Source organism: Triturus cristatus, chromosome 11 (assembly GCF_964204655.1).
Source record: "Triturus cristatus chromosome 11, aTriCri1.1, whole genome shotgun sequence".
Taxonomy (NCBI): domain Eukaryota; kingdom Metazoa; phylum Chordata; class Amphibia; order Caudata; family Salamandridae; genus Triturus; species Triturus cristatus.
The window spans coordinates 301,316,426-301,460,604 of record NC_140594.1 but is presented as its reverse complement, the minus strand read 5'-3'; the positions used below and the strand labels follow the sequence as shown (position 1 = coordinate 301,460,604).

Genomic DNA, 144,179 nt, shown 5'->3' with positions numbered 1-144,179 from the left:
AATCACTATATGTCTCGCCAATGTCTCGCTCTGCAGGAACCAGTGAATGGCGAGCAGCGGGTGACTGGCCTATGGAGCAGAGTGTGGTAACTTTATTTTAAAATGGTGGAGACCGTAGCTGCTTCCGCCTTCCCACACTAATACAGCGTTTCCCTTAAACTGAAGCCACGCCCATTGCTGCTTCTGCTCACCCTTCAACACAAACACAGGAACCGAAAACATCAAGGTACGCCTGGATTTAACAGAGGCATACTGCCATTCCTTTTATCTTTTTCCTTATTTTCACTCTCCGTTCTATTTTTGAAAATTATTTTAAATTACATTTGCATACATGTGTGGCCGCGGTACTTCAATGTTATTAGAGGTACACATGTCGCGAACGCGCAATGTTAAAAGGCGCTATAATGACCGTTTCAATGTTGGCTTTTAATTACTACTGTGCCAGGGACCTGGTCGACTTAAGGCCTTGATTACACGCATCGTACATCCAGGATTGTTGACCGGCTTTTATCACAGAAATGCATGTTGCCCTTGAACACTGCATTGCACTCAGGTTTTTATATAATGTTATATGATATCCCATGCCCACAATCGTTAGGGGTATATAAACATAGGCACCGTACCAACCTGGGACTTTTAAGTGAATGTGTAAAAGGTTAAGAATGCTAGCTCTCGCAGTCTCTGTCCACCGTGTTTCAAGAGATTTGCAGTGAGTGTCCTGCTCGCTAATGCCCATCTTGACCTGATGCTGCAGTCCCAATTTTAATGCCACTTCTCCAAGCAAGTTCAAGGAATGTGTCCCCTAGCTTCGTCAGGGGTATTGAAGTGTGTCCTTTAATTGTAGTTTGAGATTTTACACTGTCAATCTATTAAGCACTCCATGTGAATGTCAAGGTATACTTTGAACTCTCTGGTTCCTCTTATAGTGTCAGTGCTTTTGTATTTTTATTGGCATTGTAGAAGAATTAAATTCACCAATTGCTTTCCGTTTGTATGAGCCCTTCGCATGTTGTATCCTAAGTGGTGACAAGACGCATTATCAAAACTTTGAAATTGTAACACATTATTACTTACACCAATTTATGTTAATCAGTCCCACGGCAGATTTCATTTTTGTAATTCATACAAAAATGTGGCGCTGCGGACAGGGCAACTGACTACGGAATCTGGGGTTCACGGTTCGATCCCCAGTGCCGGAGGCAGATTAGCCCAGCACCATGTGACTCTGGGCAATAGCTTGCTTAATCTTCCTGACGGAACACAGTGCCTAGAGACCCTTATGGGTGATTGTTAATCTAGGACATGAAACTTCAACCTCGTTTTTGCTCAAATAGTTTTTCCTGACATAAGGCTGATAGAAAACCAAAATGTCTTCGTATTGCGTAGCATATTTTGTTTTATATGGTCCCAAGGAGTTAGCACACTTTGCAATTGAAATAACTTCATACGCACACAATAAGGCAGCAGTAAGTCTATATGTAAGATCAATTGCAGATACAGATACATTTATAAAAGACAGCACGGTGATCAGCAGAAGGGAAAGGTACAAGAGCAACAGAAAGCCTGCACATAAAATCAAGGCAGTCCTTTAATTGTGCCTTACATTAGTGGTGATGACGTAAACTAGTTTAGTCTGTGAGCAGTATTTTCTTTAATGTGTTTCTCCTACTGCAGGCACAAAATGCTTTCCTGCAACATTCAGCGCGCCACGTGCGCTTTCCTTTTCTAAGCAGCCTGCTACAATGGCAGCTGCTTCTTTGAATAGGTCTGACATGTACAAGAGTTTGAACTATTAACATTGTACATGATGATACCTTTTATTTATGTGTTAATTATCAAAACGTATAAGTAAAAGGCATTGTCATCTACAATGCCAATAGCTTAAACTCTTGTAAATGCGAGACCTATTGCATTGCAAATTCTTGTTTCCTTTCTTTGCACCCCCTTCCATCCTCCCCCCTCCTGCATTGTTGCTTGTCCCACCGACTGACCCTCCTCCTGTTTTTTTGCTTGTTCGGTCCATCTCGCCCATTCCCCTGATTGTTGCATGCCCTGTCCTCCCACACCTCTTCCTCCCTCCCCGTCGTTTGGAACGTAATAGCCTACAATAGGGGCAGTGCCTGCTCAGGCACCGCCATAGGATTACGATGTCCCTTTCAGACAGCCTTTCAATGGCGGTCCGACCCCCATTGAAAGGCTGTCAGAAAAGGACTTTGGGGCCCCTGGCAGGGCCCCGTCCCCCTGTGGCATCCGCTATGGGTCCTGGGGGACACCTGTGCTGCCCCCATAAACATCCCTGCATCATGTGGCAGGCATCACATGGTGCCTGCCTCATGGTACAGGGATGTTTAAAAAGTGTATTTTTTCTATTGCGGCTTGTGCTGCAGCCTGCAGCATAAGCCACAATAGGAGGCATACCCTTTCCTGCCACAGTGAAGGCAGTCGCATCGTAATTTTGGAAGCGGGACCACCGACTCCTTGCCGGGCTGTCCCGTTTCTGGCTGTCACGATGCTGGTTGGATGCTCATCCAACAAGAATTATAATGGTGCCCATAGTTGTTACAAATATAGGGGCTCATTACCATGGCTGTCAGATTGCAACCAAAAGGCCGCCTGTTGCAGTCTGACAGACATCTGGTAACGCGGTCCGACCTCCATATTATGATGCGGGTGGTCGGAGACAGGGGGCTGAGTGACCGACTAACGCTTTTCCGACAGGCTCAAGGAGCCGTCCAGCCGTCGCTCGGTACGTATTACCCTACAATAGGGCCGGTGTCTGCTTAGGCACTGCTGTCGGGATTGCGATGTCCCTTTCAGACAGCCTTTTAACGGCGGTCCAACCGCCAATGAAAGGCTGGCCTGCCATATGCTGCAGGGAAGTTTAAAAAGTTTAGTTTTCCTATTGTGACTTGTGCTGTTGCCCGCAGCACAAGCCACAATAGGAGACATACACTTTCTGAACCACCTTGAAGGTGGTTGCATCATAATTTGGGAAGCAGGACCGCTGACTCCTTGTCAGGTGGTCCCGTTTTTGTCACAATGCCAGTCAGACGCACCGACATTGTAATGGGGCCCATAGTTTGTACTTTTAAGTGATTTAGAGTATTTAATGTAATTGTTAATAGTGATTTATAGTTTAGTAGTGGGTTGTTGGGTTAATAGGGGATAGGGTGAGAAGTTAATTAACTAATAATAATTAATTAATACATTAATAGTTTCAAATTAAGTATGTGATTAACATGAATTTTCTACATTATGTCATATTGATTTATTTTAGTTTTATTTTAGGTGCAGATTGCTAGGTTTGTAGCGGTATAGGGTGGGAATTTGATTAAGAATTAACTATAATTAGTTCATAATTGGTTTAAATATTTTAACTGATTAAGAAGTATGTACATTGTGTAATAATTGTATATTTTAGTTATATTTTAGTTGTGGGCTGCTGGGTTTGTAAGGGTATAGGGTGGGAAGTTAATTAAGTAATAATTCATTATTAATGTATTATTTTATTGATTATTAATTATTTAAATTGTGTTCAACATTTTAGTTATTGTTATACTTTAGGACTGGGCTACTAGGTTTGTAAGGGTATAGGGTGTAAAGTCAATTAAGTAATAATTACTTATTATTTTTCAAGTGATAATTGTTACATTATTTATTAATTATGTAAATTGTATAATTGTTTTTTATACTTTATATATGCATATATATATATTTATGTTAATATTTATGACAACCAGGTCTGGAGATGAGTCTCCTATCCGGGGGCAGAGTGTGGTGGCTTTACCTTTCCTCGCATGGGGTCATGACCATATTAGAGTCTCACCCTATAATAGCGTGTCCGTATGGGAGCCTCACCAGAAGGATCCGGAGGTTCTCAACAGTCCCCCCTCATAGTGTTGTTGGAATATATACACCTACTAAACTGTAAACTCTGCCAGCGAACATCCTTTCCACTATGACATACCTGCCACCAGGATCTGAATTGATGCAGAACACTGCCAGGGGAACCTTCTATTTAATGGGATAGCCACCTCCCTAGAACCTGAACAAGCATCGTGTGAAACACCCTGCCATACCCATATCTGGCCAAGAGGGGGCCATTCTTATCCAGGAGGTGGGTCTCCTGCAGCATAAGAACATCTGGCTCCTGTCTCCTAGTGAATTGGAGTATGGCTTCCCATTTGATGTGATGTAGTAGCCAATTCACATTCCACCTCATAACATTTAACCTCTGCATTGGGCTGACAGTGTCTTTTTGCTCGCTGGCTGTGAATCCACCCCACCCTCGCTAACTGCTTGGGGGCATACAAACTGCACTGTGTCACCTGCATGCATGGAGTACTAAACTAAGGCCAACAGGTTGTTCAATAGCCCACTCCCATGCCACTTCCGGTGTGTCAAATAGGTAGTATTTGGCATTGTGGATAATTCTGAGCCCAGCCACAAATAGCAGCATATATGTAAAGTTTAGGGACCTCAATTTTTGTTTGCCCGCATCAAAAGTTATCGCCTGCTGCTGGACTCGACGGGTGCAATCCGGAAATATTAAAATTTAGGATGACTGGTAGTGCACATCCGTACATTCTCTGGCCACCTTAAGGATAGTGTCTCTTTCCCAGTAATCTAACACCTTCCCTATCATGGGACACAGAGATTCACCCAGCGGAAACAGTTTAGGGGAGGCTCCCTCCACGCCCTCCGAGAACCCCACACATCTGACGCTATTCCTGCAGGTGTGATTTTTGGCATCTTTGGCGCGGTCCTCCAGTATGAGCATAGCCGAGGTCAGTCGCCACACCTCAGCCTTCAAAGTTGTCACAATGTTCTCTAGATTAGAAATACGCCACTCTGCGCCCGTTACTCTGGCAACAGTTTCACACATGTATTGTTGCAGGTGTGCCACACAGCCGAGCCCCGCACAGGGAACAGCGGTACGGCGGTGGAGCTAAGTGGGGGGGATTTTGACAGACGAAGACAATGGAAAATTAATTATTTATTTAATTTTCCCTCATTGTTGTCTGTCAAAATCCCCCGCCATCCGGCCCCACTGCTCTTACCTGCAGGGGCCGCGGCTGGTCCCCACTTCATCTATGTTTGCCTACAACGCCAAGCATGATTCCTGTATGGTCTGTAGTATATCTGCTGTTCCTGGGGCTCCAAGACGTCGAGGGGGCCCTTTCTCTCCCCCTCCCGACTTGCCTGGCACCGGCGGAGGGGTAGCTTGAAGTAACGTTTTTACACTCTGATTAGAGGTTTCTCTCCTGTTGACCATAAAGAGAGAAAAAAGATAATTCGCTTTATTTTCAACTTTCAGTTTTCACGCTTATGTTTGCATTAGTGATCAGTACAAAGCCTTTATGAGAGTATTTTAATACACTGTTCTTTTCCATGTGGTATCATTTCCATAATCAATCTATATTGTATAGTAATGCAATCGTAAAACATCACACAATTAACGAACATAATACATCAAACTTCATACAATGAAATGCAATAAAAAGGCTACTTTTTTGTTAATAGACATATATTTTTCTGTGACAGTGTTTTTGAGGCTATTGAGAGAACTTTTCTGAAGATAGTTTTGAACATAATAGAAGCCCACAGATTTTCATTTGTGTAGCGAGGGTCAGTAGACAATATTCAGCTGCAGTAATATGATTTCCCAGCTACTATTGTTAAGGATCCCTTCTCAACTGCACGCTAATTGCCTGTTAAACATTTAACAATCATTTTGAAAATGTTAGTGTCTTTCACTTGTGTTAATACTTTTAATATAAAAAAATAACCTGTTCTTCACAGAAAAATATCACATCATTATCTGTCAGAAGAATACAGATCGTAAAAAACCAAGATTTGAACACCCTTAATTATTCATAAAATGGCAAAAATAATTTTCGACTGGAAAGCGAAAGAGCATCTCTTGCCTGCATCCTGCTCAGCCAATTGCTCTTACGCTATCCTCTCCCAGGAACAAATGGTCAATATGAAAATGAGACTTATCTTAATTTGAATGGGTGACCAAGAATCTTTGTACCAGCTCGAAATCAGGGATGAGTAATGTCTCTGCGAGCTGACTTGGTAAATGCACTAAAGTAGGGGGGGATTCTGACTGGTTCCAGTCAGAGGTAGGAAATATCTCAACTGTGGTCCAAGGACCACCGTAGGACACAGGCGGTTCACATGCGGAAGAAAATCATGGTTCAAATCAAAATGGTAGATGGGTGGAACCTCTTAAGTCACAGTGCGTCAATGATGCACATAGGGGACATCTAGATATTCAGGGATGGCCCCAGCTGTATGTAGGACCACATAATTTAGGTATCAGAAATGTCATCACATGGACAAAATCCACTTGGCCGGGCTTCTGAAGACTCAAGAAAGGGGTACCAGTTCACAGATGCATAGTTCACACAGGGCTAGGAATTGGAAATCTTGCTGTTTTAAGGGCCTCCCAGAAGACTCCACTACAATGGTCTCAAGAGATGATGCTGCTTCTCCAGCAAATGCGCAAAGATGCCCCAGGAGTGCATAACTCTCAAAAGTAAGGCAGGATTCCTTAGGCGATCCTCGATGGGTCCTGCTTGCCCATTGGGGCCTGCCCCGAAACAACGGGTAGAGGAGACAAGCTGAATCAATGAAATATCTATGCTAGCTTGGTGAGTAAATCCATTCTAAAAAAGAGGACGTTACTATGAAAATGTTACAACATTCAGGTAAATTCCGTGGCTCAATTTACTGCTTTATATGATGTTAAGAAGATATTAGAATATATGTGTACTCAGAACACTTTTTTGTCTCCTCTCTTTTTAAACCCTGTCTTTAGTACGATCTTAAAAATGTTTTCATTTGTCACAATACATTTTATGTGATGAATCAGTCACTAGCTCTTGCCAGTGCGATCACTTCTATGTATGCTGCTTTGAAGAATGACAGTAAAAATGTTTTTAGAAAAAAAATCATTCGGAGAATACTTCGGCACTTCCTAGGATGTTGCCGGTGCCACTACCGTCAAAGCTACAGACATCATTTCCCCTGATAAAAGGCAGCTTCTGGAACTCTGGGGTTCTGTGCACATGCTAGTCCACTACATGCTGCATGATATGTCTACTCTATTCACAAACTATGCTTCTAAAGATCCTACCGCTCAAAATGATACAAAACAGTAATTAATGTCCTCCAGCCCAGCCTTGGAGTCAGTCAAGCACCACACATGGTCACTCACAGATACTGCATCTCACACCCATAGAAAACAATGAAGGATGGGCTTAATATAACACCTGAGTAAGAATTTGGAATATTGTTTGGGGTAGGTGACTAGCCACTTAAGGAACTATTACAACCCTTGTCAGGGTGAACCCTTAAAGTCACAAATTGACCTGAGCTCAACCCACTGGTAGCTATGGCACAGAGCAGACAGGCTTAATTTAAGGCAACGTGTAAAGTATTTATGCAGGACAAAACAGAAATAACATAGAAAGGCAAAACAATAAAAACATCGGATTGAATTAGAAAATATAATAAAGTTTAATAAACAAAATGACAAAAATCTAATAATGGAAATTGAAGATATGTTTTTTTAAAGCTTGAAGTAGGAATAGTGCCAAGAAGAACATAGTGCTAATGATAGTTAATGGTCGCGGTAGACAGGGACCTAGGTGCAATTTAACGATGACCATGATGGAGCGCAGGTCGAATACACCAACCATTTCATTATGGTCATAGCTTTTACCTTCTGACATTTAAGTACCAATCGACCACAGGAGTACACATCTAAAGCCCCCCAGGACCTCAGTGGAGGCACTTAGAGACTTACATGGTGTCTGACAGAGCCCACTTGCTCAGGTCAGCTACACAGTTGCAGCAAAGGCCTCTTGTAGCTTGTTGTATCCCTGTAGCTTGAACATACAGTCAGCCTTATGGCCTTTGAAGTCCACTTCATAGTCCTGCGTCCAAGAGATTGCTGGCCCAGACATTCACAAATCCTCTCAGGTCACAGACAGCACGTCCAGTCCTCAATGGTTCTTCCTCAGGTGCAGAAGCATTCTGAAGCTGGTGTCTGGAGATAGAACATTTATGCGTGGCACTTACTAGTGGGTGGGAATTATTCATGGGCACTCCCTAAGCTATGAGATAAAAGTTACTGGGGCCAACCCTATCCACTTTGGACATTTTCAAGATGGCGAAAGTCTTCTCCCTCACTCAGATAGAGCTCGGAGAGCTGGGGTGTGTGGGGAGTGTGCAGTGGTAATCCTGGTGTCCTCCCACATATAACTCTAAAATCCTGTTTGAAGCAGTCACTGCTCCGGCAGGTAATCCTGTTTTCTTCCTTTCAAGTGCACCCAAAGTGTTATATGCAAACCCCAGCAGACATGCCCGTTTGCGAGAGGGGATACGGGCTTGTACACCGGACTACCCGCGTGAGCCGCCGATGCTCCCTCAGCTCCATGCCCTACTAGGAGCGAAAACTGCTTCCCACTTGGTGTCCACTTTATACCGGTCTATATATGTCGAACTTGGCACTTCGCAAAGCCCTGCTCGGGCTAAATGGGCTGGCGAACTTGGACGGGACATCACGGACCGGGAATGGCACTACTGCTGTACACAAACGGAGAGGGTTTCGGCTAGTGGCAGGCTGCGCATCACACATTTCAAATTCCTGCAAAGATACTATTATACCCCTGCTAGACTGCACAGGTATGGGCTCCGGGAGGATGCTCGCTGTGACAGATGCCGCACAGACTGTGCCGATATGCTGCACTTGGCCTGGGGCTGCCCGGCCTTTCAGTTATACTGGGAACAGGTCTTTGAGGCAGTGGGGAAAAAGCTAGGCACCGTGCTCCCACCTGCTCCGTTGATGGGCATTTTGGGGTATACAGCAAGCCTCCCAGTCTCGCATAGGAAATTTGCTTTGCTGTGCTTTCTCCTTGCCAAATGGAGGATAGCCTGCAGATGGGGCAGGGGGAGGGCACCTAAATTCAAAGATTGGCTGGAGACAATGATCCTTTGGCAAGACCAACTCACTCTTTACTCTGACCTCCTCCCGACTGGTTCCCGCCCCCGGGACATATGGGAACCCTTGAAGGCGTACTTGCTACGGAGTCCGCTGCTGCCTGATGAGGAGACCCCTCCCCCCCAGACTGGACTGGCGACTGCATAGTGTGCAGAGGGTGTATGAACGGGCTTGATGGCCCTTGGGAGGTTGCTGTGGCCTCCCGGTGTCGGGTTCCCTGCAACGGCTGCATGGGTGCTGGGGCAATAGGGGCGCTTGCGCGACCGGCTGCGATCTTCTGGTGCGGCACTAAGGCTGCCTAAGGGATGGATAATGTTGCTGTTTCAGATATGCACGACAGTGATTCCGACCTCACGATTGAGGTCTATTGACCCAGATGCTTCCTGACTTGTTCCGAGTCTTCCTGGTTGGACTATTACTGTTCTCACCGTGAAGCTGGTTCTGAATGGGGTATTTAGTTGGTATTTATTTGATTTTTTTTGGTTATTGGGGGATAATCTCTTTGTTCTATTAAAATGCAAAACTCATCTATACTGTAGCGCGGCCTGCCCTTTCGGGTTGTTGGCATTTCGCTGTGTACAACTTTATTCCTCTGCTCATTATGGTACGCTGCCGGCCCGAGGTGGTTGTAGGCGAAACGCTGTGTGCTGACTTTATTTGCTGAATAAAGGTTTTGTTAAACGTTAAAAAAAAAAAAAGGAAAAAAAAAAAAAACCCCAGCAGACATGTCAATTAGAATTTGACACTCCTGCAGGATTTGATGCTGGAATGTCAAAAAAGGATGCCCACAACCCCCACACCACATATTGTGCGAGATGGAGAGGATTCATCTCTGCCCATTCAGCTTGACCTATCAATCACAGTGACCTAGTGTGTCTTTGCCCTTGTTTTTAAGTTCAGAACTACTTCCTCTCCCTTGTGTAATGTGTTAATTTGTACAGTGAAGGACAACAATAGTCAAGCACCTTCAGCATAGGTGCATTGCACAGTGGTTCCGTTAGGTACTCAAAGCCATCTGATATTCCAAAGTCCAAATAAAAACAAGAATTCTAATACCCATCAGCTCAAACAGAACACCTACTACAGGCCGAGTTGACAACTGTGTCATGATGTTACCTCCTATCGTACCACTGATTTGGCAAGTGGTACATGTCCTGCATGAGGTCTCTAGGTCCAAGTGCATCCCAGGCCAGTATAACAAATAATCCAACCTGTCCTGGGTCTCTTGAATTCCTAAGTGTCCTGTTGAAAGGAACCACATGAGCCTTTGATTACAGGAAATAGCTGTGTACTAGAGGGACCAATAAGAACCACTAGCCTCTTGGTAGTTTCTAGCTCAAAATTCACAGGATCACTGTAGAGCAGTCCATCCTCTCCACCAACAGGATGTGATGTTTTCCAGCAACTGCCTTACTCATCTGTTCCTGAGCTTCCTTCCAAAGGCTCACAAGTGTAGGACACTCAATTTATGCCTGGCAGAACTATTCTCTCATTAACTTTCCAGCAGCTAACAAACCTTTACACAAATGGGTCTACAGACATCGCCCTCTCTTTGTACAGGTAAAAAGACCTGTCCAACACTATGAATTGAAAAATGGTATGCTGCCACTACCGCTCAAATTTCATGTCCCAAAAGGGCTTAGATGGCAGTCTTGTGTCCACTAGTGAGTATGCTTTTGGCACCCCTCCTGATCTCAGAGACATTCCCTGGGCCTTGTAGTCAGGTTCAGGCCTCCACCTCACTGCGCAAAGAACCACGATTCCATGTGTGGTGTGGTCAAAAGCAAGCAGGATACCAGTTTCTCAAGTAGTTGGGTTACCTATAGGTCAGAGCAAAATTTAATTTAAGCTGGCACAATGCCAAAGAATTTTCAGCATTTCACTTTGCAATTGTTCCATGTAATGCCTGTGGGTACACAATTACACCACGTCTTGTAATTAAGACTTGGTTTGGGTAAAAATTAAATGATAGGAGCATGGGAAGAATGTGAATGAACTGAACATGATTGGCAGTTGTTTGTGATACATGAGGTTTTGCACTATTTTTAACACAAAATGCGTCCTCATACCAAAAAACTATCACAAAATGTATTTTGTGCTAACAAATAGAGCAGAATTTTGAAGCTGTCAATTTGGGTAATACTGCATGCTAGACCTGGCATCCTTGGCATGGTTTCCCCTAACGTTTTGCCTTCAGACCTCCTGTTTTCGCTGACCTTGTTTTTGCTGGCCTTAGAATTCTGTCAACTTAGCCACTGCTAATCAGTGCTAAAGTCCATGTGTTCTCTCCCTAAAACATGGTAACATTGACTTATCTACAATTGTCATATTTAAATTACTTATAAGTCCCTCGTAAAGGCACTACATGTACACAGAACCTGTAAATAAATGCTACCAGTGAGCCTTCAACACTGATTGTACCATCCACTTAAGTAGCCCTTGCAACATGTCTCAGGTAGGCCTGGGCAGTGAACTCTGCTCCGTTCGCGGAGTTCGCGGAGTTTTTTACACTATGAGCTCCTGCGTAGTGCAGCAGAATTTGTTCCCCGCTCGTGCTCACCAACGGTAAGTTAGTGAGTGCAAGCTGCTACCCGAATGGCAGGGAGATCAGTGTGAACTGCAGTTCGCGCTGCACTACGCTTAGTTTTTTTGTCACTTCACGGAGGTCTGCATAGCAGAACTCTGCAAACTCTGCCCAGCCTTGGTCTCAGGCCTGCCATTGCAGAGCCTGTGTGTGCTGTTTAAACTACCATGTCGACCTGACAAGTTAAACCTTGTGCCAGGCCCAAACCTTCTTTTCTAAGACATATGTCACCCCTAGGGTAGACCCTGGACAGCACCGAGAGCAGGGTGCAATGTATTTATAATGTTAGACATGTACTTTTAAGTTTTACATGTCCTGGTAGGAAAAAACTCTTCATTTCGTTTTTCACTACTGCAAGGTTTCTTGCCAACTGCTCTCAGCTGGTTCCCAACTTGGGGGCATATTATCAAGAAATGGTGTTAAAAATATCGTCGCTTTAGCGGCAGAAAACTGCGGCTAAAGCAGCGATAATGGGCTTGATAATATGCCCTTGAGAATTCCCATGTTCTGGTGTCAACATGGGCTTCTATGGGAATTCTCTGCGGCATATTATCAAGCCCATTATCGCCGCTTTAGCGGCAGTTTTCTGCTGTTAAAGAAGCGATAATTTTAACGCAGTGCTTGATAATATGCCCCAAAGTTCTCCTATTTTCAGTATTTATGCTAAACTTCACACAACTTCTCAGTTATTTCAACCATTCTTTCATGCCTTGGGTGGATGATACTTAGATTATCATTAGGCTTCATGTCAACCCTGGAAAAGACCAGTTCGGTTTTCACTCCTGACTTAAGAAGTTGCCACCTAGAAGAGAAAGAACTCTCAACTCACCTCAGACAAGAATGTGGCATTAGGGTAGATGGTTCCCCCACCATGTTGTCATTGTTCCTTCAGGAGGGTTTTCTGTCCGACATCACCCACATTCTTTCCAGCTCTACAAAACTTGGTCTTCTGTTCAATCATGATCTTTTACGCTGCAAGTCAATTGATGTTCCGCTACCATGCTCCTTCCATATTAGGATTCTGCACAAAGTGATCCCTTACTTTCATCTTATCTACTGCTAAACAACTGTCCATTCAATCATGCGCTCTCGCCTGACTGCAGTAACTCTTTACCTTGGTGTTAGGCTCTGCATGATCTTAAGACTGCCGATCATCCGGAACAATATACCTTCATACCTCCATCTTGGCATACCTGGAAAATCTCCTTAAGTTACCAATTGCAAGATGTTCAATTTTTTAATGATTGCACCTCTTCCACTGAGCATTGAGCATCAAAGAAAAAAAAACACTTTATCTCTTACATTCCATTGGTCTAAGGTCATCATCTACCTGTTTTGGCAAATCAGGCTATGCCGGCAGCTCTTCTTTCTGACCTTTAGCCAAGTAGTGGAACTTGCACCTCTGACTTTTTATCTTCTGCCTAGTCATCTCACCATTTATATGCAGCTGAAATCTCCTCTCTTTTCAGCATCTAAGGGTGAACTCCAGATTAGATTTTTCCGGTTATCCTCAGTGCAATGGCAGTCTTTCTGCATATTTGCACTCACTACGAAACATTAGGGGCATATTTATCATCAAGTCACGCAGCAAGCCACCTTGCGTGACAGGGAAAGGGCAGGAATGCGCAATATTTAACATAATACGGCACACTCCTTTCTTTTCGCAGCACTGACGGACAATGTGCTGCCTAGCGCTAACGCAGTCACCCTTGCACCATGGTGCAAGGGTGCCTGCTTTGTAGGCATGATTGTTTAGGTGCAGGAAGGGACACCTTTCCGCACAAAAACAATCCAGACAGGCATTTTCCTCTTTCTTTGTGTGCTGCAGAATGCATGTCTGAAGTGAGTCTGAAGTGAATGTGTGTCTATTATGAGTGTTTATTCTTGCAGTTGCCAGGGGATGTTTGAGCACAAAAGCATTTCCCCTGCCTTTGGAACTGCCCCTTATAGCAGGTGGTCCTTGTCTTTACAGTTACAACTTTTGCGACTGCCATTGAATCAATTCACAGTGCCTGGATAAAGTTTGTCTCTTGGAATATGCCTTTACTTCTAGCATTGACATAAATCCAATTTCGTAGTAATAGGGTGAGGGTGAGAACTGACCACAAGTTTATATCTAAAATGCCTTCAGATTTCCATTTAATATGCCAGTTATACAAATTACATTATTTCCACGTCCAAGGACAATACCAGAGAGAGCCTTACACGATCTGAACGTTAAAAAAGTGTCTGACATTCTGCTTGGACAAGACCAAAACTTTTAGAAAGTCAGATCAACTCGTAATTGTCTTGAGGAAACCACACTAAGGAAATGCCTCTTGTAACAGGACATAGGGTTTCATCTGCTGTTTATTTTGCCATACAAAATCAAGATCACTGCACAGCAACAAAACAGCCCATTCTACCAGGAGTGCTGCAGCATGTACTGCTCTGTTCGCTGTTGTTTTATTAACTGACATATGCAGAGCAGCAACATGGCAGAATGCACATACTTTCATGCAACATTACTGTCTGGAACAGGCACTACAGAAGGATGAGGAAGCAGTAGGCCAAGCAGTGACCCATCCTTTCATTTCCCTCCATCCATTGTATTAATTTATTCTGAATACTGTATGGTACTTGTTAATCTGATTCAAGAATGAGAATCAAGGAAACCTACAATACTCCAGAAGAAAAAGTTACTTACTTGTAATGGTAGTTCTTCTTTATTGATATATTTCATAGATTCACATGGGACTCACTCTCCTGCCCACAAGAGGCTAACCTAACATTACATGTCCTTCACACAAGTGCTTTGAAATCTGAAAGATGGTGGCCTCTGAGGGTGTGGTCTTCAGTCCGATTGTCTCTGATTGGCAGAAGTTTGGTTCTGTTAGAGTGATGTGACGGGGCAATTTGGGGGCCATGGTCGCGACCTCTGGGCTGTCTTTGGCATGGGACTGCTATTCTGGTGTTGCTGTGGGACTCCCGTCTCGACGACTGGGATTATTCAAGCATGTGAATCAATACTGGGGAACTACAATTACAGGTAAGTAACTATTTTCTATTTTCTTCTCAGGTAACGCAAGAAGGCTGGAGCTCCATCCCATGTGCCTGATCAAGTTCTGAAAATCGTCTTATTGCCTTGGCTGAACTGAATGGCCCAGCTGGATTTGACATATTGACTCACTCTGTTTTTTTGTTGCTTTATAGTCCTTTTATTATATTTATTTGATAAAATACTTATTTTCTAGTACTGTGCATATACAGATATGAGATGCCTATTCCTGTTGTTTTTTCAGTTGCTAATTGTTATTTTTAATGATTTTTGTTATCCAGCATGTATCTTGCTATTGTGAATATGCCCATGTGCCAAGTCTGCGCTATAGTTATTAAAAAAATACATAAATAATGTACCACAAATATCTGGGGAAAATCGCAAAAAAGGATCCACCCTCATTCTGAGCACTGTTCAAAATTACCATCAGAGAGAAAATCCTCAACTTCTCAGGAATCTAAGAAAAATTCATAAAAAATCCACCAGAGATACTGATTTGACCTCTGAGATAGTTGTGCTGAATGAAAAAATCAACCAGAGGTGGGTCACAAGCCATCCTCAGAGACAGCCTCTCCTCAAAAGAAGGTGTAAGAAAATGCAAGGGATACCTGATATACCAAGCATAAACTAGGGGTAAAATGTTGTAGCACAATCAGGTGTTCAGTGTGGACTTACTTTGATAATTAATACTGAATTAATGAATGTGTAAATCAGCCATACTTGGACTGAAGCCAATATATAAGTGCAGCCTAGCCAACAAGTTCTATATTAAATACAGAATGTTAGGCTGCAGTTTGGGCATTGTGTTCTCTGACTGTTGGGCAAAGATTGATACTGCTCATGGCGTAGGAAAGAACAGGGATCTAGTATTGCTTAAGAAGTAACAAACACCCTAGAACACTTTTGTTGGTATACCTCCCTTCCCAACCTGCCCACTAGATGGCTATTGTCCTATTCTCGCCATCTACTAGTCCGGCTGGTGCTACTAGCATTTGTGGAAGTCATGACCATCTACGGCTTCTTTCCTCTATCTAGCCACTTTTTTTCTTCTGTTCTTGTCCCGACTTTATATTTCTCATGCACCGTGTTAGAAGATCACTGAGTAGCCGAAAGCCTTAAAACAAGCTGCATTTCCTATTATTGTTGACTACCCCTTCCCTCCCAAGAAGAGGTTTGCAGAAGAGGCTGCGATCAAGACATGGCATTAATAGTTTCTATTTTTTAGGACCAGACACCTGCTACCTGTTTACCCTTTGGATTTCATGATGCAGGATGCCGCGAGGTGCTAGTTTATTCATTTGCCTCAAAACAATTTTAGGAGATCTTTAGATTCTTCTGGAATACGGTTTAAGGATATTGTCTATTTAGATTTATTGCCAAAATCTCCCGTTTTAAAGGGACAAAATACCCAATTCAGCTTATTTTTTTTCCAATTGGCTTATTGACCTGCTAGGATATCTACCTTGTTAGGAAAATAGATGGCCTATTATTATGTAGTGCACTATTGTTTTCTTTGGTATAGCACTTGTTACTACCAGTTGAGCATTTTGGTGAACTTTCTGGAGTGGTGTCGGAGTAGATAACAGAATACCGTGCAGCGAGAGCCATCAGCTGCAAACAGCTATCTATTGTGCGAAATGGACGGAAGCCGCATTAGAGTAGATGAGCAGTGGTGCAAACCATGGACCATTGAAACACGTGTCTCCTTTAGAACCCTGTAGAATTTTCTGAATTGTTTTCATGACTAAAGAGGACAATATAGGAGTTCCATAGAGAGACGCATTGCACACGAGTTTTGTAGATTTTGAGTTATGCCTAGTGAATGTAGTAATATTTTTGGTAGCCAGTCTTGGGCATGTGGTCTACTGATGAGACTTGGGCAGTTTAAGGTAGCTGAGTTGCCGTGCCTTTAGGGCTGTGTGCACTGAATTTAATCATGGGCCCTGGAATTATGCAGCAATAGAGGATAAAATTATGCATTGAATGCAGCATAAACCTACCCTCAAAACAGAACAAATGTTATCCATTCTCCACCTTTCTCATCCAAACCGTACTTCACAAAAGCAGGGGTCACTCAAGGCTCTATCATCTCACCCATGCTTTTCAACATCTACATGAAGTCATTACCGGCAATGATCAATGAATTTCAGCCCACATGCTTTATCTATGCAGAAGACACACAAATACTCCTTAAACTGGAAAGCCCCAAAGACATTGGAAACACACAAATGTTCAGTTGCCTCAGAGCCGTTGATCAGTTGATGACATGGAGCCATCTCAAATTGAATGCTTCCAAAACAGAAATGGCGATTGGAAAAAATTATGGCCCACTGTCTGTTCAGCCTGACGATATGGGACCACCTCCTAAAGTATCTAAGGACGTAAGAAACCTTGGAATTACAATGGACTCCAAGCTATCAATGAATGCCCACGTGGACAAATGGCAGGATCAAGCTTAATTACTATGAAAACTCTGCAACTCATCTTCCTCCACCTAGAATTTCCAATCAAGGTCCAGGCTACTATCTTTCTCGTACTGTCTAAACCTGATTACGCCAAGGACCTCTACCACGGATCATCTTTTTCAGCTATAAAAATACCACTGCAGGTTCAGAACTCTGCTTTCAGACTGCTCTTACATGTCAAGGCACAAACCCATATCCCCCCTGCCTTGAGGGCCCTATATTGGTTACCGGTTGCAAGACGAGCCACATTCAAGCTGCTGTGTATCACCCACAAAGCAATACATGGAACAGGACCGCTTTTTTATCAGGAATAAAATCACCAAATATATTTAACAAAGGAACTTCTGCTCCATATTGGCACCTCACCTCAAAATCCTACCACACAAGAAAAAAACATATGTGGCACATCCTTCGCTGTTGAAGCAGCCAAACTATTGAACTCACTACCCCCAACCATAAGATCAACGGATAACTATCTTATCTTCAGAAGAATACTCAAGAGTTTGCTCTTCCCTCCATAACAACCATACTCAAACACAAATGTACAGAATATCCCTGTGTATGAAAGCATTTAATTTGATTGTATGTTTGTATCTAGATATGTGTATTTCTTTGTATAAATATGAATAATAATTATGTTCATAAATATATAGATATTCTTTAGGTCTGCTTAACAAATGTACATATTACTTATGGTTATATTATTCTATGCTTAACATGTATTTAGATCACAGCATAGTTTTCATATAAGTTGTTTGATTAGATGCTAAGGGTTCTACGTTTATTTATCTATCACAATATGTACATTTTATCATAACTATTTATCTACAATTGCTTCACCAATGAATTATTGAAAAGGAAAAAAAAACACACAAATAAATTATCTTATAATTACAGCAACACTTGAGAGTCTGAATAATTAAATAGAACTTAAATAATAATATGTTACTTTTCTTATTCATGTATAGTTTCCATGTACTTATATATCTATATATTTCTTACTTTGCTCCTACTGTAAAAAAAACCTCATTTGAGTCTCTCCTATGCACTACCCTATGTTTCGCCGTATACCTCTCTCAATAGATCCTCTACCTCCACTCTGTGACTCATCCGAAACCTCATTCTACTACTGTGATCTCCAAAATAACCCTTTCTAGACTCTTCCCTCTTCTATCCCTTCTTGCGCATCACCCCAAACTAGGGGTAGGTGGAGCTCGAGTGATCGAAAAACTCAGTTGAATTTCACAGTTCCGCAGGCGAGCAGATTTTCCTTTTCCCTACAATAAACAACATGTAGGACCATCCATGTCATTTTGTGAATGAGGGGAACATTCAGGCCTCTTTCTAAACACTAACAGTGCCGCCTGTGACTGTACTGCAAACACAGCGCATTCTTCCAGGAGAGGGCTGGCGTCTGAAAGGAGAGCAAGATTCAGCCCATTACTGCCCCTTTGGAAACTATAAAGCACAGGACTCCGGAGTTGGGAATCCGGTCCTGTCCTGGTCAGGTCAGGTGACTCAGGTCACTTACCCCATGACTGCCTTCATATGCAGGGGCACACACTGTCTGATCTGCAGCTTTACCACAGGTATACCTTGTGCTCTGGATTATTGTTTCACTCTAGCCTGCATTCAACAACAGGCCATTGGGGTTCACGAGAGAGGACCTTCTCCCAGCCCAGGAGTTTCAGTTTACCTGCAGTCTCCAGCGGGGGGACCCGGCGCCTGGTCCAGGAGCTGAGCTGAGCTGCCTTCACCGGTGACTGGGGACTGGGGAGTCGTGGGTATGGACTGCCTTGATTCCGGTGAAACTAGACAGTTCAGGGTAGTTGTGCCGATTACGACAGTGATAGGATTCTCTGCTAAGTTACAGTTTGATTCACGGGTTGAAATAAACTCTAGTGTGCACTTTGGCTCATAAAGTGGGACTATGGCGGTGAGATGAGCTGTAGTGTATGTTGCTGTGCAAATAAAAAGAGATATGAGATTTTCAAACATTTTTACCTTTACCAACTCCTCATGTCTTGGCCAGCTTATTTGTTTTGAGGCATGGATATATATGTCTATGTTCTGTGTTCATGGGTGTTTGCATCTAAGTGGGGTAGTGGGCATTGGTTTTACTATGTTTGTTACCTATTTGTTTAAGAGCATTTGTTTTTGATGCTCTGTTAATTTTCCCCATATGTCGGTTTATCCATGTGAATAGGTGCTCAAAGGAATTTTCATGCCTTATATATGGCTTAGAAGGTGGGCTTCCCCAGCTACAACCAATCCACCTACCAATTTTCACTGATATCGCCGGAGCAGCTTTGCCCAAAAGGAACAATGCCTGCCAACAATGCGGCCCCCAGGGGAAGTAGGGTCGGCAGACCAGTCTTCCCCTGGGGTGTTCGCGCGATAAGAGGACAGGGGATTAGAGGTGGGATAAGGGGTGGGGCTAGGTTAGGGATAAAAGGGGCTGGGGGAGGAAGTTCTTCCTCTTCCTGTCCTCAGTGCCCCAGGGTGGATTAGGTGTTTTTTGTTTGGACCAGAGATTAGTGGCGGCCCAGTCTGTCGGCTGGAGCAGCCTTAGCGGGACGATCGTGTGGCGCGCGTTGTGTGGCAATGGAGGTAGGAGGCGGGGCGAGGCCCGATGCGGCGGCGGTGCGCGCCGCGCTTCAGCTACTAGGCCGGGCAGGGAGATCTGATCTCCTCCGGCCAGGCGTGCTAGATCAGGCGTGGGTCGGTATGACCCGAACGCCGAGATCCGCGTCCACGGGGGTGGCAGTTGCGGTGGCGGCTTGCCAGGAGGAGCTGCCACCAGCGAAAGTTACGTCCATGGCGCGGGGGAGGGGGCGGAAACAGAGTGAGTGAGAGACCTGGTGGTGCTGGGGCCTCCTCGGGCTGTGCCGGTCCGGGGGGGGAGTTCAAGCCAGTGGTGGATGCTGGTAGAGGCCAGGGTGGGCCGGCGGGGAGCAAGACGGCCTCTAAACGCCAGGGCGAAGCAGCAGGGGGGTCCGCTGCGGCCTGCCCTCCGTCGCGGGAGCAGGCATCGTCGGCGCCGGAGTGTGAATTTGCGCCGGGTATGAAAGGAAAAGGTGCGAAGAGAGTGGTGAGTGAGGTGCAGAAGGTGTAGTTTGAGGGTGAGTTTGCGGAGGAGCTGGACTATGAGTCTGAAAGTGAGGAATTGGAAGAAGGTGAGGTGCGTGAGGTGCACAAAGGGACGGGGAAGACAGCAACCAGAAGGATTGGTGTTTTACAGGTGCCGCTGGCCAGCAGCAGTGGGACCCAGACGGAGAGGAAGAAAGCCCAAGTGTTCGGTGGACGGGAGCGGGAGGTGCCAGTGACTCTTGCAGGTGAGGGTGCTTGGTGGGAAGCATGGGATGATGGGGGCAAGGGAGGCCGGAAGAAGGCTTGTAGGTCGGTAGGTGTCGGCGAGGGGTCGGTGCGGGAGGGTGGGCGCCAATAAAGGGAGCGGAGTTGGCGGGGGAGGGGAACGGTTCGTGGGGGCCGGCGTGCAGACGGACAAGCCGGCGGAGCCAGATGGGAAGGAGGAGGCAGGGGATAAGCATAAGAAAAAGCTGCCGTACATGGGACTAGCTATACCCTTAGGGTTACATTTGTCAGAGAAGACGAGGGCAAGGATTTGGAAACACGAATATGTAGATGTGTTCAAGTTGTTGCATAGGGAGATACAGGCCAAGGAGGGTTTGAAGGAGGAGGAGAGGGAATTGACGAGGAGGCCTCGGGTGCCGGTGAACATGGAGAACTGGACGTCGGCCTTTCTGATTTACGCGAGCATATATTGTGAAAAGCACCAAGATAGGGCCATCGCGTTATTGAAGTATATGGATATCATCCGCAAAGCGCAGATGCACTTTGGAGGGTTCGCTTGGCTCAGCTACGACAAGGAGTTTAGGGCCAGAATCAGTGTTAACCCTGATAAACCATGGGGTGATGTGGACCAGGAGCTGTGGGTGCAGTGGATGTCTTCCACGCAGTCGTCTGCCTCTACGCACACGGTGAGTGGGCTTCCGGTGACGTATCGGTCCTTTCAGTCTCGTCCCGCCCAAGCCGGGGTGGGGGGACAGGGTAGTGTTGGGGGTGCGGGAGGACAGGGCTCCACTTCTGCGGCCGCAGGACAGTCAAGTAAGAGTGGGGGAGCTACCACAGGGGCATGTTGGTACTTTAACAAGGGATTCTGCACCCGCCATCCGTGTAAATTCAAACACGAGTGTTCTAAGTGCGGGGGCGACACCCGGTCACACAATGTTTCACACTGGCCCCTCCCTCTAAGCAGTGACAGATTACCACAGGAAGGGGGCAGGCTGGGCCAAAGGGCTCCTACGCCGGTTAGGGTGGAGGCCATGGGTCCATGGCTCTCCAGGTACCCCGATAGAGAGGCTGCGCTAAAAATTTACTGGGGGTTTGCGGAAGGTTTTCGAGTGGGGTACCAAGGTCCTCGGGAGCGGAGATGGGCAGAGAATTTGCGGTCGGCGAAAGAATTACCAGGGGTGGTGGAGGCTAAGCTGTGGAAGGAAGTGTTGGAGGGTAGAATTGCGGGCCCGTTTGACACGTGGCCGATGCCCGAACTCATCGTCTCTCCACTGGAGGTTGTACCTAAGAAGGAGCTGGGGGAGTTTTGTCTGATTCATCACCTGTCGTGTCCGGAAGGGTCGTCGGTGAACGATTTCATTGCGGTGGAGGATTCAAGGGTACTGTATGCGTCTGTGGATGATGCGATCGGTTTGGTGCGGGCTTGTGGCCGGGGTGCAGAATTGGCAAAGTGTGACATTAAATCTGCGTTTCGCCTCCTTCCCATTCATCCTGCGGATTTCGCATTGCTAGGTATGCAGTTTGGGGGGGCGATTTTTGTGGATAAGGTTTTGTATGTATGTATGTATGTATGTATGGCGTATTTGTATAGCGCGTACTGTCACCCGAAGGGTATCCTGGCGCTTTAGACAATTATACCAACACCACACAGAGCAGTCAGGTGAAATTAAACAAACCTAGGAAAGAGAAACGTTTTTAGTTCCTTCCTAAAAGAGGGAAACTCCCCAGAACTTCTCAACAGCAAAGGGAGAGAGTTCCAATGTTTAGCCGCCACAAAACCAAAAGCTCGGCCGCCCATCCGAGCCCTCAATACCTTTGGAACTACCACAAGATGTGCTGACAGTGACCTAAGGGGGCGAGTGGGCACATACCACTGGAACAATTCCTGCAACGGAGCAGGTCCTTGCCCATGAAGTCCTTTAAACACCAAACAAAGTGCTTTAAAGATAACTCGCTGTGCGACCGGCAGCCAGTGAAGATCAGCTAGCGCCGTAGATGAGGAATCGGAACGGCGACGGGACAGGGCTAGCTTGGCTGCCATATTCTGCAAGCGTTGTAGCTTGGCCAACAATTTATTTGGAGCTCCCAGGAGTAGTGCGTTGCCTACTCAAAATAGTACCGCGAACCACTTCTGGACGAGCATGGGCCGGCAGCAGCGGAAGTATCTTCCACAGCATGCGAAGCAACATCATGGAGGTGGTCACAGTTTTATTTACGAAAAGATCCAGTTGGAGATTAGGCCCAAACACAACGCCCAGGTTCCTGGCAGATGCTGCTGCCAACGTTTTGCCAATGGGCTGTGCCGTATCCTGTGCGTTGTTCAAAACCTTCAGTTCCTTCTTGCAGTGGGCTTTCACAGACAGGTCGGGACACCGGCTGGTGTCCCACTATTTGGATGATTTTTTGTTTGTGGGGGCATGGCCAGTCGGGGGAGTGTGGGGAGGCTCTACGGCAGTTTCAGCGACTGGCCTGTGACTTTGGGGTTCCATTGGCACCGGAAAAGACAGCTGGGCCTAGCTGTCGTTTGTCCTTTCTGGGTATCGAATTGGACTCCGTGGCGTGGGAAGCGAGGTTGCCCCAGCAGAAAGCAGGGGAGATGCAGGAATTTCTGTTGCACGTGGTGGAGCAGCGGAGGATTGACTTGAGATTGGTACAACGGCTGTTGGGTTTGTTGAACTTCGCATGTCGATTGGTGCGGGCTGGCAGGACTTTTTGCAGGCATTTGGGCATGGCCATGTCCGGGGCGGTGCTCCCTCATCACAGAGTGCGGATATCCATGGGCGTGCGAGCGGATTGGCGGATCTGGCACGTTTTTCGGAGTGAATTCCACGGGGTGTCTTTGGATTTTGTGGATGACAAAATAGTGTGGCAAGTGCAGATCTTTTCAGACGCGGCTGGCGCAAAAGGTTTCGCCATTTTCTGGGACGGGAGGTGGTGTGCAGAACAGTGGCCGGAGCATTGGTTGATGCAGGGCAGGAGCATCGCATTCTTGGAGTTCTTTCCGTTGGTGGTCACACTTCACGTGTGGGGTTTGGAGTTTCAGAACAGGTCGGTTTTGTTCCATGTGGACAACAGAACGGTGGTGGACTTGGTGAACAATCAGAGGGCAAGGGATCTGCGGGTGCTGCGCTTACTGCGAAGTTTTATGCTGCTGTGTCTGCGTTTCAATGTGCTTTTTCGCGCGCAACATGTGCCGGGCGCCAGAAATTACATTGCGGATGCATTGTCTCGTTCGCAGTGGCAGCGCTTCAGGAAGCTGGAGCCGGGAGCAGAGGCTTGCAAGACCAAGGTGCCGGAGGGTATCTGGAGCTGGGGGGAGTGAGAGTAGTGGATCTGGTTGAGAAATCTATTGCGGACTCCACAAGGCGCGCATATCGGCTGGCATGGGTTGAGTTTGGAACATTTTTGGGGTGGACAAGTGTGAACTGACGGATGTCACGCAGCAGCTGTGAGGAGGGGGTGATGAAGTTTGTGTTGGATTGTATGGAGAGAGGTCTGTCGCAAGGGACGATTGCGGGGAAGTTAGCGGGCATTTCCTTCTACGGCATGGTGTATTTGGGTTTTGATCCAGCGAGGAGTGAATTATTGAGTAGGATGTTAAAGGGCTGGGGAAGGGTGAGGGAGGGATTTGGGGGGGGACGCTGCGGGAGGCAATAACGTTTGATCTGTTACTTGAGATGTTGGCAGAATTGCGGAATTGTTGTTATGATGTTGCCGAGTTGGTTTTGCTTCGTTTGTGCATGATATGTATGTTTTTTGGGGCATTCAGGGTGTCTGAGTTGTTGGGGTCAAGAGGTGTGCCTTGCAGGCGTTTTGAGGATGTGCGAGTTGACGGGGCACGTTTAGGTATCTGGTTGGGGCAGTCCAAAACCGATCAGGCGGAGAGGGGCAAGTGGGTGTGGTTGTGTGCGTCGGGTAAGGCAGGGGCTTGTCCGGTGCAGGAGTGGAGTGCGTTCCGCAGGCAGGCGGGGAGGATGGAAGGAGAGATATTTTGTCATGCTTCTGCTAAGAGGGTCACGGCGTTCCATTTACTGGCAGTGTTACGAATGACAGTGAAGCGCCTGGGCAAGGACCCTGCTTTGTATGGGACGCACTCATTTTGGATCGGCGTGGCAACGGCGGCGGCTAGGCTGGGGGGGTCCTGGGAGAGGATCAGGCGAATTGGTAGGTGGCGGTCGCGTTGTTGCGAGCGGTATGTGCGAAAGTAGGGCTGACAAGCGCGAAGGTGCGCGAAGGCTGCTGGAGCGGTAGGGGTCTGTTTCTTTGTTTCTAATTTCTTTTTTCTTCGTAGGTTGCGTGGGGGGTCCGGGAGCCAAGACGGTTACCTGGATCGTTGGACATTCCTTTGTGCATTGGGTTTCCAAATATGCTGACAGGCAGGTGTACGGTCGTAGCCTTGGCCTACGGAGCAGTCATCATGAGGTACATTTGTGGGGCAAGAGTGGGATGTGCTGGGAGCACTGCTGCCCTGGCTGACAAAGAAAGTATTGCAAAGAGGATGCCCGGACATGCTCGTTATCCATTTGGGGGAAAATGATCTGGTGAAACAATCCGGGGTGTCGTTGCTTCATTTGATGCAAAGGGACTTGGAGGCTATGAGACGCAATCTGGCTGGCGCCTGCATTGTGTGGACTGAATTCATCCCACGCCGGATTTGGAAAGGGGCATTGAAGCCCGCAGCGGTGGAACAAGCGAGGAGGAAATTGAATAGGGCAATGTGTGTCTTTTGTGGGAACATTGGAGTTAAAATGATTACGCACACTGGTCTGCGGCTCGAAGAGCCCTTCTTTTCAGGGACGACGGGGTGCACCTTTCGTACATGGGCAATGCGTACTATATGATGGAGTTTAGGGATGTCATCAGTGCATTATGGAACGAGTCCATTTGGGGCCGGAGGGAGTGAGGACGAAAGGTGCACTTGAGTGGGGTGGGACAGGTAACCGCCCTCCGGGGGTTCCCTGGTTGGCGTACTTGGGAGGGGGGGGGGAGTCCATGACGGGCATACTCACCCTTCCGGGGAGGGGGATACTGGTGCAAGGTGGGGGTGCGTCATACAGGAGTGCGATGGATGGAGACGATGGAGGAGGTTGGAAGAGAAGTGATGAAGCGAATGGGATAAGTGAAGAGGTTGCTGTGTGATGCGGGAGTGAGTATTTGGAGTATGGGAGAGAATGGAAGGATGAGAGATATGTCGTTGGGGATTGTTGGGGGGTTTGATTGATGTTTTTGTGTACGGTTGTTCAACCCTGTCCTAATAAATGGCCTTTTACGCTAACTAATTGCGTGGAGTGGTTATTGCGCGATGCTTGCCAAGGCATGTCGACCAGCCGGTCAGCATTTTTTTTATTTTTAAAACAGGGGTTTGTTTCTGACCTCCAAATGCAATACCCGTGAGTAACCGAAAGTTGTTATGCTGGAGAGAGATTTCCTGATGGTGTAGCCAGATATGTCACCACCTTAGAAATACAGGACTTTTCCTGCGTTTAAATGAGGGTGACCAACAAAGACGCTTACAGATGGGGGCATCTGCTAGCACTGATTGTCTCACCACCACTGCTCCTGTAAGGGAAGAGGAGTTGGCCTAATGGCTAGGGCACTCGACTTCGGACCTGGGGAACTGGGCTCGAGTCTCGGTAATGACGCTAAACATCCTGTGATTCTGGGCAAATCACTTAATATCCCCGTGCCTAACAAAGAATGAATGTGTGTCCTAATGTAACATAACTGGTGCTATGTGAAGCGCTCTGATACCTGATTGGATTCGGGTCAAGTTTGTGCTATATAAAACTCTGCAAAAAAAACCCTATTTTTCAACATTTGAAGAAGCGTCTCTTGAGCTTATCCCGACAGATCTATTGGTATGGTCCCTTGTTCTAAACCCAACCCCAAACCCTGCCCCACACTCACTCGCCTATCTTATTCACACCCCTAAATATAAATACATCAGATTTTAAGAAAACAAATTATAGGGTGCTTTATTAAACAAAGGTGGTGAAACGTCCAGTAATGTAGTATCAGACGTTATTCTACATTGAGCAGAAAGCTTAATCTCGAGGAAACACTAAGCACTATCATTACCTCTCCAGGACATCGCCACCACATTTTGCAATAACTGTGAGTACCTATGAGGTGTAAAAACTGTGAATTATTTTTTCCAATAGTATTACAGCATGTACATACCGTGCAGCTGAACGATACAAAAATAAAGCATAGACCAGCCTTTGCTGTTGTCAGTAGTAACAAGTCCTTTAGGGCAAGATGGTGAGGCACTGTTACCTTGAGCATTATAGGCTTAGGCAAGCGTGCGCAGCAGATGCAACAGGTGTATGAGCTGGGGTGAGCACGGGCCATCGGTAAACTCCGCTCAGCCAGTGATTGACAGAGTTTTTTTAAAAACTTTTCACAGTAAGCGGGGCACGGAGTGCCAACGGTGGAGCGGAATTAACCGCCCACCCCTACCCCAAACTTCGTTTTAACACTAAGATCTTCCAAACAACCTTTTCTAAATTCTTCCGAGATGTATCCCTCCTTAGACTCATCTGACACCTCATTTTCCTACACCTCATCTCTCCTTTACTCATCCCAATCCTCCTCCTACTACTACGATCTCCTAATAAACACTTTCTAGACTCTTCACTCTTCTATCCATCTATTCTCCTTTTCAATCCAACTAACAAACTCACATGTCCATCGCTCACATTAATTCATATATCCCTATACTAGTTCACCACCAATCCTTTTTGAGTTCTGGAATAGTGTGCTACTAGCCGAAAAGAGCTTTGACGCCTTATCAGGGGTAGTAAGTTCTATATGAATACAATTAAAATTACAAGAAACAATAAAGATATTCTCCTAGTTGCACCTCCCCTGGGGATGCATAGCAGTTTTGATGTATTTCCAGATCTACCACTTATGGTAAATCTGGGAATGTGCCAAAATCCATGGGTAGTATGTGGGAACACCACACAACACCCATGGAATGCGTCCGTGGGGCAGAGTAACGTAATGCAGGATTTGTGCTGCGTTGCATTACTTCTGATTTATCAAGCCACTAAGGGCCACGCAAGGTGGCCTTGCATGGCTTGATAAATTGCACTTAAGGGAGATGTCATCTGTGATGTCACTGACCATGTCATGAGTGATGTAATATGTGAGCTCATAAGCAGTGCATTGTGGGGTGTAAGTTATAGGTAGCTCAGGTAACTATAACTGCTGAATTTCTATGGCTTTGTGTGTATGAAATCTGAGCCTAACTATTATGTCCCTTTAACCTTTGTTTTTTTCAGTGAATTTCTGAGTTTTTAAAAATTCTGTATCCTAACTATAACGTACCTGTAACCTTTGCTTTTTTCAGTGAATTTGTACCTGCTTTTGACTTTTTAATCTTAACTGTAACCTGTAAACTTTGAGAGTGAGTGTGTGAGTGGCTTGTGGGTCTGTGAGTGGGTGTATGAGTGCCTATGTGAGTGGGTGTTTGACTGTTTGTATGGGTATGTGAGTGGGTGTGTGAGTACCTGTGTGTGTCCGTGAGTGCCTGTGTGGGTCTGTGAGTGCCTGTGTGGGTCTGTGAGTGGGTTTGTGAGTGCCTTTGTATGTCTGTGACTGGGTGTGTGAGTGGTGCATTTGCACACTAAGGGTATTTAAAAGGAAGAACCATGGACTCTGCTCTCACCAGGAGACGACAAGAAAGAAACCACTCATCACAGTCACTACACATTGTGCTCCAATAGACCAATGATAAATTCACCGCCATTTGGGATTTCACCTTGGTTTTCACTGTGGAATACGAGAGGAAACACTCTTGCTTTGCCTTCTCCAAGTACAAGAAGATAGGATCATTTGTGCTTTATTGAAGTGGAATTTCAACTGGGACACCGGCTATGTTAATATTTGTAAGTGCTTCCCATTGAGGTTTAATTTCTGTGAAATCAGCATCAAGGCCAGAATCGAACCCCATTTTTTCCAAGAAGAGTCCCCAGTTTTGCCAAAAATGTCTACCCAACTGGAAAACTTTCATTTGGTTAATTAGTAAGTGCTACATCGTTGGGTGAATGTCTTGTGTATATTCTACACTACATCAGCGTAAATGACCATGAGCTGTGCATGTAATTTTGGCAATGTGATTGTTCCTCTAGCACCTTCATCCACAAATCTGAGAAAATGTGAATCCTCATCAAGAGAAGACAATGAGAATACAAAGACGGGATTCTCCACTGAACAGGGGAACTTCCCGAAAACTAAGTGAAGTACGTGCGTCTTTGTTTGGTGGAGATGTCCTTGAATTCCTCTGTATAAGTAATGTGCCACCAAAATTGGTGGGAAACGTGCTTGAGGATCTTTTGGCAAGCTGTCCATCCACTTGGAAAAAGTCAGGAAGACCTCTACATACTACCAAAGAAAACTGACCGTGGCCAAACGGGCAGAGCTTGTAGATGATTTGGGGCATTTGCATTCTCAGGGTAATTAGAATGGAGCATTATGGACTCTGCTCTCAACAGGAGACAACGAAAAATAAATCACTCGTCACAATCTCCACAGATTAGATTCCACTCCAATAGGTCAACGATGGAGTCACCTCCATTAAGGATTTCAGATTGTTTTTCAACATGCAATATGAGAGGAAATACACTTGCATTGCCTAACACCAATGCCCAAGAAGTTGGGATCTTTTGTGCCTTACTGACGCAGAGCTTCAACTGGGGCTCCTGCTATGCTTATATTTGTAAATGCTTCCAAAGATGTATTTTCTGACAAATGAGCATCCCCGGGGCCCGGTCAAATTTTAATCGGGTGTAGGGAGTCACGCAGCCCCCCTCCCTGGGCTGATTTTGGCCCCTGGGAAGCCATCCCCAGGGCCTGACCACATCTACCTGGGTGCCCTGGCCCCACCCAGGGCACCCAGTCTGTATCATTGAGGAACACAGGGGGAGTCTCAAGTCATCTGCGATCCCTGCTGGCCTCTCACCTCCTGCTGGAACTGGCATTGCTCCCAAACGCAGGGAGCGGCTAAAAATTCAGCTCCCTGTATGCGGGAGCAATTGTTTCTTCTGTTTCCATGCCTGGATGACAGCGGCCAGTGAAACAGATGAAACTCAGCCCGCAGCAGACTGGAACAATTTGACAGCTCCAGCTTTCTGGGAGCAGAATTAGTGTTTGTTCTCGCTTAGCAGGAGCTGTCACAGCTTCTGCCAAGCAAAAGCAAACAGCTATCTCACGAGGGTAGGCACCTGGGGAGATAGCAGGAACCGGCCTTAGGGAACTTCCAGGGCCATTAATGATTCCAGAAGAGGGGCAGCATAGCTCCCTTTCTTTAGTAGGCACAGGCCAGGTGAGGGGAAGTGATGGTCCCTGGAGCATATGTAAGACTCAGGAGGAGGATTCCGTGCGGCCCCCTCCTTTCTTTTAAATGAAGCCCTGGGGAGATTGCGTTCCCCAGGGCTCTTAGATCCCATGGCCCCCTTCCTTCATTTCAGTAAAGCACCAGGGAGGTGGTGGTCCCTGGGGCTCAATTGAGCCCCTGAAGGGGAGCCCTGTGCACCTCTTACTGAGTTTTTCTAATATAAGTGCATGCCCCCGGGACATGGCCCATCCTGGGGCTTTTTTTAAAACAAGTGTGGGAGCCCATGCTTGTTTTAAAAAACAAAATTGTGCAACAAAATTCGTCATGATTTCGTGGCACAAATATTTTAAAAAATGCTTTTTTTACACTGTTGGGGTTCCTGAAGGACCACAGCACCAGAGATAGAGGTCAGGGTAATCCTACCCTGACCCTTTTTCTATACTTTTTCGGGACTCGGCTGAAGCAGAGTCTCCAAATACCTGCCAACACTTCCAAGGTTTTTTTTTTTTATTATAACAATTTTCATTAAGTGAAATAAGCGCCATCAATACAATATCACAGTGACATTCAAGGATCACATAATATAAACAAGTGTTGCTAGTATGTAATCGGCGTTAACCAGTCAAGGGGTCAGCGAGCCGGGTTCTTCCCATTGCCATATCTTCTGTCGGAGAACTACAAATTTCGCCTCTAAAGGCGTTCCACCCTCCCCACTTTTTGTCCCATTTATTGGGGCAGCCTCTTTGTTTATAGACCTCTTTCCTTGCGATCTTGCATCTGTCCATTTCTGCCACCCACCCAATTGTCAATGGCCTCGTGCTGGATCCCCAATGCATCGCAATAGCCCGTTTCACTAGCAAATATCCCAGTGCTACCCATTGCTACTCTATGTCTGTCAAATCTGTGGCCTCCCATATGTTCAGGAGCCCTAACCGCGACGATAATGAAATATGTTTGCCTAGTGTGTCTGTCAATTTTTTGGTTACCCTATCCCACAAGGGCCATATATATGGACAGTCCCATAAGATGTGATAAAAGGAACCAGTAAGGCCGCATCCCCTCAGGCACAATACATCAGGACTTCTACCAATTCTACCCAGGAGCACTCCGGACATATAGGATCTAGGAAGTATTTTTAATTGTATCAGGCAGAAGCGATGGTTTATCGCTGTCTCTTTGTGGGACATCAGTGCGGTCTGCCAATCTTCATCATCCAACAGTCCTACGTTGGATTGCCAATGTTGTCGCAGAGTCTGAAAGGAGTCAGGCAAATTATTGCATTTTTTACGATATGTGCAGGAGATGGCTTTCGTCAGGAGTGGCTCAGAAAGCAATCAGTCCTCTAGGGGGCAGGAGTCTGGCAGGGTAGGAAGGTCCAGATCTTGTGTAAGAATACCGTGCCGGATCTGTAAATAGCGGAAGACCTCACCCTGTGCAAGAGCATATTTCTGTTGTAGGTCCCAAAAGGTGAGAAGTTTCCCCTTGCTGACCAAATCTCCCAGAGTAGTGATGCCAATAATGTCCCAACTGTCGAACCCCGCGTGGAAGCAAAGTGAGCCCAACCTCTGAGAGGACCACAATGATGCGGCTTTCGTGAATTTGTCCACCCACCCCAAACGTTTGTTGGCTCTGTGCCATATGGCTACTGTTTGTGCCATCCGTCCTAGGTAACGGTTCTTTCGGGCTTTGCTGTAAAGCGCGCCCAAATATCCCTCCCGACCCATCTGGTAATGTTCTAGGTGGAAGGCCGGGTTTGTAGGGGATCTGTAAAGCCATTGGTTGATGGCTACCAACTGTGAGGCCCAGTAGTAGAGACGTAAATCTGGAAGAGCAATTCCCCCGTCATACCACCCCTTTGTGAGCTTTTGGAGAGCGATGCGGGCGCCCTTCCATCCCAGAGCAAGAGACGGAGATCCCCTTCTAGGGTGTTAAAATAGGATTCCGCAATAGGGAAGGGGCAATTTTGAAGCACATATAAAAATCTAGGGAGCGCTAGCATTTTAAATAAGGCCGCTCTGCCCAAGAGGGATAGGGGCAGCGACCTCCAGTGTGTAACATCTTCTTGTAGTCGTTTAAGAGGGCCCAGAAGATTGTGTTCGTAGAACTATTTAGGATCAGGTGTGATAAAAATGCCCAAGTATTTAAAGCCCTCCGAGGCCAGTTTTATGGTGTAACCACGAGGCAGGCGGGTTGTGGGGCCATGTAATACATATAATACAGATTTTGTCCAGTTAATTGAGTATCCGGCATATTTACCGAAGTTGGTAATGACGTTAAGCAAGCTGTTAATGGAGGCTCGAGGGGATGCTAAATAAATAAGGATGTCATCCACATATAGCGAGATTTTGTCCTCTCTATCTTCGCTCCACTGTAGTCCTCGTATAGAGGCATCTCGCCGTATCCAGTGGGCCAACGGTTCGAGGGTCTGCGCAAACAGTAGTGGGGACAGGGGACAGCCTTGCCTGGTCCCTCTTTGTAGTGTGAACGAGCGTGATGTGCGATTGTTCATTCTGACCTGTCCCAGCAAATCCGTGTATAGCAGTGTTACCCATTGTCGGAATCTCAGGCCAAATCCAAAACTCGCCAACACTTCGAAAAGATAGGGCCACTCTATTGAGTCAAACGCCATGGTAGCGTCAAAAGACAACAGATATGGCTGTCGCCCCAAAACATTGTGGACACGACGAATATTCAGGCAGGTGTTTCAGCCCGGTATAAAGCCCGATTAGTCTTCATGGACCAAGAAGGGGATGACTGTGAGTAACCGGGTCACGAGAAGTTCAGCCAGGACCTTGGCCTCAGCACTGATCAGCAAGATAGGTCAATAGGAGCCACACTCGGCTGCTGGTTTACCCGGTTTGCGGAAGTCCACTATTGCGGCCAGTCTTTGATCCAAGGGCAGATGACCACTTTCTCAACTCTCATCGAACATATTTTTTAGGTGGGGAGCTATTTTAAGGGCCATCCCCTTAAGGAATTTAATGGGGATTCCATTGGGTCCCATGGCCTTCCCAGAGTTAATAGCAAATATAGCTTTGCAGATTTCTTCTGCCATGATATCGGCATCTAGGGCCGCTATGTCGTCTTCGGAGAGCGTGGGTAGAGTCATCTCCTCTAGGAGCTGACAAGAGTCCTCTGAGGTGTATTTAGTTCTAGATGTATACACCGCCTCTTGGTGATCTGTGAATGTTTCCGCTATTTCCTGGGGGTCCGTTATTTGCGTAACATCCGCCTCTGAGAGTATCGGGACCCATCTAGCCTCCTGATCTCGCCGTTCCAGCCATGCCAGCATTTTGCCGACTCTTTCACCAAGCTCGTAGACCCTGTGACGGGTCTGAAGCAGTTTCGCTTGGGCCTTTCCCGTGCCAGGGCTCTGTATTCTAATTGTTTAATCCTGAGTCTGTGGACTGTGTCGTCGGTGGGAGAGGTGTTGTGTTCAGATTCAATAAGAAGCAGGTCACTCTCCATCTGAGCCAACTGCTCATTATGATTGCGGAGGTATCCGACCTTTAAGGCCAGGGCCCTCCCCATGATTACTGCCTTATACGCCTCCCATATCGCGTTAGCCAAGTCCACCGATCGCACATTTTCAGTGAAATAGTAGTCTGTGTGCTCAGCCAGGTCTTCTTTGATGTCTGGAATTTTGAGAGGCCAAGGGCTGAAGACTATGGGGCCTCGGGTGATTTGTCTTTGGAAGGTGAGCTCAAGACTGAGCGGGAAGTGATCAGAGATACCCCGTGGGAGTCCTTTAAGAAGTTGAAAGTGACCTACATTTGCAAGAGAAGTGAGGAAATAGTCAATGCGGGACATACTGTTCTGGGCATTGGAGTAGTGTGTAAAATGGGGTATGCCTGGGTTTAATAGTCTCCATATCTCAACAAGTCCCATTGCGTGGGCGAAGTCAGCCAATCCCATCTTATGACGGGGGACGGTCGCTGAGGGTGTCTGTCCAGCATATCGTTCATGGTCATATTGAAGTCACCCCCCAGTATGAAAGTGCCCTGGGGGAGATCAATCAGCACCTTACCCATATCCTGTAAGGCCACTTTTCCCAGCGCTGGTGGGAGATAAGCCGAAATTATATTGAATGGTTTACCTTCCCAGATGGCCTCTAAAACTGCGAATCTCCCCTGGGGGTCGGCCCAAGTATTAGTGGGTGTAAGGGCCAAGCTTTTCCGAAGAAGAAACTGGACGCAGAAGTGAACCCAGCATGAACCATGAGTTTATAACCCCAGCGATGAAGAGCTTTACAGCTATTCCCCACCAGGTGGGTTTCCTGTAATAAGACCAAGTCCGGTGAGTGTTGTTTAAGATATTGCAGGACCACCCCTCTCTTTATTTTACTTCCTAAACCATTCCCATTCCACGTCATGATAGACAGTGTTCTTTCAAAAGATTCCGCCATATGTGGTATTTAGGAGAAGCTAAAATGGACATTTGTGACGGCATTATCTATACAGACCTGGGGGCCCCTCGGGGGAGAGTGGAATGCATATACATCGTTAGTGGAGTTTACCTCGGACTCATCTCCTCTAGTAGGCAACAAACACCATATTAGGACCCTTGTGGCCAGCTAAACCATACTTTGTGGAATATTTTGCGCATAAAAGACTCTAACTGTCGAAACCCCAACTACCCTCCCTTCCCCCCACGAAACCCCCCTCCCTCCCCCCCTGCCAGTGGAATCTGAACTATCCACTCCCCAACAAGGCAGTGTGCCTGTCGCCCACCCATCCATATGTGGGGTGCCTGGCTAACCACCTCTGTCCCTCGCCTTACCAATGTAGTATTTTCATAATACGGTTAAACTTTTGCTTATTGTAGTCCAGTCTTCCTGCATGTTGCAGGGTAGATCTCCCACCTCGGTGTGTGTGCACGATCTGTCCGGTGCGCTGCAGATAGGCAAACAGGAAAGTTTAATCCACCTATCGGAAGACATGCAGGATAAATCCCTCGGGCTCCCCCGGCAGAAGTCAATGCGCTCCGTCTGAGTCACCTTCGGGACGTTGTTCCTTTGTTGCCGGAACGGCCCGCTGGTTGTTGTTGGGGCCGCCGTTCTTCCGGCCATCCGACTGCCTCCCCACTCGGCGCCATCCTTCCATCCAGTCCCAGGCTTCTTCTGGGGACAGGAAAAACCACACCTTACCATCTGATTCCATGCGTAGTTTAGCCGGGAACAGCATGGAGTATTTTATGTTTTTGTTCCTTTTTGACCTCAGTAAAACTACGCCGTTGTGCCGGAACCTTGACGATGAAGTCTGGGAAAAAAGTGATGTGTGCGTCCTCAATTTTCATCGGGGGTCCAGCCCGTGCAGTTTGTAAGATCACGTCTCTGTCCCGACAATTAAAGACCCTAGCAATTATGGGCCTTGGAGGAGCCCCAGGTTTGGGACAACCCCCGGGGACTCTATGGGCCCGTTCGATTGAAAAGTAGCTGGAAAGATGCTTTGGCTAGAGTTTATTGAGCACCAAGTCCAACTCCATTTAGAAAAAAAAAGAAAGGCCAGGCCCCGGTGGATGGGGGTTGAAATCAGCCCGGGGGGCCATGTGGCCCTCTCCCCATTCTAAAAATGCATGGTCCAGGGGGATGGGGTACCCAGGCCGAAATTCCCTAAAAATAGAAAACATTTTTTTTTAAAAGCCTGGCAACTCACCAGAGGCCCACCACTCTGCAAACACATCTCCTGGCACACTACTGGTCGGGAACTGAATTTTACTTTACTCCTGAGAGCCTCAGGACTACAGTGGACTTTTTCCACCAACCAGTAGTGTGCCAGGAGGTGCCTTTGCAGAATGGTGGGCTTGGACTCCAACAACCTCTTAGCAATCCAGCTGTGTGGTACTTGAGGTAACAGGAGGGGTAGTTGACTCCAAAGGACCCTTAAAGGGTAACGGGAGGGGGAGTTGGCCCCTAAGGACCCTCAAGAGCCAAGGGGACTTCATCCCCCAACAAGTAGCGCATGAGGAGGCACATTTTCAGAATGGTGGAGAGAGGGGGTGTGGCCACTGAAAACCTCTCATCAATCCCGCTCTGTGGGACATCTTGGAGGTAATAGGAGGGGTAGTTGGCCCCCAAAGACATCTTTGGGTGCCAACTACCCCTCCTGTTGCCTCCAGTAAGTCCCACACAGCTAGAACTTTAATGTGGGTTCTGCCTGCTACCCATCTCTACCATCATGTGCCAAGAATTATTCAAAAGAAAGCATAAGCCTTTGGTGTTATAAAGGATTAAAAGCGGGAGCCATCTAGCGAGTGAGTTGCATAATGTGAAACCAGAAAACCTGGGACCAATCCTGACTTCCAAGCTTGACCAAATTGTGTGATCCTCTGCAAATATTTTATTTATCAGGCTTCTTTTCATTCATTGTCGCATACGAGAGCAGTTACCAACGCGTGATTCCAGCTGTTGAAACGCTTCTGCGTGTTAAAGAAATACTTTTTTTTATTTTTAACGAGACTGTCATATTATACATGATGTTTATTGCATGATTTAGAAGTCAACTATATTAAGGGCTCGGCTCGTGAATAAACCCAGCCAGACCTTTGGCTCGGTCCTGGCTCGGATCTCTCTGTTAATTTGTTGGCTCTCCCACTTCTATAGATTTCTAGCAGAAAGTGCAATAGAGAGTGTTTAAACCTACTGCTTCGGCTTTTGTCTTTATGCTGGGGTGAAATAGGGGCTGTGTGCTTTGCAAATGATGAGGAAGAATGAGATTTGTGTACTGGTGTGGAAAGATAATGCGTATAAAAGGAGAAAAAAGAGAAGAAGACGAGAAGAAAGAGAGAAAAGGATAGCAGGTGACTCCAATCTCACAAGGAAATGGGACAGAAAAAGATGGTCTGGCGAGAGCGCCTCTGATGTGCGGGCCACGTCTGAGGTTCAGATAAGAGGCAGGTTGTGTTATCGCCAGAGCTGCAGGAAACCTCTTGCGAGGAGAGGTGAGCACCCCCAGCAGTGTGAGCGAGGGAGAGTATGGCAAGCTAGCATTCAACAGAACGGGAGAGGGAAAACGAGAAAGGGAGGGGAGAGAAACAAGCTAGAGACGCAGAGAGGGGGAGCATGAGTAAGACTGGAGAGAGTGAGTATGAGAAACAGGCACACGTGAGAGGTAAAGAAACGGCGGGAGGGGGGTAGCGGGGGGGGGGGGTGTGAATAGGACCGCGAGAGAGACCGTTTTCCAAGAAAGGGAGAGGTAGATAGAAAGAGTAACAAGCATTTGAAAGCAAGAGGAAAGTAATGGCGACAGGACCGGTGAATGAGAAAGGGGTAAAAAACAGAGAAAGGGAAGAAGTGAGAGGGGGAGTAGAGATGGAGAGAGGTAGAGAGAGAAAAGAAAGGTAGAGAGAGATAAAGATAAATAGCAAGACTGAATGAAAAATATCCATGAGATAGAGAGGCAGAAAAAAGAATGGATGAAAAAAGTCCGTAATAAAGAAAGGGAAAAGCGGGGGAGATGAAGAGTTGGGGACAAACTAAAGGAATCAGAGGAAGAAGGAGGAAAAGGAGAGAAAGATAAAGACCAGGGGCGGCTCCTCCGCTATGGCGGAGGAGCGTCGCCTCACAGCTTTCAAGCAGTGCACAAGAAAAAACATAAAATAATAACTTTCAGTTATTATCATTCAATGTTTGGCTGCTTTGTGGGCGGGCGGGCAGGTGGGGCTGCTCTGCGAGCAGGGCAGGGGAGGAGTATTTTGCCCACTCCTAAAGGTGCGCAGACTGTTTGGTCGGCCTCTCGGGCCGCCCAAACCAGTCATGCACACTTTCCCACTTCTCCATGCAGGCTGCATTACAGTCTGCATGGAGAACAGGGCCACCCCTACAGCCCCTGGCTTTGCGCCCTGTTACGGTGCTCAGACCAATTACAGCGCTGCAATTGCAACGTTATGATTGGCTTAGGGGAGGGAGCCTGGCTGCCTACTTCCTCTTCCTGAAATTGGAAGCAGGAGAGCAGGAGAGCAGGAGCAGCGACGTGGGATCGGGCGGGCGGCGACAAGGTAAGTGATTTTCAAAAGAAATCCCTCCCTCCAGCAATCACAACCCCCATGTGACCCCCCTGTGACCCTCCCCAACCCCCTACCTGTGGGTCATGACGGCCGCTGCTGATAAAGGCGTATGGAGTGACTGAGAGAGAGAGAAGTTGACATTGATATAGAGAAACAGACAGCGAAAGAGGCATAGAGAGAGTGACAATGAGAGCGAGAGAGAAAGAAAAAGTGAGAGAGAATGAGTCAGAGAGAGAAAGAAAGATGAGAATTAGAGTAGGAAAGCAAGCACATGAAATATTGATTTCAAGTATGTGGCACATGTATGAGGCAGAGAGGCTGGTGTTTGGAGACAGTAACATGGTAAATGTAAGAGACCATGTGTGTGTGTTAAACGAGTGTGGGAAACCAGGGCTATTCAAAAGCAAGAAGAAACAAAGATTGGCAAATCCAGTAGGTCTGGTATTGGTTGCTGACCTTTTGGCTTTGAAAATCCTTACCTCTCTAGCACGGAAGGAGGCTAACTATTGTGCGGATGTGCACGTTGTGAAGAGCAGAATGCGATCACTGTCAGTCAGATAAGGCAATGCCTGATGTGGACTGGCCCTGTGCTCCATACTGCATGTCGGGTCTGGTGGCTCAGTGGACTAATGCATCCACTGTAGGGGCCTGTGTTCAACCTCATGGTCACAGGTTCAAATCCTGGAGGTTCTACTCAGCCTTTCATCCTTCTGAGGTGGACAAAATGTGCACTATTGGGTAACAATACCCTTGGGTGAACGTGTGCTTTACAAATACACATGTTATGTATGCTATGGGGGGAAGCTATGTTAATGCCACTACAATAGACCAATGTATGAAAAGGCTTGACTTAAAGCTCCTTTATGGGTATAGTACGTATATGCATTAAAAAACAAAAGGTATTGGCTAATGCCAGACCTAGAAAAGAAGACATAAAAGTTGACCAATCTGGCGAAGAGAAGCATGATAACAAGATAGGGAAAGTCAGAAATGGGTGACAAACAGGGAAGGATAAAGAACATGTGATGAGTCTATGTGCATGTCAGCGAGACAGAGACCGGCAGCATCGGTTTGAAGTATTTTCCTTACTTTTTCCTCAAATTTGTTGCTGGTGTTGGTTAAACATCTGGATCCTTCAGATGTGATAGTCATTTTAGTAGACCATGAGTGTCGACCAACAGCTACTCTTCCTATCAGAGAAGCGCCTTTGTGTGAGTCTCTGGGATGTTCTACACAGCTAATCCTCATCTTGCACTTTGAGATCAGTCCTGACTGCCAACTCCTGCTTGGAACTTCCCTCTTGGGTGAGATACCACATCCACCCACTTGAACTCTAAGTATACTCTTCTAATCTTTTCCAGGGAGGGCCCTGTTTCATGGAACCCATATACTCACATTTACCAGGCACCCTCAAACTCACATCTTCCGGGAACCCACATACTCACATTTACCAGGAACCCGCACACTCACATCTACCAGACACCCACACGCTCACCCCTACCAGGAACCCGCACACTCACATCTACCGGTAACCGGCATACTCACATCTACCAGGAACCCACATATTCACATCTACCAGGAACCTGTACACTCACATGTACCAGACACCCACACGCTCACCCCTACCAGGAACCCGCACACTCACATCTACCGGGAACCGGCATACTCACATCTACCAGGAATCCGCACACTCACATCTACCAGAAACCTGCACACTCACATCTACCAGGAACCCGCATACTCATATCTACCAGGAACCCGCACACTCACATCTACCGGGAACCCGCATACTCACATCTACCAAGAACCCACATATTCACATCTACCAGGAACTGGCACACTCACATCTACCAGACACCCACACGCTCACCCCTACCAGGAACCCGCACACTCACATCTACCGGTAACCGGCATACTCACATCTACCAGGAACCCACATATTCACATCTACCAGGAACCTGTACACTCACATGTACCAGACACCCACACGCTCACCCCTACCAGGAACCCGCACACTCACATCTACCGGGAACCGGCATACTCACATCTACCAGGAACCCACATATTCACATCTACCAGGAACCCGCATACTCACATCTACCAAGAACCCACATATTCACATCTACCAGGAACTGGCACACTCACATCTACCAGACACCCACACGCTCACCCCTACCAGGAACCCGCACACTCACATCTACCGGTAACCGGCATACTCACATCTACCAGGAACCCACATATTCACATCTACCAGGAACCTGTACACTCACATGTACCAGACACCCACACGCTCACCCCGACCAGGAACCCGCACATTCACATCTACCGGGAACCGGCATACTCACATCTACCAGGAATCCGCACACTCACATCTACCAGAAACCTGCACACACATATCAACCAGGAACCCGCATACTCATATCTACCAGGAACCCGCACACTCACATCTACCAGAAACCTGCACACACATATCAACCAGGAACCCACACACTCACATCTACCGGGAACCCGCATACTCACATCTACCAAGAACTCACATATTCACATCTACCAGGAACTGGCACACTCACATCTACCAGACACCCACACGCTCACTCCTACCAGGAACCCGCATACTCACATCTACCAGGATTCCGCACACTCACATCTACCAGAAACCTGCACACTCACATCTACCAGGAACCCGCACACTCATATCTACCAGGAAACCGCACACTCACATCTACCAGCAACCCGCATAATTACATCTACCAGGGACCCGCATACACACATCTACCAGGAACCCGCACACTCACATATACCAGGAACCTGCAGACTCACATCCACCAGGAACCTGCCTACTCACATCTACCAGGCACATTCTCAATGAGACAAGGCTTCGAAGGGCATAAACATGTACTCTGTAAGTTTTACTACTGGCACAGGTAATTTATTGTACAGGTTGTTTAAAACATATATGAAACATTAATCGCAAAAGAAATGTGCAACTGTATGCCCATTCAAAAAAAGTTAAACACAAAAATGAATGCTGCCCTCAAAAAAGTGCAAAATAAAAGAAAATGTGGCACGGGTAAGCTGTAAAACCCTGTACATCTAACCAAGATGGTTTTTTGATACATTTAAGCATACATAAAGCAAGTACCAGGTAATAATAAAACGAGTTCTTTGTCCTCAAAACAAGGACTTCCTAACCTCAAAACAGAACCTCAGTACAGATATTGAGTGTGAAGTGTGTATACTTTGAGGCTCTACAGTAATGGACAAATCCCTTGAATCAATTCATTAGATTTCCAAAATCCAGTACTGAGTGATGCTAAATGATGTTAACTTAATAATAGCAGTATTCCTCTTATCCTCTAAGACCTGACTGTCTTCCAAAGCCTATTAAGCCATACTTTAATATTTTATAGCCAGACTGCAAACCTTTTCCCTCCTCCGTAATGTGGTTTCTATTCCGTATGATAGGAGCACATGTCCAAGTTATTATCAAACAATGGCGAGTAGCTGCAGACACATATATACAATCAGAGCTCTGTTTTTCAAAATTAAACCACACACTTTACAATTATAATTGCAATTGCATTTATATAGCGCTTGCTACCCCAGACAAGGCGATGGCGAGTAGCTGCAGACACATATATACAATCAGAGGTCTGTTTTCCAAAATTAAACCACACACTTTACAATTATAATTGTAATTGCATTTATATAGCGCTTGCTACCCCAGACAAGGCGGAGAAGTGCTTTGCTGCGAGCAGCACCAGACTCCAGAACACAAGATTAGAGGTTAGTAGATTAGTACATTAATTTTCATTTTTTTTTGTACTAGTTGTTTTAGGTTTGTGCTCTTTATTTGTGGGTTTAGTAGAGTGAAGAGTAGGGATAGAATGAAGTGAATGGATTTGAAAGGCGAAGTGGTACGTTATTTTTGTAAGTAGTGGCCATGTGTGCCTGTTAGTTGGGTGCCATGACTAAAAAAGGAGAGGAAGGCTTGAGAAGGATGTTTGGGGTTTCATAGTAGTAAGAATGGGTTGGGATGAGCCAGAGAGAGGAGGGGTGGCACAAAAGTATAGCAAATATTTTTAACAACTGATATTAACCTATACATACACATATGGTTTCTTTTAGGGCCAACAGATTAACTTGTAAGTAACTGACCTTCTTAATCCCACTCGCAGCCTCCTCTCTTCTCTTCCTCAGATAGAACTAGACCTAGTTGCCTAGGTTCATCTTCCAACGAGCCACCAGTTGGTAAGGGTTCAAGACCTGTACTTCAAAAAAGTTTCCTCCATTTTCTTTTATTTTACAGAGGTTTATATAGCACGAACTTGACCCGAATCGGGTATCAGAGCACTTTACATAGCACCAGTTGCATTACATGAGGTCACATTCATGTTTTTTTTTCTTAGGCACGGGGGATTACGTGATTTACCCAGAAACACAGGATGTTCAGCATCATTGCCGAGACTCTAACCCAGTTCCCCAGATTCAAGATTGACCACCCTAGCCTTTAGGCCAACTCCTCTCCCCATCCATTATGGTTGCCTGACTTCTTTCAAGATACAAGGAACTCGAAGATAGGATTATCCATAAGAAAAGTGCAAAAAATCACACTCATGACAATATTGAAAAGTGCATTCGGATATCACAAATCCTTAGCTAGGATAGATACACTTGAGAATTCACCATCTAAATTTTCCTTGATAATAAAACAACAGACATGGTTCTCTCCCTATCACACACGTATGATTTCACACTCGTTTTGCTCAAACTAACGTGCCAGGAGTAAAACAAAGTTATTCTGTGGAAGATGTGTTGTTCTTTGAGAATTACTTTTAGGGTGACCAGACTTCCCAACTTACCTCCCGGACAGTCCCAGTTTTAGGAGGATTGTTCCGGTGTCCTAAGGCTTTTCTTTATTTTTAAATACATTCCCCTGTTTTGGGGACAAAGGTAAATTCATCCTGCAAAAGAGAATTAAAAGGTATACTCTTGCTCCGTAATTTACATGGTTCAGGCAGTGCAGGAGGAGGTCGGCTGCATGCATGCTGCAGCAGAGGGGGGACAGTGGGGAGGATGGCAGGGGGGCTCAGAGTTGAGGTCCTGCCATAAGTAGCTAATGTTATGTGAGCATAGCTTGTAAATGTGTGGATTAAGTCTCTCTCTCTCTCCCCCCCCCCTCCCCAACGCCCCCTATATCTCTCTTACAAGGCTATGCCAAAATCAGGCCAGGCATAAAAGTAGATCTAAAGGCTTTAGTCCTACTTTTAACCCTTGCCTGTCCCGGTTTTTGCTTCTCAAAATCTGGTCACCATAGGCACTTTAGTATGTGCAACCTGTCCGCGGGAGCTCTCTCAGTGTTCATTGTTTTAAGTTTGAAATAAAAAGAAGTCTATTGAGAAAAGAAAAATCTTCTATGTATAGTTACATAGTATCACATAAATTTATGCATGAAGTTGTGGTTATAAGTGTTCATTGTTTTAACATATTAGCTTTCACATTTGTTAACTTCCGAAGAAATAGCACTAAGCTTTGATTATTGACAGCAAAGATAAAAGAGAAGACCAGCTCAAGCCATATAAAGACTTTAGATTGGACTAGATTAAATTAGAGATATTAAAACTTTGGTCCCATTGGCATATCTGAAAAACTACACAAAATTACACAATGAAATAACACAAAGATCGGTGAGCTGGATCAATAAAATGTGAGGGAGAAGGAGGATAAAATAACAAGGAAAAAAGAAAGACATTATATAGAGGCCATAAAAGTTAAATTGGAGCTAAAAACTAACAAGCATTGGCATAGCCAATAGGTCTCGCCTTTGGGACCTTATAAGTGTTTAGCCATGCAACAGTTGCATAACTAAATACTTATAAGGTCCCAAAAGCGAGACCTATTGGCTATGCAAAGCGGCCGTGTGGCCACGAAAGTGAAAGTGATCGCGAACGCGATCACGATCAAACATCAAAGCGCGAAAATGAAAGTAATCGCGGTAAAGCGCGGCGCGCGTGCCAGTGCACATGCACTGTAGCTCTAGGCTGGCCTGGTAGCACTTTTTGGAGCCCTCTCAATAAGTCTCGCCAGACCAGCGCATGCGCTTGGTCAGGCGAGACCTTAAAACTAAGGGGCTATAGAATTCCAATAGAAGCCCATGTTCTGGTGTCTACATGGGCTACTATTGGAATTCTCTGCGGCATATTATCATGCCCATTATCGCCACTTTAGCGGCAGTTTTCTGCCGCTAAAGAGGCGATAATTTTAAAGCCGTGCTTGATAATATGCCCCCAAAAAGCTAAGAGGAAATACAACTGGGTTATGGTTTGACTCCTGGGAAGAAGTCCAAAGGCTAGAGACACATTGGGGCACTGCATCTTGGTCACTTAGCGTGTGCTCCTTAGAACTTAGAAAGCAACATGTGGTTGCTTGCCATATTGAACCACAGCTATCAATCACTATCTTCAGAGGTGAGGATTTGTTACTTAGGTTATGACCAGTATGGAGTACATCTCTGTCTACCATTCAGGTCAGCTATTAAAACGGAACATAGTCTCCCTCATGCTTAAGCCAAGCCAAAGCTTTATTTCCAAGCGCTTCTCATGGCTCATGTCTTTTCTCTTTTGGGAACATTATACTTACTTCAGCCTTGGGACAAGCAGACTGACCCATGGGTATTTGTGTAACTTGGCAAAGGCCTTCTCAAAAGCTGATAAAGTGTAAAAGGAGAATGGCCGAAAGAGAGGAGGGGTGTGGTGGAATTGCAGACAAGCTGCTCAACAGGCTACTCTCGCCCCTTCTGTTTTTATTCAATAGGACCCCAAACGTCTCTGGCATTATCAGACATTACAGATGTCAGCCTTCAACCTATAGGCTATCCAATTTTGATCTTCCTTCTCTTACTTTTGCTTCTGCTTCCGCACAATTTCTGTCCCTTCTTGCAGCTCGAAGTTGTCAAATTCTGCACTTTTGTCTTTTAGTGGACTTAGCGCTGTATCACTCACTGAAGCATCTGATGCTGTTGATGCCTCTTTGGATGGTCCTGGCAATAATAAACCAAAAGCTGAAATCACTAGTCTTGCTTCAGTTGTGGGTGTTTTTGTGACCAGAGCCTTTGGTTAGGAGCCTGGCTCCACCCCCAACCATTTCAGAGATTTTTCATTAGGGTCTAAATGTAGTTGAAGAGCTAAGACTTTCTCTCTCTGTAACCAGAAAATGTGTTTTTAACACCACAAAGATGTTGTCATACTAGGATTTTAAATTCTTAACAACATAATCAAACGTTTTTCTCTTCTTTTAACTACAGACAACTAAGCAGGGTAGTCCATTATGTCACTGAGTAATTTCAGTAAACAAGGACCCTTTCTATATTTTGCCATGCTGTTTTCTTCAACAAATTGATCGTACAATGGAATCTGTGAATCAAAGTACTGTTTCTAAAGGCTGTTAAACTGTAATGTGGTAATGACATGAACTTTGACATTTTGACTGAATTAACGAAAGTGTGAATCTGTGCTTGTCAGTGCACTAGTTCCAAATAGCATGTTATTAGTCTACTCTTATTTTGATTGGTGTGAGGCATATATGAATTGATAAATAGTATAGGTAAATCCATATAATACATATACCGATTCACAGAGTGTACTATGCCATTTATTGCCATGAGTGTCGGAAGGTGTCATGACTCACAAGCGGCAAAACCTTGAGATGGTTATGGTGACCCTCACTTCATCAACAATAGTAATAAGTTGCATATTACACCCTGTGCAACTAAAGTTATTGTCTACGCCGTGGAGTTTTTTCATTTTTATTATTACTTTTATTTTAAAGTAGTTAACCAAAAGAAGGATGCAGGTGTTAAATTTATACAACACATTAAATCACATTAAAAAAGTCTCCTAACTACTAAGTTGCTTCCCTGTGTAAAATATTTGTACCCTGAAATCTGTGAGGTAGTAAACATTGTTTTTCTCATGTCAATTTCGCTATACTGGGTAAGGAAACGGAATAGGACCTTTGCTCTGCAGTAATAAACGTGTGAATTTTTCTAATTTGCAGTTTATAGTTGTTATTACTGGGTCACACAGAAGACACAATGGTGTAAGTCTTGACTTACCTTCCCAATAGATGCAATTTATTGACCAGATATTTTAAATTGCACAATTGCACAAAAAAAGCAGTTCACTGCACTAAATTGTACCTCGATCCTAGTGGACTCCACCAAATCGCTTGGAATTACGCTGGATAAGAACCTAAATATGCAAACCCACATCAACATGATGGCTAAAAATGCCTGTTTTCACCTCAGCTATCTCAGAAAAATGAAAGCGTTCATCGAAACTACGGACCTCAAAACTGCAGTTTAGGCATTAGTCATCTCGAGGTTGGAATACGGATGTACAACTCTATCTGGTCTTCCCAAGATCTCAACAGCCTCTTTAAAAGCCTGTCTCAATGCAGCCGAAAGACTCTTCACAGGATCTAGAAAATTTGACCACATCACGCCACACCTGAAGGCGCTCAACTAGCTGCCTTACGAAGCGGGAATACAACTAAATATGGCCTGCATCCCATATAAAGCATTATACCACGAAACTCCCTGGTATCTAGCCCAGAAACTTACAATATCTGGAGAAAGCAGACTCTCTCGGAGCTCCGTCAATCTTCTCCTGAAACCTTAATTTTTCAGCAAGAAAAAAACATATGATAGAGCATTCTCTGGAGCTGCACCAAGAATCTGGAACTCACACCCGCCGAGTATCAGAAGAATCTCATCAACAACAGTTTTAAAAGGGAAGCTAAGTCCTTTCTGATGAGCAAATTACTCCATTAAATCCTCAGCAGCCCTTACTCACCATGGCCCTATAAACTCCAACAGATAACCTTTTGACTTTCTCTTCTTGTGGAGTGACTCTCCCGATTTTGGCTATCACAAGATCCGACTACTGGAGGGAGCTCTACTTTCAATAACATTTCTGCTTGCTATGAACCTATCCACTATACTAAACTCGTCCCTATGATAGCTTGTTGAGGGCAGCCTCTCTAAATATGATTTGTTTGTACTTGAACATTTCCTAATGCACTGAACTTAACCTATTTTTACTTAGTATGTTTTTATTGAATGTACTTTTATCCACCCATCATATATGCCAGTTATCTATCTGTGGGACTCTACTAAAACTATCTAGAATTCTTTGCTCTGTACTGTGAAGCGCTCTGATACTCTGATCAGGGTCTTGTTCGCGCTATAGAAAACACCAAAAATAAAATAAAATAACTTACTGCACGCAACAACTGTTTGTTTTTGTTTTCAAATAATATGTTACCAGAGATTGTTTTTACCTTTTCTTACTACAAAGTTTTGAATGCCGACCACTCACCTACCTGTCCATCCAGACAATTGTTTTTGCAATCAAATTGTCCAAATAAAAATATACCACACAGTCTTTGATCACTTAACCATTGAGTATAATATCCCGCAACTTCAAGGGTAGCCTTCCTATGGCTGCCTTTGATGTCACGCGATGTCAGTGTGTGTAGCAGATGTTAGCACTGGGACGCCCCAGGGTATCCATGCGCTATACAAATGTGAATAGAATAGAATAGAAATCAGTATTTGTGATCTCTAAAATGTAATGCTTTGTTTTTTTATCTCATGACTAAGGACATATCATTCACAATTTGGTAACTGATGTGATCACACTGTCACCTACAACAACAACATCAAATGGGAGTGTGTTTCTCACTTGAAAAGACATGTAACACCATGTGAATTATTTCTGGACAGTGTAGATGGGTTATTAGGGTACAACAATCTATTTCATTCACTTTGCCTTCTTTGAGCTTCATATTCATGATCGAATGCAATTGAAACAAGCTATGATTCAGTTCTCTTTGAGAACATAAGGAGAATTCAGCCAATGAGAAGGCTTTTGCAATATGTCAGTGCCTCCCTCGGTTAAGGCATCTTTACAGAAGCTCACAAGATAGGGCAAATCCTTCCACTCCTAAAGAAACCAACTTTAGACCCTGATTACCTTGCCAACCACTGGCCCATCACTCACCTACCATTCATTGGCAAGATTATTGAAAAAGCAGTCTGTGTTCAACTCCAATATCAGAATTATCAGCCTTACTTCAGATCATGATGCAGCATGGAGACCGCCATTTTATACATCATAGACGATGCTCTCCTGACCATAGATGATGATGATCCTTGCCTTCTGATAGGACTGGACCTCTCACCTGCCTTCAACACAGTCAACCAACCCACCCTCACATGCACCTAGGATTCCCGAATGGGATTCTCCAGCAATGTTTTGCACTGGTTCTCATCCTACCTTTACAGCTGACCAAAGGGCCTCTCCAGGTCCTAAGGACCTGTGCAGTCCGCCAGGGTTCAATGCCTTTTTTTTGTCATGTTCAGCATCTTCATGGATCTGCTTGGTGAGCTACTCACAGATAACAGGATCAGGATTCACCAACATGCTGATGATACATAACTCTACTTGAAAGTCTACTCTGCTTCAGACATGCAGTGCCTCAAACCCTGCCTGCACATCATCCATATATGAATGTCCACTGCCTACCTGAAGCTCAACCCAATAAAGAAAGAATTCTATCTGGCCAATGACATAAACCATAACAGCTTCACAACCCAACTTTCACTGACTGCCAAGTCGCATGGATTTACTCTGGACTCCAATTTCACCATCAAGGATCAAATTACCCCAAACATAAAGACTGCCTGTTCCTAACCCTCTCTTCTAAATAAATTGAAACCATTTCTTTCAGAAAGCATCTTCAGAACTGGACCTCATAGTCTTACATCTGGATGGTAGTAATGCCTAGGCCAATGGCCTCTCAGACTAACACACTGGCACCCCTTAAAGACATATCACATATCAAAGCAAATCTCATCCAGGGCCTGAAGAAATATGATATCATCATCCTTTTCCTGATGCAACTCCATTGGCTTCCCTTTCTAGCCTGCTCCATCCTCAAAACCAGCTGCATTATTTACAAAGCCATCATGACCAACACCTCAGCTTATTTAGCCGACAAGCTCACGATCCTGGTGGTTCTTGGCACACCCACAGCTGGGACGCCATCCTACTGCAGACTAAGAGGGAAAAACAAACAAAACTAAGGCAGCAGGACTTTTCCATTTATGCGCGCAGGTTCTTGGACAATATCCCGGTATCCATCAGAAGCATCCCTACATGACTCCAATTTAGGAAAGAGTTCAAAACAAACCACTTTAAAAAACAATACATCGCAATGCATTAGCCGTTATGCTTGTCTTGGACCTTTCACAGTGCTCCACTGCCTTTTGGGGTATAGATATATCTTAACCGCTTCAGTGCCCATGACGAGATGGTCTCGTCATGGAGCGCGGTTGCGCTGTGCCCATGACGAGACTATCTCGTCATGAACCCCGCCCGCTAATGCAACGGCCGGCACAGGGCGGGGAAAGGGCGTGGCACTGAAGGGGATATACAGATACACATCAATACATTTATTTTTTATGATCACAATGTACCCAAGCAGACTGATGTAACTATGATTCAGAATGTGGATTGCACATCTACATTTTCATCTTTTCCTAAACAAAAAATCAAAGTTTGCCAAACTAACAATTTGGTGAGTTTTCGTGCAGTCATTTTTCAAAAGTTTTCGCTGACAAAGCTCCCCATGATTCATGTTGGGGTTCAAGTTACGGTTGTGCTGTTATCTCAACTGGTGAAAGTTCCATCTTTTAACGTTTTGTGTTGTATGTACTATTGCAATGTAAAGGCATAACGTAGTGGTGGAAAAGTGTTTGAGTGCAGCAGAAAATCACGTTTCTCATAATCAGTGGTAAAGGAATGCCATGTGACAAAAGCATCAGCAGTATAGTTTCATGGTACTTATGCTAGTCCCTGTCGAGCCAGGTGCTGAGGAAGGCTTGTTTGACTTACATGCTCACATCAGCACCGATACAATGTCCACTAGGTCACGACCAATGGCCAGGGAAGATTTTCTAGTTACCTCGCTCTACTGCCTTGGAGCTTATCAATGACCAAAGCAGTGATTAACATTAATAACCGAGGAAGTGATGAACCACTATGACCAAAGACACTAATGATCCTCAATGACCTAGTAGTAATAAACATCAGTGGCCCTAGGCATTAGTAAGCACCAGAAAATGCAGGGAACCCCAACCCTTACTATTGGACTGAGGTCGTAATTAACATCAATAGCCCCAGTCTTCAATGAGCACCGAGAGCTCCAGGCAGTAACAAGATTCCATTGGTTGGGATTTAACGTGCGCAAATACGCCCCAGTGGTAATAACAATTATGATTAAATACAGGCAGATGCTTTGCAGAACAGAGCATTAATTTCCATATCTGGAAATAGATCTCAATGTACCAAGCAATAAGAAAGATCAACACTGGCTTCAAGCATTAATGAATATCAAAGTTTCACACATTAATGCACATTAATGGTCCCAACATTCAACAGCATCAGTGGCCATCAGGATTAATGAGAATTAATGATACAGGCAGTGAGGTGGTTCAATAGTCCCAGATGGAATTGACTTTATTGTCAGGTTCCTAAGGTGCAGACCTGCTGAAAGCCCATGCGATCCTGAATATCTACACCAGTAAACAAAAGGTAGGCTTGTTGCCCAATACAGTAATTTGGGGGAAAACAGTAAAAGGGAGAGAGACAGAAACATCAGACTGCAGTTCGCTCCCTGTTGCAGAGTCGCCTTAGTAGTAGAGGAACTGTGCATGCTATCTCAAAGTTGTTTAGATATTTCAAAACAGTACTGGCTGCAAAACAGAGGGTGAAGGGTAAGTATACCTGAGAAGCCCAGTTGGAAATGTAACATACAAATAGAGTTACAAGGCTTACCTGTTCAGCATAAGGAATTGCTGTGATGATCTTGATCTTACCAGGAATCCAGCCGTGAACCTGCAGAGGGAAGGTATAAGGGACCTAGCAGGAAACTAACAAGAAAACGATGGGAACCAAAAGGGAATAAAAAAATATATGTGAAGGATTTATGGGAGCATGAACTGGTACATATACGAAGAGTCAATCCAACTAGTGACACACTGCCAGTCAAAGACCATAAGCCATGACTAGCCTTAAAAAGAGCTCTGCCCTCAGTAACCCAGACATGACCTTAACCCCAGGATGTGAGTGAGTGATCATGCAGTTAGTAGTCTAGTGCACCTGATCTCATGAATTTCCACTGACCTGTCTTACATCATTCTAGCCCTGAGTACTCTAGGCTGCCAGCATTTGCAATGAATCCTGACAGTACCCCTGAAGAATCCCCCTCTGGGATGTATGGCTTGGCCAGGATTTCAATGGATAAATCTTATTAAATGCTCACACCGACTTGAAAGCATGGGCAAAATCCTCAGGTTCCCAAGACCTCTCAAATATATTGTATAATCTCCAGGTCACAAAATATTATCATTAGCTTTGTTGGATACAGGAATATATGATCACCTGCACTTTACATTGTGGTTTCCAATGTATTGGTATTGAGGATGGTTTTTAATTTGCATCAGTCAAAGTTGGTTTAACTCTAGAAACAGGACATACATGGTGAATCTGCCAATGTGCAGTTAGTGACAAGTGAATGGCTGAACTTTCCACCTTTCCCAAGACTGTAAAAGGACCAAGAAAATAGGGAGTGAACTTAGAATCTGATCCGTGAATTATTAAGTATTTGGTAGATAACCAAACCCAACCCCCCCCCTTCCTCAAATTTGGTGCTTTTCTACGATGTTTGTCAGCAAATCGTGTATACATTGCTTACGCCCCTCAGATGTTGGAGTGTAGCCTTCTACATGTCCTGTAGTCAGCGTAGAAGAGCAGTTACAGTGGAAACAGATGAATATGTGACATTTCTTGGTAGTATATGGGGATGATATTCGTAGGAGGAGAAGACAGGTGACCTTCCCAATGGTGAATGTAAGGAGTTATTGTATGTGAATTCTGTCAAAGCAATCATCAGTACTAGGCATTCTGGTGATTCATGAGGAAACATTGTAAATACTGTTTCAATGCTTGATTGAGCTGTTCCATTTAAATTTCCTGGTACCCACTCTTTTTATGGGTCACTTCCAAAAAGTGTAGTGCATTAGGTCCCTCTATCTGTGATGATGGTTTCTGAGATGTCAGTAAGATGGGAAATGTGGATGATGAAGATGCCACCTAATTCAACAGTGTTGGGGAGTTTTGTTTAGGAGAATGATATGTCTCATCATCTTTCATTGTCTAGGGTGACCTGCCACTAGGGAGTCATGGCACCATTTTAACAAGTTGGACTGTAGGTTTTGATGATGGAGATACAAGCTTTCTCCTCGAAAGAGCGTTCCATTCTGCAGCAATCTCTTTTCAGGTCCCAATTACATCCATTGCTGAGCTTCTTTAACCAGTTCTAAAATCATTACATGGCACATTCAACATGGCCAAAATGCAGGATATTGAAACTGTTGTTTACAAATCTTGTGGGTATGCTGATTAACTGGAGAGTTTGCCAACTTTTCAATACTAATTCCCTGTCCTGTAGGTTATGCTATAGTCAACACAGGAGAAAGAATTGTGTCCAACATGCGTGTATAGCTTTAGCACCTATCATACTGGTTAGATAAAGTAAGTTTTTATGATCAGTCCATACTATTATTTTGTGGCGCTTCCCTTGTAAATGGTGACTCCACTGAGAGATAGCTTCCTTCATGGCCATAAGTTTTTTGTTGCAGATTGTATCATTTGTTTCACTCCATGTCACAGTTGAAGAGTGATAGGCAACAAAATGTAATGCATCCGTTTCTAGGTCTCTTTGTGAAAGTACGGCTTCTATGGCAAATGACGAACAATCTGTTTCCACCACCAGAGGAAGCATATCATCCAGATGTCTTACAATACAATATGAGATGAAGGTGAAGTTGCTATTAAGTGTGATAAATGCTTGTTCCTGTTCTTCGCCCTAGTAACATTTCAATCCTTTTGTGATCAACAGAACTATGGGCTGTATCATTACAGAAGACTTAAATATTTAATCTTTGGACTTTCCCATTTTGCTAATAAGAAGTTCAGTGCTCCTGTCTGTAAAGTGGTATGTCAGATAAACCCTTTATCAAGATTGTTTTTCCAATATTGTTGGACAATACATCTTCTTCCACAATCAGTGGGTTGATGGAACTTTAAGGAATAAATCATATGTATTTGGTAATCAAAGTCCTTATGAGATGGAAGGAAGTCTGCCCTTTTCTTATTGAACACATCTAAGAATTCTCTATTGGGTGGCAAAAGAGCAATCTTTACAGTCTTAAAACTTTCAGGGGCCACTGGGGCTAGCAGGTCCATGGCTAAACCTTTCAAACCCTGTTATTTTAAAGTGTAGTTGTCTAGACACAATGGGCAGCACAGAATGGTGAGGAAAAGTTAATTTCATGTAACTTGAGGATTGCACAGCCTCATTCAAGAAGTATCAAATATGATGGGGGAAGGAGCTTTCATGGATCATATCAAAGCATAACTTCACAACCTACCCTGTTTGTGTAGCTATTGATAGTGGTAAAATTTCTTACACACTTCTCCTGATGGTAAGGTGGTTCCTTCGCAACCTGCATATCTTCTTTCACATGTTGCTCTCGAGTAGGAAGTTGAACATCCACATGGAACTTATTATCCATAAAACATCTGGAAGAACTTCAGTCTACTAAAGCATGATATGTTGGGGTCTTTGGGACGTGACGATGAGTAATTGCAAGAAATAAGAAGCTCTTTTGTTGGCAGACACTTCGGTAATCTGTGAACTCATCCCTGGTCTGTCTTTTAGGAACAACCCAGTCTGTTTCCAAGTAGCTGTGGACAAGCTCCCACAAAACATTCCATTTTCCCACAGTAAAGGCTGTGTTGTGATCTGCGCAACCTATGTTTCATACACCACCGTCAGCTCACCGAGATTATCTCAATTGCCCCATTCTTGCATGTCCTATGAGATATTGATTCCCAAAAAAGATATTGTTTTCCACCAGGCCCTGAAGTGTTTTAAAAATAAACCTGGCCTCCAGCTCAGGATCTTCCTTGTGGCCTTTATAATTGCCATTCTGTGTTTGCATCTGAGCACAGGACCAGGCAGCTATCTGGGACTCTTGGCTATATAAGCCATGCCCAACCTCCATGCCTTTGATTACCTTTCTAATTTAATGAAGGAAGGAACTTCTGCCCTTATCTGCTCTGCTCCTAATACGAGCTGCAGTTGGCCATCTCTGGCTCTGAGTAGCACTGCGACATTGAAGGTCTTCCGGACAATTTAACCTGCAAAAGAGAAAAAACAAAGAAAAAAGAGATTAGTTACTGAATAATCATTGAGGGCTGCATGTTTTCCCAAAAAGATTTCTAGCAACAATTCAATGCTTAAAACAGCTTTTATAGACTGGCAATCCCTGAACTAGTTATTGACTCCAACCCGGTGAGGAAAATTGATAAAGACTGTTCTGTCTCCCTTCTAAAATAAGGTAAGCAGGAAGCATCATTTTTGGAACCAATTAGAAAGATTCTTAATCCACAAGAAAAGCCAAGAGCTAGTAACAAAGCCAGCTGAACATAAATCTAATCTTACATTTCTGAGACAAGTCTAGGTTCATAATGTAAGAAGTAAGTAATTGTGTGCTCCTTTTAGAAGGGAATAGTGTTGAATATTTGTAAAGTATTGGCATTCAATGTGAATTGTTAAACTAACGGAGATATTCATTATTTCATTATTTCGGGCTGGATTAGAAGACTGGGTTCAAGGAGAAGTGAGTATCTCAGGAAAAGTTAGTGGAAGAGCAGAGCTGAGCAAAAGTTAGTGGACGGTTAAATCGGGTAATCCTTCCTATCTCTCACCCCCCTTCCGCTGGAGGGGTGCACACAGGTGCTGTTCCGAGCAGCTAGTGAGCACACCTATTTGAGGGATTTGGAGGAATCTTTGTCACTTTTGCAGCTGGTCACAGGCCTGGAGAACCAGGTTAGTGGTCTGGACATACAGAGGACTGTTCTTTTTTTATGCTCTTTCTCCTGGGGAAAGTGTCTCCTAAATCTGCCTTGGTTCATCAGCAACACCATTAACTCACTGAACGCTGTTGTTTTTAGATTCCATATCTACTGGCTGTAGCTCTTTTGTTAAGCAAAGCAGGTCTTCTCCTGGGCTTCTCTTTGCAATGTTAAGTTGATTTATGTTGCAGTGGTGGTAAGTCGTTTTACCACTAAATGTAATTCCTCTCACAGTTCCTGATAAAAGGCAGTAGGTGCAGATTCATCTGTCCATACAGGTTTATCTGTCAGTTTTTGGTATTTACTGATTTAGCTAATGAGATCTTGATTTCCCTTCCACAGAGTTGGAAGATCTGAGTTAGCAAAGTGGGTGGTATATATTTCGGTTTTAATTGAGTAAGAAATTGGGTCCACTTAGTCGTCAAGGGTTTTATTTTAAAATAAGGGATGTGTTCCAACTAATGCATCTTTTTTTCAAATTTTATAATACAAAGGTCATCCTGGAGGTATCGTCAAAGTGGTATCGCCAAGAAGTGCAATTAGTATAGCATCCCCACCAAATTTCTCTGGAGGTATGAAAAAACGAACTTTTGTGGGTCGAAAGATTTCTGCACTGGTCGCACCCGCCTAAAGCAAACCCTGCCTATGCAGGGGTCCGCAACTGCTTACAAAAATAAACATTAGCAGACTTATTAAGTGTGAATAAAGACAGTTTGAAAATAACAGACTGATGAAGTGTATATAAATAAAGAGGCAAAATGTAAAATCGAAAACTTTAAAATGTTCTGTAAATGTGGGGAATTTGAAACTGGAAACTAAAAATGTTCTTTGTCTCCTCGGATTGATTTGTGAGAGCAGTGCAAGTGCATCACACAGAACCTAATAAGGACGATAGGTGGCCTCAATTAAATTTAGAAAAGCTCCAAACTTCCCTTTTGTTTGTGAATTAAATTAAGTATTTCTTTATTTGTGTATTTGTTTGATGAATGCATATTTTTGTGTATTGTTTTGGAGTTTAAATAATCAAAATTGCTTAGGCTGGGGTCCCCTTTAATCCAATAAGGACTCAGTGGGGCTCCCCAGATTCTGACAAAGATTTGGTGGGGTGTTTCCCTGATTCTACTAAGGATTAAGTTGGAGTTCATAAAAGTCAAAAGGTTAAGAACCACTGACTTAGGACTGTTGAGCGTAGTGCTTTTATATCTTTGGGTTTCCACGCTTTAGAAATCTAGAAGAGTTTCTGATTTCTGCTTTTGATGTCAGTGATCACTGAAAGATATTAAAATCAAAATTGAAACAGCATTGAAAGTGTTAAACCTTTGTGGTTTGAGAACCACAATTGTGGTTCTCAAATTGCAGTTGCAAGAAAGACATATTATGACACTCTTTACAGTATTTTCTTGTTTAATCGCTCCGAATTCAAAGTATGCATATATAGAGTTAAATATAGTAAGTCTATACATACCTATATACACATGCCTTTATTAGATGCTAGCAGTTGATAATTTGTGCCATTACATTTTTTGCAGGTCTATATTTTGCACTCAATATTTTGGAGGTGCTGGAGCGGGTCGGCGGTAAAAAGCCCTTTGCCATATGAACTATATATAAAAATGTTAAAGGGACGTTATAATTAAGTGAAAATGTCATTTAAAGCGTTACGTTTTGAACTAAAAACAAATTGGAATTTAACAGTTATAGATAACTGATGTAACTATAATTTGTGCCCCTGCCATTCACAGTGTTATCATCAATGATATCATTTTAGATGTCACATTGATGCTATCAATTATGTCATAGAAAATATCATTTATTAGTGATGTATTATGTGAGGTAATAAGCAGTGCATGGTGAGGGTGCGAGTTAAAATTACTACAGTTAACTATAACTGGTGAATTTATATATTCTGTGAAAAATGAAAAGGTTGAAGGAATGTTATAGTTAGGTGAAAATGTCAGTTAAACCATATCATTTTAAACTAACAAAACCACTGAACTTCTCCAATTATAGTTATCTCAATTCACTATAACTGGTGCCCTAAAGTAACTATAACTTGTGCCCCTGCCATGCAGTGTGTTGTCATCCATGATGTCATTTCAGATGTTGCATTGATGTTATCACTGGTATCATAGAATATGTTATGAGTGACCTAATATGTGAGCTAATTCGAAATAAATGGCAAATGGGGAAGAGTTATACTTACTCTAGGGCACGAGTTGAGATAACTATAACTGGTGAATTTTCAATAGTGAATTTCAAGGGTTTTGTTTGTTTAAAAATATGTTCTAAGTAACTGAAATTTTCATCTAACTATAACGTCCCTCTAAACTTTGTTTTTTTCAGTGAATTTCTAAGATTTTTTTAATGGAAAGTTAGATACTATTGCCATACCTAAATATTATGTCACTTTAGCCTTTCCTATTGCCAGTGAATTTCTAGTTTTTTTAAACATAAAGTAATATTTTATTACCATACCTTATGCCAACCTCACGTTGCACATGGCTTTTGGCTGTGCACAGCGTAGGGTTGCCTGCAAGGCCTGGCCAGTGGCAAGGCCCTGTATTCAACACCGTTGGGCAGCCAACCCCCGTCACACATGGATTGACTCCCATAGTGGCCAAACAGGATGAACATTTGATCCTGTTAACGCAATCGGGAGAGGATATAGCCTTAGGGCAGTAGCGGTCCGTGAAGGGAGTTCGGTGGGGCAGTGAGGCGGAGGAGGGGCAGGGTGGGGAAATGTAAACACCGGAATATGTATGAATGGAGGTAAGTACACATTTAAATAAATAAAACGAATTTTGTTGCGCGCGCTGCATCGCATTTTGCGATGCAGCACGCACAAAGGAATTCGTTTTATTTATTTAAAATGTGTACTTACCTCCGTTCATCCATATTCCGGTGTTTACATTTCCCCACCCTGCCCCTCCATCGCCCTGCCTCACTGCCCCACTGAACTCCCTCCACGGACCGCTACTGCCTTAGGGCAAGAGCGGTCGACCTCGAAGCTGGGGAACCGGGTTCGAGTCTCGACAACGACGCTCAACATCCTGTGATTCTAGGCAAATCACTTAATCTCCCCGTGCCTAACAAAAATTAATGTGTGCTTCTGTGACAAAACTGGTGCTCATGTAAAGCGCTCTAATCCCGATTCGGGTCTAGTTTGCGCTATATAAAACTCAATAAAAAAAAAGTCAAATGCCAAACTAAGTCCCATAAATGCTAACTGTAATGATATCTTCCTAATAATGGTATATCTTTCAACAAGATGAATTTGAGGCATTTTTTTATGGTGACTAGGCCAGGCCTAAATCCGTAGTGGAGATCCGTAAAAATATGTTTGGCCTCTGCCCAGTTTGGCATCCATTCCATGATAACTCTACCAGACATTTTTACCATGAAATCGATTAAATAGTTTGGTCAATAACAGCATGGATCATCCATTTTCCCTTATTTAAACACAGGGACAATTATCAATCTAGACCACGATGATGGAATAATAGAGTTGCTAGCAACATTAAGAACCTTGGTCACAAAAGGTGCTCATAGTTCTATGTTATTCTTGAAACGGTTCATACATACACCATGTGGACAAGCTGCCTTAGCAGCTGGGCTATTGGAAATGGTTGCCCTTGCCTTGGAATATAAAATAACTTGCTTGCCCTTGTTTGTAGCTCATCAGGGATAGTGTGATCAGAATAGTACCAAATTGTTCGATCCATGCACCAATGTGAATAGTGAAGTCGAAGGCAGAATTTTAATTATTATTTTAAAAAGGTGCATTTGATTATTTTCCAAAATGAACAAATATCCCTATTAACTTACCATTTAGTCTATTCTTGCACAATAAACCAACCCTTATATAATGCTCCCTGTACAATGCTAAACCTTCCTTATTTTTAGGAGACCTATCAAGAATATGTCTACGTTTTCGATTAGCCTACGAATATGATTTGTCAACCCACTTATTTTGTTTTATTGAAATTGGACCAGACTCAACTTTCAATAAAGTGCTGACAGTGCCACAAATACATTTAAAAAAATTAAGAACTGAAAAATCAAAAATGTCTGTTGATTTCAAGCAGTTACAAATTGAGATGGGAGATCAACTAAATTATGGAAACTAGTAGTAGTAAAATAATGTTGAACAATTTAATGAATCCTTGCCAATTGCGATTTGCTATTTTCGAGGTTAGACCAACAATAAAGTAGAAAAGTATGTTTACATTTCTTATGGTGATGGTAGATAGATCAATGATTCGTGAGAGTGCAAAATAGCCTTAGAAATAGACACATCTTTAGATATTTCACATAATCATGATTATTCAAAACAGGCATCAGGCATGGCTCATTATTAAAATGTTTATGATTGTGAGAATCAGAAGTAACACAGGGAAGAGAATCATCTACATATTGTGAGGAGCCCATGTCAGAATGGCCAAGCCAAACTCGAACATCCAAAGATGACATTGGAGTAAATCAATTATGGACTGGTATTTGATATGGGCAGGCATTGTTGGCAAAATCTACCCCAGCCAAAGGTGGCCCAGTTAAAAAAAAGATAAGGGTGGGACCATAATAACACCCAACTTAATAACCCTGAATAAAACTCCACAATTTCTAGATTCAAGAGCTTTGAATAATGATTAGAGGAATTCATTTCTAAAGTTGACCACCACACATTCCTTATTACCTCCTTTGTAGAGAGAAATTGTCTAAGAAAAACAATCTCATCAAACAGTTGAGGGAATCCTCTTACCTACTTATAAAACCATGGAAACTTATTTTTAAGGTGTTCAAATGTTTACTTTTTCCCATTCTCTAAAGAAGGGACATAAGGTAAGACAATAATGAAAGGAGTGGCCACAGGAGATAAATTCAAAGTAATCAAATTAGCATTGTTATCCTAAACAACAAAAAGATGTTTATGACCTGAATAGAAAGAGCTGAATGCAACAGGGCGGGGACAGGATCAAGGCTTGAGATTGCAACCTTATATACGTCCCCATTAATACTAAAGAGGCTGTCGATCTGGGACCACTGAGAAAATAGCCCTGCTCTCTGCAGTCCCAAGAAGCTGTGCCAACAATGGAGGTTTTATTGCAATGCTGAGAAATACAGTGATATCTTCCGTTTCAGTGTTAAGTGCCAGGGGATCACAGTGGAATGTGGTCACCTGGCACTTCCACTAGACACTAGGTATTTTTTTAATGGGAGAGTGACCCCTTGGCCAAGGGCCTGTACTCCTCCCATGCCCCTAAGAAAATAAGTCTTTTTGCCCCTTGGGGGGCAGATGGGGTAGAATACCCTCCATCTGCCCCCGTGGAGGCAGAAACCCACTAGAAACCAAGAAATTATAGAAAAAAATAACAAAGGGGTGGCAGCCCACCATGGGCAGGACCATGACCTCACCTCCATAAAGATCAAAACAGTCTTTCTGCCTCTTGTGGGGCAGATTGGTGGGTTTTCTTCAATCTGCCTCCCACAGCTGTGGACATAAAGCCCACTGGAAGCCAGGGAAAACAATAGAAAGAAAAGATAGCAGGGAAAACAATAGAAAAATGTAAAACAAAGGGGTTGGGCAGTCCACCATGCGCATGGCATGTCCCTACCCTAAAAAGGGCACCTCATCCTTTCAGGCCCCCCTTGGTGGCAGATTGGGGTTTTTGTTCCGATTCAATTCCCTATAACTGCTGATTCCTCCATCTGCTTATCTCCACTATTTGCCTTTTGGGGCAGATATGAGGTTTGTCCCGAATGGAGTGGTGGCGCGAAACCTGTGCCCCCGAGGGGGTGGTAGAAAGCCCACTAGGCTCCAGGGATTTTACATTTGGGGAAAACAAAGTGGTGCCGGTGTACTGCCCTGCCATTGGACCATACATCTATCCCAAAAGGAGCAAACCAATCTTTCAGCCCTGCTTGGGGCAGAGAGGGGTTCTGCCCCAATTTGCTCCGTGGGTGTGGGGAGGGCAGAAAGTCCACTAGATTGCAAGAGTTATGTTTTTTAATGTAAAAAATGGGGTGGGATCCAGCCCATCCTTACATCAGGCCCCACCTGCACCCCTAAGCCCTTAATAGTCTTTCTGCTACCCTAGGAACTGAAGCATCCCCATCCCAATGGCAAGCAAAAGTACATTTTTATTCTATTAGGTGTCGCTTTCAAATTAGGGCCAGTAGAGTTGGGCTAAATCCCAATATCATTCCACTTGCCATGCTGAATGTCCGCACTTTTCAGGCTTGGGTTGGTTAGACACCAGAGAAAACAGTAGGAAATAGAAAAAAAGGGGTGGGGCAGCCCACCATGTGCAGGACCTTATCCCCGGCCCTAAAACGGACACAGCGGCCTTTCTGTCCCCCTTGGGTGGACGATTGGGGGCTTTGCTCCAATTGGGCTCCTCCTATCTTCTCATTCCCTCTATTTGTCCTTGGGGGCAGGTATGAGGTTTGTCCCAAAGGGAGTGGCTGCACCATACCTGGGAGGGGGGTTTGAAAGCCCACTAAACACCAGGGATTTTACATTTGGGAAAAACAAAGTGGTGCAGGCGTACCACCCTGGCATTGGGCCTACCACTACCCCAAAAGGGACAAAACAGCCTTTCTGCTCCCTGGGGGTCGGTCCCAATTTGCCCCATGGGGAGAGAGCAGAAAGCCCACTGGATGGCAGAAGTTTCTTTTTTTAATAAAATAATGGGGTGGGGTCTAGCCCATCCTGACATCAGCCCCCACCTTCACCCCTAAATCCTTTACAGTCTTTCTGCTCCCCAATAAACTGAAGCATCCCAGCCCCAATGGCAAGCAAGAGTACATTTTGATTTGTTTGTGTCTTTTTTCATATATGGACCTGGAGAGTGGGGCTAAACCCTAATATTGTCCCACTTGCCTCGCTAAAGGGCAGCACATTTTGGGCTTGGGTCGCCTGCCACCTGCAGAAACCTACCAAAGCCAGACATTTCTGAAAGCTAGGCATTGAGGGGAGCCCACCTGGTGTGCCTAGCATGGATCCCACAATGTTTTCCGACCCACAATGCCAAAGAAACCTCAAACTTTGCCTAAAAACACATATTTTCCTACCATTTCAGTGATGTAAACTGGCAATTCTGCAGTGATCTAGGAAATTCCTACAATCCAGTGTTACCCCATGAAATCACTACCCTACCACAGCCCAGCCTAGTGCACACAACACAAAACTCTATAATACACAATGTGAAGGATTCAGCAATAGGACTAGGTGTAGTTATTGGCCCTGGGCTTGGCTGGCACCTAAGAAAGCCTACCAAAGTCAGAAGCTCTGAAAACTAGACAACCGGGTGTGTCTAGAGTGGTGTGCCTCGTGTGGATCCTATGAATATTTCTTATCTACAATGCCCTGCAAACCCTCAAACGTTGCCTAAAATCATAAATTTTCCTGGCATTTCTATGACATAAATTTCCAGACTTGGCAGGGACCCACAAAATTCCTACCACCCATTGTACCCTAAATTGTCCTGATAAAAACACTGCTCTACTGGTGTGTGTTGGCCTAGCTCCCACAACAGGAAAGGTCCCAAAAGCAATGCCGAGTCATCAATGTTCCTTGTCAAAATATTGACCTGATTTGGCAATGAGGGCAGCGGTGGTAACAGGGCCCGATCTCGGCTGCCACCTAGGGAAACCTACCAACCCCAGACATGTCTGAAAACTAGACACCAGGGGAAGTCTAGAGTGGTGTGCCTCCCGTGGAACCCAGTATGTTTTCTTACCTGCAATGCCCAGCAAACCTCAAACTTTGCATAATATCACGCATTTTCCTTGCATTTCCGCATGGAATCAGCAGGTATTGACAACATTTCTACCACCCAGCATTCCAACTTTTCCCGATAAAAATGCTACCCCACTTGTGTGGCTGGACCTAGTGTCCATGACAGGAAAGGATCAAAGCAGGGTCAATTGGAGTCTCTCACCAAAGTATGAGGTTTGCAAGGCGAAGCAGCGCGTGCAACAATTTTTTAAAATTTATTTAATTGTTTACTTACCTCCTTTTATCCATATGCCGGTGTATACTACCCCCCTCACTGCCCCTCACCGCTCCACAGAACTCCCTCCACGGGCCGCTACTGTTGCAAGGGCGTCTGGATAACAAAAGTTTGGGAGATCCATACAAGTTACAACACCCTGGACTCCAGCAAGCATCTAGGGCCTCATGTAGGTAGCCAAATACCGGTCGGTAACGGCCGATTTTCGGTAAATATGCCGTTACCGACCGGTATTCAGACAAGTGAGATGTAGGAGTCCAAAAACGACTTTTCGGTAAATATGAGGCGGTAAATACCGAATCATATTTACCGAATTCTAAAATACCGAATCAGATTTACCGAATACATACTTAACGAATCGGTAAATATGAAGTGGTAAATATGAAGTGGTAAAAATTAAAATGACATGTAGGAGCACTCGGTAATTAAGAAATCCAAGAAAATCGGTAAATAAGAGTCGGTAATTAACACGGATTGAAAGCAGGTGGTAACCATCAACAGTGCATATAAGCAATCCCAAAATGCAACAGCGTGGACAACATGGCCGCTATGTATGTCATTGCAAGGCGCCTACGTCTACAGGCAGCAGGACTGAGGGTTTGGCGACGGGAGGAACGCATCTACAGACAGCGCATCACACTATTCCAGCTGACTGATGCAGAGATACATGAGAGGTACAGGCTACACCCCGAAACCATCATGGACTTAATCAGGGACCTTCACCCACTCCTGGACCAGCCAATAAGAAGGGCGCACGCCATACCCCCACATGTGCAGGTGCTCTGCAGCCTACATCTGCTGGCATCCGGCAGTTATCAGGTGGTGACAGCTGCGGTGGGTGGTGTATCCCAGAGTTGCCTGTCACGTTTCTTCAGGAAGTTCCTGGATGCCATGATGCAGAGAATGCACCACTACATCAGCTTCCCCAACACACAGGCTGCACTGCAGAAAACAAAAACAGACTTTTATCACATGGCACAGTTCCCCCATGTCATCGGCTGTATTGATGGTACACACATCCCAATCTGTCCACCAGCTGACACAGAGCACATCTACAGGAACAGGAAGTCCACCCACTCCATGAATGTGCATACCGATTTGAATGATTTTGTTAAGGGTCCTGTGGGTGGCAGAACCAAAAGGTGGGCGTATGCTATTTACAACGAAGTCTGGAAGTTGTCGCAGATTGAGGCGGCTTCCAGATTGAGAGCTATTGATCAAGCAAACATGGAGAAGGTTTTAGCCGTTATAGATAATAGCATTAGCACTCTCTCTTCTAGGATTTATACATTAGACAATATTGTTTCTTCGGTTGTTGATATTGTGCATGATGATATGTCTGTGTTATATCATGGTCAAAACCAGTTGCGTTCTGTTATGCAGTTTGCATGGACGTTGCAGACGTTAAAGGCAGGGAGGGTCCCTTGGGACTATCTGAACACTACATCGTTATTCCTTCCCTACAACCTTACTGACAAGCAGCGATTTATGTCCATGAAGGATGCTACATATTCATTGTTACAGATTGAAAAGTTAGAACCGTTGCCTTTCTCTGTAGCGGAGATCAATTCAGCTACGTGGTCAGTACACGGATTGATAACTCTCCCTTTCGCGCTTTTTAAGTTTACGTCTTGTATGAAACATTATGCTCTGGGTAGATATGAACAGCTGGGCACCGCTTTCATACATGAGGTTTGGTCCCTCCCCTTTACGTATAGATGTACTAGGGACGGAACTGAGGTTTATTTGAAAGGCGAGGAATGTACCACAACACCAGACCATTCCTTGGTATGTAGGCACATTCAATTACACGGCGCATGCAATGTACAAGCCCCGAATTTGGCGTGCGTCCTACGAGGTATCCCAGTGCCTGTGATTACACCTTCTTTCACGCTGCTTGCAAACGGTAGTTATTTAATTTTGAATAATGAAGCTTGCTGCGGGATGTTAGTGGGAATCCCGTACATAGTAACTGTCTCGCAGAAAGTTGTCTGCTGCAATAATGTTCTTTTTCCACCCCCGCATGGGCGGCTGGATGTTTCCATCTGGCCTTCGATTCCAACCTTGAAAGCAGAGTTCAACAAGTTGAGCAGAATAAGAGCGCTATTGTCCCAAAAAGAGGTGCCTTTGACTTCCTCTCGTGAAACATTTGTCCTTCACGTTGCTAATACGCGCACTGAGGTACAGGCGCTTCTGATTACTGACCTCCCCCTGCATTTCGGCTCTTTGATCCAAACTATTTTCAATGCCTCGTCCACGACCGGCCTGGCTCATTTTTTTAAACTTGTGGGCTCGGGTCTCGTGACCTCTTTCCAAACTATTTTTGGTGTGATTCCGGCATTTTTTCATTCACTTTTCTCGAGCATCTTTGGAGGTGTCCCGCTGCTTCTGGCGCTAGTGGCAGGTGTGCTGCTTTTCCTTTTTATACTCCGGAATGGCTGCTCCTTCTGTGCCACACGAGCACCTGTCCCGTCTGCATCTTCTTCGTGATAGGATGCTTGACTTTTATGGTACTTTGCCATTGGCGACTTTGAGCCTGGCTTATGGATTATCCTTCAGGTATTCCTACTTCACCTGCGTACAACCTGTATTTCACTGCCTGGATTGTCCCTTTGAATGGCCTCTGGATTTGTGCTTGACCAACATGGTGTCTCCGGTGCCGGATTTTGATCGACTGATGAGGCCCTTAGTGTCTCACGAGTTGGCCTGTTCTGGTGTCCGGATTATGGCCTGTGGTGCGGCTCATGGTATCCTGGGTAATTGGGACATCTCTGCGGCCGCCTACGACTTCTTGGCTATGAGCTATTTGGAGGAACATTCCGGGTGCCCTCTGATTGTGCTAGAGGCTCCGATGGTTGGAGAACACGTATGTTCCTTTTCTTTACTTAATTGGATGGCTGAGACTTTTAGTGGCCCTGCAAACGATTTTTTGTTGGAAGCAGTGGCCACATATGCTGCCTATACATTCATGGATTAACTGGACTGTCGTCCATTGCGCCTGTGCTACTGGACAGCACCCTGGCGCAACATTTATTTCTTTTATTTCTCTTTTTTCTCTTCCTGATGGTCGTTTTGAGTTTTTTCATATACTTGCATTTTGTTTTGGAATTCTATGCTGCTATTTTTTGTAGTTTCGGACTTTGGCGCAGCATTGGTTACGCCTTGTTCTGCTCTGACGAAACTGAACTCTGCGTTCTCTCTTTTCTTGCCTATTAAATAGTGCTTCGATCAAGGGGGCGTGTAGTGAGTTCTCCCTGAATACGTACATACATTGTTAAGTTCGCATGACCACGTTAAATGTTAGAAAGCCATCTTTTTGTCTTTGCACACGACACTGCGTTTACATGTTATTTCTTAAATAAACTGCTGACTCGAGACTTGCTTCACACGTGAGCAATCTGTTGTTACCATCCCAAGCTCTGCGCAGCGACCTTGGTCTGTACATGGTGTGACAAACAGTCTGGAATATTACACAATGCATGTTTTCCACTCTAGGTTGATCGACCCACTATTTAGCCATAACACACGCGCAGCTGCAAATACCTGAAAGTTGGTGCTTTTAATATCACTGACATCATGTTTATTATTCAGACCGAAGACGAGCCTTCCTGCGAGAAGACTCCTGATGCTCCTGTGATGTGATTTCACTAAGCTGATCTTTGAGGTATGGGGTCCCCTATTCAAGCCTAAGAGACCTTCTATTAGCATAATAATAATATTAGCTTCTTAGTAAAGGGAAGGTGGTAGTATCCTCGGTATTTTCCGATTCGGTAAATACCACCTCGGTATTTACCGATTCGGTACATACCACCTCGGTATTTACCGATTCGGTAAATACCACCTCGGTATTTACCGATTCGGTGAATTCCGATTCGTGATTACCGAATGCTACCGAATCGGTAACTGTTACCGAATTTTTACCTACATATAACTTACCGATTCTAATTTACCGATTCAGTACGGCTCGGTATTTAAGAAACGGTAAAATTTATTTACCTACATGAGGCCCCTAGTGTTTAAAAATGTTTCGGTTTGGTAGCTTTTTTTGGGTTCTGGCTGAGATAGGGCCTAAAATCCATTGCTACCCAAATTGAAAAAAAAGATTGATTTTGAGAAGAAAAATCTAACATGTTCATGTTGCATTTTGGGTACTTTTCTTTTGCAGGTGTCATGCCTACCCACAAATGTGGGGTACTATTTTTACCAGGATACATGTGGAAATTCTGAGTAGTAGGACATTTGTGGATCTCTGCGGTTCTAGACTTTTGGCTCACAGAAATGTGAGGAAAATGTGTGTTTTTAGCCACAGTTTGAGGTTTGCAAGGGCTTATGGGTAAAAAAACCGTTGGGAGGCCCACACAAGTCATACCACCGTAGACTCTCCCGGGTATCTAGTTATCAGAAATGTTTGGACTTGGTAGGTTTTTCTAGGTGTTGGCTGAGCTTGGACCCAAAATCCACAGCTACCCAAAATGTAAAAAAACCGGTCAGTTTTAAGTGGAAATTGTAATATGTCCTTGTTATGTTTTGGGCCCTTTCCTATCACTGGCACTTGACCCACCCACACAAGTGGGGTACCATTTTATCAAGAGATATGTGGAAAAGGTAAGTGGTAGGACATTTGTGGATCCGTAAAGATCCTGGATCCTTCTTTCACAAAAATGTGACGAAAATGTATCTTTTAGTCAAGGTTAAAGTTTGCTATAGTTTTTGTGGAAGAAAACCTCATACAATCTATCAAAGTGAAACCGACCTAGGGTCCCTCTAGTGTCTAGCTTTTATAAATGTGCGGGTTCAATAAGTTTCCCTGGGTGCAAACAGAGCTAGAGCTAAATTCTGCAGCTACCAACACTGCAAAAAAAGTGGTGGTTTTCCTTTTCATTTGATGTATCCATGTTGCCTTTTGGGCCCTTGTCTGTTGTGGGTGCTAAACCAACCCATACATGTGGAGCACTGTTTTTATTGGCAGTGTTAGAACTGGAGGTCTCTAGTTGGCTGAGGCAGTTGCCTTAGTCCAAATAGGGACCCTTGCTTCTAGTCAGGGAAAGGAGGGCGCCCTCTTTGATAACCCCTGCTCACCCCCTGGTAGCTTGGCACGAGCAGCCAGGCTTATCTTTCAAGGCAATGTGTAAAGTATTTGCAACCACACTCGCAGTGACACAGAGATAACACCACAAATGGACACCACACTGATGTATGAAAATAGCAGTATCTTTATCAAGAAGAAAAATACGGTAAGACCAAATGATAAAAATCCAAAATATGCGTATTCGTAATATTTCACTTTGCCGGCTATTAGGCCAACAAACACTTGTAGGTTCTGACGCTAATAATGAGCAGTTAACGATGTGCAAATGCAGTCCTAATGCAATGCTATGCAGTTCGTAATGCAGTTCGTATTGTCAGACTAATGCAGTTCGTAATGCAAGAATAATGCAATCCTCAATGCAAGAATAATGCAATCCCCAAAGCAAGTAATCAGGCAGTTTGAAATACAGGAATAATGCAATCCTCAATGCACATAATCAGGCAATTCGTAATGCAAGTATAACGCACTCCTTAATGCAAGTAATAAGGCAGTTTGTACTGCGAGAATAATTCAATCCTCAATGCACGTATTAAGGCAGTTCATAATGCAAGTATAACAAACTCCTTAATGCAAGTAATAAGGCAGTTCGTAATGAGAGAGTAATTCAATCCTCAATGCACGTAATAAGGCAGTTCGTAATGCAAGTATAACGCAATCCTTAATGAAAGTAATAAGGCAGTTCGTACTGCGAGAATAATTCAATCCTCAATGCACGTAATAAGGCCGTTCATAAAGCGAGTATAACGCACTCCTTAATGCAAGTAATAAGGCAGTTCGTAATGCAGAAATAATACAATGCCAATCAATGCGATTAGCGGAGGCACCACTAGGCCCCAACCACAGTCAACAGCCCTGAACTTCCAAGGGCGGCCCCGGTGCTGCCAGGCAGGTACGGGCCACACGAGAACTCAGCGCATCTAATGCGATGCAGAGGGAGAGAGACAGGAGCACTCCTGTACTCCTCTGGCACACCTGCCCAGACCACACACGCTTGCGTCTCCCGACCAGAGTCCAGGCCTTACCTGGGGGATGCGCTGCCTTCTCTCTCTCTCTCTCCCCGCTCGTCGCACGTCCTGCAGGGCACTCCCGATGATGACGCAGCTCCGATGTTAGGCGACACTGTAGACGGACAGGTTAAGACGCTGCCTTCCATTGCTGACGATCTTGGGCAGATTCCTCTTGCGTACAATGATCATGATTACCTCACGATTTCCTAGGCTTTACGAAATCCTTCAGCACATTGTGGCTTGGACCAGCGGTGGAGGTCTTGATCCGCAGCCTCCGTTACGATGATGGCTTGGGCCACAAACAGCAACACAGCAGCGTGGACGATGATTCACGCTGCAGGGGCACTGCAGTCACGGGGCACTTTTCAACCATCACCACGGACCCCAGGGCTGTCTCGGGCTGCATACGCACAAAGCGTCGCTGACACTCAGCTGGGTTACGGGCCACACAGTCCTGGGACAATGCTTATGAAGATCTCAGGCTGCAAAAAGCACATGCACACAACGCCGCTGAGACACACTTGGAAACTTTGATGTTCCTGAGTTTCCACAACAGGGAGCCAGCTCTCCTTGGGCCCTTTGGGACAACTTATTTCGAGACACAGCACACAGCAAAGTCCTTTCAGGCAGGGGGACACAGCACACAGCAAAGTCCCTTAGCCTCTCCTTAGTTAAATTAGCAAACTGCAGGCCAGCCCCAGAACACACAGCAAGGGTCAGTCCCTCTCTTCAGTCTCTTAAGCTGTTCTTCCTTGGCAGAGGTTCCTCTTGACCAAAAAGTAGTTAATCCTTTTTAGACTTGATCAGTCCAGCGTTCAGGGGTTTCAGCTCTCATAGTTATACCCCTGAATGTCTTTGAAGTCGTTGTGTTCAGGGGGCACTGACCCCTGTCCAAACCAGTTCTGAGTGTCTCCCTGCCAGTGACACCTTCTTCCTTTGATAGTGGGGGTCTGGTTCCTCAATCACTCAGCTGGAGGTGGAGCCATTCTTTATGGCCTCTTCACCTCCAGGGGACTACTCTTCTCCCCTACACTCCAGATGCAGGTCTGCCTGTTGTTGTCTCACCTACCCCTACCCTTGGTCGAGACATTTCCCAGATCCTATCACATTCAAATCCAGACAGTCAATCCACAGCAAGGCAGAGACACAGAATTGTTAAAACAAAAAAAACAGCCACTTCTAAAAGCGTGGTTTCTAAACACACAATTCAAAAACCACCTTCATAAAAAGATGTGTTGTTAAATTGTGAGTTCAGGTCCACTAAACGTTACCTCTCCATCTTAAGCCTACGGGAAGATAGGCTGGAAACATATTACACAGCCTTCCCCATTCTGTCCTAGGGGCAAGATGGCCTTGCAGCAGTGAAAAACGAAATGGAGAGTATTTCACTGTCATAACATGGTACACACCTCAGTTCAGGTCCTACCTTTCACAGACATTGCACCCTGCCCAGGGGAATACCTTGGGCCTACCATAGAGGTGTCTGATGTGCATGGAAAGGGAAGAGTAAGGCCTGGCAAGTGGGTGCACTTGTCAGGACAACATGACAGTTAGCACACCACGTGCAGGTACTGCAGTGGCAGGCCTGAGTTCTCTCTTTAGGGCTACTTGTGTGGGTGGCATAATTAGTGCTGCAGGCCCACTAGTAGCATTTGCATTCCCAGCCCTGGCACACATAGGGCACTTTACTAGGGACTTTACTAGTAAGGCAAACATACCAATTATGGACAACAAATTAACATAACACTTTATACAGGGAGCACTTGCACTTTGACACTGATCAGCAGTGGCAAAGTGCCCAAAGCATCTAAGTTGGCAACACCATGTAAAAAAAAAGGTCAAGGAGGAAGGCAAAAGGTTTAGGGAACTTTTAGCCAAAAAGGGCCAAGTCCAACAGGCAGATATGCTGGAACGCTGGGCAGTAGCAAGTGTGTGTATCACTTCATCTTCTGGAACTTTCCCTCACAGAAATATGAGGAAAATGTGTGTTTTAGCCAAAGTTTGAGGTTTGCAAGGTTTTCTGGGTAAGAATACCTGGTAAGAACCACACAAATCACACCACCTCAGAGTCTCTTGGGTATCTAGTTTTCAGAAGTGTCTGAGTATAGTAAGTTCCACTGTGTGGTGGCTGAGCTAGGGCCTCAAACCTGCAGCTACCCACATTGTGAAAAGAAATGTTGACTGTGTGTCATGCCCATCTCATGAGTCTTTGATCTACAGCGACTGCCAGTGACGACCAGCAACGTGAGATCTGCACTTCACGCTTCAGCAGTGACAGCCTTCAGTGACCATCAGCATGAAGCTCCAGCAACTAATGTTTGTGACACCTGACTGTAAATGTGTGCTATAGCGACGATCGTCCACCACAGCAGGCCTGCTCTTTTTGCTGCAGTGATGACCATGCACACTGCTCTCCCTGCTCCTTTCGACCTCTTCCACCATGAACGGAGCTCTTAGCGCCACACCTTGAGAATGTAACTTTTTCAGCAGGAATAACCTGGTCCCTGTATGCAGTCCGCACTCCATCGCGGTTGGCCTGAACTTGGGATTTTTCCCCGGTCTAACACGACCAAATGACCGCGAGTGACTCTTTGTGCTTGTAGGTGCTATATTTACCTAAATCTTAGAAATGACAGATGTCCGGGTCTACTGATTGGAGTTTTGCCATTCTGGTGTCATTATATTTATTAACATTTACCTAAATTGGTCATAGATTTTTCTTGTGTTGCGTTTTCACATTACTACTGTTTGTATGCTGTATAAATACTTTACACATTGCCTCTAAGTTAAGCCTGACAGCTTTGTGCCAAGCTACCAGAGGGTTAAGCACAGGTTAATTTAGTGAATTTTGTGGTTCACCATGACAAGGATTGTGGTTATTGCCTGAGTGGGGCTTCCACACTCTTAACCAGTAACCTGATTTCTTACATGTATGTGTGTGACTAATGCATTTGTATAACACATGGGTGTGGGCAGGATTGAGGGCCAAGGACAGAGCTGTGGGTGATCTAGCTAATGGTCACTGTTTAGATGCATTGAACTGAGTGTGTCTTGCAATGCTGTTATTTTTTTTGTTTTAGATAGCACAAACTCAACCCAAAGGTATGAGAGTGCTTTGCATGAGCACCAGTTATGTTACAGATGAACACATTCATTTTGTTAGGCACAGGGAGATTATGGGCCTGATTACGATGTCGGGCATCCTCATGTCTGCCTGACATTGCTGCGGTCTCAGAACCACCCGACCGACCTCCAGTCGGCGGTCCCGACACCGCCATTACAATGCGACCACACATAGGTGCCGATCACGATCCGGCAAAAACCGGGTACGAACCGTCGGACGGAGCACAATCTCCGCCCGACGCGTACCCGGTCGTCAATTTTTACAAACAAGGAATTACGATTCGCACAAGTACACCATTACCGTACGAATCGTAAAAAAGCCCGACCGAACAAAAAAACACCTACCAATGCGATCCGGGAAAGCGCCGACCTGACGTCGGGACGCTCGCAGCCAGCCATTCACGACCCAGGAATCACGATTCGCACCGACGTCACCCCGCACGGTGAATATTTTGCGGCAGCCAAAAACTGCCGGGAAATCAGGACGACGCGAACAAGGACCACCAGTACGCGACGGACAGACGACGACGCGAACAAGGAGGACCAGTACGTGACGGACACACAGGACGACGCCACCAAGGAGGACCCGTACGCGACAGGACGACGCGATCAAGGAGGACCCGTACGCGACAGGACGACGCGATCAAGGAGTACCAGTACGCGACGGACAGACATGGACCCGAACCTACGAGTCATCTCTGCCCTCATAGCAGTACACCTCCTCTACAGGTTACGACGCAGACGCCGCAGAAGGTCAGAATAACTAAGGGAGGGGGGAAAGTGGGGTGGGGTGGGGTGGGGGTGGCACGACCAGGGCAGGCCACAAAACAACCACATAAGTCACACACCACACATGGCCTGGACATACCTGACTCCCATGCCCTGGTCACCACGAGGGGGTGGGGGCGTGTCCTGATAAGCCAGCGACCGCCACAACGGAAGTCCGTCACCACGCGAACCGGCAACACAACCAGACAGGTACGTCCCGTACCCACGCCTGAAGAGCGTGGGTACGATTCGTACCACGCCCACACACACGTCACCCCAACAATGGCGGGACGGATCGTACCCACGTGGCAAAGGCCTGGGTACGGGCCGCACAAGCATCACATAGCGTGGGGACGGATATGTACGGACCCTACCCCCACCCCGTATGCAAGGAGCGTACCCCCCACCCCAACAGTGAAAGTACGACCTGTACCCCCACCCGCGTATGCATGGAGCATACCCCCACCCCAACAGTGTAAGTACGACCCGTACCCCCACCCGCGTATGCATGGAGCGTACCCCCCATGCCAACAGTGTAAGTACGACTCGAACCCTCACCCGCGGACGTACGGACCGTACCCCCACCCCCACCAGTGTAAGTACGACTCCTACCCCCACCCGCGGACTCACGGACCGTACCCCCACCACACCAGTGTAAGTACGACTCGAACCCTCACCCGCGTATGCAAGGAGCGTACCCCCCACCCCAACAGTGTAAGTACGACCCGTACCCTCACCCGCGTATGCAAGGAGCGTACCCCCCACCCCAACAGTGTAAGTACGACCCGTACCCCCACCTGCGTATGCAAGGAGCGTACCCCCCACCCCAACAGTGTAAGTACGATCCGTACCCCCAACCGCGTATGCAAGGAGCGTACCCCCCACCCCAACAGTGTAAGTACGACCCGTACCCCCACCCGCGTATGCAAGGAGCGTACCCCCCACCCCAACAGTGTAAGTACGACCCGTACCCTCACCCGCATATGCAAGGAGCGTACCCCCCACCCCAACAGTGTAAGTACGACCCGTACCCTCACCCGCGTATGCAAGGAGCGTACCCCCCACCCCAACAGTGTAAGTACGACCCGTACCCCCACCCGCGTATGCAAGGAGCGTACCCCCCACCCCAACAGTGTAAGTACGACCCGTACCCCCACCCGCGTATGCAAGGAGCGTACCCCCCACCCCAACAGTGTAAGTACGACCCGTACCCCCAACCGCGGACTCACGCACCGTACCCCCACCACACCAGTGTAACTAGACCCGTACCCTCACCTCGAATGCATGGAGCGCACCCACACCGTGTATGTTCCAAGCGTACATATCCAGAAATAGGAGGTGTGTGTGCAGAGTCCACCCAGCAGTGCCCAGAGACAGGAGGGGTGTGTGCAGAGTCCTCCCAGCAGTGCCCTGAGACAGGAGGGGTGGGTGTGGAGTCCTCCCAGCAGTGCCCTGAGACAGGAGGGGTGGGGCCCTATCACTCACAGCAGTGCCCTGAGACAGGAGGGGTGGGGGCCCATCACCAACAGCAGTGCCCAGAGACAGGAGGGGTGGGGCCCTATCACTCACAGCAGTGCCCTGAGACAGGAGGGGTGGGGGCCCATCACTAACAGCAGTGCCCAGAGACAGGAGGGGTGGGTGCGGAGTCCTCCCAGCAGTGCCCTGAGACAGGAGGGGTGGGGGCCCATCACTAACAGCAGTGCCCAGAGACAGGAGGGGTGGGTGCGGAGTCCTCCCAGCAGTGCCCTGAGACAGGAGGGGTGGGGGCCTATCACTAACAGCAGTGCCCAGAGACAGGAGGGGTGGGTGTGGAGTCCTCCCAGCAGTGCCCTGAGACAGGAGGGGTGGGTGTGGAGTCCTCCCAGCAGTGCCCTGAGACAGGAGGGGTGGGGCCCTATCACTCACAGCAGTGCCCTGAGACAGGAGGGGTGGGGGCCCATCACTAACAGCAGTGCCCAGAGACAGGAGGGGTGGGTGCGGAGTCCTCCCAGCAGTGCCCTGAGACAGGAGGGGTGGGTGCGGAAGTCCTCCCAGCAGTGCCCTGAGACAGGAGGGGTGGGGGCCCATCACTAACAGCAGTGCCCAGAGACAGGAGGGGTGGGTGCGGAGTCCTCCCAGCAGTGCCCTGAGACAGGAGGGGTGGGGGCCTATCACTAACAGCAGTGCTCAGAGACAGGAGGGGTGGGTGTGGAGTCCTCCCAGCAGTGCCCTGAGACAGGAGGGGTGGGTGTGGAGTCCTCCCAGCAGTGCCCTGAGACAGGAGGGGTGTGTGTGGAGTCCTCCCAGCAGTGCCCTGAGACAGGAGGGGTGGGTGCCTATCACTCACAGCAGTGCCCTGAGACAGGAGGGGTGGGGGCCCATCACTAACAGCAGTGCCCAGAGACAGGAGGGGTGGGTGCGGAGTCCTCCCAGCAGTGCCCTGAGACAGGAGGGGTGGGTGCGGAGTCCTCCCAGCAGTGCCCTGAGACAGGAGGGGTGGTGGCCCATCACTAACAGCAGTGCCCAGAGACAGGAGGGGTGGGTGCGGAGTCCTCCCAGCAGTGCCCTGAGACAGGAGGGGTGGGGGCCTATCACTAACAGCAGTGCCCAGAGACAGGAGGGGTGGGTGTGGAGTCCTCCCAGCAGTGCCCTGAGACAGGAGGGGTGGGTGTGGAGTCCTCCCAGCAGTGCCCTGAGACAGGAGGGGTGGGTGTGGAGTCCTCCCAGCAGTGCCCTGAGACAGGAGGGGTGGGGCCCTATCACTCACAGCAGTGCCCTGAGACAGGAGGGGTGGGGGCCCATCACCAACAGCAGTGCTCAGAGACAGGAGGGGTGTAACACATGTGTGTGAGGCCGGAATTACCCACATCCATACTGCCTACAAGGGAACATGTCCCCATGAACTCATGTCAACAGACTCCACACACAAGTACAGTGATCACCAAGGATGCCACGATTGTTGCAGGTGGAGACATGGCCATGCATGCATGGCCAAAGTAGAAGGGCTCCGTCACACACACAGCTCATGTAGACACAGCTCTGCGCTAAACATTGTGAACACCCTGCAGGGAAGAAATCTGGGTACACAGAGGAAGGAATACACCCTGGGACAATTGAACCATGCAGTAACTGCTGACATGACCTAAGGAAGTTAGCCAACACCTTGTGATGGCACACAGATCCCAGGGTCGCCCCAATGGGCAGAACACTACTACAAATCCCACACACCCAAAGCCTTAAACACCACCCAAAACAATGTAGCAGCCCCACCAACACCAATACCACCATAGCAGGAGTGTGATAATGAAAACAAAATTAAGCTTTATTCAGCATGAGCATAATGTCCGTGGATCGCAGGCAGTTCAATTTTAACAAAGGCCATAGGGCAGTCAATGATTCCCAGCTGGATGGGGGACACAGTGGGATGTGTGTCCCCTACCTTGCCTGCACAGTCAAATGGCATCGTCTTCCATACTGGTGAGGGCATCGGGGGGGGGGAAGCAACAGGCACCGCAGGGACATCAGGGCAAAGGGGCGGCGTTGTGGGTGCAGGGATGGAGGACTCAACCACAGGGGGTGTGTCATGGCCAAAGGCGGAGGCCAGGATGGCACTACACACCTTAGCAAGGTCCTCCAGGGAGTCCCCTGCACCCGAAGTGACCTCAGGCCCCAAGGAGGGGGGGGGTCAGAGGGATGGGTTGCAGCGCCACCGGGGGAGGGTGGAGACAGGGGGGGAGACTCAACCACCCTGACCGAGGACTTCCTTGACCGCTTGCGTGGTGGTGGAACTGTGGGGCTCAGGGACAGAGCGGCCATGAAGGAGTCCTTGGGGGAGATGTGGCCAGGAGAGCTGAGGGGAGGGGATTTGGAGGGAGTGGATTGTGTGGAATGCGGACTCCCACTCTGGCTGCGTGTCACACGTTTGCCCCCCGACCCAGTGGGTGTGCCTATCTCACCCTGTGTGTGCGTGTCAGGAGGAGTGCGGTGGACCTTCCCTGCTGGTGTGGTGCCTGTGTCTGTTGTGGTGGGTGCATGCCGACGTCTGGGTGTACGTGGGACAGGCATGGAAGTGGGAAGTGTGGATGGGGCAGGGGTAGGTGGGGGGAGGTCGCGCTGCAGGAGACCCACTGCTGCAGTCAGTGTGGAGTCTATGGACCTCAGCAAGTTGCGTTGGTCAGCCTGCGAAGAATGAATGCCCTCCAAGAATGCCTCGATGTTGGTGAGGGTTTTCCCGTGGGCATGGAGGACATTAAGGATTGCAGCCTGACCAACCTGCAGTTGCCGCTGGATGTCCACAGACTCAGCATTGGCGGCAGCAGTGGAGACAGGGGCAGGGGGTGCGGTGCCTGGCCGGAAGGAGACATGCGGTGACCGGGCACGCTGGGAAGGGAAACGAGCAAGTGGGAGGTGGCTGATGGGAACTGAGGGGGCGGTGCAAGGTGTTGTTCCGCTGTCAGCTGCTGGTGCAGCCACCGCCCACTCGGAGAACTCCTCCTCGGACCTGTCAGCTTCGTATTCTGACGTGCCAGTCGACAGGTCCTCGGCAGCACTATCCTCCACCTCTGTCCCACTCGATGTACCAGCCCCGATGTCACGGCTGGCACTGGTGCTCGGTCCCTCCGCCTTGCCTGTGTCCATGTCTCCCTCTGTGTCCCCCGACGATGCTGTGGGCAGGGTGGAGAGACATAAATTAATCAGACAGCTGTACACATCAGTCACATGAGTCCAATCGACATAGGTAACATTGCATAGCCTGAAAAGGAAGATCCCTAACATCTTCAAAACAAGGTACCGATGTAGGGCATGAAACACACAGTTGGTTGAGCCACCATGCCACTGAAATACCATGGAGAGCATGAGACAATAGCTAAAGACAGGAAACGGAGTCTGACATAGCACCCAGGCCCTGGGGACAATCCAGCACTGCATCTGCACCACACAGCATTGGCGAAAATACCGATGACCAGGGACCATATCCATGAACTTGAGACACATGCTGCATAGGTAATGCTGCAAACATGCCCAACATGACTCGGTCACTGCACCTTGCGTGTGTGTCCAGTAACATCACACACTGGCCAGACCCAGCAAGTAGAAATCCGGATTTGACACATAGGCATTGCCCGCCCCAACAAACCCCCACACAAGGCAAATTGTTGAGACACAGGTGGCACCAACATCTCATAGTCTGGGTGATAAACACAGGGGCAGGCAAAAAGCAAGATTGGACGCCAAACAGCCAAGGTGCGCCTGTACAAATAATGAGGTACCAGTGCCCATCCTCAGATGAGTATAACAAGACACACAGGCACTGGCAACTGTGAGTATGAAGAAGGACAATCAGGTCAGGCTGCACAGTGGACACCTGTACATAATAGCACGTCTATATACATGGTGACAGGGGACAATGGCACAGAGCACAACCTACGCTGTAGACAGTGAGAGTGTCCACGTTGATGATGACACAGACAACACTGAGGATAAGGTGCCCCAGGGGACAGTAGTGGGCACGCAACTACATGCTACTGAATGGTAATGACTGCTACACACGTCACCATCCCTGCACTATGCGTATCGCACACTCATGCACATCATGTCACAGGCCACTCCATAGGACATGCGCGCTGTGAGGCATGACACATGAGAGACCAACTCCCATGTCTGGAGTCAGCATCAGTGCCAACTGACATGGAACCCACATGCAGTGAACTTGACAGTGCACAGCCAAGGTCCCACAACCTGTTACACACCACCCCCAGACATGATGCTACAGTCATTGTTCTCGTGGACAAAGCGCCAGCCTACATTACCTTGTGAAGGAGTGACTACACACAGACCAGGGAACACATTGCAAGGAGGGGAAGGGTGGCAGGGGCGCAGCGCTATACTGGGGCAAACTGGATCTGCACAGCACCTTTAAACCCTGCCAGTGAATTCATGCCACTGTGCCCTTACAAATGCCGGTGACACACAACAAACGCACATGTACCTACCCCCTTCCGGCTGCTGCATCGCCTGTAAGCGCCTCTCCAGGTCTGGAAAGACCACCGGCAGCACACGCCTGTGGAGGTGGCTCAGACGGCAGCGGCCGCGGTTCTTGTGGCTCTCAGGTGAGTCCCCCAGCAGGAGCCGTGCAATCCTCCGCGTCCAGCACCGGATATCCTGCCAGCGTTTCCTCACCTGGGACATTCTCCGCCTCCGACCATCCACACCCCTCACGGCACTGACGGCGGTCAGCCAGATCTGCTCCTTGGCAGTGGCGCCTACCTGTGAGGAAGAACAAGTGACACCACATCAATACACCAGCCACATGTCACAGAAAGACATATGAGAACAAATTAGCTGGTTACAACAAGGCATGTCATGCAGCCAACGCATTGCACCTTTGTCATAGGGACATCATCCTCTGGTGAGGGAAAAGGCAGTACGTGCAATAGTGGGTACACAGGTGGAATGATGGCAATGTCACAATCAATGATCAAGGCTCACACTGTGCATCACACCCACCCCTCCTGTCTCAGGGCACTGCTGTGAGGACTCCACACCCACCCCTCCTGTCTCAGGGCACTGCTGGGAGGACTCCACACCCACCCCTCCTGTCTCAGGGCACTGCTGTGAGGACTCCACACCCACCCCTCCTGTCTCAGGGCACTGCTGTGAGGACTCCACACCCACCCCTCCTGTCTCAGGGCACTGCTGGGAGGACTCCACACCCACCCCTCCTGTCTCAGGGCACTGCTGGTAGTGATAGGCACACACCCCTCCTGTCTCAGGGCACTGCTGGTAGCGATAGGCACACACCCCTCCTGTATCAGGGCACTGCTGGGAGACATCAGGCATCCCCCCCCTGGGACACCCCCTACAGTACATGGCATGTGTGTCACACCAGGACACAATGCCTGAAGTCACAGTCACAACATAGGGACAGTCTGTGGCAGTGGCCTATGCACTCACCTGATACCCTGGTCGCCCATACAGCATGGAGTACTGTGGGAGGATCACATCCAGCAGAGCCATGTTCTCCTCCAGGGTGAATGGCTGTGTCCTCTCCACAGCCCTTGACATGGTTCCAGGGAATCAGTAGCAGCAGCTTGGTCGACAAATGCAAAGATGTGCAGGCAAGTACTCCCTCATGGGACCTGGCTGCCTTATATGTGCCCTTCTGCCCAGTCTCATGCACAGGAGTACAGAGTGATTGGTCACTCACATTTGCATCCTATGTTTCCACCAATCCCTTCAAACCTAGCAGTCTGTGGGTTCTCTATCGGTTTCATTCTCCTGCATGATGTCAGCCCCACAAACACATTGCAACAAAGTAGAAGAATTCCAACTGACTTCTGCTGTGCACCTTCCAGAACAATTTTGAAATTTGAACTTGGTCTCCATGACAACCAGCATGCATGTAGGCCTTAATACTTGTCCCCTATGTAATTTGGAGAATCACACACAGGTACGGTGCGTTTCGGGGCCCTAGGGCACCCCAAATGCATGGCAACGGCCCGTACATGCATGCCTACGTTCACTATCACTATGGGTCTGCACGCGTATGCGTACCCGTAGTGGTACGGACCGTACACACGCATGTACGCTCACTATCACTATGGGTCTGCACGCGTATGCGTACCCGTAGTGGTACGGACCGTACACACGCATGTACGCTCACTATCACTATGGGTCTGCACGCTTATGCGTACACGTAGTGGTACGGACCGTACACTCGCATGTACGCTCACTATCACTACGAGTACGCATACGCGTGCAGACCCATAGTGATAGTGAGCGTACATGCGTGTGTACGGTCCATACCACTACGGGTACGCATACGCGTGCAGACCCATAGTGATAGTGAGCGTACATGCGTGTGTACGGTCCATACCACTACGGGTACGCATACGCGTGCAGACCCATAGTGATAGTGAGCGTACATGCGTGTGTACGGTCCGTACCACTACGGGTACGCATAAGCGTGCAGACCCATAGTGATAGTGAGCGTACATGCGTGTGTACGGCCCTATCACTATGGGTCTGCACGCGTATGCGTACTCGTAGTGGTACGGACCGTACAAATGCCTGTACGCTCGCCATCACGATGGGTACACATACGGCAGCACTCCCACAGTGATTTAGGAACATACACAGCCCCTCTTAGCAGCAGTACGGCGGTTTTTACACATCACTGTGGTGATAGGCGACACACAGGTAGGAATAGGGCGGACATACTTGTCCATGGATGGACATACTTGTCCAGGAATGGACATCAAGGCATCGTCTGTGCATTACTACATGTGTGGGGCACAGGTGTGACAGGCTGTGATGTGGAACATGCCTCCTGAGTGGAGAAGGCACCAGATGTATGATGAGATGTGTACAGGTGTACTGTGTGAGGGTGCAATGTGTGCCAGGCATGCCCTTGACTCCTTTGACATGTGTGCATGTCGGACTGCGCACTTGGGGTGAGCGTCACTGGCATGGCACGGACACCAACACACGGAAGTGTCCCATGATGCCCGGTACAGGGGTCATGACACATGACTTGTCACTACCCACAGTGCACAATGTGACTATGTCATTTATGTGTCCGGGATTTACATCAGGTTGATGTTGTAGCACCCTCAAAAGCTGCAGCCGTTGCAGCAACCAACATGTGTCTGTGTGTAGATTGTCATTGCACACTGTTCCGCACACCATGCCACATGTGTTATCGGATGTGAGGTGCACATGTATGCATGGGACACGGAGTACCGTGACAAGGCCATGTCAGCATCCTCACAAGGAATGTGTGGTGAGTCATGACATGTGCACCTTCATGGCAAGGTGTGTGGGCTGGACTAGTGTAATGTCATGTGACCTGTGGCTCCAGTGTTCCGCTACCAGTCTCTGCAATCGGCATCCCACTTCTGCTGATGTGTGGGTGTATGTCACTCCTGTCTTGCGTCGGGCTGTTCACTTGCACTGGGACACAGCTATTCCCATGGCGTGGCATGGGGAGGTTCTCAATCACCGTGTGTAGCTGGGTCTTGGAAGGAGTGTCACCTTGCATCCATACGTGTCCTGGGCATGTAGCACATACCTGACTCCATATGTAGCATATGTGTATTGACAGATTAACATGTGCTCAGTACATATGAATTGTTGTCGTAGTGCACTCACTCTTCCTTGTCACTTCCTCATTACTGCAGAGCACCGCCTCTTGCCCGGATAATTCCAGACTTGGCTGCCATGCAGGAGAATGACAGCATCCGGCTCTACCGCTTCACCCAACCGTTGATTCTGGAGTTGACGGCGAGACTGACACCACACCTGCAACCGCTGCACAGGTATCCCACGGCACTGACACCCCAGCTGAAGGTAATGGCTGCCCTACATTTCCTTGCCACGGGTACCTTTCAATATACCATAGCTCATGTTGGTGGCATGTCCCAGAGCATGTTCAGCGGTGTGCTGCATGATTTCTTAGAGGCCATATTGATTCACCTGGATGACTTCATCAAGTTCCCAACCCCTGAACAGATGACAGAGGTCAAGCGTGGATTCTATGCCCTGGGAGGGATGCCCCATGTCATTGGGTCCATAGATGGGACACATGTAGCTTTGGACCACCACACGCACGGGAGGTGGCGTACCGAAATCGGAAGCACTACCACTCCATCAATGCCCTTGTGGTGTGTCTGTCCAACATGGTGATTTCACATGTCTGTGCTCGTTTCCCAGGATCAGCACACGATGCCTACATCATGAGGCGTAGCGGGATGCCTGATATGATGATGCAGCTGCGCAACGAACGGGCATGTGTTGTTGGTGGGTACAGTCTGTCTGTCCTGTATTCTGTTTGGCCGAGCAGCACGACCGCTTCGCCAGTTCTAACGATATCCATGTGCTTTCCATGTAGGGGACGCTGGCTATCCCAACATGCCTTGGCTGCTGACACCTCTCCGCAACCCCATCACGCCGGCCCAGCTCCGCTACAACACCGCCCATGGCCGGACAAGGCGAGTGATAGAGAGGACGTTTGGCATGCTGAAGAGCCGATTCCGGTGCCTCCACAAGACCGGCGGCGCACTCCCATATGCCCCGGCGAAGGTTTGCAAGATCTTCATGGTCTGCTGCATGCTGCACAACATGGCAGTTGAAAGAGCTGTGCCACTCATCCTGAATCAACATGACGAGGACCATCCACCCGTGGAGGACGAAGGGCTTGGCAATGGGGCTAGTGATGTGGAGGATGTGGAGCCGCAAGAGGACATCCGGACTCGGCTCATACGCGACTTCTTTGCTTAGTGGTGAGTACCAGTGTCTGAGTGTGCACGCCTTGGTCCCCGTGTGGCATGTGTTGTGATGTGTGTCTCCACCTGCATGTATGGCACGTGAGTCAGAGGTGTGTGTGGGTGTGTCACTGGAGTGATGGTGGCAGTGATGGTAGTATTTTCCCACTCATAATTGTGACCTAGCATGTTGTCATCCATACATGTGTCGAGTCAATGCACATGCAAGTGGCTGTGCTTTTTGTGGCTGACTTCTTGTGTGTCTCTCTTCCCCAGGTACCTGCGCATGCCATCTTCTGGTTGCATTGTTGTGGCACTGCTATTCCTCATGGACATGGCATCGTGGGCTGACTCAGCGTTACAGGCACGGACACGTTTGGAAGTCTCCATGGGGTAAGGGATGCATCTGGGGTGTATTGGGTGTGGCAGTTGTTCACGATGTGTGCACACTGCCCCGGTCGGGGTTTGGTTCCTCTGCAGACATGTGGCATCCCCATGGGACACGACATGCAGCTGGGTACACCTGAATAGATGGGCTGCCTGGTTGTCAGTCATCAGTGATGGGATAGTGGATTGTGATGATGGCATCAATGTGTGTGACACTGCCCTCGGACACATACGGTTAACATTGGCTTGACATGGCGTGGGACTTCCACATCAGCGGATCTATGGTGTATGGCAGGCTCTCCGTGTGCAGCTGTGGGTATTTAGCTGTTAGCCGACGCTTGTGTGCCAGTACCATGGCTATCACGCATTTGTGCTGCAGAAGGGGGGTGCCAGTGTTGGACCCACATGTTACTCCACATGATGTGTTCATGTGTACTTCAAGTTGCCTCTGCAATCCCAAAAACATGACTAATAAAGGTGTCCCTATGCCTCCAAGGTGCCTCTTCTCAGTCAATGCTGGTGTGTTGGCACGGTGCATCCTGCATGTCTGGCATGGTATTCCCTGATTGTGGCTATGTGTCAATGTGTCGAGTGGCAAGATGCAAGCTGTGTGTGTGTGCTGAGACTGTGTATTGGGCATGATGTCCATGACTGTGTGGGTATTGTGACATGTGCCATCCCCATGCATCCAACGTTGTCCATGACCCCATTCTCTGCATCCACCGGACTCAAGCTTGCAGGACATGGTTCTGCCACCTGTCTACACATACCTGGGTGCCCCCCAGGACACTGGCCAGGATCCCTGACCTCTGCGCATGACTGTTGCTGTACTCAATGTGTCTGTCAGCACGGTTGTTCGGCCACCCCCTCAGCTGGTTGTGCCCATCACGGGTGTGTATGGTGCTCCATGTCTGTCTTGCCTAATAAACTGTGACCCATGTGTCCTGTGCCAGACTCAGGCCCCAGGGTGTGGATGGTTGAAGAGAACAGATGACTCAGGCATGTTTAGACTGTACAAGACACATGTTAGGTAATAATGCTACCAGCAGGCATCTACTCTTAATAGTGTGATTTATTATTGGGGGGGGGGGACAAAGTGAGGGGCTTTCCGGGATTAGGGAATCCAAAGTTCAGTAGGGGAGTTGGTGTCCTTGCCATTGGAAATCCTCAGAGTCCATGCCACAGTCTTTGTCAACATTGGTCAGCCAGTGACCAGCAGGGCCATGTGGCAGAGAATGTCTCTTGATGCTGTGATGCTGTTGCTCCAGTGGGCCAGGTGCCAGGCCAGGTGTCCTGGGAGATGGTGATGTAGCAGCCACCCTCACGGTCCTTTCCGTGGACGACCCGGCCTCCTGCGGGGAACCTCAGCAGCAGGCCGTGACGACGTCTGGGATGTTCCGTCGGATGTTTCCTCCTCCTCCTCCTGATCCCTCCCTGTGGGTGGTGATGTTCTCCGCCTTCTGGCACAGGGAGGGTCGGCCATGGTGTCGGCCATCCGACGGAGTGTAGCGTGAATCCCCTGGAACGCCGTCACTTGCTCAGCCTGTCTGTCCTCCATCCTCCGTTGGTGTACCAGTAGACAGGCTATTAGCTCCGCATGTTGCTGGGCCTGCTGGACCTTGATCCCCTCGAGGACGGACACAACCTGGGCCATGCCCGTGGTGTCCTGCCGGTATGAGTCCAGGATGTTACGGACATGGGAAAATACCGGATCCCCAGCCAACTGGTCAGGCTCGCGCCTCCGCCGTCCTCCACTCCCACCACCCCTGCCCACTTGCGCCTGGCCTGCACTTGTGGGCACATCGGGTCTCCGGGACCCCTGAGGGGTGGCATTGGCATTGTCGCCTGCCTCCTCCTGGGTGCCCGGGACACCGTGTCCCTCCTGGCGAGCCTGGCTGCATTGTGGTGTTGGGGCAGGGATCCTGGGTGTCTCCTGGGATGTGGCAGGAGTGGGGGTGGTGGTTGGCACGGTTGTACCTGACGCAGGTGCTGCAGGTGGTTGGACACCAGAGGGGCCAGGTCGGTCGGGGTCGTCCGCAGAGTGGTGAGAGTGGTCGCTGCCGGTGGGATCGGTCTCCTGCAGATCCGGGTCCTGTGAGTGTTCCCCCCCAGTGTTGGGGGGTGCAGCACGACGTTGACCTGTGTGTGAGAGAGACAATGTTAATTTTGGTCCATGCAACATCCATGTTTCATCCGTTTCAAAGTTGGCACATTTCCTCTTGGAATTAGGATCTGTCTTGCATTCCACTCACAGTGCACTTGTGCATGGGTGTGTCCCTTGGGCACCAATTTGGCCCCTTTAACTATGTGTGGCACAGTCTTACTTGCTGCGTCAAGTGTGACTGCAGTCAGCAGTGGAGTGTGCAGGTGTGGCGAGCCATGCATTTGCGCCTTCCTTGTAGCACTGTACATGTGCACATGGAGTGGATCCACACACTTATATGATGCAGGTAGCTGTCCTTGTGCTCGTGTACAGGTTGTGACATGGCCCTGCGTTTTGCCATGATGAAGAGGGGGGGTTCTGGCACTGGCCACCCTTGTCTACATGCACGCAGTCCACCTGCTGACGAGCAGACATTCCCACACACCAAAGGACTGATTTGCTCTCCCTGTGTCTCCCTCCTTCTCTGTCCCCCTCTCCCTCCCTCTCTGTCCCCCTCTCCCTCCCTCTCTGTCCCCCTCTCCCTCCCTCTGTGTGTCAGCCTCCTCCCTCTGTCCGTCTTCCTGTGTCTCCCTCCCTCTCTGTCCCCCTCTCCCTCCCTCTCTGTCCCCCTCTCCCTCCCTCTGTGTGTCAGCCTCCTCCCTCTGTCCGTCTTCCTGTGTCTCCCTCCCTCTCTGTCCCCCTCTCCCTCCCTCTCTGTCCCCCTCTCCCTCCCTCTGTGTCCCCCTCTCCCTCCCTCCGTGTGTCAGCCTCCTCCCTCTGTCCGTCTCCCTCCCTCTCAGTCCCCCTCTCCCTCCCTCTGTGTCCCCCTCTCCCTCCCTCCGTGTGTCAGCCTCCTCCCTCTGTCCGTCTCCCTCCCTCTCAGTCCTCCTCTCCCTCCCTCTGTGTCCCCCTCTCCCTCCCTCCGTGTGTCACCCTCTGTCACCTTGGCCCAGCTTCCTGGGCACACACTGTTAGCAAATCTTTGAGTGGCCCTTGGCCTGTTGATGTGAGTTTGTTTCTGATCTCCAGGCACCCATTTGGTGTGATGTGTGTCTGTGCGCTGCTGCTGTGGTGGTGTGTGCTGCCACTCTTTCACAATGTTGGCTGTTCATTAGCTGCTGTCATGTGCAAAACAGTGCCTTCACCCCCATGTGTTGATGCAAGGCGTCCGCCATTTGCTGGCAAGTCATTCCTGTGTTGGGACACACTGTTTGTCTGGCTGTGACCTAGGCCATATGGGCAGAGGGCATTGTTGTCTGCTTTGGAGTCGCAATATGTGATTTTTGGTGCCCAGCCTCCCGCCATCCGGGTTACCGTGTCATGTGTTGTTGTCTTCTGTGGCCTGTGACTTGACATTGTCCAGCTGGGTGCATGGGGCATGGTGGCAGCAGTGGCATGTGCCTGCTCATGGAGTGTGGTTGAGTCATGCGATGGCTTGTGGTGGTTGCGTGCCTGTTAGTAATTTTGGTTGTGGTTGCAGTTCCCCCCATGTGAGGTGCGTTGTTTGTGTACTCACCCGGGTCTCGGAGTCCTTCTAATCCTTCAACTGCCTCCACCGGCAGCATGGCCATCACCCTCTCCTCCCAGGGATGGTACTGTACGGCTCTGCGGGAGGGCCCTCCTCCGGTGGCGTTGGCCTGGTCGTGTTCCTCCTGCCTCTTGGCTCTGACCCTCCTCCGCAGATCGTACCACCTGTTCTGGCAATCCTGCTTGGTCCTCCTGGTGTCCGCAACGGCATTCACAGCATCGACGATGGTCTGCCACATGGCTGTTTTGGCTGCCTGGCTGGTGCTTCTGACCAATGTTCCAAAGATCTGTGGCTCGACTCTGAGGATTTGATCAACAAGGACCTCCAACTCTCGGTGACTGAACTTTGGATTCTTGGTAGTGGGCATGGTGAGGGGTGTGGGTGGGGATGGTGTGGGTGTGGGGGGTGTGTGGATGTTGGGGGGGGGTGTGGATGGTTGTGTGTGTGTGTGAATGTGATGAGAGGGTGGTTGTGAGGGTGGTCGTGTGAAGGTGTGCAAGTGTAAGGTGTGGTGTAGCTTGTAGTCTGGTTCTGTGGTGTCTGGCAGCAGTGAGTCTGTTGCAAAGGCTCATGGTTTGTGTGTGTGGGCCCTTTTTATTGGTCCATGGGTGGGTGTGGCAGTGTTTGAAGTTTGGGTGGGTGTGTTATAAGGAGTGGTGGTGTATTGGGCCTCTGTTTGTTTTTGGCAGTTGCAGGTCAGTGATTGTGTTATTTTAGTGGTTGTTGGCCATGTTTAGTGGCTTTGTGCCTTTCGAATGGTGTATTCTTGTGTTGTTTTGTTTTGTCCTGGTTGTGTACGTGCGTTTTGAGCGTGTGTACGGTGTGTACATGGGCCATTTGGTTGTACTATGATGTCCTTGTGTGTGGCTTTGTACGACTCGTACATGCGGTTGTGATGTTGGGGCATGGGGTGCGCTCCGTACTTAGGAGGTTGTGTTGGGGGTGCGCCAGGAACTACTGGGGTGTACATAGACGGTGGTACGACACGTACAGGGGTGGGGGGGTGTACATTGACGGTGTTACGACACGTACTGGGGTGGGGGTACGACTGGAACGTACTGGGGTGTAGGTACACGGGGCTATGACACGTACTGGGGTGGGGGTGAGGCTCGAACGTACTGGGGTGTACATAGACGGTGGTACGACACGTACAGGGGTGGGGGGGTGTACATTGACGGTGGTACGACACATACTGGGGTGGGGGTATGACTGGAACGTACTGGGGTGTAGGTAGACGGGGCTATGACACGTACTGGGGTGGGGGTACGACTGGAACGTACTGGGGTGTAGGTAGACGGGGCTATGACACGTACTGGGGTGGGGGTACGACTGGAACGTACTGGGGTGTAGGTACACGGGGGGTATGACACGTACTGGGGTGGGGGTGGGGCTCGAACGTACTGGGGTGTACATTGACGGTGGTACGACACGTACAGGGGTGGGGGGGTGTACATTGACGGTGGTACGACACGTACTGGGGTGGGGGTACGACTGGAACGTACTGGGGTGTAGGTACACGGGGGGTACGACACGTACTGGGGTGGGGGTACGACTGGAACGTACTGGGGTGTAGGTACACGGGGGTTATGACACGTACTGGGGTGGGGGTACGACTGGAACGTACTGGAGTGTAGGTACACGGGGGTATGACACGTACTGGGGTGGGGGTACGACTGGAACGTACTGGGGTATAGGTACACGGGGGGTATGACACATACTGGGGTGGGGGTACGACTGGAACGTACTGGGGTGTAGGTACACGGGGGGTACGACACGTACTGGGGTGGGGGTACGACTGGAACGTACTGGGGTGTAGGTACACGGGGGGTATGACACGTACTGGGGTGGGGGTGGGGCTCGAACGTACTGGGGTGTACATTGACGGTGGTACGACACGTACAGGGGTGGGGGGGTATACATTGACGGTGGTACGACACGTACTGGGGTGGGGGTACGACTGGAACGTACTGGGGTGTAGGTACACGGGGGGTACGACACGTACTGGGGTGGGGGTACGACTGGAACGTACTGGGGTGTAGGTACACGGGGGGTACGACACGTACTGGGGTGGGGGTACGACTGGAACGTACTGGGGTGTAGGTACACGGGGGGTATGACACGTACTGGGGTGGGGGTGGGGCTCGAACGTACTGGGGTGTACATTGACGGTGGTACGACACGTACAGGGGTGGGGGGGTGTACATTGACGGTGGTACGACACGTACTGGGGTGGGGGTACGACTGGAACGTACTGGGGTGTAGGTTCACGGTGGTACGACACGTACTGGGGTGGAGGTACGACTGGAACGTACTGGGGTGTAGGTACACGGGGGGTATGACACGTACTGGGGTGGGGGTACGACTGGAACGTACTGGGGTGTAGGTACACGGGGGGTATGACACGTACTGGGGTGGGGGTGGGGCTCGAACGTACTGGGGTGTAGGTTCACGGTGGTACGACACGTACTGGGGTGGGGGTACGACTGGAACGTACTGGGGTGTAGGTTCACGGTGGTACGACACGTACTGGGGTGGTGGTACGACTGGAACGTACTGGGGTGTAGGTACACGGGGTGTATGACACATACTGGGGTGGGGGTGGGGCTCGAACGTACTGGGGTGTAGGTTCACGGTGGTACGAAACGTACTGGGGTGGGGGGGTGTACATTGACGGTGGTACGACACGTACTGGGGTGGGGGTACGACTGGAACGTACTGGGGTGTAGGTACACGGGGGGTACGACACGTACTGGGGTGGGGGTACGACTGGAACGTACTGGGGTGTAGGTACACGGGGGGTACGACACGTACTGGGGTGGGGGTACGACTGGAACGTACTGGGGTGTAGGTACACGGGGGGTATGACACGTACTGGGGTGGGGGTGGGGCTCGAACGTACTGGGGTGTACATTGATGGTGGTACGACACGTACAGGGGTGGGGGGGTGTACATTGACGGTGGTACGACACGTACTGGGGTGGGGGTACGACTGGAACGTACTGGGGTGTAGGTTCACGGTGGTACGACACGTACTGGGGTGGGGGTACGACTTGAACGTACTGGGGTGTACCTAGACGGGTGGGGGTATACATACACGGGGGGTGCGTGTCGGACGTACGGGGGCTGGGGGGAGTGTTGGGCGCGTATGCGGGCACATGTCTCCATGGTTGCTATAGGAGTTCGGTGCGGACGGTGTTTTTTCCATACGGTTGTACGCTCGGACGCACGGGTTGGATCGTGATTCCTCGGTCGGACTTGGCTTTTCACGTTTGTAAGGTAAATCGTCCGAGGACGTGTCGGACACATTTTCCGACCCGAGGACGTGTGGGGAATGATTCCCAGTGCGGTTCGTATGACTTTTTACCATGCGAATCGTGATTGCCAGTTCGTACGGCACTTGTACGATTCGTACGGTAATAAGACCCGATACGAGTCGCACGGGGGAATTTTTTACCGGATCGTGATCGGCACCATAGTGCGGTTACATACTCCCATTTCTCCATGAGAGCTTGTGCTGCGTCCGTAAACCGGCAGTAACACAAGCTCCCATGGAGAAATAGGAGATTCTGCATTTTTTCGCTGCCCGTCATGTTACTTCTCTCCCACCCGCCGTATTGTTTCACTCCCACCCAATCCCCAACCCTCTTAAATATATATATATTTTTTAAATTAAGATCATTTATTTAAGAAAGCACTTTTGCAATCTTTTTTTTTTTACCTATCCACCTTCGATAAGTAAAAAGAAAAAGAGCCAGGGCCCTTATGTAGGCTTGCATGCGCATTGACACATGCACACACCTGTAAAATAATGCAGCAGCTGCGCCGCCACTTCTTTTTTCGTCAAGCCAATAGAGCACAAAGGCAATACCTAAAGGCTGTGCCAATGCTTGTTAATAGAACCTGTGCAACCCTGACCCCCTCGATGTATCCTGTGAACCTTTGGTCAACCATGCATCGTCATGGCCCAATAGATGTTTTCAGGCTGTCCCAGAATCTGAGCGCTATAAATCAAGTAATAAATCGCTGTAAAAGTCTCTGGGGCATATAGCAAGGGCTGGCGATATAATTATCTCCGCTTTAGCGTCCGTTTTTGGGCGATAAGCGGCGATAATTATATCGCAATATCATCAAGGACACGCTAGCGCGTGTTTCTTTGATGTAGAGCCCGTTTTTTCACAGCCTCGTCTCCATCGCTGATGAAATGCAAAGAAGGCGTGGCTGTGAAAACAACACATGAAAATATCGCGAAGGCAGCTTTGCGATATTAACAAGGAAGTGCAGCGATAAAAAAAATAGCGCTACCTAGGCCTTAACGCTGGAATTTAACGTCTGTTAAGTTCCAGACTAAGGCATACTAATAATGGTAGGGGGATTATGCTGATATCGACCACAGGGTCGTCTCAGCAATGTTATCACTGTTTTCCATGGAACATCACTGGAAAACCAGCGATGTTCCATGGTAAACACCACTATCGCTGAAATATCATCGCCATAGCGCTATGTATTGTTAATATAGCGTTATCGTGGCAATAATTTTCAGCGATAGCCGGCGATAATATTTCTACCGCTATGTGGGGCCAGCGATAATTATCGCTGGCCCTTGCTAATATGCCCCTCTGTGTGGGGCTTTTAATCAAAGCACATGCAAACGGCAGAAGTGTGTTAAGAAAGACTATACGAAAAGTTGTGTCAGGTTTTGTTGTTACCTACCTCAAAAGTACTAATTTTATTGGAGGAATGAAACAACCTCATCCTTGTCAAAATGCAGCCAGTGGCCTCCAATTTACACAATCATCTCCACAGAAGACGTTTCAGCCCATGAAGTTATCCCTTGGCAGAAGTCCAATTGGTCGCACACTGCTCCACCTACCAGCGTGTTGCCCCAAATAATTGTGGTCCCTGAAGTCAGCTTCGGCGGGTACGCCTATGCCCGAGTCATGAGTGCAAGTGTGTGTAGCGTTAGCCATCCCTGGACATGTGTTTCGAGGTAGTTGCCTCTCGTCAGCAGGGAGTAGGTGAGTGTGTAGGGTTGCCGTGTAGGCTGCTAAAATAAGTGTTCTCAGGTAAAGTACCTCTCGTAGCGCGCAGGTGCGTAACCATGAGCTCGTCAGCTCCACCGGCTCAAGGAGCCTGAATATTAACAAAAGTCCAATTGGTCGCACACTGCTCCACCTACCAGCGTGTTGCCCCAAAGAATTGTGTTCCCTGAAGTTAGCTTCGGCGGGTACGCCTATGCCGGAGTCATGAGTGCAAGTGTGTGTAGCGTTAGCCATCCCTGGACACGTGTTTCGAGGTAGTTGCCTCTCATCAGCAGGGAGTAGGTGAGTGTGTAGGGTTGCTGTGTAGGCTGCTAAAATAAGTGTTCTCAGGTAAAGTACCTCTCGTAGCGCGCAGGTGCGTAACCATGAGCTCGTCAGCTCCACCGGCTCAAGGAGCCTGAATATTAACAAAAGTCCAATTGGTCGCACACTGCTCCACCTACCAGCGTGTTGCCCCAAAGAATTGTGGTCCCTGAAGTCAGCTTCGGTGGGTTTGCCTATGCCCGAGTCATGAGTGCATGTGTGTGTAGCGTTAGCCATCCCTGGACACGTGTTTCGAGGTAGTTGCCTCTCGTCAGCAGGGAGTAGGTGAGTGTGTAGGGTTGCTGTGTAGGCTGCTAAAATAAGTGTTCTCAGGTAAAGTACCTTTCGAAGCGCGCAGGTGCGTAACCATGAGCTCGTCAGCTCCACCGGCTCAAGGAGCCTGAATATTAACAAAAGTCCAATTGGTCGCACACTGCTCCACCTACCAGCGTGTTGCCCCAAAGACACTTATTTTCATTTTAAACTTTTGGCATAGGCGTACCCGCCGACGCTACTTCATGGACCACAATTCTTTGGGGTAACACGCTGGTAGGACTAGCAGAGTGCGGCCAATCGGATTTTTGTTTACATTCAGGCTCTCTTGAGCTGGTGGGGCTGACGAGCCCATGCCTACGCACCTGCGCGCCTTGAGTGGTACTTTACCTGAGAATATTTTTTGGCAGCCTACGCAGCAACCCTACACACATACCTACTCTCTGCTGACGAGAGGCAACTACCTCGAAACACGTGTCCAGGGATGGCTAACGCGACACTTATTTTCATTTTAAATTTTGGCATAGGCGTACCCGCCGACGCTACTTCATGGACCACAATTCTTTGGGGTAACACGCTGGTAGGACTAGCAGAGTGCGGCCAATCGGATTTTTGTTTACATTCAGGCTCTCTTGAGCTGGTGGGGCTGACGAGCCCATGGCTACGCACCTGCGCGCCTTGAGTGGTACTTTACCTGAGAATATTTTTTGGCAGCCTACGCAGCAACCCTACACACATACCTACTCCCTGCTGACGAGAGGCAACTACCTCGAAACACGTGTCCAGGGATGGCTAACGCGACACTTATTTTCATTTTAAACTTTTGGCATAGGCGTACCCGCCGACGCTACTTCATGGACCACAATTCTTTGGGGTAACACGCTGGTAGGACTAGCAGAGTGCGGCCAATCGGATTTTTGTTTACATTCAGGCTCTCTTGAGCTGGTGGGGCTGACGAGCCCATGGCTACGCACCTGCGCGCCTTGAGTGGTACTTTACCTGAGAATATTTTTTGGCAGGCTACGCAGCAACCCTACACACATACCTACTCCCTGCTGACGAGAGGCAACTACCTCGAAACACGTGTCCAGGGATGGCTAACGCGACACTTATTTTCATTTGAAACTTTTGGCATAGGCGTACCCGCCGACGCTACTTCATGGACCACAATTCTTTGGGGTAACACGCTGGTAGGACTAGCAGAGTGCGGCCAATCAGATTTTTATCCCTTGGCAGACACTGCTCAGTGTGATATTAACTCATTTGAATATAAGAGCTCAAAAATAATGGACAAATAACATCTGAAACTAAAACAACAAACTTTTGAAGCTATTTTTTTTTAATGGGTTATCCCCTCATTTTCATTCTTTTATGTCAGGGCCACCAGAATTATGCGGCAGTGGAGGAACAAATTATGTGGAAGGCCTGACTAAATTATGTGTCAAGAAAAGGTAAATTATGCGACATAATGTGGCATATTTTGTGATAGTATTACTTCAAAATGTTGTGATTTCTTTTTCACAAGTTAACACTGTCTGGGGGCAAAGGTTTCACCTCATTAGAACCAGTTTTTCATCCAAATACAGTAATAAGCAACTGAAAGATGACCAGTGGTTCTTTGTTTACAGCTTTTTACTGCGCAGCAACACAACTCTCCGCGATTTTAGTAACTTTTGATCCGTTTGAGCTAACAACATTTTTTTTGTTAAAATTTGCATATTATGTGGCAAAATCCATAATTATGCAGAAAACGAAACAGCAGCAGAATATCAAAGTTTTAGTTGTAGTTTGTTTTTGCTAAATAGGTTTACATGATCTTCGTTTTAATTTTCACTGCAAACCGCTAAACCTTAGACGATTCCCATGCAATTTAATAACAAATGTAGAATTATTCACTCAATCGACAAAAAATCTTTCGGTACTAGTAACAAATGTATGTTCTCTCTTGAAATAAGTAGACTGAGTCAATAAACCATCGTCGGTTTTTCATCAAAGATTTTAGGTTATGAAAGAGAGAAACACACAAAAAAAGGCAAAAATACAGGAAAAGAAATGGAAGAAATAATTGACATGAATCAAAAGAGTATATGAAAGAAAGGCAAGTGGAGGCGGCAAAAACGAAAAGTAGGAAGACAATATAGGAAAAGAAATATAAGAAATGAAGAAAGAACAGTAGAATAAAACAAAGAAAAAACGGAAGGAAGAACGAAAAATGAGAGAGATTGAAAGAAGCAAAATAAAATACAAGTGGAAAACACTAACGGAGAAAAATAAAAGGAGGAAAAATAGAGAAACAAAGAAAAAGAGCATAGAGAAACTATGATCAAATTGAAACGGCATGGAAGTCGAAGGGGCAGAAGGAGGGTGGTGGAAAGGAATAAAATATTTTCCCATCAATTAACACCCGCGTCTTGGAGGTGGAACACAGCGGCCTATCTCCCTCGACTAATGCATCCTTTGACTAATCCGTCCTGCCCCCTGACCTCCCGATAATCCCCCCTACATGGTACCGCCGAGGTCTTCATCAGCAGGGCCCGCTGTTTGGGAGGATAAGAAGATGGCCCCCGCCGCCCCCACCACCGATCCGACAAGGGCCGCGCCATGCAGTCCGTGAAGGACGGAGAGTGGGACACCTTGCCGAGCCTGGCTCGCCTCCCGCCTCCCCCGGCACCGGCTGCACAAAGGCCCGGCGAGGATTAGCCTCCTTTCAATGGAGAGAACATGTAAACCAGTTCATTGCAGGCTGGGAATAGTGTTCGCTGCCCGGGAGGCAGCAGGGGCAAAATCCGCTGGGAAACAAAAGGGCTCCCCTCTTAGCGCGAGGATGATACAACTATCTGTGATTGCAGCTGTTTGAGACAGTGATACAGGGGCACCCTTCATGGGGGCGGGGCCAGGATCCCCAGCAGAGGGGCTAGAATCAGCTTTGACAATTTGCCTCAACTCTGCCCTGCTGCCTTATGCCCAACCCCGCTATCCTTGTACCCAAACCACCCGCAGCCAGAGAGCTGAATGAGTCCTGTCCTGAAGCCCTCCATTACAGTTTAGAGATTGTATACGATTTTATATATATGCCTCCAGTCCTTCCCTATGGCCCATGGTAAATCCTTTTCAGAGACTAGGGGGCAGCTTTACAGGCCCGCTCAATCCTGCAGCTTCTCCCTCACTAACAGCTAGAGTGGTCGACCTCGAAGCTGGGGAATCGGGTTCGAGTCTCGGCAGTGACGCTCAACATCCTGTGAACAAATCACTTAGGGACTAACATCTCCGATTTCAATTCCAACCGCCTAATAACACTGTAGGTGGTCAGAATTGAAACCGGCTGGATTCGTGGCCCCAACATAATCCCTAAGGATGGCGTTTCCGCCATCAGGATTACGATGTTAGTTTCCGACAGGCTTTCCGTGTCAGGCTTTCTGACATGTAAAGCCTGTTGGAAAGCGGCTTTGGGGGGCCGTAGCAGGGCCCTCATTACTCCACGGCCAAACCCTGCGTTGGCCTTGTCAATGAGAATGTCTGGTAGCCATTGTCCAGCAGCATATCTGCTGTTCAGCATGGCTGAAAGTCACTGAAAAAAGCGCCATCATGTGGCCAGTGCAGGCTGCGTCATATTGCTTTTTTGAGCTAGGAGGGGCAGGGCAAAAAACCCAACATGGGGAGGGGGGGGGGGGGTGAAGAGATTTGGCATTTGCTCCACATCCTGTGATTCTGGGCTTTCAGTGAATTTCAGCCATGCTGAACAGTAAAAGACATTTACTGTGACAAGGCCAATAGCTCGGGCAGTGTCAGCAGCACTTTAAAGGCTGCCATTTTTCAGCCCACGCTTGCAATTATTAAAAGTGAAACTACAAGTCTCGGAATAGAAAGTGTTCTTGGCTAAAAACCCAGGGCTGACTGAAGATGTGTGCCTGGCCAGGGGCACTTGGCAGATATGCCCATGTCAAATGGTTCCTTTCCGAGCCCTGCCTACTGTTAGAAATCTGTGTACCTAGTCATCCCAAAAGTAAAAGTGCAATAAACAAGCATTTGCAAAGCCAATAGGATTCATTTATGCAAGAGCTATTAGCTTTGCCAATGTGTTTTAGCCATGTTGTACAGCCAGCATGGCTACTGTTCAGCATGGCTAAAATGTAATGGTGTCATGGGGATAGGCCTGGTGTGGAGTGGCATGGTGTACAGTGATGTGGCATAGAGTTGCGTGGAGTATAGTGTCGTAAAGTGGTGTAGAGTGGCGTGTCATAGATAGGTGTGGCGCAGAGTGACAGAGTGACATGGAGTGTTGTGGTTGGAGCAGAATATTGTAGAGTGGAGTGCATTGAGTTGTGTAGAGTGTGGTGTAGTGAAGTGGCTTAGGGTTTCATAGAGTGGGGAAGTGAAAAGCCGTTTGGCGTGGCATAGAGTGGAGTAGAGTATTGTAGAGTGGATTGGCATAGAGTGCATTGGAGTGAATTGGCATAGAGTGGAGTGGAGTAGTAGAGTGGAATAGTTTTTCGTAGAATAGAGCGGAGTAAAGTAGCATAGAGTGGCATAGAGGGAGTTGTGTAAAGTATTGCAGAGTAGAGTAGAGTGTCGTAGAGTGGCATAGAATGGAGCAGAGTGTCATAGATTTGAGTTGAGTTCAATAGAGTAGAGTGTCACAGAGTGGAGTCTCCTGGAGTGTAATGTTGAAAAGTGGAGTGTTGTAGAGTAGAGTGACCTAGAGTGAAGTGGCATAGAGTACAGTGGCGCAGAATAGATTGGCATTGAGTTCAGTGATGTAGAGTGCATTGGTTTTTAGTAAAGTGATGCATAATGCATTGGCGTAGAGTGCAGTGACGTAAAGTCCAGTGGTTTAGAGTATGGTGCAGGGGCATAGAGTAGAGTGGTGAAGAGTAGAGCGGTACAGTGGAGTTGGGCAGCATAGAACGCAGTGGAGCAGAGGTGCAGAGTGCAGTGGCGTAGAGTGCAGTTGTACAGGATAGAATAAAGTAGGGTAGAATAGCATGGCGCAGACTAGAGTGGCATAGAGTGCAGTGGTGTAGAGTGCAGTGTTATAGAGTTGTTTAGAGTGCAGTGGCATAGAGTGCTGTGGTGCAGAGTAGAATAGAGTGGCGTAGAGTGGATTGGCGTAGACTGCAGGGCGTAGAGTGCAGTGGCATAGTGAGGAATGGAGTGATGCACAGTAGAGTGGTGTAGAGTGCATTGGCGTACAGTGCAGTAGAGTGGCATATAATAGAGTGGTGCAGGGGCAAGTGCAGTGGCTTAGAGTGCAGTGGCATAAAGTTCAGTGGTGCAGAGTAGATTGGTGTAGAGTTCCATGTTAAAGAGTGCTGTGTTGCAGAGTAAAGGGTTATATAGTGCAGTGGTGTAGAGTGGCGTAGAGAGCAGTGGTGTGGAGTAGAGTTTTGTAGAGTAGAGTACACTGGCGTAGAGTGCAGTAGTGCAAAGTAGATTAACATAGAGTGCAGTGGCCTAGAGTTGAGTGTTGCAGAATAGAGTTAAGTGTGTAGAGTGCAGCAGCGTAAAGTAAGGTGCACAGTAGAGTAGAGTGGTGTAGATTGGAGAGGCTCAGGGTAGATTGGATTGGCACAAGGTAGAGTGGAGTGGCCTAGCGTAGAGTGGAGTTGAGTAGAGTGGCATTGAGTGCAGTGGCATAAAATAGATTGTTTCAGAATAGAGTGAAGTGGAGTAGAGTAGAGTGGTGCAGGGCAAAGTGCAGTGGCATAGAGGAGAGTGGTGTGGAGTGCAATTGCGTAAAGTGCAGGGATACAAAACAGATTAGAGTGGTATAGGATGCAATGGCATAGAGTGCAGTGGTGAAGAGTAGAGTGCAGTGGCATAGAGTAGAAAAGCATAGAGTGCAGTGGTTCAGAGTAGAATAGCATAGAGTTGAGTTGCAGAGAGTGCAGTGTTGCAGAATAATGTTTCGTAGAGTGCAGTGGTGTATAGCAGAGTGGGGTAGAGTGCATAGGCATGGAGTAGAGTGGCAGAAAGTACAGCAGAGAGATGAAGAGTGGGGAGGCGTAGAGTGGTGTGTCATAGAGTGGATTGATACAGAGTAGAGTGCAGTGGAGTGGTGCAGAGAGGATTGCAGTGGCATAAAGTTGAGTATGCATGGTGTGGTAGCCCATTGCCATTACAGACAACACATATTGAATTAAAATGAGCATTTGCACAGACATATAGCTTTCCTGATAAAAGTAGAAAGCGCATAAACAATAATGTGTGGAAATGTCATCACCTAGTGTATTGATTTGTTTTTTATTGTATTAAAATATTTATTTCCACCACACTTCATAATTACAAAATTTTTTCTTCATTTGTGCTTTGATAATTTTGATATATTCTTAAATATCTGCACAGCTTATTTACAGACATTTACATTTTGATGTGTGCTAGAAAAAAATAACATCCTGCAGCATTCCTGCAGTACACCCCCCTTAGCCAGCATGATTGTCACATACATCCTCTCACTTTAAAGTCGGAGAAAGAAAGGTAAACATCAAGCTCCCTTTTATGACAGAGCCTGACATTTGACCTCTGTCTTTGAGTGCACAGCAAATGCAGCAAGATAAGAACAAGATTTAGAGGCCTGGTTACAGAAATTGAATGCTAGTGGAAGGGTACAGTAAACAAGAGATGATCTACAGGAGGAGCGAACTCAAGCTGCATAGCCTAAAACAGATAAAGTCCGCAAATAGAAACCAAGCAAATGTGAATTACAAACCACTAAGCAAGTGGTAATCAATGGATGGAATTAATTCTCAGGGAATCTTTTCGTATGTCTCCAAGATGTCTTTAGCAGCTGCGCTGTCTGGTGGGCTTCAACCTAAAAGCTATGATATTAGCTTACTGCTATAAGGCGCTAGGGTAGTCCCAGGTCTTCCTCTGCTGTACTACGAGTGTCATGTGTGGCAGCAGATGACAGGAACTGTGACTGACAGTATCCTTTCCTCTTATCTTTAGCTGCAGCAACTAAACATCAGTCAATGACTCAGAGATCAAGCTCGTGCAGGAGTGATGGAGAACCCAGAGTGTGAGGTTATGAATGTGTGTGTGTGTGTGTGTGTGCATGAGCATCACTCTGGAGGTCTGACTAACAATAGGATGTAATTAATGACTCACTTTATGAGCACTAAAGTGCAATGTGTGTGCATGTGAGTGTATGTAGGGACAGAGACCACCACATTCAATGACAAAGATAAGTGCAATTAAAAAGTTGTGTGAGGTGATATATGGGGGTAGAGGCTTAATGATTACAATTCATTTTAGGCAAGAAGACAGATTATACTTATGGGTAATAAAGATAGTAGGAGCACATGTATGTGTAGAGATTCACCTTAAGGGGCAGAATCGGTTGGTGGGTGAAGTGAAAGACAAGGGGTAGGGACAGAGTAAGAATGTCTATCTATTTGATTCCCTTTCTGAAATGTATTAATGTTTCCATTTTCATGTGGCATTCCTTCTTGGATGTTATTTCTCGTAATAAATGCATCTCGTCCACCATAGACACAGGGCCCGATTCACAAACTGGATTTTGTAGTATGTAAAGTAGTACTATTGTCCTCCTTTTTCTGAATGATCACGTCAGATTTTCTGCCTTTTTTATGACCCTATTTTCACTGGACTTAGAAGTATGTGCACTATTACCCCTGCTACATGGGAGAAAAGTCCCTGTGCTTCCCATTTAAACATGGTTAAATTGGCTTATGTAATGGGGCTGACATAATTAACTTGCCTATAAGTTTCTTAATATATGATGCTGAAAGTGCACCCAGGGTCTGAAAGTTAAATGCCACCTGCGGACTACAGGACTTATTGTGCCATCCACAGAGCAGGCCTGTTAAACGTGGCTTGAGGCTATCATGTGTAGCATGGCTGCCAGCAGAAGCCTAAATACCTGCTGTTAAACCTGTCAAAATAATGATTTTAATAGGCTGGAAATCCTGATTTTAATTATTATAAGTCACCGCTAAGTACACATTGTTGCCCACAACACAGGGTGTCTAATTTTTAATAGTGAAAGGTATGTAATATTAAAATAGGCATGTTCCTCCAGTGAGTATTCCCCAAAAGCTATTTTAACTGGTAGGGTTGTAGTTGAATCCTAGAAAATGTCAAAGTACAGATTATAAACATTAATCTGTAACTTTTAACAGGAAGTCGCTACAAAAATGATTCAAATACTATTTTTAATATTTAGTGACAATCCAATTTAATTGTGAAGTTGAATTTGTAATAAATATTTAGAAAAGGTAACTTTTAGAAAGTGACATTTTACCTTCTTGAACCTTCATTAGGCAAATTAACATTAGCCTACTGACAGCTGGTGTGTGAGTACTTGTTCTTAATGGGGTGTGAAAACTGCTCCTAGAGCTGAATTATGAGTTGGGTATAGGGTAGTGTTTTCATCCCTTTTGCAGGAAGACCAGTTAGAATAGACCCAGGAAATTAATTACCTTGTAAAGGCAGCTATCCTTTCACTAATAAATAAAAGGTGAGAACTAGAAAGGGCAATCCCTCGTCCCCCCAGCCATACTGGCACCAAACCTAGTGGGAAGGGTGCTACCCCCATACTGAGTTTGAGTGACCACAGAGAGGGGTATTGCTCATTTTCCCTGGCCACACATCTCGGTGGGCCTACAGGCTCTGCACAAGGGAAGAAGGATTTCTCTAACGTGAATGTTAGAAGTAAGGTGCACTGTGGGATTGTTTGCAGTATCGTGCTTGCTCCTAAGTGCTGTCCATGAGGTCCTGGGAACGGTAAGAATGACCCAGAGGAGCTGCTCCAGAAACCCTGAAAAGTTGGGATTTTGAAAATTGTTGGTTTTCAAAAATCTTCTGAGCCATCAGGAGGACCTCACAGCAAACGTTTCAATGTACAGCTTCAGAGGATTTTGAGCTCCATAAAAAAGAAAGAATGTAAAATCTTTAACTCGGACAAACCCACTTGGAGTATCTGACCCACGCTCTAGCGAGGTTGGCTTGAAATCTCACCTAGGTTCTGCTTCTTTAATAGACTATCATTGGCGTGTGATACTTTTTGTTGCCATTTTTACTTAAAAATTTAAAAATCTACATCTCATGTTCCCTTTTTAGGGTTGAACCTGCGACAGCATGCGCTAGCACATGCGTCTCGCTTACAAGACACTCCTGTATCCAAAAAGGGCATGAAGCCTGCCCGTTGCTTACCCATATTTTGGCTTGAGGGGCACTTTTCGTTACAGCCTAGTAATTCGTCAATGCAGGCATAACATCATTTCCGTTGCTCTCTGTGGAGCAGAGACCAAGCACCAATTGATTCAATGTAATCAGTGCCTGTCTGCAGCTCCCGATGTGACTGAGGTACTATTTTGTTCATTTTAACTTCCAGTTCCCTACAAACAGAAGGCATGTGACTGGGGAAAACAAGCCCAGCAGGATAAAACAAGCATTTGCAATGCAATAGGTCTCACATTTACGCGACTTTAAGCTATTGGCATTGTAAATGACTATGCCTTTTATTTAGGTTTTAAAAACGAAAACAAAAATAAAAGGCATTATCATTTGCAATGTCAATAACTCAAACTCATGTAAATGCGAGACCTATAGCATTGCAAATGCTTGTTTTAAGAGGCAAGAGAGAAAGGACTGTCCGGGAGCTCAGCCTCGTCGCCTTAAAGCAGTTCAGCATAGTGTGTAAGTTTGTCAGTTGGCAGCCTGCTTGCTTCCCATACCTTTGGATTTAGAGGCCTGCATTAAATAGTGTTCTCCGAGAGGCGATTCCCAGCTCCGTGGCACTCTTTCTGTGTTTTATACCTTGGAATGATGAGCCGCTGGGTGAGTCTGCCGCAGCTCTCAGCAGTAGGTGCACTCGCACACCGAGCTTCCTGTCCATCTTCCCAGGTTTCTCCTCACCTTACTGGCAATGTCCTTGGGAGGCTGAGAAGTGCCAAAACATGGGCTGTAATGAATGAATGAATGAATGAATGAAGATGTTCTTGTATAGCGCATGGCTACCCGGAAGCATCCCAGCGCTGCGGAGAGGGCCAAGGAGAAGATGGAATTTAAGGGAATAGCAAGGTCTTAAGTTGTTTCCTGAATGACAGATGGTTGGCTTCCTTACGGATGGAAAGAGGAAGGGTGTTCCAGAGTTTCGGGGCATTATAGGATAGCAGGCGACCTCCTGATCGAGCCTTTCTAATTCTGGGGACTGCCGCAAGATGAAGTTGATCTGAGCGGAGGTTTCTTGTGGGTTTGTAAGGTTTGAGAAGGTTTTTGATAGCAGGGGGGCCTCTGTTGTGAAGTATTTTATGTGCAATACAAAGGGTCTTGAAATGGATTCTTTCCTGTATAGGTAGCCAATGGAGTGTGTGCAGGGCGGGCTTGGCTGAGCTACGGCTGTTAGTTTCAGTGAGAAGCCTGGCGGCTGAATTCTGGACAGTCTGTAGTTTGGCAATCACTGCTTTTGGTGCCCCCAGATAGAGGGCATTGCCATAGTCCAGCCTGGAAAGGACAAGTGCCTGAACCACAAGCCTTCTTGAGTGGGTGGGTAGAAGGGGGAGTACTTTCCGTAGCGTGCGGAGTATACCATAGCAGGTGGCCGCCGTTTTCCTTGCTTGAGTTCTTAGGGTAAGCTCATGGTCTAACCATACGCCTAAACTTTTTATTTCTTGTTTGGGTGATGGTGCAGGTCCCATGCATAATGGCCAGGATATGCTTGGATTGAGGCCAGCTTGATTACCCAGTAGCATAATCTCTGTTTTATCGCCATTGAGCTTAAGATGGGAGAGGCTCATCCAGCTGTTAATTTCTTTGAGGCATAAACAGAGATTGCTATGGGATTGGTCTTCCTGATTCAGAGCCACGATGAGCTGAGTATCATCTGCGTAGGTGACCAGCTGGATACCAAACGGGGAGACTATCTGAGCTAATGGGGACATGTATACGTTAAAAAGGGTAGGGCTCAAAGAGGAACCCTGCGGTACTCCGCATTGGAGGGGAACAGGTTGGGACTGAGTGTTCTCGTCAAATACCTGGAAGGATCTGTCTTCCAGAAATGATTCCAGCCAGGATAGCGCTTTGCTTGTCACTCCTACGTTTCTGAGACGGTGAATAAGAATGTGGTGATTCACCGTATCGAACGCAGCGCTGAGGTCTAAAAGGATGATAGCTGCGGAGCCTCCCGTATCCAGAATCTTTCGTGATTCTTCTACCACCGCAATAAGCGCCGTCTCGGTGCCCTGCCCGGGGCGAAAGCCTGTTTGTGAGGAGTGAAGCATGTTCAGAGTTTCCAGGTGGGTCGAGAGTATTTGATTGACATGTTTTTCTGCGACCTTGCTAATGCCAGGAAGCAGCGAGATGGGTCGGTAGTTGCCCAAATCCGAGGGATCCAGGTGGGTTTTTTTTAAAAGTGCCCTAACCATGGCCTTTTTCCAATCCTGTGGGACTGTACGTGTAGCTAAGGAGGCATTGATTAAGTTGGCAATGGGGGGAATGATGATGGGCGAAGCCTGTTTGAGTATTTTAAAGGGCGCTGGATCGTTGGGGGAGCCACTTTTTATTGCCTCTATGATGTGGCAGAGGTGTTCCTCAGCGAGAGGGGGGAAGGAATCAAGCTGTCTCTTGTTTTCCAAGGGTTCTAGGTTCGGAGCATGGTTCGTCGTAGTGGGTGGTAAAAGATTAAGGATTTTTTTGATTTTTGTGGAGAAGAAGTCTGCCAGGTCCTCACAGTGGCTGCCAGTGGGGTCAATTGTCTGAGGGGGATCTGGGATAAGTGTACGTTTTTTTATGATGCGAAAGATTTCTTTGGAAGAGTTGGAGGAGGCTTGAATTGTTTCCTCAAAGTAGGCCGCCTGTGTTGCTCTGATTTCTGCTTTATAGGAGGCAATCGATGATCTATAGGCAGCTTTTTTCTCCCTTGAGTAGTCTTTCCTCCAAGCTAGTTCTAATCTTTTACATTGTTGTTTTTGATTACGGAGGTTAGTGGTGAACCAGGGGCATTTATTAGGACCGCTTTTTTGTAGACTGTTTTTATAGGGGAGTAATGTATTGAGCGAGTTTTCAATCCATGAATGAAACTTTCTGTTTGCAGCTATTGGGTTCGGGTCGGGACTAGGAATGGCCCGTTCCAGTTCATCGGTCCAGTTCTTGATATTGAGTCTGGACCAGTGTCGCGCCCAGGTTCGTGACGACCGCAGGGGAATATGTATGTGGGGAAGGTGCCATTTAAAAGGGATCAGAAAATGATCTGACCAAGGAAGGGGGATGGGGTCTAGTCCCTCTAGTTCCTTGATATTCAGAATGGGATCAAGGAGGTGGCCCTTCAAGTGTGTAGCATGATGGTTTATCAGATGGAGCTGATAGGCTGCGAGGTCGTGCATAAGGTCAGATATCACTTTATTAGAGAGCTCATCCAGATGAAGGTTGAGGTCTCCAAGCACGGTGAAATTGGACGAAGTACTGGCAAGATTTAATGTAGTTTCAAGTAGCGAGCTACAGAATTTTCCAGGGGTTCCTGGGGGCCGATATACAAGGATCCCGGAGAAAGTGACTAAGGGGGTCACTTGTATAGAAAATTGGACATTTTCGCAGTCCAGCAGAGGGCTATCTAAGAGACGGCAGACTAGCCGATCTTTATAAATAATGTCAATTCCTCCACCTATGCTGCCAGTTCTATCTAGGCGTTGGATCCTGTAACCCGGGGGGATTGCTTGAATCACATCGGGGTCCGAGCTAGGTGAAAGCCAGGTCTCTGTAAGAAATATAATGTCTAAGTCTGACTCGTCTAGTAGTATGGAGATTTCAGTGGCATGCTTTGGCAAGGATCTGCAATTCAGCAGGGCCATGTTCAGTTGTTTACTTGCGGGGGGCGAGGTGTTGGGCATAGGGGCAAGGATGTATCCACAGTGTGGACATTTGTTCTTGGGGGCGTCCAGGGACATAGGGTGGACACAGCATCTCTTAGAGTAGGCCCTGATAGCAAACAGGTTTTCTCTCGAGTATGTGGCATGATTTGGGGTGTCTGGTCCAGAGTTCCTGAGCCCTGGGCCCGTTCGGCCGCAGACGGGCGCAGACGGGTTTGCCTTTGGCACGCCTTTGGCGCGCCGCCGGCGCGCCCGCTGCGCGCGTCCGCTGCGCGCTTCGCCCTGCATCAGGTTTTATGGCGTAAGGGAAGGAACGACTAGAGCGCTGACCCTATACCGGAAGTCGGCTCCCTCCACTCAATCGGGACAAGGACCCGTGGTGGACCGGGGAGTAACCGGAAGGGCTACGCGCTTGTGTGCAAAAGATCAGGTAGGAGTTCTTTGTGTGCAAAGTACAATTTTTAAGCTGTTAAAATGTTTTGGTGCTCAACAAAATAAGGGACAGTCAATTTTTTAAAACGTACAACCTTTCTGAGGAAGCGAATGCGATCAATCAGCTAGCGCCAGGTAGACTGGCAAAACAACAGTATGGCCACCTTGACGCGTCCGCTGCGCGCTTCGCCCTGCATCAGGTTTTATGGCGTAAGGGAAGGAACGACTAGAGCGCTGACCCTATACCGGAAGTCGGCTCCCTCCACTCAATCGGGACAAGGACCCGTGGTGGACCGGGGAGTAACCGGAAGGGCTACGCGCTTGTGTGCAGAAGATCAGGTAGGAGTTCTTCGTGTGCAAAGTAAAATTTTTAAGCTGTTAAAATGTTTTGGTGCTCAACAAAATAAGTGAGAGTCAATTTTTTAAAACGTACAACCTTTCTGAGGAAGCGAATGCGATCAATCAGCTAGCGCCAGGTAGACTGGCAAAACAACAGTATGGCCACCTTGACGCGTCCGCTGCGCGCTTCGCCCTGCATCAGGTTTTATGGCGTAAGGGAAGGAACGACTAGAGCGCTGACCCTATACCGGAAGTCGGCTCCCTCCACTCAATCGGGACAAGGACCCGTGGTGGACCGGGGAGTAACCGGAAGGGCTACGCGCTTGTGTGCAAAAGATCAGGTAGGAGTTCTTCGTGTGCAAAGTACAATTTTTAAGCTGTTAAAATGTTTTGGTGCTCAACAAAATAAGTGACAGTCAATTTTTTAAAACGTACAACCTTTCTGAGGAAGCGAATGCGATCAATCAGCTAGCGCCAGGTAGACTGGCAAAACAACAGTATGGCCACCTTGACGCGTAATCTGAAACAAACCGAAACAGTGGAGTGTGCTTCCGGCTTTGCTTTTCCTGAGCACCTAATCATCAACCGCAGCATCGCCCCCAGAAAGTCGCCTCGTGATATCTCCTCTTCCGGTGTGCCCCAGCCACATCAGAGCCTCACCCGCCAGGAGCCACCGGGGCAGGGCACAGGCCTGTAGCTGTGGACTCCTTCTGTGCTCAGCTGGATGGACCCCCCTCTGGAGTGGGGGGGGTCTGACAGAGTCCACCTCAAGCTCCTGTACCGGGACAGGAGCAGTGGGGGCCTTGAGGCAGTACTCCTGTCCCGTGCAGGGGGTGGCTGGTCACCCTCGCGGTAGGGACATCCAGTCTGTTAAGGAAGAATGGAAGGGGTGTTACAGGGGGTGGGACGGGTGGGGAGGCCTCTCGATGTTACAACATCTTATTGCTCGATTGGGACTTAAGCAAAGGTATTAGGATGTGCACTCGTCAAGGAGAGACGAGATTGTGGGACGTGGTGCGAACTTTTATGGACCAAACCAAATGTGGTGCGCTCACAGCTGTGATTAAGTATGGGGGCGCAGACAGGACTCTTGGGGAATAGTTATCTGCCATTGAGTGCAAATGCGAGGGCTCACTTGACTAGAAGTGCAAATAATGGCATACCGCGGAGCATGCTGGGAGACCGGCCTCCTCACAGTGTAGTGCTGCATTTTATCCTTAGTAGTAAGTAAGAGGCTGGTGCGTGGCTCCGATGTCACAGCTCCAGCACTCACAAATCTGTGTAATAAAGAATATACCCCATACCACCTGTTGCACATAGGAGCTTGTGTCTTTTCTCTCACGGAGTGATACAGTGTACACTTTTCAGACTGTCAGACAGACACTGCTCATTCAGTACTGTGACCGAACTGTAGGCGCGCGCCTGTAAAACAAGGCAATTCACACTAGATAAACATGCAGCGCCACCTCCCACTGCAGGGGCAGACAGGTGGGGTGAATGATTGGCTAGCACCGTTTCATAGATGACATCATTTTTATTTGGAACGGTGCCAGCAGTGACTTACAGTTGTTCCTAGAATGGTTGAATCTGGAAGATGAGAATTTAAGATTTACGGCGCATTTCAGCAATACATGTGTGGATTTTCTTGATATCCGGTTAAAAGGTGTAGAGGACGAATTACATGTGGAGCTATTTAGAAAGCCCACTGATAAAAATACTTTGCACTACGGAAGCAACCACCCCAAATCACAAAGAGACATCATTCCCTTTGGGGAATATCTTTGGTTGCGCCGTAATTGCACAACCCTTAAAGACTTCTACCACCATTCAGAGATCTTGGAGAATAAATTAAAAGCAAGAGGGTATCCCAGAATACTAATTAAACACTCCTTCAAGAGAGCCCGATTTTATGATCGGGACCATTTGCTAGATATGAATAAAGACAAAAAAGAGAAGGAAATTAGAAGAATTGTGTTTGTGAGTCATTTCTTCCTCATAAGTATTAAAATAAAAAACATTGTTAATAGAAATTGGAAAATTCTCAATCATGTAACAGTAACGCAACTACAAAAAACACTGTTTTCCTTTAGACGGAATAAGACAATCCGAAACTCCTTAGTAAAAACATACAAAACTGAGTCAGAGAGCCAAAGAACACTGGGCGGACAGAAGGCGGTGGGAAACTACAAATGTGGAACGTGTTCCATATGCCCGCACTGCATAGAAGTAAAAAGCATGGTATTTGTGGAAAAAACATTGACAGCGAAAACTTTGAACAACTGCAGCAGTAAAAACATTATATACTTACTGACGTGTCCCTGCGGGTTAGGTTATGTGGGCAAGACGAGTAGGGAACTGCGCACTCGCTACTGGAGCACAAATCAGCCATAAGAATTAAAAAAAAAAATGCTCCGCTTATAGACCATTTTTCAAGATTGAACCACGATTGCAACCAATTCAAGTGATTCATTCTTGAAAAAAGAAGTATCAGTAGAAGAGGAGGCGATCTGGATACAATAAGGAAAAAAACGGGAGCAGAGGTATATGTGTCATCTAAACACAATAGATAATGGACTAAACTCACTTGAGGATTGGATGAAAATAGGAGCTAACCAATAACAGGGTTGGTCTCTATTTTCAAATGAGTCAGTACTGCCATTACTACAAGAGCATAATGAAACCGAGAACTACAACTTAACTGTATTGGGTAGAAGATATGATAACTTAGAGAATGAGGCTCCTGGAGAGAGATGACAGATAGATGAATGTTTGACTTCATAATGCACGCATTATGCGCATTTGGAATCTCAAATTCGATACAAATAAAAATACCTGTACACAATCTAAGAGATAATAATGAAGTGACAGAAATATATGCATACATTTTGAAATACAAAAATACTGCATTAGACATATTACACGGCCCTTTGCTTCGGCCCTTTGACATTTAGACTGGTCGCGGTATTGAGATTTTAGCAATTCCGGGTCACAATAATAAAATCTACATACAAAAAGTATAACTTCCTGGTTAACTAGAGGCAGAGTCAGCACAAGTAAAACTTCCTGGTTTACTAGAGGCAGAGTCAGCACAAGTAAATGTTGCGAAGTAAGAATGGGCTAGGATAACCAATCAGAAGACGCGTAGCATTATTTAAACCTGAGTTGTTCTTCTGGGTTTTCCTTACCCGCCAACGAAGAGGAAAAACCTCTCGGTGATTCCCTGCAGTCAAAGAGGTGAGAACTGGAAAGGTTTATTCAGAGGAAGGTAGATAGCGGTAGGCTAACAGGGAACTACTACTAGCATAAACGACTGTAGAAATTTTGTTTACAGCATTAAATGTAATGGGCCTTTTTATTTGCCCTCTAGTGCAACAAGTGAGAGGAGGTGTAGAATAAAAAAAAAGCCTCTACTCTCGTGAAAGAACGGAGACGGGAGAGCGCACAAGAAAGTGAATACGTAAATAAGGTATGACATGGGCTGAGGGTACTGCGCTGTTGTGAGCAGGAATGCAGGGACCCTATCAAGTTGATGTTTAAAAGTAATAGTCCCCTTCTCTTTCCAGGCACTTTAATATAGTAGCCACTTGGCTGAAAATTCAAGTGACGCCTCGGTTTGGCCATAAGGAGCTAGAACGTATAAGTACATCGATCACACTAAGCAGGTGAGATAGCATTAATTAGCTCCCATGATCCTCGAGTAAGGAATATAGCCAAAGTATTAGAATTACTCTGCTTAGTTTGTGCCCTATTAAATTCTTTCAGGGTATCTGTATTAACTGACGAAAAGTCGAACAGAAAACAGATTTAATCAGTAGAAGAACTGAATGTACCTATAAGATTTTTGACTCAAGAGGTAATGAACTAAATGCTGCAAGATTGAGGGACAAGTTGACCTTCTTGCAAGGGGATAAGTGGCTGTATGTGTAGTTTTTGGTCTGACCCATATAATGATTTAGTAAGGATTCAGGTTTGATTGAAGTAGCATTCAACTATGACTGTAGAGGAGGGAGGAGCTTAGCGCGTGATCAAGATGGCCGCGTGAGCCTAGAGCTCCCGAGACCCTCGCTCCCTCCGGCAGATATCCTGTCTAGTATCCTGCTTTTGATGCCCAGAATATTGGAGGGGAGCCGTTGCTGAGGCGAGAGCCATTGTCCGGATCGAAATCGCCCACCGGAGACCGAAGTTGTCCTGCCTGGAAGTTTGTGGCCTACTCCCCGGAAGGTGCCCGGGACCTGCGTTGGCACAGTGCCCGTGCACTAATTGAACAACAGCGGCCACGCGAGGGGCGAGTCGTCGGAAGGAAGGTGTCCTCACTTTCACTTTCGCTTTCGCTTTCCTGTCTCCACCGCGCCCGGCCTGGACGTGGGTAGCGCCAGTCACTGGCTGCATGGTTGTCTACTCTGTATGGGCAAAGAGATTGTCCCCGCGGCAGATAGCGATGTCGAGTAAATCGGACGCCGAAAAACAGAAGCTCAAAAGTACCAGGCGGGGAGGCTACACCCAGACTAACAACATGGACCGCTATGCCCACCAGAAGGGGTCACCGGGCGGATCGGGACAGACACTGGAGGCCTCGAAGGACGTGTCGCCCCCCTCCGCGGAACCAACCCTGCAAGATATCATGGGGGCCATCGAGGGGATGAAGTCCTCTATCGGACAACAATTTGAGACCCTGGCGCATAAAGTGGATGCCATATCGACGTCAATCTGATTCGGGCAGACCTGGGGAAAACTAATGAGCGGGTTCAGTCCTTGGACCTCAAGACTGCAGGCCTCCTGGGCGACGTCTCCGGCCTTCAGCTGGAAGTCCGTACCTTGCGGACTGCAAATGATCACTTTGCCCGACGGTTGGAAGAGTTCGAGGGCCGCGCAAGGCGCAATAACGTGCGCATTATTGGGGTCCCGGAAAATTCGGAGGAACAGTCAGTGGACCTGTTTGTGGAGGACCTGGTTGTGAACCATCTGGCGCCCAAAGGCCTTAGTAAGTTTTTTACTGTTGAAAGGGCCCACAGAGTTCCTGGCGGGAGGCCCAAGGTGGGGGCCCCTCCGAGGCCAATTGTCGCCAGGATCTTTAACTTCAGGGACCGTGATGCCATTTTGCAAGCATCACGGGTGTCCGGCCCGACGCTATTCCAGAACACCACTGTAAGTTTCTACCCGGACTTTACCCAGATGGTACAGAAGCAACGACAGGGTTTCCTGGCGGTCAAGAGAAGGCTACGAGAGATGGGACTGAAATATGCCATGCTCTTCCCGGCCAGGTTGCGTGTGGTGTTCGAAGAGCGGACTTTCTTTTTTGAATCACCAGACATGGTCGGAGATTGGCTGGACACATTGCCCCAAGGACGGACTAACGTGGAACGCTCCGGTGGAGCAGACGGTGGCGGCGATGAACAATGAGCCTGGACTTAAGTACCAGATCTCCGGTTCCCCCGGGAGGGTGACAGTCCGGGGGGTAGCGGGGGCAGTATGGGAGCTTCTTCCTCCTCTGGGGTTCTTTTTGTAGATTAGTCTTTGTATGGGGCGACAGGCACACTGCAAGTTGGGGGGCATTTTAGAGCTTACGCAGGGGTGCAGGGTGGGGGGTGGATTGGGGTTGTTGTTGGGCTTGTTGTTGTTTTTGGTTATGCAAGGCGTAAGGATGCAAGCTTCTGTGACTCTAGTGCGGTTCCACGCGGGGGGGGGTGGTCTCCTTACATGTTGGGATGGGGGGTAGGGGCTTAAAAATACTCAGTTGGAATGTAAATGGCTTGGGGGATCGTATTAAGCGTGGGATTGTCCTGCAATTCCTGAAGCGATGTACCCCTGATATTGTCTTATTGCAAGAGACACACTTGATTGGTAACATGTGCTATGCACTCAATAGGAAAGGCTACAAGTTTGTTGCACACTCCGGGTTTTCCTCGGGGTCTAGAGGGGCTGGAATACTCGTCAGGTCCTCCCTGCCCTTCGAGGTTGACTCCACTATTGTTGACGATAGGGGACGCTTTGCGGCTGTAGCGGGGAGGTGGGAGGGCAGGACGCTGGTCCTGGTGTCGGTTTATGTCCCTCCTGCACTGCAACCTTCCACACTTGCGGACTTAGAGAGGACTTTGTTGGATCTCCCAGAGGGAATGTTGGTGGTGGGTGGCGACTTTAATGCGGTAGGCTCCGGATTGCTTGACAGACACCCGCCAAGGAGCTCGGGGGGGGCTCAGAAATGGCTTCCGGACTTGGTAGATACCCTTGGACTGGTTGATTGTTGGAGACTACTGCATCCCACACAGCGGCAATACACTTTCCATTCCGGGGCGCATGGCAGTCTCTCCAGAATTGATTATGTGCTTACCCTAGCTGCACACGCCTCCTTTGTCTCTGAGGCCAGGCACATGGCACGGGGTATTTCTGACCATTCGCCGGTGTGGATCTGTATGGATGTTGGTAGAGGAATGGGGGGTAGGGTGGCCCCAATTAACCCGTGGTATCTCAGGGACCCTATGACTCGTAGTGCGGTGCTGAAGGCGGTCGATCGTTACTTCCAGGAGAATCTCGGCTCGGTCACGTCGGCTGTGTCTTTGTGGGAAGCGTTCAAAACAGTGCTTAGGGGAGAGGCCCTCTCCTTGATAGTAGCGGCCAAGCGTCGGCGAGACGCGGAGGTCGCCCAGATTGAGGCGGAGATCGCGGAATTGGAGCTGTCATTGGAAGGGGAGGTTACGGCAGCGGCGCTGCACAATTTGACCCTTAAGCAGTCGGAGTACAAGGCCCTTGTGACGGACGCGGCCAAAGCCTTGAGTAGGGAACAGCGGGGCCGTCTGTACGACGTCGGGGACAAGGCCGGGAAATTAATCGCGTGGCTGGATAAAAAGGAGCGGGTCAATCGTGTTGTGCCGGACCTCGTGACGGAGGATGGCGTCGTTGTCGCGGAGCCGGATGGCATAGTCCAGTGCTTTGCGGATTACTTCCACACGGTCTATACCTCCGTGTCGGACAGGCCAGTGGGGGATTCGTGTGAACTCCTGCGTGATCTTGCTGTGCCTTGCCTTTCCGACATAGACAGGGACGATCTTGATGGCGATATCACAGTCGACGAAATCGCGGGGGCTATCCGTTCGTTACGTTCGGGCAAGGCCTCGGGCCCGAATGGCCTGCCAATTGAGCTCTACAAACTCCGGCCAGATAAGATCGCTCCGCATTTGCGAGCTATGTTCGTGGAGGCGCGGGAGACGGGATGCCTCCCACGCGACCAGCGCCTGGCAACAATCGTGGTCATACATAAAGATGGTAAGCCCAGGAACAGGTGCAGCTCATATAGGCCGATCTCGCTCCTTAATGCCGAGCCGAAGATCCTCGCTAAAATCCTCGCTAACCGTTTGGTCAGGGTGATCGGTGATCTGATCCACCCTGACCAATCCGGATTCATCCCGCATCGTAACACCGCGTTGAACCTTAGGCGCATCCACGGAGTGATCGCAAGGGTGGGGATGATGCGGGAGCCGGCCATTGTGGCAGCGCTCGACGCAACAATGGCTTTCGATACGGTAGAGTGGGAATACCTGTGGGCTGCGCTTGCGAAATTCGGCTTTGGACCCGGATTTATGGGCTGGGTGAGACTATTATATGAAGAGCCTCTCGCTCAAGTCGCGGTCAACGGTAGGGCGTCCCGCCCTTTCGGGCTGGGGAGAGGTACCAGGCAGGGCTGTCCTCTGTCGCCGCTGTTGTTTGCTCTTGCTCTCGAACCGCTGGCGGCCTGGATACGATGGCACCCGGAGGTGAGGGGGCTTCGCTGGTCACCTGACCACGAGGACCGCATCTCCCTCTATGCGATGATATCCTGCTTTATCTCGCTTCACCCCGGAAGTCCCTCATAGTTATCTGCGACATTTTGACTTCCTTCGGGAGGAATTCGGGACTAACCATTAACTGGGGGAAGTCATATCTGTATGCCTTGTGTGGAGACGTCCCGGTTCCCCCGCGGAATTGCCCGATCCAGATCGCCCGGGAGGGTTTCATGTATCTTGGGATTTATATCTCCACCGACCCAATGGTACGGTATGAGAGGAACCTGGTCCCTCCGCTGGTGCGCTTGCGGCGAGATGTAGCGAGCTGGCGGCGGCTGCCGCTTTCCCTCCTTGGCCGAGCTGTGCTATTCAAAATGATGTCTCTTCCCCGTTTTCTCTATGTCCTGCAGAACACCCAGGAGCTGGTCCCGGCCAGCTACTTTCGGGAGGTCGAGAGTCTCCAGCGCTCGCTGCTGTGGGACGGCCGTCCGCGTATAGCGATAGCAAAACTAACTCTTCCTTGGTACGATGGGGGTATTGCGCTTCCCGACATCAGAAGATACTATTGGGCCTCCCAGCTGAGTGCGATCAACCATGGAGTCTACGGCCCGGCGCTTAGCCCCGGCTTTGCTATGGACCGGTGGTTGCTGCGTGGGGGTGGCTACTATAGAGCACTTTACTCGAGGCCCCCGGCTGGGTCCCTCACGGGGCCGACCGGGGTGGCGGTGAATGTGTGGAAGACAGTCACGAACTCGTTGGGCTGGAAAGATAGGCTCACCCTCGCCACTCCGTTGTATGACTCAGATATGCTGGGGAAACTTTGGCACTCTAAGGGATTCGAGAAATGGGATCTGATTGGCATCTCCAGGGTGGGCGACCTGCTGGCCAAGGGGCGGATTAAGTCGTTTGACGAACTACGGACGGAATATGCGCTGGAGGGCACGGAATATTTCCGGTATGCGCAGGTGCGCCATGCGCTGCGGTCGGTGCTCGTTGAGGGGGAGAGGGTGCCTGAGTCCTCTCCCTTGGAGGACCGGATCCTGGACGGCCATATGCCGGAGAGCACAATCTCCCTAATTTACAAAAAGCTCGTGAATGTCCGGACCGACCTCCTCATGGGGGTTCGGGATCAGTGGATAAGGGACGGCCTTGAGCTGGACGATGAAGATTGGCAATACGCCGTCTCCTCTCCTAAGGAGGTTGCGATCCCCGCCAGACTACGGCTGGTCCAGCTTAAGATACTGCACAGAGTCTACGTCACTGGGCCCCGGCTGGTTCATATGGGCTATTCCGAGGATGGGTTATGCAAGAGGGGCTGCGGGATGGTGGGCACCTTTTTACATATCATATGGGAGTGTGGTGTGATTGCGGACTTTTGGAAGCGGATTCACGTGGTGATGCAGGAGGTCACGGGTATAGTACTGCACCCAGAGGCGCGGCGCTGTCTTTTGAATGTGTGGGGTCCTACGGATTATGATGCAGCGCAGACTCAATGGGTGACCCTAGGCAATATGGTGGCTAAGCGAGATATAGCACGACTGTGGGGATCCCATAGCCCGCCCACCCTGGATGCATGGAAGGACAACATGGACTGGAGCATGTTTCGGGAGAAAACGGTGTATAGTGCACGGGGGAGGCCTAAGAAATGGCATAAGGTATGGGGAAGTTGGAACCAATATAGGGGAGGCATATGTCTGCCTCCTGCCATTGAACCGCCAGAGGAGCAACTTTCCCCCTAGCCTCACTTCCGACTTGGGTTTTTCTGATGCACCTCCGTTAGAATGTTAGTGCCTCTGCTCTCCCTCATCCTCCAGATCGGTGGTTTGATTTGATGTTGGAAATGGGGCCGCGCCCCCGCTGGAAACTGGCACGACTTTGTGGTGTATACTGCCTTGCTTGTTGTGTTTATTGTAGGTAGTTTTCAAAAATGAGACCTTTGTCATTCTCCTGCATTAGAGCCATGGAGGACTTCACGTGTTGATTGTTTAGCTGCCGAACCCCCGGGATGTCGGCTGAATAGCTGTGTATCTGATTTATGCGAATAAAGGTTTTAAAAAAAAAAAAAAAAAAAAAACTATGACTGTAGAACTGTGACCCATGAACTTTTAATGAATTGCAAATTTTATAAATATAGGCACAGTGTATTTATAAATGGTGAAATTTGATTTGTTTTATTGCCTATATGCAAGAATCTCGTAGAATCATTGTGTTTTTTTTAAATGGTGCTTAATTCGTTTTTAAAGATGTGCATAACAAAGCAAAACATAAGAAAGTATAAGGGTTTTTGTAGATAGTGTCTGCCATTGTAATTAGCATTTTGGTGTAATTTAAACATTCTTTATACATACTTGTTTTATACAGAGCATGTAAACCAAGCTATACAATAAGGAACATAGAGAGAAATGAATTAACTATTGTCTTGATAAAGATGGAATAATAATAAAACCCATCGAAAGGCGTTGGCGCATGACTGTACATAATTCAAGGGAAAATTTGGACCTGCAGATACGAAAATAACGAGTGTATCCAGGCCAGGGTTTGAAAGACAAAGTACACTGTCTAATCCCTGTTCTCTTTTCATGTCATGGTATATCGTGTAAACTGATTGTATTATATGTAATTTGGGATTCTTCATGAATTGTTTTTATGAATTGTTTTTATCAATTGTTTTGCATAGAATTGTGATATATAGGATGTGTATTGAAATTTTAACAATGTAACCAGTTTTTTAATAATAAAAGATTTTTGTAATAACTTCAGTGCTATTTAGCAATTGATTCAAATATTAGGTGGGATTTTCCTTGATGAGCTGTATTATTGTGCGCCCTGTGAGGTACGACTTAGTTGTGAGTTGAACCTTGTACCCTGTTCTTTCCACAACCCAAGGGAATATATGTTTTACTTGTCAAGAGTACCCTACCCCCTTGGCTACAACTAGGGGTCTCTCTCTCTTTTTTACATATTACATAGCAAATAAACCGGACTGACTTCCCCATGTTTATCAATGATTCTGCAGTGTCGCATAGCTCCTCGCACGCGGGGCTCACCGCCCCCCGTGCCTATCGCTGTCTGACCTGCCCTCGAAGAATATATATTTACCTCCAATAACCTTCTACCTGTATTTGTTTTTTACTAGCCCTCCCTTCATTTCCACTCGCAGCCTGGCATCAAACCTGGAGAGCTCGCGGGGTCAGGGCAAAGAGACGGGGCCGTGCCCACTGCAAGGCAACTGCGCCATCACCTACCTGAACACGGTGTTCCTCAGTGCGCCTTCCCACACACCTTTGCTGCGCCTAATGGCTTCTATTAATACTTGTGTTGACTAAACAGTGCCCTCATTACACGTACCCTAAGAGAAGAGCTCATGCCCAATTGGCCTTAATTAGGCTGTGTTGCACCAATTATTCACCCATTTCCAGGCCCTCCGAGGCGCAGCTGAGGGGGCTCCTGGGTGAGCAGCCCTGGGCCTGGCATGCGCATCCGTGCGGGGTGCTGAGGGGCCAATTCACTACAAGAGACCCCACCCACTCGCCTTGCACCCAGAAAAACAAAAAAAAAGTCCCTCTGTTCGCCAGACACAATATCTTTGTATTCTTAATTTTGGCCATTTATTGAGAATCATTTATGGTGGCAGGAAACCTTTGAGTGTAAAAGTGAGTTTTTAATCCCACTTATTTGAGAGCGTCAAGACGGCAAATGACGTTTTTGATTACTGTGGAAGGATAAGTGCAAAGTCTGCTGAAATGGAATAATGTTTCGATATAGTGCGCTGGCCAGAAATTCTTTTTTTGTAGAAAATGGCCAGAAAATGTGGGGTTACGGCCAGAGGTGCTACTTTTAGAAGTGGGGAGAAAGGCTCGATTCTCTGCAGCTCAACATCCTGTGATTCTGGGCAAATCACTTCAACTTCCGATGCCTAAAAAAAACCTAAAAAAAAACCACATGAATCTGCCGTTGTGTAAAGCAACTGGTGCTCCTGTACACTGCTTCAGTACATTCGGGTCAAGTTCACGATATACAAAATGTGTAAAAAAAAAATCATAAACACTCTGTTGAAAGTGTTAATTTGAAAGCTTGTCTGCATGCAATTCCCTCAACAAACGTGACAATGTATAAACCGGATATAAATATATGCCACTATGTTGGCGGAGTGTGCTGTACACATTTATCCATTGCCGTTTTCGACATTTCTGTTTTAGACATTAGACACAAAATAACAAAATCACAATATTGCACCCATTTTAAAAGTAGAGCCAGAGGAGATGGTGAGGCGTTGCAGACATCAAACCTTTGCTCCATATGTGAAAGAACATATGCACGTGCATTTCCATATAGCTTCCTGTTAAGCATAGGGATAAGAGTGGACGGGTACTGTCTGGTACTCAGTGCCTGCACCTCTAGGCCCCGACAGGGAGAGTACCTCAGATTTTCGGCAAGGGTGTGATACTTTGAACGGAAGAGTACCAGCACTTTCAAATAGCAGGCAGGTCCTCTGGGTGGAGTGAATGCCTGCACTTCTAGAATTCTAAATGCATCAGTGACTTAAATGGGCAGGTACTGCCCGCACTGATTACATGTCCTTCTTTAATTTGAAATGGATAGTAGCTGTATTTCTCAGCACTGCTGCAATATATTTACTGGGAGAGTACCGGCACTTCTCAGAATCAAGCAGCACCCTAGAGAGTGAGTACCTGCACTTCTATATCTCCACGTAAAACATTGCATGGCATGCACAAGTCACGAAGGAATGTTTTCGCCTGAGTGATTCCACCCGTTCATGCATGTTATTCTGAACCTGCCTTTCTGATGGGAGTGAGTCAGTGTGTGTGATTTTTATTGTTACTTGCCTGGCGTGCCTGATATTATTGTATTGTACATTTATATAGTGCTTACTACCCCTCACGAGGCACCAAAGCGCTTTTCGGCGAGTAGCACGCTACTCCGGAACCCAAAAAGGATTAGTGATTGGGGATGTTGCTTGAGCAGATGCTAATGTACGTGCTCGCCCCCCCCCCGCAGAGAGGACGGTGCATCTGTCCTGTCCCGACCACTCTCCTTAACGCCCGTGCATTGCCCCTTGGATTTTCCTTCGAGTTTGTGAAAATGAGTCACGGAGTGCTGCCCTGGGACAGACAGATGCTACCCTGTTGCTGTTATCCCAGGCTGGATATGCTCGCCACAGCCTGTAATGAGCATTCCAAAATCCAAGCAACCCGTTTTGCAGCTCACTGAAGCCATATACAACAACCTAGCGGCTAGCGGTATCGACTTTGGAATAGGAGAACTAGGTTTCAATCCCGGCATCCTCACAACACCCTGTGATTCTGGACAAATCTAATAATGTCTCATTCCCTTGGGCCAATTTCACACTATAGGAAATTGAAATAAAGGTAAGAACGGTTGTTCCCACTTTCTTTAACTCGTACCACACACATCGTGTTTACAAAACTGGGTCAGTTTCGGGAAGATTGGGGGCACTTCCTATTTCTTTAAAAGAAGTTGTGTCTCTTTGAATCCGTTACTGTGCGCAATTTTGATTCATATGGTGGAGACTGAAAATCGATCCGACACCCGCCGGCCGAAGGTTGTAATTTGCCGCTCCAAGCACACGTGTCTACTCATTAGAGGTAATCGAATTGATCGTAGGTTGGCTATTCCGGATGGTCAACCTTTCAGCGAGTTCATTTGGAAACCTTCCTCTATTTCATAATAAATAATAATTTCAAAAAACAATAAACAACCTGTTAAAGTTTGCCATTAAATCTTCGATTGACAATAAAAAAAAAACATGAAAATATCTCATTCCTCCGCGCATGCATTTTTGACATATATATATAGCCACAGCTGAAATTAGATTCAGTGTGTACAGTCTGTGCTTTCTTAAATGACAAAATAATTTGTAAAAGGATATCGTAATTCTTCAACTTTAGATTAACAAGCAACGATCCCTTATCTTTATGAGGCCATGTGTTTCTAATTAGCGTGGAGGCGTCCACTGCCCCCGACCTCTCAAAGGAAAAAAATCTTGACAAAACCAAGATTTTTTTCCTTTGAGATGTCGGTGGCAGTGTGTTCCTCCACGCTAATTAGAAACACATGGCCCCATAAAGATAAGAAAGTGCTTTGTGGCAGCCGCAAAGCAGACAAGCCAGTCCGAATCGGCCAGACGAAAAGGCGAAAGGGCATCACCAAAAAACCCTCATTTCCAATGGCAGGCCACCATTTAGCATAAAAGGTGACGCCGGCCAATGAAAATGAGGGGCAGGGCTTCAAGTCCCCTTCTCAAATCTACTCTCCTATAAAATCTCTTGCCCAGCATGCAGCGCTTTGCGCTGCAACGCCAGGCGAGACCTAAACATGGCAACGTTTCATTTTCTATAGTCAACTTTATTTTCTATTTTGCCAAGTCTACTTTTCTCACTTTGCACTCATCTTTTCTTTTGTTTTTCCTTGTGGGTGCTGTTCTCAAAAGATGAAGATTATTTTATTGTAACAACATAGTTTCTTTCTTATGTGTACTTTCTAAAATTATGCTTCGTAACATAATCAGGCAGTACATCCCAATCTGTCCCACACCAATCAGCCCCACTCAATCCAATCCACTCAGACCAATCTAATACTAACCACTCACCTCAATCCAGTCTAATCCAATTCAGTTCACTCCACTCCAATACAAAAAATTCTGCCCCACTCCAGTCCAGAACAATCTACCACACTCCACTTCAAAACAATCTGCCCCAATCCAAAACAGTCTGCCTCACTCCAGTCCAAGACAATCTGCCCACTCCAATATAAAGCATTCTGCCCACTCCAATATAAAACAATCTGTCACACTCCAATCTGCTCCCTCCAAAGTGCTCCACTCCAATCTACCCCACTCCAATTCAAAATAGTCTGCCCCACTCCAATCCAAAATAATCTGTCTCACTCCAATCCAAAAGAATCTTCCCCACTCAATCCAGCACAATCTGCCCCTCTCCAATCCAAAACAATCTTCACCACTCCAATCTGCCCCTCTTAATCCAAAATAATCTGCCCCACTCTAAACCAAAACAATCTGCTTCATTCTAATCTGTTCTACTCCAATCGGCCCCACTCCAATCTGCCCCCTCCAATCTGCTACACTCCAATCCACCCCACTCCAATCCAGTACAGTCTACCCACTCTTATCCACCCCACTCCAGTCTATCCCACTCCAATTTTAAATAATCTGCCCACTCCAATCCTCCCACTCCAATGTGCCCCACTTTAATCCAAAACAATCTGCCCCCTCCAATCTATCCCACTCCCATCTTCCCCACTCCAATCCAAAACGATCAGTCCAATTCTAATCCAATTCAATCTGCCACACTCCAATACAAAGCAATCTGCCCCACTCCAATCCACCCATTCAATCCGCCCCATTTAATTCCGTCCCACTCCAATCTGCCACACTCCAATCTGCCCCACTTCAATCTGCCCCACTCCAATCCACTACAAAAGGATCGGTTTCTGGCATTTCAGCCGTCTTCAGCCAGGCTTGCTTGAATCCAGTGGCAAAGTGAGCAAGGGACTCACGTCTGAGCATACCCTGCCAATTTATGGCGAACAAAGCGGTACAAAAGGGGGTGGTGATGGACGGAGTATCAGAACCAATCAAACACTCACACCCAGTCAACAGATCTGGGTTTGATCCATCACCGTTTTTTAGCCCACTCTGCCACCCCAGTTCAGACATAGCCATATGGATTCAAGCAAGCCTGGCTGAAGACGGCTGAAATGCCAGAAACCGGTCCTAGGAAGCTTGTTTCCGGTCCAGGGAAGGCATGGCTTGGCAGTTCGGGCTGGACCGTTCCCATGAGGCACAGGGTCAGACTGATTTGCAGATGGCCATGTCTGAACTGGGGTGGCAGAGTGGGCTAAAGAACGGTGATGGATCAAACCCAGATCTGTTGACTGGGTGTGAGTGTTTGATTGGTTCTGATGCTCCGTCCATCACCACCCCCTTTTGTACCGCTTTGTTCGCCATAAATTGGCAGGGTATGCTCAGACGTGAGTCCCTTGCTCACTTTGCCACTGTATTCAAGCAAGCATGGCTGAAGACGGCTGAAATGCCAGAAACCGGTCCTAGGAAGCTTGTTTCCGGTCCAGGGAAGGCATGGCTTGGCAGTTCGGGCTGGACTGTTCCCATGAGGCACAGGGTCAGACTGATTTGCAGATGGCCATGTCTGAACTGGGGTGGCAGAGTGGGCTAAAGAACGGTGATGGATCAAACCCAGATCTGTTGACTGGGTGTGAGTGTTTGATTGGTTCTGATGCTCCGTCCATCACCACCCCATTTTGTACCTCTCCAATCCACCTCAACCCAATCCACCCACTTCATCCCAACTCGCCCCACTCCAATCCACCACAATCCACCCTATCCCACTCCTGTCCTATCCAATCCACCCCACACCAATACAATCCACCTCACTCCTTCCCCAATCCGATCGACCCAACTACAATTGAATCCACCCAACTCCAATCCACCCCACTCCAAACCTAAACAATCTACCCCACACCAATCTGCCCCGCTCAGTCCTAAACAATCTACCCTTCACCAATCTGTCCCACACCAATCCAAAGCAATCTGCCCCACTCCAATCCAAAGCAATCTGCCCCACTACAATCCAAAACAATCTGCTTCACTCTAATCCAAAACAATGTGCCCCACTCCAATCAGCCCCACATCAATACAAAATAACCAGCCCACTCCAATCTGCCCCACTCCAACCAATCTGCCCCACCCCAATCCAATCCACCTCACTCTAGTCCATCACTCCATCCCAATTTGCCCCCTCCAATTCTACACAATCCAAAAACTCCAATCCAATCCACCCACACCAATACAACCCACGCCACTCCAATCCACCACAATCCACCCCACTCCAATCCAAAAAATCTGTCCCAGACCAGTCCAAAACAATCTACCCCACTCCAATCCAAAAAAGCTGCCCCCTCCAATCTGCCCCAATCCACTTTACCCTAATCCACTCACTCCATCCCAATTCACTCCACTCCATCCACCCCACTCCAATCCAATCAACCCACACTAATCCACGCCACTCCCTCCCCAATCCACCCCCACTTCAATCCAAACCACCACAAGCCACCCCACTCCAATCCAAAATAATCTGCCCCAAACTAATCTGCCCCAATCCAATCGAAAACAATCTACCCCACTCCAATGCAAAACAATCTCCCCACTCCAATCTGCCCCATTCCAATGCAAAACAATCTTCCCTACTCGAATATGCCTTACTCCAATCCAAAGCAATCTGCCCCACTTGAATCTGCTCCACTCCAATCTAGAACAAGCTGCTCACTCCAATCCACCTCCCTCCAATCCAATCCACCTCACCTCACCCCAATCCAACCCACCTCACTCTAATACAATCCACCCCACACCAATCCAATCCACCCCAATCCAGCAACACCCAATCTACCCCACCCCAATCCAATCCACCTCAACCCAATCCAATCCATCCCATCCCAATTCAGTTCACACCACTCCCATCCAATCCAACTCAATCCAATCCACCCTACTCAATCCAATCCACCCCACTCAATCCAATCCACCTCACTCAATCCAATCTAACTCACTGCAATCCAATCTACTCCACTCCAATCCACACCCCACACCAATCTAATTCACCACACTCCAATACACCCCACTCCATTCCACCCCACTCCAGCCACACCCCACACCAATCCAATTCACCCCACTCCAATACACCCACTCCATCCCACCCCACTCCAGTCCATTCCACACCACCCCATCCAATTCAATCCACCCCATCCTGTTCACCCTGCTTCAATCCACCCCACTGCAATCCAATCCACCCACTGTGCCTCAATTCAATCAACCCCACCCAGTTCAGTCCACCCTAATCCATCCAATCCATCCAGCCCACCACACTCCAATCCAGTCCAATCCACTCTATTCCAATCCACCCTGCTCCAAGCTCAATCCACCCCACTCCAATTCACCCCACTCCAATACATCCCATTCCAATCCACCTCAACCACTCCAATCCAATCCACCCCCCTCCAGTCCCTTCCAATCCACACCCCTCCACTCCACTCTAATTCACTCCACTCCAAACCACCCCAAATCTAATCCACCCTACTCCACATGACCAAACCTCTCCAACGGCCCAATGGAGTGAGGGCTGCTAGAGAATTGGCTATCTGTCCAACCACCAAATTTAGATGGGCAACCATATAGGTAGGTCTTACTCTCTGTTACCGCCAAGTAAACCCTAGCGCTAAGTGGCAGTAAGAAACGAAACACCCCCCCCCGCCATGGGAGATAATTCCCATAGCGGGGAGGGCTTTAATAAAAAAAATATATATATTTCAAAGAATAACTCCTGCTTTGGGATTCTTTTTTTTAAATAAAAATAAATAAAACAGGCCCTAAGACCGCTGTCATTCACAAACTACACATTTAAAGTTGCTACAGCCCAAAAGGCCACTAAACAGTCATAACAGTACTCAAGTCCAGCCTTCAAGTAAGTCTAGAACCACACTTGGATACTCACAGATATGGTATCACACTCCCATAGAAGAATATGGAGGCAGAGTTTTAATAATGCCCCACAGGAAATAATGTTAAATAATTTAAAATATTTTGACTCAATTAAAATATGTATACATATAATTGTTTTATAGCTAAAAGTTATATAAACTTGATAAATAGCAAGATTTTATTTTTGAAAATAAAAAAGCCCCCTTTGCCAGGGAAGTTGTCTCCCACGGCGAGGAGGAAATTAGACAGTTTTCACTGCCCCTTACTGCCAGAGTTTTCCTGGCATTGATGGGCAGTGAAAACAGACCTGTATGTCCGTCCATCTAAATTAGGTGGGCAGACATAGAGGTCAACCTCTGACGGCCCTTACTCAGCCGAGCCATCGGACGAGTGTAACCATGGAGGAAACAAAGTAGTAGGCTCTATGTCCTAATGCACCCTCATAATTTAGGTACCTACATACAATCTCTTATGGAAAAAGGAGCCTACTAAGCAAGGATCTACTCCTTGAAAGTCTTTGATTCAGACCCTCCAATACTCAACACCAATCGTTTTCATGGCCCATCACAATATTCTGGAACTGTCTGTTACAAAGCCCAAGGTCCCAACTTGCATGCAGCAAAGGATAGAGCTGCCAGCTTCTCAAATGCAAGCGGAGTGCTGTGGTCGCGCTGTTGAGGTTGTGTGACTTGAAGCCCGACACTGCACCGTTTCAGAAAAGATCTCAAGAGTCCTGGCTCTTCGGATGACCACGGAGCTGCCCGTACCCCCCACCCCCACCCCCAGCACCTTCAGACCCTCACGGGTATTACCTGGTCTGGTCTTTTTCACCTAAAAGAGGATTCCTCCTTATCCTCGCCTGATTCCTTCCATCAAGGAGGTTTTTCATGCCATGTTCTTTTTTCCTCCTTGACAGCGGTTTCCTTCTGGGGGCACATTCTTTAGGTGGTGATCCCAATCATCACCAAGAATTGGGGCTACTGAAAGGGATTGTTCCTTCCTTGGGTGTTAAGAATTCTAAGTATAAGGAACTGGAGCTTTGCATCTGGCAGATTTGACTCACTCTTCCCAGTGCCCTGACAATGACCCTCAATGTATAGGCCTTTAGTTGACAGCTGAAGCCCCAGATTATATCTTCCTATTCTTTGCACTGGCTTGTTTAGTCTGTTGGGTTTGTCTCTTTCGTTGAACATTGATAATTCTTTGTTGTTGCATATAATGGTTGTACAGTGCTCATGTGCTCATCAGTGACGATGCACTATAGAAAACTTCAAAATAATTAAATAAATGAAGAAAACCAGCAAGTATTTTCAATAATTTACAAATCTACCTGAGGACATGCCACATAGGTGCCATACAACCATGCTCATTAAACTTCTTTTAGCATTCCTACACACTTCCACTGGTCATTCTCTCTTGCTTATCATCTACATACACCCTGGTACCAAAGATAACTTCATTCCATACATCACGAACTTTGCAGCCCCTTTGGATATCACCTTTGAATTACAATTTGCTTAAGAGACCTTAGCTTTCGCTGGGCAAAGCCCCCACCCTTATCCACCTCGCTTATAACATAAATCTGCCCCATGGTGGCATCTCAAAATCCAAATTATTTACAGAAACTCAAATCTGAAAATAAAAACCACAAAATGCTCATCATGAGGTTTAGGGCAAAGTTATTCAAATGCCAAACACCCAGTGCTCCCATTCAACAATCCTCACCACTTTTGTTCATAAAACATTATGTTATGTGTCTTCCTATAATCCCCCCCCCCACTGTATATATGTTCGTTTTGACTAATAATGCAATTGTTGTTTAGCAACAGATGCTTCTACTGCAAACTAAACTGATTATTTAGATACAAACTCCATCAATCATCCTAAAACAGCACACTTCCACGTGGTCAGCCTTTAATTCAATCAAACAGCCAGTGTTTCAGCATGCCTTTCGTATGCAAAGCCAGTTTCTAGACAAATTCTCTCACTGCCCTCCAAGACCTGAGACCAGTGTAAAATGTCACAGTTGGATAAAATCATTGACAAGTTTGTTGGTGTCCAACTATAAATCTTTATGAATAAATGCAAGCAAATATATGTGGTCGAGTTAGAACTGAGAATTTTTTTTAGTAAAGACACAGCTATTCCCTAGATGGTGGTGCGGCTTAATTTGAATGATCGTTAAGCCAGCATTTTGGAGCTGTACGATCGCACGGCGGTGCTAATGCTCCTCAGACCTCACACGCAGAGCTCCCGGTAATTCATTTACTGAGACTGTCACGTAGCTGCAGCGCTTAATATTCGCCGGTGGTTTCCGGTGCTCCGCACCGGAACTTAATTGTCAACACCGTTACATATGACAGTCTGACACCTGATGTCTAATTTAGAGTTGAGCTCAACAGCAGATGTTCATTAATAATTATGCATTAAAAATGACTAATATCTGCCGCCCAAGCAGGAGCGGCCCATGCAGGAAAGAGTGGTGGGCGGGGTGGGGGGGTTACTAGACAGATGACGATGGGGGAAAATTAAATATTTATTGAATTTTCCGTTGTCGTCATCTGTAGAGTCTCCCCCACTGCACCGCATCACCGCTCTTACCTGCACGGGCCGCTCCTGCACCCAAGAGATTCTTACAGCTTTGGGGTCCTGATATAATCTGACATGTCACACTTTTTGGAGTAGGTTGGTTAATAGTTTTGTTTTGGCAGCGCTGGCAGGGGCAATGGTTAGTGCCAGCTTTAGTGACCTACTGATGAGGGTCCAGGCACTTACTTTATTACAAATTTAGCACTGCATAGCTGGACAAAAGCACCCCCAAAGTGCCTGTGGTACCCCTGTGATTCTAGTAGTGAGATCTGCATGCAATTCTACTTATCTAGCTCAATTCTAATATGGAACTTCCCCATATAATATAGCACTGCACATCTCTATCAATATAAATGAGGACTCACCTGCTGCACCCCAAAACAGGCCTCCAAAGGGCACCTGCATCCTGTCTTCAGTTGGCGGCAGCACAGCAGCTGTTCTAGTGCTGGTCAAGCGGCATGGAGTTACACCAAGCACCTCAACCCAGTGTGCATCCAGGTCTACCACTATATATTTTAGACCTTCAGCGCCCACTGCTCAACAAATACATGAACACACATGGCTTAACCAATGCACAAAACACAGACCTTAGATGAGACACCTCCTTCTTAACCGACTGCATCGCCTGTTAATCCAGTACTGGGATACATAAACGATGACAGCTATGCATCTAGTATAGACCACACCTGGCCCTGATATTCCAGTTCTAGGACCCAAACCAATGGACCTCGGCCCTGCACTGCATAATATTCCTGTATCTGGGTCCAAATACAATACGTCCAAAGGACTTTACCCCTATCCTGCATCCTCTTCCCAGAAGCATCCCTGGCAGTGCTGTGCTCAAACCCTGATACTAAAGCTCCTCTCTGAAGCACATCCTGCTGTTTTAGTCCTTGAATACACCTACAATGATTACAATGCTTCACAACCCTGACCTGAGCACACCTTGCTATCCAAGTTTAAAGACCCACACACAACTTTGCCAGTGCACAAAGATCTTAGTGCCATTCCAGCACTGTGCCCTTATGCAATCCTTCCAAAGCACTTCAACATTGTTATGTTTTCTCATAAATTTTATTGAGTGCACAGCTGCCCCAGCAAAGGGGCGTCCCAGCGGTGAAATGCAAACTGTCATAGGCCGACCAAGTGACGCACAGGGAGACCAATTAGGCAGGAAAGAGATAGGTTTTTATGGCCTTACGGAATAGCACAGGGCTTTGGATACTTCTATTGCTCACAGAGAGGGAGTTCCAGAGTATCGGAGCGGGAGCACGGAAGGATCTCCCTCCTGCCCGTACTCTATTAACCCGGGGGACAACCGCCAGGCACTGGCCCTTAGAGCGCAGCTGGTGGGTGGGTATGTAAGGCGTAAGAAGATTCGCCAGAATATCAGGGGGTTGGAAATTCATGATTCTATGGGCGATACAGAGAGTTTTGAACTGGATGCGTTTCTCCACCGGGAGCCAATGCAGCCTGCAAATAGTCGGTGCTGGAGCAGGTTCTCGGCAGGTCGAGGAGAGTTCGCAGCATTTTGTGCCCTTTGAAGGCGATGTATCTCTGCTCTATTAGCCCCTAAGTATAGGGAGCTCACATAATCCATCCTGGATAGTATTGTGGCCTGGATGATCATCTGACGGATGGTGGGATCGAAGAATCTCAACAATGGTTTAAGCCCACGTGGGAGCCCGAAACAGACCCCGGATACCCCATTAGTTTGAGCCTGAAAGGTAAGTGGGGGGTCCATCCATACTCCCAGATTTTTGACTGGCTGCTTTGGGGTAGGTGGGAGACCCAGGGTGGATGGCCACCAATGCTCTCTCCACAGATGAGTATCTTTACCCACCAACAAGATCTCAGATTTACTGGCATTGAGTTGAAAGCAGTTAACGGTCATCCAGTCTGCAATAGCTGTTAGGTCTTCCTTAAACATGAGCACATCCTGCGCAGAATCATCTGAAAGTGCTGCCACCAACTGTGTGTCATCCGCATTAGATACCACAGTTAATCCTCTGCTCCTGGCTACTGCTGCTAGGGGTTGAATGTAGATGGTAAATTGGGTAGGGCTCAGAGCCGATTCCTTAGGAACCCCTTGGTGGACAGCATGTACCTGGGAGCGGAAGGGGGGACAGACACTTGGAATGTTCTCTCTGATAGGAAGGAGGTGAGCCAGCCCAGGGCAGGACCGCCCATACCGATTTTCTCTAAGTGCTGCAGCAGAATCTGATGGGACACTGTGCTTAGATCCAGTAGGATCAGAGCTGAGGTGTGTCCGACAGCTAACGTACCCCTTAGATGTTCTGTTACAGCCAGAAGGATGGTTTCAGTACTGTGACGTGGGCGGAAGCCATTCTGGGAAGGATCCAACAGATTGTTGTCTTCGATGGATCTAGTAAGAAGAGTTGATGTAGGCTTCAGTGATCTTAGATACCAATGGGAGGAGAGAAATAGGGCAAAAGTTCTCCAGATTAGAGGCATCCAGGGTAGGTTTTTTGAGTTAAGTGACCACCTTGGCATGTTTCCAGGCCATGAGGACTACCGCAGAGGACATAGTTAGATTGATAAGTTTGCAGAAAGGAGAATCACCCTCTGATATTCATGCCCTGATCAGCCCTCAGCCACACTCCTTCACTGACAAAATATAGGTCTATCAATGTATCTGAGTCATTCCCAGCAGCATCTTATCGTCTAGCACAGTGGCTCTTACCTTGTGGTCTGTGGACCCTTAATGGTCAGCAACGCCTATTCAGGAGGTCCACGAAAACTTAGAAAATAAAACAATATTAACAGATTAACTTAGTATGTATATATAAAGAACCAAAATTTAAAATTTACAATTTTAAAATGTTCTGTAAGTGCTTAGAAATTTGACATTAGATGCCAAAAGTTACGTTGGTATCCTTAGATTGGTTTGTGGGAGCAGTGCAAGTAAATCAAACAGAATATTTCATCGATTACGGGTAGTCTCAATTAAATTTAGAAAGGCTCCATCCTTTCCAATAAAATGTAAAACTCTATTGTTTTATATTTGTTTGTGAATGAAATAAAAGATTTCATGATTTGTGTGTTTGTTTAATGAATACTTGTTTATGCATTTGTGTGCATCGTGTTGAAGTTCACATCACTGAAATTGCTAATGCCAGAGTCCCCAGCTGCCAGTCATGTCTCAATGGGAGGTCCTCGGTTTCCAGTAAGGATTCTGTCAGGGTCCCCGGAGTCCAGTAATAATTAAGTGGGGGTCCACAAAAGTCAAAAGATTAAGAACAGCTGTTCTAGTAGTAATGACACCAAGACATAGCTCTACTATTGCACCTCACTATGATTCCTGACCTGTATACCTCATTGTATTACAATCATTGCATCCAAAAGCGGCTCATCCAATGTACCTCAGTCCTCGCCTGGTTGGCAATGGATGGCTGGAAGAGAACCAGAGCTCCTACAAGCTTTTAAAAGTGATTAGAATCATCAGCTGTATCAGAGTCACAGTACCTAACAATGACAGTTTGTTTTGTGGTATGAGAAAATATAGGTAGTGTCTTCTCCCCTCTACATCTCTTCCCCTCTTCCCGCAAACTGTGGCTTTTTCTGTCAGTCATGTTTACTGCACCATTTGCCATCCTGAGGCACCTATTTATGCCCCTGCACCCTCCCTCTTCACTTCTCCCCTTCACATCCTTCCTGCAGCCCTCTCCAGAAAATGTTGTCTTTACCGTTGACTTCATTTCTCCCTTCTGCCTACCTCTCCGCTGTTCACATCTACTACCTTTCCTGTGAATCTCTCATTGTTCTGTGTCTTGTACTCCCAGCCACAGCTAACAGATCCTGCACATAATCCCTGGACCTTCCGCTGCTCTTTCCATAAGTCTGCTTTCAGTGATCCTCTCACCTGGCAATTAACCCATACATTTCCACTGTATTTTTCCTCAAAATTATGCCCTACACGTATCCCCTGCACATCTCCCCTGCTGATTGCTCTATGAAAGCCCTAGACACTTTACATAGGCTACCAGTTGACGTGGGCGGATCAACCGGAACCCATCTGGTCAAGGTTCCTAAAGTCCAAAGAGCCAGAATGGGTGCACGTTCGTTCGGATACTTGACAGCCAAAAAATGGAACTCACTACCCATCTCTATTTGAGCAGAACCTTGGGAAAACTTTTTCAGGAAAAAACTGACATCCTGGCTTTTCCAGCTTTGAGTCATGTGCACAACTTCTTTCTGATTAGCTCCTTGTCTTGGCCCCCTTCCAGGGAATGATTTTCCATCGTGGGGACCCACCGGTCGATGTAACCAGGCGCTATACAAGTGGAATATTATTATTAATTTTATTAATGCTTAATATTAGCCAGTGTTTGCGGTGCTCAACACATGCACTTAACACTTAAAGGCACTTATGACAGTCTACCCCATGGTGGTGCTATTTGTTTATTTTTTTAGGTTAGCAGAGGAGCAGTGTGTTTCATAATTCAATAAAGATTAAATATTAATGATACAAGCCTTCCATGCCATTTTTCTGCTTTGCGCGGCCTGGAATAGTCGAAATTGTCATTCTTGTAGGAGTGTGATCGTTAGTAGTTGTGTTGGTACTGCCATTGGCAGCTCTGGCAGGGCCAATAGGTGGCGCAAGCTGCAGTTGCCTCTAGAGAGTGGCATTTGCTTTTTTACAAATTAAGCACTGCTACCAATGTCTCCTGTAGCCACCGCCTGCACATTGAATGTCATTGCCCTGTTCGCCTGCACCACTGCCACACCCACTTCCCTGAATTCTCTGGTGCACACCAGTACACCTTCCTCCTGCCCTTCCCACTTGTTTGCACCTCTCCCTCAACCTTATCCCTGCTCCTCCCCTGTCCATCCCCCTCCCCAACCTCTTCCATACATCTTTTATCTATTTGCACATCTCTGGATGCTCATGCAAACGGAAATGCACCGTTGCTCCAAGACTCACTGAATGGCAATCATTTAAATTCGAGAGCCAGTTTGCCTGGCCAGGAGAGTGCGCACATCACGCCGCGTTGCTGTCTGCGAGAAAGTCCCCTTCCGAGCCACGGTGGCGCTGATGCTGAAATGATAACTTCACAGCTAGATCCTTTTATGTTTTTGGTACGTTATCTGCTCAGCTGTTCTGCTCTCATGCGAATCACCAGCCACGCACGTGGCACAGGTAAATACGCGGTGGCTTCCTCATCTTATGGCTGCCCTCTGACAGTGCTTTAAATGGACTGGTACTTACCAGTACAGGTACCAACCTGTCTTATTAATTAATCACAATTACCAGAACTTCTCTTTGGCCTAAGAGTGTACTTTAACTCAACCCAGCAGTAAAGAAGTCTGGCTGGCAGGTGCCTCGGGCCAGTGCTTAGCTTGTAAAAGAATAAGCCCAAAGTTTTCCTCAGAAGCTTGGTGTTGGTACAGCCGAATGTAGGTACAGCTGAATGTTGCCAAATGCCAAAGTTGTGTGGTCTCAATTCCAGCTAATGCACCTTTCTACCAGCATCCTAAACTATTCGTACTTTTACCTCACTCTTGTAGGCTCTTATTCATCCCTGCTTTCTTCCCTTGTCACTATTTTTCCATCGTTTTCATCCTGTATCTTTCCCCCGCGTTCTCCCGTTTGTTGTACCTTGCTCTGGCTCAAAGCCTAATGATGAAAAGTAGGTTCACGTTCCCAAATTTGAGTGCTGGTGGGCCTCACCTGCAACCACCGGCTCAAATTAAGCACTACCTCAGATAGCCAAGCTTTCAGAGCGGAGAACAGCTGTGTGTCACTCAGGCAGATGAGCACCAGCCTGGATTTGTGCTAAGTGGTGATAGCAAAAGTGGACATTGCTTTATCGGTTCTCCTTTTTACTTAAAAAAAAAATTAACCGATTTCTGCTCATTGCCTGGGGGTTTTTAAAGAAGCGTAGTATTTTGATTATTATTGAAGGGTTGTGTCGTCGTGCTTCTTTAAAAATTAAATATTTCTGAGCAGTCAGCAAAAGCATTATGGTTGATCTCTTTGGACAAAAAGCTCATGGAACACATTTTGCTTCTCATTGGACCTCTTTTGAACATTTAAAATAAGGCTGCACAGAAAACTTAACGGTGTGGAAATGGAAATGCACTTTTATGTTTAAGTTGTCACCTGTGGAAACAAGACATCAACGTTTCAATCTCAGTTTTCCCTCATTACAAATAATATGACCCACATAAGTCAAATTCCCATTTCAAAGACAAGAGAGCCTAGATGCACACTAATAACCATTATTAGCTGATTTCAAAAACAGAAAAGACATTTTAGAAATTGAGGGGTATATTTATAAGCACTTTGCGCCACCGGTGCGTCACTTCTTTTAACGCACCGGCGGTTCAGAGTGGTCGTTCATATTTACAAGGACACGTAAAGCCACCCTGCGTGACTTTTCGTGTCCTTGTAAATATGGCCTCTGTTCACGCAGCACTTTGCGTGAAAGGGGTCTTCCATGGGTATTGTTGTGGGTGTTCCCACGCAACACACATGGATTCTGCCACATTCCCAGATTTACAGCGTTTCATAAACCTTTGACTGCATCAGAATCCTATGCCTCGCCGGGGGGGCATAAGGATGCGCAACGAGGAGAAATACTTTTATTTCTCCTAATTTTTTCCTATTTCTACGCATTCTGCACCACGCATAGAAAGAGAAAAAACCCTCTCTTGATTATTTTTGTGCAGGAAGGTGTCCCTTCCTGCACAAAAATAATCATACCCGCAAAGCAGGCACCCTTGCACCATGGAGCAAGGGTGCCAGCGTTTGCGCATGGTATCCAATTGTGACCCAGTGCAGGGGAGAGCTCAGGGATATGTTATATTGTTGTAAATATGATGCATCCCTATGCTTCGATTGTAACGTAGTGCAGCACAGCCAAAGGGCTTGCGGCACCGCACTGCGTTACTTTCTTGTAAATATAGCCCTGAGGGTTTTGGCTTGAGAAATTACAAGCAAGAGAAACAAAGGGATACATTTAGGATAATATGACCAGTAATCCTAATGTTTCTTGGGATATAATGGGTAAAGGAACATTGAGCATGCAATTTCGTTAGAGGCAGTCGCTGCCGGCATGATTTGCGGGCAAGGGGTCGTGCGGAGAGGGGGATCGCGCAGGGTTGGGGGGTTTAATTCAATACTTTAAAAAAAATTAAACTTACCTTCCCACCGGCCGGGGCTCGTGTCGTCTCTGCTCTTCTCCTGCTCTCCTGCCTCGGGCAGGAACAGGAAGCAGGCAGCCAGGTTACCACCCCTAAGCAGCGCTGTGATTGGTCGGGACGACGCCCAGCCAAGGGCTAATGGCCGGCCATGTTCTTCATGTAGGCTACATTGCAGCCTGCATGGAGAAGGGCAGAGTGCGCATGACTGGTTTGGCCGACCAAACCTGTCATACACACTCAGGAGTGGGCACACCACTCCTCCCTTGCCCATCCCTGCTCGCAGAGCAGCCCCACTCACCTGCCTGCTTGCAACCAAACCCTTCTGCTTTCTCGCAGTGCGAGAAGCAGAAACATAAAATTGTAGTTATTACCATTTTATGTTTCTGCTTCTCACACTGCAAAAAAGCAGTGGGGTGACGCTACTCTGCCCTAGTGGAGGAGCCGCCCCTGGTAGAGGAACAACAGAGAAAGTAACTGTGCCACAGGCCAAGAGGGTTGATTTAGCAAGCACTGACTAACCCCATACCATGTGTCAATAGTAGTTCATATTGGACATTCTAAGAGTGCATCTTTAAACCACTCAACCATTGCCTTTGTAAAAATCCGCTGGCAATCACATGCCTTAATTACATTGTTCTTAAAACTAGCATAGAATTCCAGTAACATTCTTCTGCACAATGAAGCACTGGCACATTGCAGTCCTATGTCCAGCTTTCCAAATTTGGAGACTCAAGGCCAAGCACACCAGAAGGGTCTGAACTACCTGCATCACCAAAGGTGACACATCCAGAAGGGACTGGAACATTCCACTCGCGTGCTTTCAGAAGTTGATATGGCCTTTATTCAAACTCAGGTGAAAATCTCCCTATATTGATAAACGTTTAGAAAAATGTCTATGGTAAAGAAAGATGGGCCGATTGCATAGCTGCGAGATGGGTACTGAGCCCTATCATTTTCAAATATCAGTAGCCGCTCCGTTGCACTGCTATTGTGCCTCCTACCAGTGATGGCCTTAAACACCCCCCCCCCCCCCCAACTCCTCCCCACAACCTTCAACCCTACTCAGTTTAGGGAGTCCCTGCCCTTTCCTGTTACCAGTTAAAACCCTGCTTGCAGGTATTGCACTAGTAACTCTTTTGGATTTAAATGAAGTTCTTCTCACCGGTTGTCTGCTGCTCCATAGTGAATGGGGTGCCGCATATCCCTTCATCAAAACAGGAGAGTGGAGGGGACTTTTGCTATCGTGTGTGTCTTTATATGGTGTTTGCTGGTGTATGGCCACAGGACCACTTGAAATAAGACTCGCCTGTCCCTCCTCTCTTACTGGCTACCTTACCGGCTTCCTTACCGGCTTCCTCACCCCCTTACCGGTTCCCTCACCCCCTCACCGGCTCCCTCACCCCATCACTGGCTCCCTCACCCCCTCACTGGCCCCTTCACCCCCTCACTATGTCCCTCACCCCCTCGCCGACTCCCTCGCCCCTTCACTAGCTCCCTCACCCCCTCACTGGCCCCTTCACCCCGTCACTGGCTCTCTCACCCCCTCACTGGCTCCCTTACCCCCTCACTGGCTCCCTCATCCCCTCACCGGCTCCCTCGTCCCCACACCGACTCCCTCACCCCCTCACTAGCTCCCTCACTGGCCCCTTCACCCCCTCACTAGGTCCTTCATCCCCTCACAGACTCCCTCACCCCCTCACTAGTTCCCTCACCCCCTCACTGGCTGTCTCACCCTCTCACCGGCTCCCTCACCCCCTCACTGGCTTCCTCATCCCCTCACCGGCTCCCTCGTCCCCTCACTGGCTCCCTCACCCCCTCACTGGCTCTCTCTTGCAGCGCATGCCTCTTCAGTCAGAGCCCTGCAGCACAACCCCGGCCTCAGGCAGGAAAGTGGCGTCAGCACAGAACATTACTAATGACTCCTCTGCTAAGCTTCTCTTGGGTCATTTGTCAGGGGGACAGAAACACCATTTAAGGGAGGAATCAGGAAATAATAATAAAGCATGTCTCGCTCGCCAGCTCCGAAATGGGCTCCAACAATTGAGTGTGTGTTGGGGGGGGGGGGGCATGTCTAAACCACTGTGTATGTCGTGGGGGATGTTTAAGTTTGAGAGAGAGAGGAAGAGAAAAAAAGAGAGAGAGAGAGATGTCTGTGTTTGTGTGTGTGAGAGAGATGGTAGGAGCAAAAGTGAGTGAGGGGAAGAGAACGAAAGAGAATGACAGAGATGCGGTGGTAAAGAAAGAAGGCGGCAGATAGAAATACAACGTGTGAGAATTCAGATAAGGGGCAGAGTGAGAAACAGTTGGAGGGATAGCATTTGTGAGAAACAAGGTTCTTGATGTTATGAACTAGGGGAATTAATGTGACCTGCTCACATCTGCAAATGCAAGCCAGGGGTCGAAGGGCGTATGCCTGTCGTTTCAGACATTGTGAGGTATAGCATTTCATGTGTGGTCTTTGTGAATGTGTGTGATATTCTACCCACATGATGCAGCTGCAACACTGCATTGCATAAGCACATGCTGCACAATGTTAACAATAGAACACAACTGAAGGCAGCTACCCTTGACCCCACCCTCTCTTATCATGAAGCAGGACCCTACCAAGCACATTAAAAGCTGCTCCATCTGAAGTGTTGCCCTCTCCCACGTCTGTCTCACATCGAAAAAGAGTTACAGTGACAAGATGACATTCACATCCACAAAGAGGAAGCAGGTACTTTGGTCAGCTGTGTGGCTGTCCACTATGGGGCCCTCTTCGGTCTGTCCCAGTGTGATGGACAAGCATACTATGTGGCAGGAGATCAACATGATGAAGGACCTGTGGGTGGGGAGACAGACAGTGAGAGGCATAAAGAAGTGGCGGCAGTAAGAGAAGTGGCATGCGAAAGAGAATTTCTCCAGGATATAGTAGGTGAACCTACGCCTACTGGCAGACCTGGATCCTGTCTCTGGCTCGGCCTCAAGGTGCAGCGCATCATCCGTAACATGCAGTCTATAAGCTGGCTGGCTTGACCGTTCCAGAAACTATGGTTATAAGGCCAATGAAGGAACAGAATCCAAACATGTCTCAAAATAATTATGTTGCCGCAACTGTGTCACGTCATACAAATGTCTTTCAATTCAACCCACAGGTTCTGTGGCACTCCAACACATCTACATACATTCTGAAACAGAAGTATTTTACTACCTATTGTTAAACATTTGCCCATGCTTGCCCAACATAATGATCTCAGTAATTGTGTCTTGGAATTTTACGGGCGCATTGAGACTTCTGGTACACCATTCAACACCAACCAACATCTTCGGAGTGTCAACGTTGCAACTTTGAATGGTCAGTCAGCCCATCTTGTCCCTGAGCCAGATATTTCTATAGGTTTCGTGGCATCACCCACACTACTCACCCATGAAAGTAAATAAAAAAAAATCTAGACTTCATACTATCATGTTGTCTGCACCATCCATCACTTCCGTCTCCCTATATTTGTATCAGTTGATGCCATCATCATTGTCATGTGCCACTACCCACCTCCCCCAGCATTGTAGTGGTGCCACTTAGAGACCTCACTGACATCCCATAAGACATAGCCCAGGAGGTGTTCAGTATTATGTCTAACGCAACATCTTCTCCCCTTCAAATCTCTCCCCGTCAGTCACCTACATGTTCCCATACACCTTAACACAATTGAATCACAATGTGTACTGCATGTCTTGTCTAGGCATTTATACAGTGGCTTGACTAAGGACATGGTTACATCATGGCTTCATTTTTATACATAATGAGACACCTTGCCTATGGCAACACTGTGGCAGTCTGGTGGAGCCTCATATCAAAGCAGTCCTGTGGAGATGGGGCCTGCTGTTTGAAAAATTGATGCCCTGGACTACATCTGCACCAGATTCTTTTTCATGTGTTGTGAAAGATATGTACCTGGAGGGAGAAACTGTTTGTGATTCCACATCTTTTAAGAGACTCCACTTAATTTATAAGACATTAAAAGTGATGGATATAGCAACGATATGCGTCATAGCTCGGCATACACAGAGGGAGTACAGAACACACCGGAGAAAAATCCCTTGGTTCCGCCTACATTTACTACTATATAGAAAACTTCCATGTGTGAGGATCTCCCCATAGAAAAGATAGGAGATGTGAAGGTGGAGATATACACTCACAGGTTTGTGAATTGCTTTTAGTAATAAGTAGTACTACCATAACAATACAAAATGCAGTTTGTGAATCAGGCCCATAGTGTTTATGATGCACAACATTGTGGTACATTAGACCATTGTATTGATACGCACAAGCTCAGAGGAGGTTGTGGCCCAAGAGACACCACAACAGGCATCATCAGTATGTGCTACTGCATCTTAATATATATGCACTCTCAGCAGATGAGTCTGCAGTGTATGCTGTAGATTTAGCAGTATTATTTATAGTTTAGAGTCTAAACTAGCTCAGTGAGGTTGCTGGCAAGAAACGCCACTATAGAGATGAACGGTAAGTCCTTCATACAGTAAACGCAGTCTTATCTACCTGCTTCAACTCAGTTGAGTACGGCACAGACGTAGCAGTATTTTTGGTAGTTTCGTTTTTGATGAGTAAGTTGTGGTCCTCTTCGAGGTTTTTTGGAAGATGGGAACAGCACATTTCATAGTGGTTGAATCACACTGTCCTTGTGTTGTGCATTTCTGCTCTGTCAGCCGAGCTTTGACCCAGCATGAACATATGAGCTTCCCCATTATCCACAACCACATCATGGTCCTGTGACTCTTATCTCTAAGGTAGTAGTCAGACTATCGTAGAGGGTGTCTTTTTCCGTCTGTCAGCAGGCTTCAATTCAGTGGCGTAGCTAGATGTTTGCCCCCCCGTGGCAATCCCTGCGTCTGCTCCCCCGTGGCTGGTGAATGTAAGAGCGGGGGTGCTGATGATCCCTGCATTTGCCACCCTGCAACGGCCACAGTTAATAGCGGGGGAGGCTACCACCCCCAAAACTCACCCCGTCGCCCATTGCTCACCACTGCTTTAATTTGTTCATGCTGTCTAACGTCACTAGCCCACGTTTGGTCACATGCTTCACGCGGCGACAACTGTCCGCGGAACAATGCTTTTTAGCATCTCTGCTACTGACTGTGGAGCCACCGCCCACTTTGTAAGCAGTCGGTTCATATATCGATTGTCTCATTGTATACTATATACCGTTAATGAGCTGGGGTAAGGTATGGCTTTAGGAAACATTTGTACTGCTGACCGACCTACCCATGAGTAGTTTAGTTTGCACCTCTCATGGTCCTGACGAATTGCAGCGATCATCTTTGTAACACCTAAATGGCAAGAAACATGTTGACCTTCACCTGTATTTAGAGCTACCTTGGACCATTACATTCACCTATTACCTGTACCTGCTTTTAGTATAACCGAGGGATCCATACATTAAATGATCGCTTTGGATTCCCTATGGTTATTTTTTGACTCAAGACACACCACTTTACTCACTGAGCATTGCAGCGCCGGCCCAACGAGGAACTGCCCAATGATGAAGCATGAAACCCCCTGGGGTGTGTGAGGGCTCTTGCTCTTGATGGATCAGATCCCCTGTCTTGATTCATCTGGCACTTCCAATCTTGCTTTCTCTCTACCCTCCCTTCCCCTAGAAACTGCATACCTCTGCATATACCTGCATCCCTGGGGGCTTGTGTGCTGGATCTTCATCTGCCCCTTATCCCTCCTTTCTAGATTAACGTCACTGGCTGCCATATCCGGATTATTTAATTTAATTAATTAGTAAACGGCTTGACTGCTCCAGTTGAGTTTTCCAGCAGTGCAACAGCAAGAGACAAGAGATCAGATAGCATTAACAAAAAAACACATTTTTAAATGTTTCTTAAACTTCTTGTATGAGGGACAGACCCTAGGAGGAAGAGAATGTCTTAGTTTAGGCCCAAGGAAGGCATAGGCACGACCCCCTTGTCTTGCCAGTTTAAACCGCGAAACAGCAGCTAGATTTTGACTCACCGAGCACAAAGGAAATTCCAGAAGATAGGGATGGATGAACCCACTTAGAAATTTAGGGTCAGACTTTGTCATAGCTTTGTGCATGTAACAGGGAGTTTTAAACCTAATTCACTGATCAATCAGGTGTCTATTAAGCTCCTGAAGATGCGTCAAGATAGATTGCATTTCAGGATATAGAAGAGCAAACGAGCAGGCTCATTCTGTCAAGTATGAAGTCCTTTCACAGCAGACTTGCTATCTCCTAAATATAGGACATTGCCATAGTCGAGGCGTGAAATAATTAAAGCCTGAACAATAGTCCTCTAAGAAGCAACTGGCAGTAACCAGAGCATCTGTTATAAACATCTTGGTAAGCCAAAGCATCCAGCGGCTACTTTGTTAATTTGAAGATCCATAGGCAGTTTGTTATCAAGCCAGAAGCCTAAGTCTTTAACTTCTCAAATTGAAGGAGTGAAAGCCCTTAGAGCTGTTGGCTACCATCGCGGGCCTCAAAGTTTGGGCTGAGTCTCCAGAACTAGCACTTACATCTTATTCCCCTCAAGTTTATCAGTGTTTTTTACCATCCATTGCGGGAACTGATAAGGCATGTTTCCAGGCCAAAGGGACCATACCTTCACTCATGGAAGTATTAGCAATTTCAAAAGCAAAAGAGCTAAAATGGGGCTGGTCCTTTTAGGACCTCAGGTGGGAGAAGATTTAGGGGAGAACCAGTCTTAATCACATTTAAAATTCCCAAGAAATGTGTTTCATTAAGAAGATTAAAAGAAGAGAGATATGGTTCAGAATCATTACTTAGCAGAGTAAATGAGTCCTTATCTGTATATGGAGTAAAAGAAACATGAATATCAGCCACTTTCTAAAAAACACAAATCAGCCAATTCATCTCAATTAGCCTGAGAGAGAGAAGGAGGTGACCTGCTATAGCTAGGATCGATTAGAGATTTCACTATTTGAAAAAGATCTCTCAAAGAATGTTGGTACTTATAGATATTTTCCGCATAAAAAGCAGAGGCAGCGGCTCAACACACCTTTTGATAATCCCTCAAAGCAGTTTTAAATTTGTCTTTGTCTGCTGATGACACTGCCTCCGCTAGTTAATTTCCAGGCGCTTCCAATTTTTCTTCACGGCTAGAAAGGAATCATTAAACCAGGGAGTGGGGATCCGAGCTTTCTGATTATATCATAGATCATTGCAGTTTGTGTAGTATCATGTTATTTCAACATACTTTGATGGTATTGGGTGCAGTTGTGTTATTGGCTGCCTTGTTATGGACATGTTACACTTCACTGTAATATATGTTGCTTAATAGACCACATTGTTGTTTATGGTTTCAGGAGAAAAGGAGATGGTCCCTGAAGAAGAGCATCTGGAATGCCTGAAATGAGTTTAGGATTAAGAGAAATGACACATCTTATTTTAAAGTGAGAGGTTTCATTTGGAATACCCGCCAAAAATGAATTTGAACATGATGGTTCATAAATAAAGCATATCAGTTTTGGGAACCATGGATTGATTTATTGGAGACATTACCCATTCCATTGCTTAGAAGAATATGGGAAACGAAGGAAGTGTATTTGACACACACGGCAGTGCAACAAGGCGGAGGGCATTTACCTGGTTTGGCACAGTCCTTCATACATTTCTGTTTGAGTCCAGCGATCAGTGGAACTCACCCTCAGATGCCCCATTAAATATATAAACACTGGAATAAATTGTAAAGAGACACATGCTTTTGAAAGAGTCAAAAGGGGAGTGCTAGAGTGTCTTGGAGTGTTTTGGGGATTTGCCTTTGAGATATATCTGAAGTACCCCTGTCTTTCAGGTGTGCCGTGGCTGCATTCGAGCCAAATACTAAAGAGGTATTAGAGTTTTGTGGATACAGGACATCTGTCAAACCCTTTTTTTTTTAAACGACCTTTATTGCCTTTTATGTAGCGGACATCAAACTCCTTTAAGGTAGCAGTATACATTGGCCGGGAGTGGGCAATATGACACATTTGACATGTTGGTACTGTCGGTACCCTCAGGACATCTGTCAAACCATGGCCAATGCCCTGTCCACCATAATTAGAGTGTACAAACAGCTCTAAATAGGGTAGATGGGGCATCTGGATATTGTGTAGTCACCTAACTCTGAACAGCCCCCTAAATTAGCTAAGCCTGTAAATGAAGCCAGGGTCTGAGCTCTCTAATTATACCTAGGTCAGTCGGAATCACTCCCTGCCCTCTCTCAGCCACTGAATAATAAAATAACAAGGCTTTTAGAAAAAAGCATCCAACAGAAAGCATAGAGAAGCAAAGCTGGTGAGGAATGATGAAGGAGGAACTGATCTGGGATAAAGTAAAACATGTGGATTCATGCCTGTCTCTGTCATCTAAAGACACTTTAGAAGATTGTGGCACTCATTCTGAGTGAAGAGGGATTACTGAGTGCACGGGTAACAGTGACTTACAAACACAACATGGAACTAGCATTTCCTACAGTATAGAATTACTGGTACGGCATTACTGTTTCATGTAAGTACAGGAACTTGTGTTGGCGTTCTATAATTTAAGGAGAAGTGCAATCTTTCTTTTGTTATTTCAATTAATACGACTGCTATTTGAGCATATGTATGATTTACATAGCACTAGCCTAGCTACAAAATATAGGGCATGGTTTAGAGTTTGGCAAATAAGTAAACGTGACAGCTATCCTGTCTGTCTTATTACGAGTGCATTATATCCACCTATGGCTTTTGCAATAAGGCCAGGTATCCCGTACGTCTTATTACTAAGTACATTATATCCACCTATGGCTCTTCAATAAGGCCAGATATCCTGTCCATCTTATTCCGAGTACTTTATATCGACCTATGACTCTCGTAATAAGGCCATATATGCCGTTGACCATATTACAAGTGCATTACATCCTCCTATGGCTCAAGTACCATGTCCAGATATCCGGTCCGTCTTATTACAAGTGAATTATATCCACCTACACCTCTTGTAATAAGGCTAGCTATCCCATCCGTCTTATTACGAGTGCATTATATCGACCTATGGCACTTGTAATAAGGAGTTTGTGACGGTGTCTGTCTGTCACACTCTAAATCAGGCCCATTGTTGATGTTTTAACCACTGCATGCAGCACTGGATCCTGGATAAGTATAACATATTATCGTATGGAAGTCGAATGACTGCAGATAATAACAATATTAATATTAAGAACATGAATAACATTCAATAATACAAATACAAATATTAAAAAAGGAACAGAGATTAAAATACTGGTATTGTATTTAATAACAAAAATAATCCCTATAATAAGCGCCATGTCAACTGCCATTATTTTTCACATCTGTTGCGATTTCCACTGCCTCGAGTATTTCACGTGCGTTGTTGAAGAGGGGCTGATCTGAAAATTAAAATAAACAGGTTTTCAAGCGACCGTACTCCAACCTTACTGGCTGGTTGGCTGCCCTCGGGTTTCTGCAGCAGATGCACGAATCTGCCGAACTATGGGGCATACCATCAAGGGGCGACGATAGTATTATCGCCGCTTTAGAGCACGTTTTCGGGCAAAAAGCACCGATAATATTATGGCATTATCATCAAGGGCACGCTAGCGTGTGATTCATTGACGTTTCACGCCTTTTTCACAAGCCTCGCCTCGCATCGATAATGAGATGCAAAAGAGGCGTAGCTGTGAAAACAACATGGGATAATATCGCGAAGGCAGCTTTGCGATATTATCAAGGAGGGTTAGCGATATATAAAATCGCGTTAAGTATGCCTTAATGCAGGAAT

At 47.0% G+C, this 144,179-nt stretch overlaps 1 long non-coding RNA gene across 1 annotated transcript; it reads left to right on the top strand.

Annotated features, from left to right (window-relative positions):
- The first annotated feature begins 37,699 nt into the window (after positions 1-37,699).
- LOC146784098 (uncharacterized) lies at positions 37,700-141,846 on the top strand. The gene is made up of 3 exons (XR_014970494.1): positions 37,700-37,749; positions 94,095-94,167; positions 141,725-141,846. It is a non-coding gene; the product is annotated as an uncharacterized LOC146784098 (long non-coding RNA).
- The last annotated feature ends 2,333 nt before the right edge of the window (positions 141,847-144,179 follow it).